Below are 144,179 nucleotides of genomic sequence, written 5' to 3'. Positions count from 1 at the left end.
CAGGATTGGAAATGAGATTCCTGCAAGCTTGGAGGTGGGAAGTGGGCAGAATATGATGGATAATCTCCTCTGGGACCCCCAGATGAAATGGGGAAGATGCTGCATGTCTTTCTCTGACCATCCCATGCAGTAATTCCCATCAGTAGGGAGCGGATGAGTTACTCTGGGCTTGGATCACTGTCATAAATGATGCTCTTTGAGTCCTTCCAGACTGTAGACCTCTAACTTAAAGTCCTTTAGCCCATCTGGCGATTTTCCATAAGCCCATGATAATCTTCATCTCAACAACTATGAAGTTAGACACAGATGGAAGAAACAGTGAGTATACCTGAACTCTGCTGGTGTTCTTGGATTGGAGATTCTTTTACTTCCTACTCCGAGACCTTGTCTATGTGTAAAATTACTTTGGAATAACTTATATTGCTAGTAGGCTATCTGTTTATTGCCAGGTTTCTCCAATTCATGTGTGGGCTCCCTTCTGTAATCACTATTTTACTAGTTAAAAACAAAATGTTTGAAATGTTCTGGTCAGACTGCATTTGGAAAAGAAATAATGTATCAGGTCTCATTGACCGAGCTGGGAAATAGTCCAGAAACTTGTTAAATAAATGGAGTATCTAGGCAGAGTCCTTGTCCCCAGGACAGAAAGGTAGGTGCCTGCAATGGGTTCCCAGGGCTGGTAGTTGAAGCAGGCAATTTGGTGTTGTTGAAAAGGCTTTTAAGGTAGACTCGTGAATACGGAGTGAATGGAGAGATATGGAGGAGGACATTAGGTGTATTTTATCACCAAGACAAAGGAAAGAATGGGGTGTCAGATTGGGATAAACTGTAAACAAAGATATCTAGTCAGAGAATGAGGACATAGTCAAAACATGCAGGAGTTGATTAGGAGTTCTCCACTCCCAGATGAAAGAAAAGGTAGTGGTGGAGTGGATGGGGGGGGGGGAACAGAAAAAAATGACTCAACATCTTTGATATGGACAGAAACCAACTTGCCTGACATTGTAGAATTCAATACAGGTACTCACTGGTTACATAAGGGTATTAGTACTGCAAACTGCCCTTCAATCAAATTTTCCATTAGTCAGAACTGAACAATAAAAAAAAAACAATGTTCTTTTTGGGCAGCTGTGATGTTTCTTTCAAAATGGTAAATATATTTTTGACATAGAGTGAATTCCTTTAAGGTCATGTCTTCTGTAACCACATTTATATATATATGGTTTCTATGACCTTTGCACTGTACTCTTATTAATTTTATGTATTGCACTGTACTGACAACCCAAAAACAAAAATTAATGGCATATGTAGTGAAGATGAACTTGATTCTGATAGTGGTCTCTATTATGGGCTGAAAGTGGGGAAGGGGAAGGGAGCGGGAAATCGTGGTTGGTAAAAGGGGAAGGGAGAGGGAACGGAGTGAGAAACATCAGTGCTACATTCTGTAATGAAGAATAAACCAATTATTTGGAATGAAATTAACCTTGCCTGGTGTCTCAGGCTGGCTGTATCTGCATATGCACCGTCCTCTGCCATTGGCACTCATCTGTCACCTGTCTCACACCCCTCCTTGTGGTGCTCCACTCTCACCATCCCCTACACCATTTGCTCCTTCCAGACCTAGAAACTCCAGTCAGTCACAGAGCGCCTCCTTTTTTTAAATTAAATTTGTGACTTATTTTGGATTCCTCAGCTGTGGTGAATATCCTTACTACATATAATAAAAACATGGAAGATTTTCTAACCTCTTTTGGAAATACAGTTTATGAAGATAGCAACTTTTCAATTTTCATACCAGGAAGTTTCAGGGACCATGTTTTTTTTTTTCAGATACAGGCAGGTCTAGAGACATTGCTTGTTATTTTTCCAAAGCTGTGAAGGCACAGCAAAGTGACCAGACTGGTTCAGTTAAGAGAATGTGAAATATAATGGTGGAACCATCCACACCATTGATTTGTAGAAAACATTATTTTACATCTCTGTGCCCATGTCTGACAACATTTGGTGGTATATGAGTTTGATTGCTACATTATATCCAATCAGATGTGTTTTCAGGCTATATTAGTTAGAAACCTCCATTTAACTGTGTTGGTGGTATGCACTGAGATTATAGAAAGACACTTATTACCTTTGGCCTGTTCTGTACTAACTATTAACTTCATGGTTTCTATTGGCTTCCTTCTTACAGCTTTACCATCACAACCAAGTTGATTCACCTTGTGTTATCAAGGCGTTAGTAACATTAGACAAAGCTGTTAATCACATATTCTGTGGGGAAGTGGGGAAGGGGAAGGCAGACAATAAGAGTCAAAACAAACTACTTGCTAATGAGAGGGGCCAGAGGAAACTGACCAGCCTGGTTCAAGCTGATGGGAAGGCCACAGTAACTTCACCGTTCCAGCAACCCAGGTTCAATTCCAGCCGCTGCCTGTAAGGAGTTAAGTGGGATAATGAATCCGAGGCATTATTGTGGTAAGTGGGGAAGGGGAAGGGAGAGGGGACATGCACCTGGTTAAGTTTGAGGACTGGGGGCTAGCAGAACCTTGGGGAGAAAATGACAAAAAAAAACAAGTCTATCTTCTTTGTAGCAACTAATAGTAGATCATGTCATCAACGAGGACCCAATTGCTAGTCATCTGAGGCAACATGATTAACATATTATTTGGTACTCTGAGCAATGAGGAACCGATTTTGTAGGGGCTAATGTTGTATAACTTGCGGAAACATATCTGGAGACCGGCTAACCTAGTGTGATTTGATTTACTGTGAAAATTTGAATTGTAACCTTGCCTTGCCAGAGACGTGTGTAATGGCTTCCCTTGAATTCATGAAATGAAGGGTGTAACTAGTTTTGGGGTCTTTGTCTACTTTGTGTTTGTTCGATACTAAATTCTCTTACAGAATCTGGTGCGGAGGATACCAGATCCCAACGAGCCCACCTTATCGTCACGATCGGACTAGGGTAACTTACCCATCAGACTTGTTTGAAAGATAGAGTTCAAGACCAGGGTAGTCAACAGAGCTGCCCCATACTGGCTGGTGACCACCACCCCCGCCCATGTTTCAACGCAGAACAAGACAGACTTTGAAAGAGACTTGGAAGCTCTGATTTAAAGGCAGTATTAAAATAAAGGCAATTAAGACCTCGAGATTAGAACCTGCCCCACAGGCCAATGGAAAAGGGTAAGGGGATTATATAAGGCAGGGTTTCTCAACCACGGTTCCACGAGAAATCATGATTTTTTTTTAACATAGTCTTTTTGAGCTTCGTGCAATGCATGATGCTAGCGTTCGCAATGGTGGCAGCAACTGAGCAACCCTGTTAAAAACACACGGAATGCTGGAGGAACTCAGCAGGCCAAGCAGCATCTGTGGAAAAAAAAAGTACAGTCAACATTTCAGGGCAAAACCCTTTAGCAGGACAAGAGAAAAAAGCTGAGGAGCAGAGTTGAAAAGGGGGTAAGAGCCCTGTTAATATCTCATTAGTGGTCTCTGAGACCAGTATGGCTGTGCGCTAGTTGGACAATATTTATTTGGTTGTGTACATTCTCACTTTTTGATCAAGATGAGTGAGCGCTGTACTGTACGGAAGGGAGGATGGTAGGCTGATAATTGATGAGCACTGTATTGTACACAGTGGAAGACAGAAGGCTGTTGAGTGTGAAGTGCGTTTTCCAAGCGTTGAATGGACTCGCCCAAGTTGGGCTGTGATGTCAGCCTCTCCCTCCCGAATTACTGCCCCCAGCTTTTCGTTATCTCTTCCCCCCACCCCAACCCCTGACTAACTTATGGGAGTGAACAAACAAACTGTAGAAAATTGGAGAGAAATTTTCATTCTAAATGTTGTCCAGTGTGGTAATTTTTTTAAGAGGAGGTGTGAAATGGAAGAGGTGGATTCTAGGCCTAGGCCTACGGACAATATTGATAAGGTTAATGATGAAAAATTATAATCTTCAGAGTCACTTCACTGCACTAGTGCAGCAACAGACACAAAAAAGTCTGTCCTACAATGAAAGCTACTTATCAATGGGTTTTACTTGGACTTGTGAGCCAAGTTAGCCTATTCCATCGTGCCTAGTCTATGTCAAACAACTTAGAAATGTAACAATGGCTCCAGCAAAACTGAAAAGACACTTAACTACAAATCACAGTGCTGATTATTTGAAATGACTATTGGAATCTCAAAACAGATTCAAGCTTTAAAAGTTCTCAGCAGGTTGTTTGAGCTGAAAGGTGAATTGAAGGAGTACATTACAGAAAATAGTAGGTCAAATTTTGCTAAGTGCTTTGAAGGTGAAGAACGGCTGCATAAACTAGCCAACTTAACAGACATTTTTCATCATATAAACCAGTTGAACAAGTTTCCGCAAGGCCCTGGAAAAAATGTTTTGACATCGAATGACAAGATTCTTGGATTTAAAAGGAAACTGAATCTTTGGAAAAATCATGTTGCAAAATGAAAGCTAGAAATGTTTCCACTGCTTGGACTTGAGAGTGAGGAACTATATCAGAAAGCCTTGAATCTTATTGAAAACCACCCATAAAAAGTGCAGGATGAAATTGAACAATATTTTTCCTTCCTTTCAACACAAGTGTATGACTAGGTGAGGGACCCTTTCTCTGAAACTTCTGCTCAGTCTGACAATGTGACTTTGAGAGAAGAGGAAGAACTTTGTCAGCTGCACTCTAATCATGCACTCAAGATGAGATTTACTGACCGGCTCCTGGACAAGTTCTGGGTTTCTGTGACAGAAGAGTATCCTTCCATTCATAGGAAATGAATGAACAATTGGCTGCAGTTTTCAACTTCTTACATGTGTGAGCAAGCTTCTTCTTGTTTAACAAGCATCAAGGATAGAAATCATCTCATTTCAGTTGAAGGTGAAATCCATGTGTGCTTATCTCAAGTTTGACTCAATATTCAGAAATGTATTATGCGTACTGTATGAGCTTTTAAAATTTATGAATGGGAAAGAGATTAATTTGAAGAAAAGTAAACTAAACGTAACCACCTGTTTTTTTCCCAAGAAAGGTTGGCTAAAAATTCATTCTCTACTCAAGAGCATTGACAATAATTTTTTTGATTATTATATCCACAATGTACTGACAACACTAACGTACCGTGAACTGTAGATATAATAATTTTTATGCAAGAGTTCCCTGAGATCTGAAAATTATCATAAGGGTTCTTCCAGGGCAAAACGGCTGAGAAAGGCTGATATAAAGTATAAAATTGTATGTTTTTGAGTGTTGATCTTGCTGATCTCCTGGTGAATATAGGAAGACAATACAGGTTTTAGAGGATCCATTAGTTCCCCTGAGGTCACCCCCGGACAAGGTTTGGCTGGAAACAAGTCAAGTCAAGTCAAGATACTTATATTGTCATTTCGACCATAACTGCTGGTACAGTGCATAGTAAAAATGAGACAACGTTTTTTCAGGACCATGGTGTTACATGACACAGTGCAAAAGCTAGACTGAACTACATGAAAAAAAAACACAGAGAAAGCTACACTAGACTACAGACCTACACAGGACTGCATAAAGTGCACAAAAACAGTGCAGGCATTACAATAAATAATAAACAGGACAATAGGGCAAGGTGTCAGTCCAGGCTTCAGGTATTGAGGAGTCTGATAGCTTGGGGGAAGAAACTGTTACATAGTCTGGTTGTGAGAGCCCGAATGCTTCGGAGCCTTTTCCCAGACGGCAGGAGGGAGAAGAGTTTGTATGAGGGGTGCATGGGGTCCTTCATAATGCTGTTTCCTTTGCGGATGCAGCGGGTAGTGTAAATGTCCGTGATGGTGGGAAGAGAGACCCTGATGATCTTCTCAGCTGACCTCACTATCCGCTGCAGTGTCTTGCGATCCGAGATGGTGCAATTTCCGAACCAGGCAGTGATGCAGCTGCTCAGGATGCTCTTAATACAACCCCTGTAGAATGTGATGAGGATGGAGGGTGGGAGATGGACTTTCCTCAGCCTTCGCAGAAAGTAGAGACGCTGCTGGGCTTTCTTTGCCATGGAGCTGGTGTTGAAGGACCAAGTGAGATTCTCCATCAAGTGAACACCAAGAAATTTGGTGCTCTTTACAATCTCTACCGAGGAGCCATTGATGTTCAGCGGGAGATACCAGGTACTCTGTAACTTTTTCTAGGGATTTCTGTGGGTGGAGTGGTGGAGATTGGCCTTGTGGTGGCTCTTTTGAACCAAAAAAGATTTGGTACTGACAGAATGAAGCGAAAGCTGGGGATGGAGATCCTAACTGGGATTTAGAGTACATTCTGTTCTGTAATTCCATTGTGCAAATAACTTGTAGTTCTGCTGACAACTTGGCTATTGCTTGTTGGGTTTGATCAAAGGCATTTATGATTTCATTCGCTATTTTCTCCAATGTCAATGCCATATCAATCTGTTCCCTGGACAGTCCAGCAGTTCCCTATCCTGGAAAGACAATCATCTGTTATGGACCTCTGGTGACGGCAGACCAGAGGGTATTGAGGTAGTGACACCAAGCGTCACATGTGGAGCACCGTGCAGGCAAGATAACCTCAGGCCTTCCAAGGCCAAGACTCTCTCTCCACCTCCCTTCACACTTGGGGGATATGCCCAGCAGCCGGTGAAGGCCTGATAACCACATGCCCCATAAGTGCCATTCAGAGGACAGAGAAAACTGAGAATTGTCACTTGCATACATGTACCTTGACTACTGCCCAGGTAGATGCCCTTGCTCTTCCAGTTGCAGTAATGCGTTAACTGAACGATGCCCTTGGCCAATGTGCTGTACAGCTTCATGCAGGGAATCTGGTCCCTATACATACTGTGGCTACACCGATCGTTCATAAAAGGGGGGAACATACCATCCATTAAAGCACTCGTAATGACAATCAGTGTCTGTCCTGTAAACGTTCAGGGTTTTCAGTTGAGCTCCACTCATCCCCAAGCTCTTCCTAAAGGTGTATGCCAAACTCTATTCACTGGAATTAAAGGAATCTGCCTATAGCATATTCCTTCTTCACCGTGGAATGGAATATGGGTACAAATCCAACATGCTGAAATGTTGGGCGTATTCCTAACCAAGCAAAAAGAAAGAGTTGTGAGTAGGGCACTGTTAATATATGGCAAGACATCCATCAGCTCCTTCATTGCCAGGGTGAGCAGGGCAATCATTGCGGTGTTAAAGGGTCTCATGTTTTTATTAGCTCCATATGTCTTATTACAGTGTGAGACATGTATCGATGATTATTGCTCTCTAACCTTGAAAGCTGTATTAGTTACAGCTGGAAGGGTCCTTCAAACAAAGGTTGCAAACTATTCTTCCTCTTAAATGTCCGGACAACCACATAATCTCCAGGCTCTATGTCCTGACACATACTGTCTGCCATTATTTGCTGTGCTTCCTTCACCTGCTGATGATACTTGGAGATACTTTATCAGTCATGGTATTTTGTCACGTAGGTCAGAGAGGTAGAAGTAAGTATCATTATATATTCACGCTTTGTCTCAGTTTAGTTTAATTGAGCTATGAGTGATACTCCTTTGTTGACTGCTTAATTACACTTACTTCAATGCTAATCACTCTTGTTCTGCTATATCACCAATTTAGTCCTGCCAGTGTTTTTTTAAAATCGCTATGAGATCTTTTGTCTTTGCTGATTTAGTAATAGAGGATCAAACATAGTTTTTCTAACTTGAAACTTGGTTATTCAGAAGTGCATCATGCAGTGTCAATTCCTGTACTCAGGTTCTCAGAGGTTTTGCTTGGCTTTCAAGTAACTGTTACAATTTCCACCCCACCCCCCCCCCCTTTGCCCACTTATGTGAACTTGTAAGCACAGAGTGCAATGCATGGTAATAACATACAATGAGCTCTCTCAAGAGCAAAGGAACAATTCCGAATGAGGTTTGAGGCAAAATCAGATGCACATCAATTCTGTCCGGGTTTACAAGCCATTACTTCCTACAAAGTGAAACCTAACATCAATGAATGGCAGAGATGCTTCACTCCCAGATTATCTTAATGCCTTTTACGCTCACTTTGAAAGGGAGAATAAAACTACTGCTGTGAATATCCCTGCAACACATGGTGACCCTATGATCTCTGTCTCAGAGTCTGACATCAGATTGTCATTCACAAGGGTGAAACCCCGTTAGGTGACATGCCCCAGTGGAGTATCTGGTAGGGCTCTGGAAACCTAAGCCACCGAACCAGTGGGTGTGTTCAAAGATATATTCAAACTCTCATTGCTATAGTTGGACATTCCCACTTGCTTCAAAAGGGCACCAATATCAGTGCCCAAGAAGAGCAGGGTGAATTGCCTTGAGGACTATTGTCCAGTAGTACTCACATCAAAATAAAGTTCTTGGAGAGGTTGGTAATGGCTAGAATGAACTCCTGCCTCAACAAAGACTTGGATCCACTGCAATTTGCTTATTACCAAATAGGTCTACAGCAGATGCAATCTAATTGTGTCTTCATACAGCCTTGGATCATCTGGACAATACTAATACTTAGGACAGGTTGCAGTTTATTGACTACAGCTCAGCATTTAACACTATCATTCCCACAGCTCTGATCAAAAAGTTCTGAAACCTAGTTCTTTGTATCTCCCTCTGCAACTGGATCCTTGACTTCCGAACTGGAAAACCACAGTCTGTGCAAATTGAAAATAACATCTCACCTTGCTAATTATCAACACTGGCTCACCTGAAGGATGTGTGCTGAGCCCACTGCTCTGCTCCCTACACCCATGACTGGTTAGACACAGCTCAAACACCATGTCTAAATTTGCTCTCAACACAATTACTGTTGGCAGAATTTCAGATGGTGATGAGAAGATGTACATCAGTTAGTTGGGTGATCTTGCATTCAACATCAGTAAAATGAGAAAACTGACTGTGGCCTTCAGAAAGGGTAAGATGAGGGAACACACACCAATCCCCTGCAGAGTGGAAAGAATGAGCAGTTTCAAGTTTCTGGTTGTCAATATCTCCGAGAAGCTAACCTGGGCCCAACATATCGATGCAGTTACAAAGAAGGCACGACAGCGGCTATATTTAAATCGGAGTTTTAGGAGAATTGGTGTCTCACCAAAGACACTCACAAGTTACTACATGTGTATCATGGAGAGAATTCTTACTGGCTGCATCACTGTCTGAAATGGGAAAGGGGCCACTGTGCAAGAATGAAATAAGCTACAGAAAGTTGTAAATTCAGACAGCTCCATCGTGGGCACTAGACTCCCAGCATCCAAGATCTTTTTAAGTAGTGATGCCTCTAAAAGGTGGCATCTTTCATTCAGGGACCTCATTACCCAGAACATGCCTCCTTATTACTACCATCAGAGAGGAGGTACAGAGGCCTGAAGGCACACAGTCAGTGATTCAGGAACAGCTTCTTCCCCTCTGCTATTAGATTTCTGAATGGATATTGAACCCATGATGACTACCTCACTTCATTTTTTTTTTTGCAGTGGCTATTTATATATACAGTATTGCTGAAATTCACAGAAAGTATATCTGAGTTCATCATTTTTATTTATTGCAATGTGGTGGTTGGCATCCATCTGTCTCAAAGGACAATGAGCAATGATCATCATCATTACAGACCCGGGCAGAAGGTATGGAGATCCAGAGATGCCCAGTCATCAAGATGCCCCTCTTTGCCTCACCAGTGTAGAGCAAAGGAAAGCTTATGAAACAAAATGTTTTACACCAGCTTGGATAAAGGAGCTGCTGGAAAGACATTTAATAATATCCAGCCACCTTAGAGGCTCCAGTCTGGATTTGCTGCCTGGGTTTACTCCTGTAGCCTTCGTCTTTCCAGAGGCTCCCACAAGGCAGTGGAGCTACTTACCATAGCTGGTAAGTATCTGACTCATGAGCACCAGGGTGTGTCCACATACCAGTGGGCCTGTGTGCTACATGTACAGGGGTCAGACCTCCTCCCCGTCCTCTACAGCTCAGCCTGAGTCCAAAAGGAGTTCAGTTTCCGTGTTGCCAGTAAGGAGGCACTACATGAGCCTTGCTGTTGGGAGAGGCTATCTACTGGAAGGGAAAGAATTACACACTCAGCTCTCCTTTTTGCAAGGCTGCTAGCCAGTGGTGAGAGCAGAAAGCGGGAGCGACCAACACTATCCACTACACTACCACACTAGAAACACCAGAAAAACCATTTTGACAATGTATTGCAATGTAAGGCTACTGCATAACAACACATTTGACAACATATGCTGATGTATTAAAGCTGATTCTGATAATTCCACAGAGACAACAAGCTGTCCATCTGGGTGACAACAAAGGCCACTATGATGATCACAGGCCTTTTGGGTCCAACATCTTTGCTGCTCAGGGGAGGCCTGTAATTGGTAGGACCTCACATAATCCAAAATTGGAGACATCATCAGAGTCGTATTATTCTGGGTGGCCTGTTCTTACGGACAGCAAGAGAAGGCTGAAGATCAGCAGCATTGTTACTGTGAGAAATATCATCAGTTTCACCTTTCTGTGCCAAACATGTAATGATAGCTACCTGCTTAGGCTATCATTAGCCTAAGCTAATGCATAGAATCCTTGAGTGGGGAACCAGATGAGGTTAGAAATCTCCTTACTTCCATAGACATGTGCTACCCTGAAGGCATAGCAGGGGTCAGTATCCAGTATATATGTTGACAGACTGATCCTTGGCTGAGATACACACTCCAGTAAAAGCAAAAGTTCCTGCCTGTCGAGCGGAAGAGCATGGAGCTTCAACAACATGGGTAGGAGTGGTGATCGCATATCCTGCACTGGCCTTACAGGCAAAGAAGAAACATCCACAAAGAAAATCAAATTGGCACCAGTAATAGGCACCACAGTCAAATCAACATGGGGCTTACTTATTGCTCTAGTGACCATTTCACAACAGTGTGGATCTCTATCACTTTCGATAGGTAAAAGAGTGTTTGGGTTATGCACTAGAGAATTCAAACATTTGGATTTTCCAGTAGTTCAGGCTCATACTTAGTCTCTCTGCTGGAATGAGGTGCTGAGTAGGCAACGAGTTAGAAATGTGTCAACTGCATGGGTACATGGACATCTGTACAATGATTTATGTTTATAGATTGGACCTGTTGTACAGCATACAATGCAGGGAGGCAGCCTGGCAGTCCTCTGGCAATTGGATCCAGCTGGGTGCTAAAATAAGCAGGTCTTTTCTTATTGCTGTGATCCTACATCAGGACCAGCAGCGAAATCTCCTCCCTATAGTATACGAACAAGTGGAATTCTTTACTATAGTCTGGTAAATCCAATGCAGGGGCAGACAACAGTACAATCTTCATGCAGTGGAATGCACCTTTAGCCTCAGGGGTCCAGACCAGTTGCTTTGGCAGGAAATGGCTGCATAATTTCAAATCCACTGTCTTAAAATAACCTGTCATATCCAAAAAATGTTGAATTTCATAGCTGTGGTGCCCTGTTTATAGTTTTGGTTTGGGTTTTCACAAAACATTTAGTGCTCTAGGATAAGGTACGTCCTAAGTATGTAATGATTGACTGGACCCATTGCATTTTCTGCTGAGAGATCTTGTGTTGTTTTTGGATACCTCACAGAGGAGATAAAGGGAGTCTTGTCCTGGGAAGCCAATAAAAGGTCATCAGCATACTGAATCAAGGTTGGCACCTTTGAGAACTTTAAATCAACAAGGTTTCTGTGTAGATACTGGAGAGGATGGTAGGGCTTTCAGTATAGCCCTGAGGCAGCTTCATCCAAGTGTACTGTCATCCTTTATAAGGCAAACAAGTACTGTGAGTCAGGATGGATGGCGATAGAAAGAAGGCTAAACACAAGTCTTCCACAGAGTCACTATGGGTTGTTGTCAAGATGATAGCAGGATTCGGAACAATAGGATAGGCTGGTACAACTACATCATTGACAGCTCTCAGATCTTATACAAACCTCTAATCATTTCTTCCTGGTTTCCTGACTAGTAGTATAGGGGTGTTGCAACAGTTAGTAATGGGTATAATAATCCCTTGCAGAAGGGATTCAATCATCCTTTGAATCCTCTCTTCAGCCTCTGGGGAAAGAGGGCACTGTGCCCTGCGGGTCAGTGGAACATTTGGGCTTTATGATCACGCTATGTGGCTCAGCTGTGAGCATCTTATCCATCTCACTGGGCTGGTGGGATCTTGGAAAGTAAAGATTCCACATCAACACTGAACAACAAACTTCCTACAGCTTCCTGTTCAAAAGGTTGCCTCTTCTGTTAATGTACCAGGGAGTGAGAAAAGAATACCCTTATCCCTTTCCAATTGCTACGGACTCCATCCAGTCATTTTCAGTACCTTCTGTCATTGCAGTCCCCACAGACCCTTGACCATTGGTCCAAGGTCCTTTGCCACCTTACCTCTGGACACTGCTAGAGTTTGGTGGGTTTCCCTGTTCTCCTGGAACTGTATCGTCCACTGATCCTCACGGGGTCGTCAAGCTGCCACCGCTATACCACATATATTTCAGAAGTGTATAGAACAATTTCCTTACCAATAGAGGGGTCCAATTTCTAATGCATAAAATGGCCATTTCCAGTCGAATGATAATAAGCCAAACAGTGAAGATATCCGTGTCACTTACCGAGTTGTAGGTCTAAACAGAATCTATAAGAGTCTCTGGAAGCTTTCCAAACTTCTTGATAAGTGGGTGGTGAGTACCTGCCACTTAATTAAAAAAAAGGTTGACCACAACTGAAATAGTAGAGTCCACAATGGTTCTCTGGTTTATTCACTTAGGAGTTCAGGTAATAATAGCTTGTGTTTTCCATAATAAATCTCTTTCACATAAGTTTACAGGCATATCTGAAGAAGTAAAAATGTATTATATAAATCCTGGTCCCCATTGCTAACCTCCATCAGGTCTGACTTCAGGACATTAACAGACTGTCTCCTATTCCAGTTACACTAACAAAATGCCTTCATCTCAATGTTACCACCCAGAAGGAGGTACAGAAGCCTGAAAGCACACACTCAGAACAGCTTCCTTCCCTCTGCCATCAGACTTGTGAATGATCATTGAATCCATGAATACTACCTCACTACTTTCTATTTCTGGTTTTGCACTGCTTATTTAACTATATATACTTACTGTAATTCACAGCTTTTTTTCTGTATTTATCATGTACTGCTGCCACTAAGTTAACACATTTCACAACAGATTCCAGTGATATTAAACCTGATTTTGATTCTGATCCTTACCAGACCTTGGAGTACAGCCTTCCTCTTCCATCGTAGAATAAGTGGCTCCTGTATCCACCAGAAGCAGATTACATTGTCCATTGATATTCATGTTCTTGCGAAGGCAGGATAATAAGCACAGGTATTCATGCCTGAGCACTCTGTGGCCCCTGGGGCCTGCTAGGAATCCCCATGCATTATTAATAGTAAAGGGGGCTCTGGGGAAGTTCTAAAGTTGAGACAAGGCGAAATTGCCTACCTATAGGAGCCAGACAGTTTCTCAACCAGTGTCCTACTTGCCCACAGTTAAAACAAACATTTCTTCCTTCCTGGCCTCTCCTGGGAGCTCTACCTCTAACAGTATAACTTCCCCTAGTTCCTGGTCTGGTAGATCTATGTCCCCCATTCTGCTGGAAAGGTCTTTGTATGAAGACATAGCTTTTTCCCTTTTCACTCCTTTTCTCTATCCTTTCTAGATCTTTGAATACCGAGACCGATTCTACCAGGTGTTTTGTTCTCCATCCTAAACAGGCCAGTTTGAGGGATAATTGCAATTTTGGCAGAAGACCATTTAACACAGAAGTAATTGTAGGTCCTATACCCAGTTCTTTCAGCATTCCTGAATATTATTCCATTTTCTGTACTATCTTCTGCATATATTTGACCATAAGACCAAAACATACAGGAGCAGAATTAGGCCATTTGGCCCATCAAATCTGCTCTGTCATTTCATGAGAACCAATCCATTTTCCTCTCAGCCTCAATCTCCTGGCTTCTTCCTGTATCCCATCATGCCCTGACTAATCAACAATCTATGAACCTCTGCCTTAAGTATGTCCAATGATTTGGCCTCCAAAGCTACCTATAGCATCAAATTCCACTTTCTCTGGCTAAAGAAATTCCTCCTCATCTCCATTCTAAATGTACATCCCTCTACCTTGCAGCCATATCTATACCCCCACCATAGGAAAAGTCCTCTCCAAATCTACTCTATCGAGGTATTTTAACCTTCAAAAGGTTTCAATGAGACCCTCCCTCATTCTTCTGAATTCCAGTGAGTGCAGGGACAAAGCTATCAAACACTCCTCATGTAATATGCATTCCAACCCAGAATCATTTTCATGAACATCCTTTGAACACTCTCCTATGTTAACACATCCTTTCTTAGATAAGGGGCCCAAAAATGGCAAAGCAGTCACGACGGGCCGAATGGCCTAATACTACAACTGAGCCCTTGCCAATGCCTTATAAAGCCTTAAAATTTACAGGCTTCCTTTTATCTTCTAATACACTCAAAAATAATGTTAACATTGCATTTGCCTTCCTCACCACAAACTCAAACTGCAAATTAATCTTCAGGGAATCCTGCACAAGGACTCCCAAGTCCCTTTGCACCTCAGATTTTTGAAATTTCTCTCCATTTAGAAAATAGTTTACACTTTTTTTTGCCAAAGTGCATGACCATACACTTCCCAACACTGTGTTCCATCTGCCACTTCTTTACTCATTCTCCTAAACTGTCTCAGTCCCTCTGCAGCCTCCCTGCTTCCTCCATGCATCCCACCCCTCCACATATTTTTGTATCATTTGCAAACTTGGTCACAAAACCATCAATTCTTTCATCCAAATCATTGACATATAATGTAAAAAGAAGCAGTCCCAACACATACCCATGTGGAATACCACTAGTCACCAGCAGCCAACAAGAAAAGGCCCCCTCTACTCCCTTGTTTTGCCTCCTGCCCATCAGCCATTGCTCTGTCTATGCTAGTATCTTCTCTGTAATACCTTGGGCTCTTAACTTGAGAAGCCACATGTGTGGTACCTTGTCAAGGGCCCTCTGAAAATCCAAGTACACAACATCTGCAGATTTTCTTTTGTTTATCTTGCTTGTTATTTACTCAAAGAATCCCAACAGATTTCTCAGGCAAGATTTTCCCTTAAGGAAACCATGGCTATTTTATCACGTAACTCCAAGTTCCCCAAACCCACATCCTTAACAATTGACTCCAATATCTTTCCAATTACTGGGGTCAGAGTGAAGTGACATTTGCAATTTTCCAGTCCTCCAGAACCATACCAGATTCTTGAAAGACTCTTACTGATGCCTCCACAATCTCTTCAGCCAACTCCTTCAGAACCCTGGGCTGTAGAACATTTGGTCCAGGTGACTTACCTATCCAGACATTTCAGTTTCTCAAGCACCTTATGGCTACTTCACTCAGTTCTGCCCTGATTCTCTCAAACTTCTGGCATACTGCTAGTGTCTTCCACAGTAAAGAATGATGCAAAATATTTATTCATTTCATCCACCATTTCCTTTGCCCCCATTACTACCTCTCCAGCATAATTTTCCAGGGGTCTGATATGTACTCTTACCTCTCTTTTACACTTTATACATCTGAAGAAACTTTTGGCATCCTCTTTAATATTATTGATTGGCTTGCCTTCATATTCCATCTCTTCATTTATTATTTTTTTAGTTGCCTTGTTGGTTTTTAAAAGGTTCCCAATCCTCTAGCTTCCCACTAACTTTTGCTGTATTATACACCCTCTCTTTGGCTTTTATGTTGACTTTGACTTCTCTTATCAGCCATGGTTGCATCATCCTGTCTTCAGAATTTTTCTTCTTTGGGATGTACCTATCCTGCACTTTCTGAATTGCTCCCAGAAACTCTAGCCATTGCTGATCTGTCATCATACCTTCCGTAGTGTTCCCTTCCAATAAATTTTGGACAGCTCCTCTCTCATGCTTCTGTAATTCTCTTTATTCCACTATAATACTGATACATCTGACTTCAGCTTTGCTCTCTCAAACTGCATGGTGAATTCTGTCATATTATGATCACTGTCTCCGAAGGATTCCCTTAGCTTAACCTCTCTAATCAATTCGAGTTTGTGAAACAAACTCCCAGTCCAGAATAGCTGATCCAATAGTGGACTCAACCTCAAGCTGCTCTAAAAAGCCATCTCATAGGCATTCTACAAATCCCTCTTCTTGGGATCCAGTACCAACCTAATTTTCCCAATCTACCTGCATATTAAAATCATCCATGCCTATCATAACATTGCACTTTTGACATGCATTTTCCATCTCCCATTGTAATTTGTAAACCATACCTTTGCTACTGTTTGGAGGTCTGTATATAACTCCCCTCATGGTATTTTTACACTTGCAGTTTCTTAGCTCGACCCACAACGACTCCATCTTCTTATTCTATGTCACTTTTTTCTAATGATTTCTTTTAATCTTTTCCCCACCCCATCCCTACCAGACTTTCCTTTCAATAAAACGTGTATCCTTGAATGTTAAGCTCCCAGCTATAATCTTCTTTTGACATGATTCAATAATGCCAACAACATCATACATGCCAATCTGTAGCTGTGCTACAAGTTCGTCTACCTTATTCTGTATACAGTGTGCATTCAAATATAACACCCTGCATTCAACAACCTTTATGATTTTGTCCATTTTTTACATTGCAATGCATCATTACATTTTGCTTTATCATCAGTCTGTTCTTGCTAGTAGTTGCACTATATACTGCCGTTGTTTGTAAACCAAGTGCACCATCCTCAGCCCTATCACTCCGGTTTCCATCCCCTGCCAAATTAACTTAAACCTTCCTGAACAGTTCTAGCAAAACTGTCTGTAAGGATGTTGGTCTCCCTTGGGTTCAAGTGCAACATATCCATTTTGGTCATACCTCTCCCAATGATCCAGAAATGTAAGCCCTTACCCCCTGCACCAGTTCCTCAGCCATGCATTCATCTGCTAAATCATCTTATTCCTTCTATCACAAGTGTGTGGCATGGGCAGCAATCCAGAGGTTACTACCCTAGAGGTCCTGCTTTTCAGCTTTCTAACTTCTCTCTAAAATCTCTCTTCAGGACTTCCTCACTTTTCATACCTATGTCTTTGGTGCCAATATGTATCAAGACTTCTGGCTGCACACCCTCTCTCTTTAGAATGCCATAGACCTGATCCAAGACATCCCTGACCCCGAAAACTGGGAGACAAGTGTCTCTATCCAAGTGTCTCTATTGCACCCACAGAAACGAGTCTCTATCCCTCTGACTATAGAATCTCCACTTGCAACTTCAGTCCTTTTCACCTCTCTTTTTTCTGAGCCGCAGTGCCTGTCTTCATTTCCACAGTATTCATGGAGACTCTTCTTATTGACCAAAATGTTCAACAGCTTTGGTAATATTTGCTGATGAAGGATACGGATCTGAATTTAATCTCCTTTGCAAAGACTGACAGACTCGCTGACTCTTGTGCATTTTCTGTTTTCATTTCACATTTTCAGTAGCTGAATAGTTTCCTTTATAAACATGGTTATCATCTTTCTTCTTTATAAATCAAATGTTCAGGGCTAACTGAAATTAATTTCCAAAAGTTAGTTATAATCATATGTTTTCATTCCCATTTGCCTCTTGGTGTAAATAGACAGAAACTGAAGATACTTAAGTCTCTACTGTGCTGACATCTATTCCCTCTTGGAGACCTGCCACCTTGTGGAAATATTCACAGATCGAGAGTACATGGCTGTGTGTTTTTGAGAGTATGAAATTGAAAGTGTAGTGTGTAGGCCTCCATTAGTCTCGATAGGCCATGGATTTGCACCTTGGAAGGTTTCCAGGGCTCAAGCCTGGGCAGGGTTTTTTTTGTGGAAGACTGGCAGTTGCCCAAGCTGCAAGTCTCCCCTCTGTACGCCACCAATGTTGTCCAAGGGAAGGGCATTAGGACCCATACAGCTTGGCACTGGTGTCGTCGCAGAGCAATGTGTGGTTAAGTGCCTTGCTCAAGGACACACACACAAGCCTCAGCCAAGGCTCGAACTAGCGACCTTCAGATCACTAGACAAACACCTTAACCACTTGGCCATGCGCCAACACCATGAAATTGAAAGTAGAGGGCTGGTGGCAGCAACCAAAATTATCCAAATATGTCTGTGTCCTCCTTTTTTCCCCATGTAATTTCCCTCTCAGGTGTGCTCTTATTTACAGTACTTTGTATTCCTCAAAGGATTCACTTCAACCCAGACAACATATTCTTCTTTTTTACCCCTAACCAGAACCTCAACATTCATTTTGGTAGGTCAAATATGATGGCAGTGTATAGTATTAATGGTAAGACTCTTGGCAGTGTGGAGGATCAGAGAGATCGTGGGGTCAGAGTCCATAAGACACTTAAAGCTGCTACGCAGGTTGACTCTGTGGTTTAGAAGGCATATGGTGTATTGGCCTTCATCAATCGTGGAATTGAATTTAGGAGCCAAGAGGTAATGTTGCAGCTATTTAGGACCCTGGTCAGACCCCACTTGGAGTACAGTGCTCAGTTCTGGTCGCCTCACTACAGGAACAGAAAGGGTGCAGAGGAGATTTACAAGGATGTTGCCTGGATTGGAGAGCATGCCTCATGAGAATAGGTTGAGTGAACTTAAGTACATGTTTGGCACAGCATTGTGGGCCAAAGGGCCTATATTGTGCTGTAGGTTTTCTATGTTTCTATGTTTCAACATCCATTGTGACCATAGTTCAGAAATCCTGCCTGACTTGGCATTTGCACTTAATAAAATTACGCTGGCCATGAACATCCCCTATCTCACTTTTAAAACCCTCCCACTTGCTTTATGTCCCTTTACAAGCAAATGTCTTCTTCCGACTAACCTTAACAAGTTCCTGAAGTGAATAGCCTTTCCCTTATTGAGGATTTTAGCTTTGGGACTAATGCTATCTCTTACCATAAGTATTTAAAAACTATTATAATTATGGTCAGTGACACTTTAGGTACTTGCCCAGCCATATTTCCCAAGACGTGTGCACCCACCTCTCATACAAATAAATGCTCACAGACAGATATAGAGTCATCTATGTTTGTTTGAGAAACAGCCCTGGATTTTTATTTTTTATTTCTCTCTCTCTCTCTCTCTCTCTCTCCCTCTCTCCCTCTCTCTCTCTCCCTCTCTCTCTCCCTCCCTCTCTCCCTCTCTCTCTCCCTCTCTCTCTCCCTCTCTCTCTCCCTCCCTCTCTCTCTCCCTCTCCCTCCCTCCCTCCCTCTCCCTCTCCCTCCCTCCCTCCAGGCGGGGGCAGAATTGGACTTCGAATTCCGACACACCCACTGTCAGAAAAATATTAACATGCAGCTATCTGCAAGCTCCCTTCATATTTGCTCCTCTAATTCACACTAACTATTGAGGATCTATTGTAAAATCCCATCAAAGTGATCACGCTCTTTTGATTTCTGAGTTTCATCCATATAGCCTTAGAGAATGATCCTCCATGAATATCCTCTCAAAGGACTCCTTAATCAATACTTCAACTCGCCATCTTCCTTTACCTCCTTCTCCATCACAGTTGAAACACCTGTACCTAAAAATACACTGTAACTGCCAGATTTGCTCATCCCTCAACCATATTTCTGGAATAGCTGGAAGACCATAAGACATAGGAACAGAATTAGGCCATTCAGCCATTGAGTCTGTTCAGCCATTCCATCACCACTAATTAATTATGTCTCTCAATCCCATTCTCCTGGCTTCTTTCTGTAACCTTTGACACCCTTACTAGTCAAGAACCTATCAACCTCCATTTTAAATAGACTCAATGACTTGGCCTCCACAGTGGTCTTGGCAATGAATTCGACAGATCCACCACCTTCTGGCTAAAGAAACTCCTCCTCATCTCGGTACTAAAGAGATATCTAGAAGTGTACTTCCAGTGAGTACAAGCTCAGAGCCATCAAACATTCCTCATACAGTATGTTAATCCTTTTATTCCTAGAATCATTCTCATGAACCTCTCCAATGTTAACACATCTTTTTTTTATACGAGGCCCTAAACTGTTCACATTACTCCAAGTGTAACCTGACCAATGCCTTATAAATCCTCAGCATTACATCCTAATTTATATACACTTGTTCTCTCAAAATGAATGCTGACATTGCATTTCTCTACTGGCCACCAACTCAATCTGCAGATTAAGTGTTAGGGAAAAAACACGAGAAAATCTGCTGATCTGTGTCAATCTGTGAAAATCTGTATGGAATGAGCTTCTTGTATGTAACGGGGGGTTTCTTTTTCTTTGTTACTGTGTATGTAATCAAAATGGCGTCTTTGTTTTGTTAAAAGTAGGAATGCTGGCGTCTGTGTTAATAGTAGGAATGCTAGCGTCTTTGTTATGATAAGTGCTGGAAGCTTGTTTGGGACTGTAAACTGATTGTTGGCGGGGATTTTGGGGAGTCGGCGCGATGGAGTGAGAGAGAGAGGACGGGATGCTGGAAGCTGGGCGACAGAACGGACCCCGAGCGGGGGGGTCCCCAGCCCAAGGTGTTCGGTGATGAGAGGAGACGGAGACAGAGGAGTGTGGAGCGTCTGGTCGACCACCGTGGGGGTCCCAGGAGGCGGGTCGAGGAAGTCGGAGGGGATCGAATGGTGGCCAGAAGACTTCAGTAATTGAGCTCCAACGGTTGTGCACGAAGTGATTTGGACTTTGATAAGTTTGGCGCCTTTTCTTTTTTTTCTTATTCATATATACTATATTGTTAGTAATCGCTTAGTTATAGTAATCTTTATAAATTGTACTCATTTAATCGCATAAGGTGTACTGTCTGTTTTTTGGGCGAGGCGGGGACATCACACAGCATCCACACCAGCTGATTACCCAGTTTGGCGGGGCCGAAGGCTGCTCCCCCTAGACTAGAACGAGTTTGAGCGATGCCTGAGGCGACCCAGGGGTTACATGTAGAAGTAGTAGAGGCCAGTTCAGTTGTGTCCTTTAAGGTAAAATTGGATAGGTATATGGACAGGAAAGGAGTGGAGGGTTATGGGCTGAGTGCGGGTAAGTGGGACTAGGTGAGATTAAGAGTTCGGCATGGACTAGGAGGGCCGAGATGGCCTGTTTCCATGCTGTGATTGTTATATGGTTATATGATGCTGGATATCCAAAGCAACACACACACAATGCTGGAGGAACTCAGCAAGGTAGGCAGTATCTATGTTAAAAAAAATCAGCTGATGCTTCATCATGAAAGTTCTCTGCCTGAAACATCGATAGTTTACTCCTTTCCATAGATGCTGCCTTGCTTGCTGAGTTCCTCCAGCATTTTGTGTGTGTAACCTTTAGGGGAACCTGCAAAAGCACTCCCAAAACCCCCTCTTATTTCTATGCCTTTATTCCTTCCAAACTGCATGACCATTCATTCCCAACATGGTATTCCATCTGCCATTATATTGCCCATTATCCTCATCTGTCCATTCCATCTGCAGACTTCCTGCTTCTTCTTGTATCATCTGCAAACTTGGCCATAAAACCATAAATTCTGTTATCAAAATCTCTGACATAACACATGAAAGAAGCGGTCTCAACATTAACTACTAGTAAATCCAAAAAGACCCCTTTACTCCCATTCTTTGCCCCTTGCCAGTCAGTCAGTCTTCTATCCATGCTATATCTTTCCTGTAATACCATGGGATCTTATCTTGTTTAGCAGCCTCATGTGTGGCACCTTGACAAATGCCTTCTGAAAAGCCAATAACTCTCCTTTGTCTATCCCACCTGTTCTTTCCTCAAAGAGTTCCAACAGGCAAGATGTTGCTTTAAGGAGACCATGCTGACTTCAGCCTATTTTATTCTGTGCCTCTAAGTAGCCCAAAGCCTCATCCTTCATAATGCACACCAGCATCTTACCAACCACTGAAGTCAGGCTTCTGGCATTGTTCATATTATTAAGGATCCAGCATCCTCTTTGACTTTGTACCATCAGGCAGGATAATGCGATACATAAAAACAAGAACAATCAGGATGGGAGACAGTTTCTTCCTTCAGGCCATTTGGCTACTGAACTCCCTGCCACATCACATTCGAAGCATTGCTGGTTAATCTGTTCCATACCTTACAATTTAATTTATGCACTATAATTTGTTATTTATGCATGATTTCTCTGTAGATTTTATCCTGACTTCCTTAAGTATTGTGTGTTATGTGTACTACTGTGCTTTACACCCTGGTTTGGAGAAATGTTGTCTCGTTTCTATATACATTATATCATTATATATACTATATTCATGTATATAGTTAAATGACAATAAATTTGACTTGACTTTAGCTTTCATTCCTTTTACACTTTTACACTTTTCTAGAATCATTCCAGAATCTAATGATTCTTCAAACATCACTACTAATGCCTCCCTTACATCCTTAACTCATGACCTATGGTTGTAATCCCACCCACCCTCAGTGGAAAATGCCTGCTTGCATTTATCCTAAATAAAACCCTTCATAATTTTGCACTCCTCTACCAAACCTTCTACATTATAAGTAATAAAGTACTAACCTATTCAATCTTTTCTTATAGCTCAGTTCCTCTGTCCCAGTAACATCCTTGTGAGTGTTCTCTGTACTCTTTCAACCTTATTTACATTTCTCTCTTCAAACAAAAGGGCACCCAATACTTCAAATTAGGCCTAACCAACTTCTTTTACAACTTCAACATAACATCCCATCTCACCTTTGTCTATCCCGCCTGTTATTTCCTCAAAGAATCCCAACATATTTGCCAGGCAAGATTTTGTTTTAAGGAAACTATGCTGATTTTGGCCTATTTTATTTGGTTAGGGCATTTATTGGAGTTAGGGTTTATAGCAAATGTTAACTTCAGCAACTAATTTTCAGACCGGAATATGGATTGTAGATTGAATTCAAAATGCAACTTGTGACAGGAGATGCAGACCCAGAAACAGCCTCTTAACTGATAACTAACTGCCTATGTATGAATACAATCAACATCCCATTACATGGATACAATAGTAATTAACACTCATTTTGGATGTGTTGGTGGGAATATCCAGCCATTTGAAAACTCCATGCAACTGCAAAGACGCACTGGGAGGCCATTATAACCATAGGAACTATAGGTCGCAATATCTTTTTTATTTAACATATAAAAATGTGCTGTAATATTTGGTCGTGGAATCTCTGTCTACTCCCCCACCCACCTCTCCCTCTCTTAAGTGACTCCAAAAAGCTTGTGTGTGTGTGTAAAACAAGAATACTTGATATCTATCAGCTGGGTTTCTCCGGTGACTTTGTTCACATTACATGACTCACTATTTTGAGTTATGAAGACCAATGTGCCAAAAGCTTTCTCCATGATCCTGTCTACCTGTGATGCCATGTTCAATAAACTATGGACCTGTATTACAGATCCCTTTGCTCTACCACACTCCTCTGAGCCCATCCAGTCACTGTGTAAGACCGACTCTTGATGGTCCTATCAAAGTGCAACACCTCGCCCTTGTCTGCATTAACTTCCAACTGCCATTTTTGTTCATGGCTACAGAATCTCTTGTCCGAGTCTCCTACCAACACAGCTCTCCTTATCTAACCTTCATGGTGCGTACCAAGACTCAGTTATTGTACCGCAGACCAGGCTGTTGTTACTCTCCTCTAAAAGGCTGAACCTACAAAAATATACAAAATGAGATGCCTGTTAATGAGACTAATGCACTCCCTATCTTTCCTGGTCATTGCTTAATTACCTGCTGTACCTTTGTTGTGTCCATTTGCTAATGTTTCTGTTGGTGATGCTCTCAGCATCATCAATAGTCCTGAGTAAGTTGATCTGCAGTTCCAGTTGCTTGACGCTGCCAGCCAGGATCTGCAGCTGGACACACTTCCAAAAAGGATAGTTACCATGAAAACTGGAAGCTTCCCTGATCTCCCATATCCTGCAGGAGGAGCAAACCACTGCCCCGAATGCCATCACGAAACCACCAATAGTACAAAGGAGGTAACAGATCTTACCTTGAAACTTCTCAGCCTCCTGAGCTAAAGCCTCATTACTTTCACCTCAATGACAGGCACTCCTTAATGGCTGCTTCATTCTAGCTCAGTTTTTAAAAAAAATCCTTTCTGGGGTCTTCTGGGTCCAAAAGTAGTTAGGCCTTCCCTTGTATAACTACTTTTGAAGCCTCTCAATGGGGTAAGCTTGCAATACCAGTTGGGACCAAAAAGCTGAAGTCTCCTCTTGCCTGAAATCAACAAAAACCACCACAGAGAAAAAACAATGAGAAGGCAGCATGTTAACAAAATATCCCCCACAGCTGATAATCATCAATGCTGAACGGAAAAATAATGCTGCCTGCTGAGACCAAACTCGTCTTCCAGCTCACCAGCATTATTTTAACACTGCTGGTGTCTTGGCTTGAGGTATGAGTTACTGGAATTGGAAAACCAACTAGGAGCAAAGTCTTTTGAAAGAATTCCTCTCCCCTGACAACAGAGAGAAATGGTGAACATTGTGCCTTTTATCTCCTTTCTGCTGTTCCACTGATTCTCACATTACTGCACAGACTAACCATAGAAGAATCCTGTATTCTTTGCCTTTTCCTTCCTTCTCACCCATTTTCCCAGCTGATTCAGTCCCCGTCAATCTCCCTTCTGGCATACTGCCCCTCTATCAGACTGATTTCTTCAACCCATCATTTTACAATGCTTTTAATGTTAGTGGTCTGTAAGATATCCTCAAAGCTGTTGTGTTACAGTATTTAAATGGCCTATATAACTTGTACAAAATCATTCAATATATTTCTTGAAGCTCATTTGCCATATGATCTCATTTTCAGGAAGCTTGTTATTGAAGTATTTTACTGTAAGTCCTAGGAGTTTCGGCAACAGAGAGTTGAGTCAAAACAGTTTAAAAGCTTGTTTGCAGGTAAGGACACTTCTTTAAAAATATGGGCATTATATCTTACATAATAGCTATAGTTGAATAAAAGGAAGACAATCTCTAGTAGAGTGGCTATTTTAGAGCAGGTATGTGAGTCTGATTTGAAATTGGTTTATTAATTACATCCTTCATGTACATGAGGAAAAATCTTTACGTTACGTCTCCATCTAAATGTGCAATGTGTAATTTATAATAAATAGTATGTGTGAAAGTGCTGTGTTTGTGCTCCTAGAAGGCATTTCACAAGATGTCACACATTTATTTGTTTATTGGAGTAGGCCCTCTGGCCTTTTGAGCCACTCACTGCACAGCAACCCACTGATTTAAACCTAGCCTAATCACGGAATAATTTACAGTGATCAATTACCCTACAAACTGGTATGTCTTTGGACTGTAGGAGGAAACTGACACGGTCACGGGGAAAACATACACACTCCTTACAGGCAGCGGTGGAAATTGATCCCAGGTCATCTGCAGTGTAAAGCATTGTGCTAAACATTATGCTACCATGCTGCCCCAAGGCTGCTTAACAAAATAAGAGCCCCTGGTATTACAGGAAAGATACTAGCATAGATATAGCATTAGCTGATTGGCAGGATGCAGAACGGGAATAAAAGGAGCCTTTTCTGGTTGGCTGTCAGTGACTAGTGGTGTTCTGCAGGGTTCGGTGTTGTGACCACTTCTTTTTGTGTTATAATGTCAATAATTTGGATAATGGAATTGATGCCTTGGTGGCCAAGTTGTACAAGTACCAAGTGTTCAGGAAGCAGGAGGACTGCAGATTAGGATAATGGACAAAGAAGTGGCAGATAGAATATAGTTTTGGGAAGTGCATGGTCACACCTTTTGGTAGAAGGAACAAAAGCATAGACTATTTTCTAAATGGGCAGAAAATTAAGAAAACCAAGGTACAAAGGACTTGGGAGTCCTTGAGCAAGTTTCCCTAAAGGTTATTGTGAAGGTTGAATCTATAGTGAGGAAAGCAAATGCAATGTTAGTATTCATTTTGAGAGAACTGGAATATCAAAGCAAAGATGGAATGCTGAGGCTTTATAAGGCATACCTTGGAGTATTGGAAGCAGTTCTGGGCCCCTTAACTATGAGAGGATGTGCTGACATTGGAGAGGATTCAGAAAAATTTCATGTGAATGAAATGGGCTATCATATGAGGAGTGCTTAATGGCTAGCCAGTATTCCTTGGAATTTAGAAGAATGAGCGAGGATCTCATTGAAACCAAATGTTGAAAGGCCTAGATAGAGTGCATATGGAGAGGATATTATCTGTAATGGGAGAGTCCAGTACCAGAGGGCACAGCCTCAGAATAGATGGACATCCATTTAGAACAGATATGAGGAGGAACTTCTTTAGCCAGAGGGTGAGTTTGCTACAATAAGTAGCAATGAAGGCCAAGTTACTGAGTGTATTTAAAGTGGAGATTGACAAGTTCTTGATTAATCAGGGCATGAAAGGTTACAGGGAAAGACAGGTGAATGGGAAAATGGATCAGCCACGATGAAATTGAGCAAGCCTGATGGGACAAATGACCTAAGTCGTCTTCTATCTCTTACAGTCTAATGCTCTTAAATGAGTAAGTTTTAAGTGAGCCAAATGTCCAAACATTGGGATCTCCAGTCAGTGTTTCTAGACCCCTCAACCAGAAGATACACTGTCTCAAAATAAGGGGTAGACTGCTTAGGACTGAGATGAGGAGAAACCTCTGGAATCATCCTGGAGCATCGGGGTAACCAATGTTGGTTTTCGCAAATAAAAGGACACAAAGTGTTCTATAAGAAAAAAAAGTAGAAATCATTTATTGAACTCCAAAATAAAACAGTAAAAACTCTTTACATCATAATGTCATCACAACAGGTCAGGCTCTTAAAGTGAACCCCAAATCAATGTTGGTGGCTGTGAATTATGTACATTTCCACTTATTACATTACCCTACACCTCCTCTTCTGTCGGGGAGCCAGTTTGGAATTCTGCTTCCTAGAGGTCAATGGAAGCTCAGTTAATTTATTCAGAGTGCGTGTAAAGCAAGACTGGATTTTTAAGTGAATCAAAGGATAAATTAGTACAAGAAAGTGCATCAGGCAGAATCGGGATAAATGATGGATAAGCCTTGAGAGGCCTGGCAGCATCATCCTGTTATTTATTCTCTCGAAAGAGTGCAGAGAAAATTTACACAGATGTTGCCAGGTCTTGATGACCTGAGTTACAGGAATAGGTCACAACTTTACTCCCTGAAGTGCAGTAGAATGAGGGAGATCATATAGAGGTATACAAAATTGAGGGTATATATAGGGTGAATGCATTCATGCTTTTACACCTCAGGTTCAATGAGATAAGAGTTAGAGGTCATATGTTTTAGGTGAAAGGATCTAAGGGGAACCCCAGGGGAAACATCTTCACTCAGAGGGTGGTGCGAATGTAGAATGAGCTGTCTGCGGATGTAGTTGAAGCATGTTCACTGTAATTTTTAGGGGAAGTTTGGCTGGATACATGGATATGTGAAGTGTGGATGGCTGTAGGCCAGATGCAGGTAGATTCAGGTAGGCAGAGGAAAACAAACATCAAAAAAATCTGCAGATGTTGAAAATCCAAAGAAATACACACAAAATGCTGCAGGAACTCAGCAGGTCAGGTAGCATCTATGATAAAGAGTAAACAGCCGATGTTTCAGGCCAAGACCCTTCATCGGGACTGAAACGAAAGGAGACCAGCATAGCACAGACAAGCTAGGGTAAGAGCCTTTTTCTGTGCTATAGTGCTCTATAACTCTCCCCCTCTTTATTGATCTATTTGGCTGACTTTGAATTTGTCTTCATCTCTTTCTTCCTCTGTCTGTGGTCTGAGTTCTACCCTTGTTACATCTGCCTCTCTCTTGGACCCCATCTTTCTTTCTATCTTGGTTATTCTCTATACATCTCACCTGTTTGTCTCTTTCTCAGTGTCTCATTTTTGCTACTCTCTATAGGTATAGAAATTCTATTCTGCTGTACAATATTATTAAAAGGAACAAGTGGAAATTTGAATCAAGGTGAGATACCTTTAAACACTTGATGATCAAAAGGCATAGGCAAGTTGAACAGGTAAGGAAAGAATAGTTCCACTCACAATCCTGGCCATTTTCTTTCTCCTGACTTTTAGTAGATACAGGAGCTTGAAAGCCAAGGTACCAGACTCAAAACAGTGTCTTCAACCCTGCTACCAACTTTGAACCATACCCTGCCTGTGGTACGGTCCTATCCTCTGACTCTAAACTCTACTTCCCTCAGTTACTCTGTTATAGTTTGCATTGTTTTGTACTGCAGGTACTCTACTATCCATGCTCCATCCATTTTGTGCTTGTATTTAAAGTACCACTGTACAGTTTACTCTGAGTGTCACACAAGGAATTTCACAGTAACCTGGTATATAATAATAAACTGATCTGATGAAGTTGATCTGAATTTTTATACATTAACATAACTGAATGAAAGCTTTAAAACCAACAAAAGGTTGGTTTAATGAAGGTATTAGTATAGACTGAGAAAACAACTGCCATATCATATCTTCACCTCCTAATAAACAGTGTGTTGTTTTTTTCCAAGCAACACACACAAAATGCAGGAGGAACTCAGGAGGCCAGGCAGCATCTATGGAAAAAAGTACAGTTTTGGGATGAGACCCTTCGACAGGACTGGAAGAAAAAAAAGATGAGGACTAGATTTTAAAAGGTGGGGAAGGGAGGGGACGTTGATGAGTGAAAGTGAGATGGGGAGGCATGAAGTAAAGAGATGGGAAGTTGTTTGGTGAAAGTCTTAAAGTGCTGGAGACAGGGGAATCTAATTGAAGACAGAAGGCCGTAGAAGAAAGAAAGGGGGGGAGGAGTATCAGGGCGAGGCCATGGGCAGGCACGGAGATAAGGTGAGTGAGGGAAAAGGGGATGGGGAATGATGAAGGGGGGGCACATTACTGGATGTTCGAGAAATCAATGTTCATGCCATCAGGTTGGAGGCTATCCAGACGGAATATAAGGTGTTGTTCCTCCAACCTGAGTGTGGCTCATTGCGACAGTCGAAGAGGCCATGGATTGACATATCAGAATATCAATTCCCCCAATTTAAGGCCACTGATCTCACAATGTAGTCTCTTTAATACTCTAGACACTATCCAGTTTATAGAGAATCTATGTTCAGTATATACAGGTAACATTGTAGCTCCATTTTCCCATCACTTTACTTCCCATCTGACCTGTCTTTAACTAACTACATAATTCCAATGAATCCTACAAAAGCTACTGGGTCAGAATCACATCCAGGCACGGTATTACTCTTAATATTGTTACTGAATTCAGCAATTTCAGATAGCCAGCCTTTCCAGTTTCTCTTAGAACTGGATAGCTCATGTCGCAGTTTCCAATTCTGTAAAAACATGATCAACAGAAGCATTAAATCTGTTTCACTGTCAAAACTGATGCTGTAACTTCCAAATACAAGTTTTAAACTCTTACAGCACAATCCTCCCTTTCACTATTTAATCTGTTGTATTTCCCTTATCTCTCTCACTATCAATCGTTACACCAACATTCCATTTCAGTAACCACCATTTTTAAATTAATTTAAACATTTTACAGTATGTTTAAGCTGTCTCATATCTCACAGCACACTGACTAACTAATGGGAAATATCCTGATGTGTTCTGAAGAAGGGTCTTGGCATTTTATGTGTGTTGCTTTGGATTTCCAGCATCTGCCCAATTTCTTTTGTTTATTGGAAATTAGATCATAATTTGAGGAAACAGGTTCCAGAAGATGATTGGTGATAGATTCCATAGCATATTGTGAACTTTGCTTATCCTGTTGGATTTTTTTCAGGAAAATTATTTTTCCTAACTTGCTGCTGCTTGCTAACTTCCTGTTCAGAGTTTGTAAAATGAGTCTTACATATCAAACTAGGCATAATTTTCAAGTGAAGTACTATTACAGTCTACTTGTATGCAAGAATATAAGTCTACTTGTATGCTTTCATAAGTCGAGGGATAGAGTTTAAGAGATGCAATGTAATGATGCAGCTCTATAAAACTCAAGTTAGGCCACACTTGGAGTTCTGTGTCCAGTTCTGGTCACCTCAGTATAGGAAGGATGTGGAAGCATTGGAAAGGGTACAGAGGAGATTTACCAGGATGCTGCCTAGTTTAGAGAGTATGGATTATGATCGGAGATTAAGGGAGCTAAGGCATTACTCTTTTGAGAGAAGGAGGGTGAGAGGAGACATGATAGAGATGTACAAGATATTAAGAGGAACAGACAGAATGGACAGGCAGCATCTCTTCCCCAGGGCACCACTACTCAGTACAAGAGGACATGGCTTTAAGGTAAGGGGAGTGAAGTTCGAGGGGGATATTAGAGGAAGGTTTTTCACTCAAAGAGTGGTTGGTGCATGGAATGCACTGCCTGAGTCAGTGGTGGAGGCAGATACACTAGTGAAGTTTAAGAGACTACCAGCCAGGTAGATGGAGGAATTTAAGGTGGGGTGTTATATGTGAGGCAGGGTTTGAGGGTCGACACAACATTGTGGGCTGAAGGGCCTGTAATGTGCTGTACATTCTATGTTCTATGTAAGAAGATCACAATAACTTGTATCTGATTTCCTTTGCTCTTATGCATGGTGGATCATGATGTGAAAGTAAACTTGTAAAGCAAAGAACTACAGATACTGAAAATCTGGAGAAGAACATAAAATGCTGTAGAATCTCAAATGGCCAGGCATCCTCTATGCAGGGAAATGGACAATTAACATTTTGGCACTTCATTATGACTGGAAAAAGAGGGGAGACAGCCAGTATAAAATGTTCAGGTGGGGAGAAGGGGGAAGTTCTGGCAGCTCATTCCATATATTCATCACCCTCAGATGGAAAAGGTTATTTCCTTTTCAATTTTCCCTCTTACCCTCAAATTTATCTTCCTGCATAGAGTTAAATTGATTCCTCCTTGGTATATGCTATGATGTCTAAAACAAAATAGAAGCTTGAAGGACACAATGGTGTTAAGTCTGGAATGTGGGTATGTTTGAGAAAGTACAAGGGAGCCAGTGCACAGCAATGTTTTGAGAACTTTGTCCGAGTACCAGTCTACAGCCTCTATCTTCAGTCTAGAGCAGACTAGAGCAGATAATAGTAGAAAAACACTTTTGCCTGTGGAAGTATAAGGTTTTGAAGGGTATAAAAAGGGGCAATATTTTTGTCTGAGTGTGAATCTTCTCTTAGGCCGGTCACAACTAGAGCTAAGAGCAGGAGATCGAGACAAGGGCATTGAAGAGAAAGAGACAGACAGACAGAAACAGACTGGAAAAGCTATTGATCTGTCAGCTCGATTGGCTATTGTGGAAGGACCACCAATGGAAACCCAAGTACTGATAGATGCATTACCTCTATTCCATCTGGGTAGCCTCCAACCTGATGGCATGAATAGCAACTTCTCGAACTTCTGGTAATGCCACTCCCCTTCACCATTCCCCATCCTCTCTCCCTTTTCTCTCGCTCACCTTATCTCCTTGAATGCGTATTGCTTCTCTCTGGTACTCCTTCCCCCTTTTCTTTCTTCCATAGCCTTCTGTCCTCTCCTTTTAGACGTTCCCTTCTTCAGACCTGTATCTCTTTCATCAATCAACTCCCCCCCCCCCCGCTCTTTACTTCACCCCTCCGTCCTCCTGGTTTCAGCTATCACCTTGTGTTTCTCTCTCCCCCCACCCCCTGCCCACTTTCAAAATCTATTCCCCATCTTTTTTTCTCCAGTCCTGCTGAAAGGTCCTGGCCTGAAACGTCAGCTGGACTTTTTTTTCCCAAGATGCTGTAGTTTCTCCAGTATTTTCTGTGTTTCTGTTTGTAAATAACACTATCCTTTGTATTTCTGGTCAGATACAAACTGCATTTCATTGGCTTTGTATCTGTACTCGGCACAATGACAATAAAGTTGAATCTAATCTAAAACAAAATTTGAATGAATGTGCTCCAAGGACATACAGTGTGGATTGTTGGCCAGAAAGAATGACAATCAGTGAACAGGAATGAAGGCAGCCATTTTGAGACTGTCCTTGGAGCCTGCATTTTGTAAACTATTTGAACTGATTTCTTGCTCTGGGATAATTTAATCAAAGAAATGGAATGTGGACACATGGAGCTTTCGGCTAATGATCTGCTAAACCTGAGACCATTCTCAGACAAGGAGCAGGCTTTCAGGAGGAGCAATTTGTAATCTCATTAGACTCAGTGTGTGTGTCACCTGACTTAAAAAGAACAAAAGGCACCAGTCTGATGGCAAAGGCCATGGAACAAACCTGACTGTAGCCCTGGACCAGAGCCAGAAGCCAATGTAGTTCAGCAGACCTCAAGCCAACATGATGGCCGTGCAATATTTGAGCTGATAAGTGTTTTAAAAGTAAGCTTTAATACAAGGGAGCAATAACTGTCTGGAGACTAACCATTTTGGATGTAGAGTACCCCAAGGACATGTAGTGATTGGATCGGGAGCACGAGGAACACCTGGCTAGTCTAGACCTCTTTCCCAGGCATTACCTTTTCTATTCTTTGACTGGTCAGAGAAGCTTGTTACATGTGCACACAGGTATTTGGTTGTGTAAATTCACATGCTTTTTACTGGTGTTATGTACCCCGTAACTGGGTGTCTTACTAGCAAAGTTAGAAGTGTCCGTTGGAGTCTGGTACTATTTTCAAAACAGTGTTTATTAGTAAAATATACAAATCAATATCAACAATGCAAATATACAGATAATACATGTTAGCAATAACTAAACCTAAAAGTGTGGATATAATAATAATCAATAATAAACAAACTCTATCGATGTCTAGGGGATAATGAAGTATCATGGGAAAGTATAAAGTTCAGTTCAGTTCATACAGGCTGAGGTAGTTGTTGGTCGATGTGTTGTAATTGCTAGAGAGAGAGCGCGATCAAACAGTGACAGCCAGTCAAACTTTCCTTTACGTTCTTGATCCGTCGATGTGTTGTTGTGGCCATTCAGGTATGACCCCTCTGTCCTTTAGCTAGACTGTTCTTCTATGATGGACTTGTCACCCAGGCAAGGGTGGACACACACACAAGCCCCCACCGGCCTCACTATAAACACTGTGAGTTAAAATTGACCGCTCCTTCATTCGGTCTCTGATGCCCCACACTTTTCTCATGGGTCCCAACACTTAAACAGTGCTCACTAGTGTGTTCCTTGGTGCGTCTGAGGGGTGTCTCCCCAGACCTCACTCTTATCCCTACTCACGGGGTCTCAGATGTCAATCAGTTTTGAATGACTTAGCCCATCAAACCAGCCCACTCTGGCTGTCCACTGAGGAATTTTAATGAACAGAATAGTACCAAGTAAATAGCCCTCTCCGGAGCCATGAGTCTTACAGGAGTCATAATATGGTCTCTCTTCCCCGGTGTTATCTTGCCCTTGTCTGAAGCAAATGTTCCAGTCCCAGTATGTTTTGTTCCATCTCTTTCTCTCTCATTAACAGCCTGGCAACAGTAACGGTTTGTAATTCTCCCAGGGGAGGGGGACATGGGCAACCTTGCACCCTTCTGCCCATCAGAGCTGTCAATCCTTCGTATCACTGGAGACAATAAAGTTACCTGTCAGTAAATAATGGATTTTCTCTATACCTAACTGATCACTATTACTAAGTGGTAAATACCTTTAACAAGATTAAATTTGCATTTGGCATCTTCAAGGTGACCATTCAGTGGGATCCTCTTATCATACCAGTACCCACTGTCATGGTCTCCATGAAGCAGTGTCCGATAATGGGAGGACACTCTGAAGTTTTCCACACAATAACGATATTATTAAAGAGGAACGATCAGATATTCAACCGCAAAGTATAACTGTCCTGTTTGGTCAGTGAAGAGATCATACAGAAACTGGAGACTGGCAGGTAACTGCAAAAAGATAATCAAGCACCCCCGCCCGCCCCCCCCCCCCCCCCGTTGGCTGATGCTGTCTAGAACATACTGACTTTAGTGGGGACAGAAGCTGTTACACGGGGAAGTGAAGCTACTGAGACCTGACCTCTCCATAACAATGACCTCTGGAAGGACTCCATGACAGATTGAGGAAGGCACAGCGAGCCTCAGTTGTAAATGATATTTATTTGCAAATCCATCTGAGTTAAAAGCTCAGTTGAGCTTTAAATGGATCTGGGACTCAGAAAAAGGTAGAAGAAATTGATTATTCCTGGTGGGGGAGTGGGGAAATTCTTGCTACAGAAATCGGCTCAGAGTTGGAAGCGATGGAGGAACTCAGCATTATGGGGTGTGCAGAGTTCATTTAGAATTTGGGTATAGGAGGACAAAGAGCTCTCTGCCTCAGAGTAGGTAAGGTCAGAGCCGACAGTGAAGACATGACAGAGGTTGGCAACAGGGTCAGCGAAGTAAAGGGTGTTGGGGCTGGGTTCGACGAAGCTTGAGGGATTGGAGCAGAATCAACAAAAGGGTAGAGCTTACAGCTGGAACCAGGTTCAGGGAAGAGTAGGGGATTGTAGTCAGTAAGCGACAAGGGGAGGAAGCCGGAGTCAGAGACGGGTCGCGGGGTGAGGAGAGCGTAGACGGTTGCAGTTAGAATTAGGAGAGGGTTGAAGTCTACAGGATTAAAAAAGGGTGGCGAGTTCAGAGAATATGCAAGGGGAGTGAAATTCAGATAAGTTTGTGGAGGTGAGGATAGGCGTGGGAGACCAGTAGTGGGTCGGGACAGCTGGTGCAGAGGAGGTTGGGTAGGGAGTTAGAACTACGGTCAGGGAAGGGGAGGGGAGGGGTGGAGCAGTGGTCAGCGAATTGTGGGGGTTATACCTGGGCTCAGCAAAAATTTGAAGTTTAGAGATGTCAGGAAAACTGAGATGGGAAGATGGCGGTGGAGGGGGGGTGGCGCAGATAAATTTCTGGAGACTAGGGTTTGGGAGGCGTAGGAGACCAATGTAGGGTGGGGAGTAAAAGTGGCGAAATAAAATGAGCAGTAACACCTCGCGGCAGAATGACAGATCTCAGGAAAGGGGTTGGGGCTCCCGCCTCCGGGCAAGTGAGCTTATTATACTTCTAAATAAGAAAGTCATGCAATCAGAATTATTCACAAAATTCGCTCGTTTTATTCCTCTCTGGAGAAACACGAGAAAGTCTGCAGATGCAGTAAATCCAACGCAACACACACAAGACGCTGGAGGAACTCAGCGGGCCACATTGGTAGGGGCAAGGGAAAAGAGAAACAGTCGATATTTCGGGTTGAGACCTTTCGTCTGGGCTATAGAGAAAGATGAGAAGTCAGTCAGAACTGTTACTGTCGACTGTTCGGGAAACTTCGCTAAGCTTAGCACACAGGTTATCTGTAATAATCGAACCTTGTACATTTCTTTGGAATGAAGTGTTTATCTGGGAGCTTTCTGTAAACGCTGCTTGTCATTTTTGGCTTTGCCAAATTTGCACAGTCCGCCGAGGGGTAGCTGCTATGGTTCAATTATTCAATAGCTCACAAAAGGAAGCAGCACAGAACACAGAAATTGCGAGCAAACTTCAGTCCATAACGGGTCATTCATTATTCACTGCACGGACGCTTTCTTTTAGGTATCAGATCATTTTTCTTCGCCCGAACAGCTAAATCGGAGTGTGCCGGGGGTGGGGGGCGGATCAGAAGCGCTCCATGAAATCCGTGCTGCCCCCAGTGAGGGCGGGAATCTCGAAACAGTGAAAATTACAACTTCAACTTTATACTCATCTCACATTTATTATGAATGTTTACCGAACACAGCATTTCGTTTCTCGCCTTGATGGCAGCAGCTTCGATGAATCGTCCGCAATTCCTGATGCCACCCTCGCACGACTACCAGATTCCAGTCGCCCAATGTGTGGAACTTTACACACGCCGGATGAGCAGAGAATATGGATCAAGCGATCCGGACACAGATCTCGGTGGTAGCGGGTCGCAGTCTGTGGCAGTAGTCACGGTAGTCGTTAGACTTCGAACAGCAGGGCTGAAGTGCAGTGAGCTGGAAAGGCTTGCTGCTGAGGTAGGATAGGATTACACGGTGACCAACGCCGGGAGTATGCTGAGCAGGTTTACAATTCCCTTGAACAACAACCGGCAATACGGTGCACAATGGACACAGGATTTTACGCAACCACCTCTAAAACAACTATTCGGTCACGTTTATTCAGAAAATAATGAATTTATTAACATTAACAGATTTTACTCGCACAATACGGGGTGCTGGTCAATAACTTAACTCGAATATTTTAAATACGTACAATGCAGAACGATACGAATTAAATTTGTTTCATCACTGAAACATCTGTTAAATATATTAAAATCACAGTCGGGGCAGTTTTTTTTAACCGAGTCGCAAAATGCTTCCTTGACAGAGAGGGTGGACATGCAATAGTGATATCGCCCCTAGATACCAATCTTCACATAAACTATAACATCAAAAGAGTAAAATACGGGATCTATAAGTAAAAAACACAATTTGAGAAAAAAAACTATTGGAGGTCATTGAGAAAGAATCATTGAACTTTAATAAATACGGAATTAATTACCGTTCTGTTCGTTACTGTTCGATACAAACTCTCACGTGAATTGTGAAAGCTGATGAATCCCCGAAGACATTCCCACACGTGTGACAAGTTTCAACACAAGTGTGAGATTTCTGCTGGTGAAGATAAGCAAAGCTCTTCCCACATTCGGAACATTTATACGGCCTCTCCCCGGTGTGGGTCCGCTGGTGTTGATGGAGGTTCCCTGTCCGTGTGAAACTCTTCCCACATTCGGAACATTTATACGGCCTCTCCCCGGTGTGGGTCCGCTGGTGTTGGTGGAGGTCCCCTGACTCTGTGATACTCTTCCCACATTCGGAACATTTATACGGCCTCTCCCCGGTGTGGGTCCGCTGGTGTCGGTGGAGGCTCCCTGACTCTGTGAAACTCTTCCCACATTCGGAACATTTATACGGCCTCTCCCCGGTGTGGGTCCGCTGGTGTCGGTGGAGGTGCCCTGCCCGTGTGAAACTCTTCCCACATTCGGAACATTTATACGGCCTCTCCCCGGTGTGGGTCCGCTGGTGTCGGTGGAGGTGCCCTGCCCGTGTGAAACTCTTCCCACATTCGGAACATTTATACGGCCTCTCCCCGGTGTGGGTCCGCTGGTGTCGGTGGAGGTGCCCTGCCCGTGTGAAACTCTTCCCACATTCGGAACATTTATACAGCCTCTCCCCGGTGTGGGTCCGCTGGTGTCGGTGGAGTTGCCCTGCCCGTGTGAAAATCTTCCCACATTCGGAACATTTATACGGCCTCTCCCCGGTGTGGGTCCGCTGGTGTTGATGGAGGTGCCCTGCCTGTGTGAAACTCTCCCCACATTCGGAACATTTATACGGCCTCTCCCCGGTGTGGATCCGCTGGTGTTGGTGGAGGTGCCCTGCCCGTGTGAAACTCTTCCCACATTCGGAACATTTATACCGCCTCTCCTTTTTACCGGCTTGAGGGTAATCTGAGTTGGCAAATACCCTCTTTCTGTCGGATGGTGTGAATGGATCCTGCCTACTTTTAGACACCGGACTCTGACCATCTTGGTTTACATTGAAGGACGATGCAGCGTGTCGTCTCAAATGCCGTTTAAGGAAATCTGTTGTGGTAAATGCAATGTTGCATTGAGGGCAAGGATAACAGTCACTCTGGGTCACTTGATGTGACACTGGAGAGAAAAAAAGAAAATATCACTTTCAGCAAAATATACAAGAATCGACTGGAAAGTGAGATCTTTAATTGCTTCATCATTACTGAGATGCCCTGAGACATTAATTGTAAGACTGTGTGGGGGGTGGGGGTTTGGGGTGGAGGGGACGTTCATGAAACTCTACAGGATTTTCAATAATCAAGGATAATGGATTCTGTCTCTGATCTCGTCCATGTATTAATCATTAAGAATCCCTTCAGCCTCTGTGACAGTCCTACTGTTAAATGGGAAACAAAGAAGCAAATTATACATGTCAGTTATAATCAGAAGCTGGGAATTGCTGAGGTCCACAGCAGGGTGAGGGAGCTGACTACATCTGTCAATATCCTCACAGGTTCAAGACTGAGATAATCCAACTGCATTTTTAAAAATATATCCACTGCATCCACAAAATATACACATTGTTGACATCCATTATATAATTCGGGGCAATTCTGTGTGCTTTAACTTTTGTCAAATATCTCATCTGCATGATTATTGCTGCATTGTTTTTAATAGTGTTGTATGTTCCACTTGAAACATGCATAACATATTTACAGTAAACATAATGTTTTCCTGGAGTTTGTTAAACTGATCAGAATGCTCACATTTTGCTTCCTGATTTGACATCCACATGGAGGTCCAAGTGATTCCCAGCTCCTTGGCATAATCATCACCATACCAGACCAGTAACTCACAGTCAGGAGGAACTGGCTTACATGTCCTGTAGTAAATGTTTCCACAGTGCTGGAAGGCAACCAGGTTCTGTTCCTCCTCCTTTCTGGCACAATTCACAAACCTGGAACACAAGCAGTAAATATGAAGTGAACAACTTAAAATTGTGAGGTGAACACAGAATGTGAGGTCTATTGGCAAAGTCTAATGAATGAGAGAAGTCTCCAATTCTGGCTCAAATTCAAAAATGAAATATGGAAGGCTCTTTGTCAGAAATCTGCCAAACAGTCTTTCATCTGAAACTTTAACAAATTCCCAACTAGAAATGTGGACTAGCCTCCTCAATGTTCCCAGGGCCTCCTCTTTTCATTTTAAGTTTCCAGCATCTACAGTTTGTTTTAGATTTTTATGTAAAGTTCTAGTTGAACTCTCATTCAACCATACATGAATCTAACCAAAACAAAACAACGTTCCTCTGGAGACAAAGTACAAAACATCTTCCCAGCAGCACATTTCAAATAACAACGTTTATGATTCAATTTCAAATTTGATGTCTCGATAAAGCAATCTCGCACAACTTAGATGCAGAATACACTGACTGTGATATTAACAGGGGGGTAAAAATCAACAGGAGTGAGGCAGCGTGATGTGAAGTGGGTTAATACTTTCCTTAGACTTGCTGTGACTCCAACAGATCTTAGAATCAATGCCTGACTTTAAATGCCCAGTCCTGACGAAGGGTCTCGGCCCGAAACGTCAACAGTGCTTCCTCCTATAGATTCTGCCTGGACTGCTGTGTTCCACCAGCATTTTGTGTGTGTTGCCTGACTTTAAACTGTGGTTTCAGTATTCCAGTCAAATCAAAACATGGCAGGCTGATTATCTTCAACACATGAAATTCTGCAGATTCTGTGAATCCAGAGAAACATGCACAAAATGTTGGAGGAATTCAGCAAGCCAGGCAACATCAATGGAAATGAGTAAATAGTCACCATTTCAGACCAAGACCCTTCTTCTGGACAGGAAAGGAAAGGGAAAGGCAACAGAATAAAAAGGCGGGGGATCTCAAGGATGATAGATAGAAAGTGACAGGTGACATTTGGTGGGTATAAAAGATAAAGGACTAGAAAGGAAGGAATCTGATGGGAGAGGTGATACAGAGAAGAGGTAAGAGGCCAGAGTAGGAAATAGAAGAAGAGGGGCGAGTTTGGATTTTTTTAATGATAAGAAGAAATAAATATGGATACCATCACATTAGAGACTCCCTTGTGGTACAAGCGGAGTTCATGGACTGACATGTCGGAACAGAAATGCAAATTGGAATCAGAATTAAATTGTTGATGGATCAAGCATTGGTAGTTGACAAAGTGGTCCCACAATTTACGATGGGTCTTCCAAACATACAGGAGGTCACCAAGGGAGCACAGGGACTCCAGAAGATTCGTGGGTGACGTGTTCCCTCACCCGGAAGGACTGCTTGGGGCCCTGAATATAGGCGAGGAAGGATGTGAATATCCAGGAGTAGTTATATGGCCAGCTTGCAAGGGTAAGTGCTAGGAGGGAGTGTAGTGGGGAGGGTCAAATGGTTGTGGAAAGCAGAGAGAGGGAGTAAGTAACGATACCTTTGGTGATAGAATCCCTTTGGAGATGGCAGAAGTTGTAAAGCACTATGTGGTAGATGCGTAGGCTCATGGGGTGGTAGGTAAGGAGAAGAGGAACTCTGTCATTGTTAAAGCGATGGGAAGATAGGATGAGTGCAAGTGTTCAAGAAATGGAGGAAATGCATCAGAGGGCAGCATCACTAGTGGAGGAAGAGAAACCCCAGTTTTTGAAGAAACAGTACATCTCTGATATCCTGAAAAGGAAAGCCTCATCCTGGGAGCAGATGTGGCAGAGATGAAAGAACTGAGAAAGGGGAATAACATTTTTTTTTAAAGGTCATAGGGTGGGAGGAGGTATAGTCAAGAAAACCATTGGAATCAGTAGGGTGATAAAAATAGTAGTTCACAGTCTGGCTTCACAAATGGAAGCAGAAATCAAGAAGTCCAATGGAGTTGCCAGAAATGGTCCAAGTGGATGTAAGGGCAAGAAATTTAGAGGAAAACTTGATGAAATTCAGGAGCTTTGCCTGGGTGTGTTGAATCAGCACCAATGCAGTTGACATTACTGCAGCATCATTTGGCAGTGCAGCATCACAAGGATAAAGTAAGAATTTGTGGGTCTTGGCCTGGTCTGAGGAGAAAAGTTCGTTTAGCTAGAGAACACAACTGTCAGAGAAAGTGTCGATTCTTCTGGAACATTCAGAATCAATTATCCATCATTGCTTGTAGTTGTATAAAACTTTGCTTACCTCATCCAGTTTGATTTAGATTCATCCTGTGCATCTATGTACTCAAGGTCGTTGTTTGCCTTACTGATCTATGGAAAAATATTTTGGTACAATTCCCTGATTAGTGAAGAACATAAGCATGAAGTTTGCATATTTCCCATACTATCGATTCAATTAATTATCCTTTAATCTGCTTAATGAGCTTATGCTCTGATGCCACAGCACTCCAGCAATATTCCTGGGACTCAAATCATGTGGAAAAGGAACTACTGGAACATATATTCGGAATTCAGTACAACATTTAAAAGTTTTGCATGGTAGTTAAAGGTTCTTTAGCTACTACAAAGTTCTGATCATTTCCTGTTGGCCACAAACATTCAATACACTCTCAATCCAGGAGTGTAGAAATCAGAATAAAAGGAAGGGTAACAGAGCAGGAATGTGACAGAGTACTAATTTAGCTGAGAGTGGGAAAGAACAAAGCTTGCAAGTGTGAGAATGGTATTGAAAATCACTGGAACATGGTGAGAAGAGAGAAATGAAGGGTGGGAAGTTCTGTAGTTTTTCTCAGCTGAGAATACTTGTCTGCAGCTGGTTCCCTAATTCCAATGAAATACAATGTAACGCCAAAGTTTAGCAGTGTACAAATAATGATGGTGGTAATAATGGAAGACAGGATTATCAACCGTGGGGAACATTTTGTGAACACACTGTCCTCTCACTGTTTTCCCTATGGTGGTGTTTAGCTGATCTCAAGCTGGTAGGAACATATTTGCTCCCACAATTCTCTGCAACAGGTGCAACCTAACATGTGAAGCATTGCTTTTGTTAACTGCAAGAGCTACTTACCACCCATGAATATCCACTGACAGCAGCTGCTTCTTCAGTAGAAAGCTCCCCTTCATATGGTCCAAAATGAACACCCCTGGGAATAACCTTCCCTTCATTCCAGACACCAAGACCAGCTTTCTGAATTTTTGATGTAGCTATGTAGAGACCCTCAGGAAGAGTTAAACGTGCTCTGTCTGGTTGATTGGAATCCACAACGGTGTCCTTCATAAAGATGGGTGGACCATGCACAGGGCATTCTTCAATAAAAAACGTCTCGCAGGCTTCACAAACTAAAATACAAAGTTAAGAACTGATCAGGATGTTACTGTTCCTATAGCTGGTGGGAGCTGGTTTTGAGAAAGGCTAGTGATCCATGATGGATACAATTTTACTGCATGTCTTTGAATATAATACCATCATGAACTTTGCTGTACAAAGCATCTGGAAAAATAATTACTCCAAACATAAGAAAATCTAGATGCTGGAATCCAAGCAACACACTGAACGTGCTGGCGGAACTAAGCAGGCTAGGCAGCTTCTATGAAAAAGAGTAAACAGATGACATTTTGGGCCGACCCTACATCAGACTTGATCATCTCTTTTTCATGGATGGTGCCTGCCCTGCTGAATTACTCCAGCATTTTGTGTGTGCATTGCTGAGAAAAAAATATTATTTTCCATTGTTATGACCTATATGTGGAGACATTCCTAGTAAGTGAGATTAACAATGGAGATATGTGAAAAGTGACTTCATTAGGTCAGCTGTAGGTTAATATGAATATCTTGGGCTACGATTGGACTGTTTCATTCAAAAGACCAATCAAATACAACTAAGTGTTCATTTATAAACTTGAAGAGAGAACTCATGATGATCAAACTTAATAGTGTAATGATCAGCCAGAAGAAATGCAAAGAAAACTTTTAAAGGTAACAATGTCTTGGCAAATAGGATCAACTCTATTAAAACTGCTTCAAAAAAGTTAAAGAAAAATTATATAATTTGAACTAATGAAGCATTTATAACTGGGCCAATGCAAAATATATGAAATTTGATCCAGTATCCAATGGAGTAAAGTGGTTGCATACTTTCCAACAGAGGGCTACTTTAACAAACAAAAACATGATGAGTTAGTGTTTACATTTACTTTGGGTAAAATTGACGGGAAATTATGAAGTCGCATAAGAGTGATGGAGATATAATGAAACGTTCACTTTTAAAATGGTAGATGAAATTGTTGGCAACTGCAATCTCCTTACGAAGAGGGGAAAATGGACAATTAGTTGCAGAATCAGACTGCAACAGCAACTAGTCATAAAAGATAAAAATCTATTACTGCATGCTCTGGAAATCTGAAAAGAAAGCAGAAAATTCTGGAAACAGTCAACATATAAGTGAAAGCCTGTGAAATGTAAAACAGCAAAACATTTCATCCTGAAGTTCAGATCATGGGAATTAATCCTGAAATATTACTTGTTTTTCATGATCTGCAGGTTACCTCAGAGATTTGTGTAATATGACAGAATTCATTCGTAACCGCACAGTAAGAAATCCCTTGGGAAAATATAGTGGATCTGCATTGAGATAATTAGTGACAAAAATACATCAGAAATTATGACATTTAAGTTGAATCATTTATACTCATTAAGATCAAATTGCTAATATTTGAAAATAAGATGAAAACTTATGAAAGTAGGTTAAGAATACTAACTATTTCAAGCCATATTTTGTTTGTTCATTGCAGGTTATCACAAGGATCAACTGAAGTTTTGGTTTAGTAGAAGGCGGAATGTATTGTATCCCAGCTAGCTCTTGATTCAACAGTAGGTGGCAAAATAACCCATGAAAAAAAATCAGCAAATTAATATAAACTGGACCAAGAAGATGTTGACCATACTGCAATGTGCAGAAGCAAATTTAACATTAATCATGTGATTACTGGCTGTTAAAATTAAAAAGAAATCATAGACTCTGATCCGACATGTCAGTGCTCTTTTCACAAACATTCTACACATCTCATTGTTCCATCATTGCTATAGCCTCCCATTCCATTGTACCATCACCAAAATTCTCCCAATATATTATGCTTGCTTTAAAGAAATAGATTGATGATTTGGACTTACAAAGGTAATCGTCATCATGAAGCTCCTGTTCCTCAGTGTAATTTTTCTTGTCTTTATTTCGTAAATCATACCGTCTTTTCTCAGACTCTGTGATTGACTTGTCATTTGTTGATCCAAACATATTTTTGGTGGAGAGAGCTGGAATAATACAAAAGGAGGAAACATTAAACAAATTAAATTAATACAATACAGAACAGTAGAACATGCCAGTCTGTAATGTTGTGCCAAACTAATTAGACTATTAGTTAAATACTGATATAAACAAATCCCATCTGCCTATACAACATCCACAACCCTCCATTCACTGCACATTGATATGTTTTTCTAGGAAAACTCTTAAAAGCCTGGATCATAATTACGTCTACAGCCACCCATGGCAACACATTCCCAGCACCAAGCGCTTTGTGTGCAACAGCTTGCCCTGCACATCTGCTTTGAGCTTACCACCTCACAATTTAAATGCATGCCCAGTATTATAATGCATTTCGCCTGGTCAGACACATTTCCCAGCACCAGGTCCAGTATGGCTCCTCCTCTATTTGGACTATTTACATGTTGATACAGGAAACCATCCGGGATGCAGAAAACAAATTCTGTCCCATCGAAACCTCCTGTGCGAAGGAGCTCACAGTCTATATTGAGGAATGGGAATATACCTGTGGCTGATACCCTGCTGCTTTTACAGCTTTCCCGAATTTCCCTGCATATCCATTCCTCAATGACCCTGAGCCTATTGGGGAATCTGTAGTATAATCTCAGAATGATTGCATTTTTATTTTTAATTTCTAACCATATAAACACAGTGGATCAACCCTACATTATGTCCTATTATTGTTTCAAGTCAGTTTGAACAGTAAGTACAGAGATATAGAATGCAACATATTCATAAATCCAACTAAAATAGCTATGATGGAAGTTAGATGATATTCATCTTACCTCCATAATTTATCTTATTAAATGAAAGTCAATTTTTGGTCTCTACTTAGAGCTTCACCTTTACAAACCAAAATTACCTGCTGCTCTTTTGATTCGCTTAATTAAAACTGGATCTTCCTTCATTGAGCCATGTTCCTCAGTGACTTCATTCAAATCTTCACGTTTGTTATTCTTTGAACAGGGAGTGACCTGTGATGTGACAATTTGGTGCAAAGTGTGATGCTCAAACAGTGCTTCAGAATGACGTAGCAAAGTTTTATTTTTTCTTCCTATTAGTTCTCCCTTTGCTTTTCAGTTGAACTCCAAAACCAATCAACAAATAAAAGCAGGAACTACCCCACGTTGGTAATTTCTCTAAGGCCACATCTTTCATACCATTCTGTGAAATAATATTTGATGACATCAGCAGATGATGAAATTTGAACACAATAATTAAATAAGTTGTTTGGAAATTAAGAACAGCCCTGCTCACAAAACCAGAACAAATGAAGGAAACCCATCTGATTGTGAATCAGGAGAATGAGGGGAGATTAGACATATCTTCTTAATACTTGTCTCTGATCGTCTTTCATATGACATCCAATCCTCAGAGAAGGTGCAAATTAACATTAAACAATGACATCAAAAGTCATTTGAAATGGCAGCTGGTGTACCTAACAAAGTTTGTGTAACCGTTGTCCTGTCCTGAACACCAAAATATTGTTGCTAACTTAAGCACATCAATCCAACAGCGGTGATAGTGAAAACCCAAACAATTCAATCAATTTCTTCTTTAGAAATAGAAATGCTGATGTTGGTGACCGTGCTATTAATACTGATATTAATTTATTCCACAAGGATTTCCTTTTCCTACCTTGACAACAGTCCTCTTAGCTCCCTGGCTATATTGACGTTTAAAAGGAGGTATAAATGTTCTCATCCCTTGGAAATAAAAAGTGAAGCATCAGTTCAGGTTAAGAAAAGCAAATTTTATCCCAACTGCTTGGCAGTTCTGGATAATCCAGTATATACTCAATCACCACGGTTTAGAAACTTTTAGATCACTTTGCACTGAAATAGACCTTGTTTTTTGTTCTGAGTCTGTTCTGTACTGTAAAAGTTTTTATCACCTGGTTTTTCCTGTGAATGCTGCTGACATGATACTATGTGCCTGCAATACTTCTGTAGGTACATTTTACTTTATTGTGATCAGGCATGTACTTGTCCATATGACAATAAACTGAACTTTTGACATCTGATTAGAGCTTAAACTAAAAGCAACATACTGTATCATAAAAGTAAATGTAAACTCACACCTTATCAGCAGTGCAATAGGAAAATGTAACACATTACCTTCTCTCTAAACTTTAGTATTGATTCTCTTTGGCAATATATTCAACAGAGTCCAAATCAAACGTTGCAGAGGAATTTTTGTTAACAGCTGGATCAAAATTTTCAAAAAATAATACATTCAAATTACTTTGTGACTTTCTGGAAAGAAGATTGGGTGTCCACTCCTCATCTGAATCACTTGATTCATACAAATGGGGCTGACACCCTCTGCTCCGTCGTCCCATGAATTCTGGCTTTGGTACATTCAGTCCTGTGAAAAGTAAAATGTGTTCATCATCTATTGATGATAATGCCAGTGTTTCATTTCACCAGATAGCTAGGAAGGTTAAGAGGGGACAGTTGAATTCAAAAACTCACAATCAAATACAACTAAGGGTTCATTTTTAGACTTGAAGAGAAACAACATAGGTTTCTCCATTATCCAGAGAGGAGTGTATAGCCAAGGCTTAATGGGAATATTATTGTGCTATTGGATAGGAAACTCTCACAAGGAAATGAAAACAAGCAAAACTGCACAAGGAATCGACTAATCTCAAGGCAGTTTGGTGTGCTCATTTCCTCTAAAGTGACAAAGAAATCTTACAGTGATCACACATTACTTTGGAGGGAATCTTTTGGGCAGGAATCTGATTCTTATTCACATTCATTTCTGAATTCATGTGTTTGTATGTTTGTGTCATTACTTAATTTTAAACTTATCTTGTGCTTTAACAGAGATTTATTTAGTATTAAAAGATGAGGCCTTCACCAGCTGAGTAGACATTTAATTTGAATTGCATTTTGTGGGACATAAGAGCTGAACTTGGAGACAGTGGAGCTCCAATGCACATGATACCCTTGTCATTGCAGTGATCACAGATTTGGAACATGTTGCTGGAAAATCTAGCCATAAACATCCCAGCACATTTTGAATGTTGTCTAACTTGCAGAGCCAGTACATGTTTGGTTTGGTGAAAGCAGTACGTATCAAGCACCATGGAGAACAAGCCCTCATCCAAGGTACTCCATTGCTCACTTTAATATTTGTTGTTTCTAAGTGATCTCTCAAGTAGGGGATAACATCTCTTATTCTGGTTCTGTGTGTTTTGGGGATGCTCTTCGGATTCAGAGCACTATTTATACAAAGTTCTCTGTAGATCCAGTATTTCATTTAATTTACTGAATAGACTTCCCACATTGTCTTCCAATGTTTTGAACAGTGACAGATCATGGAGAGCCACATCAGCACTGCTGTTAGAATTTGACAGGATAACTTTAAAGTCTCTTCTGTTCCTCACACAATGCCAAACCTTAATGCCATGTTGTTAATTTGGGAGAAAACACTGTCAATGGTTTGCTTGATGTTGTGAATAAATTTGCACTATTCTGCAGAGAAAGCATTCATTATTCATCTACCAGTTTCAGAAAACCTGATGCACAGTGGAGAGTATCCTGACTGGTGCATCATGGCCTGGTATGGAAATACAAATGCCCAAGAACAGATAAGCCAAGAAAAAGTGGTGGATGCGCCACAGTCCATCAAAGGAAAAGTCCTCCCAGTAATTCAGTGATGCCACAATAAAGCATTCAGCATCAAGGACACCCACCACCCAGGCTTTGCTCTCCTCCCTCTGCCATTGGGAGAAGGTGAAGGAGCCTTATGTCCAACACCACCTAGTTCTAGAACAGGTCTTACCCTTCAAGAAAATGAACCTCTAGGTAGTGTATGATGAAATATACATACTCTAAACTTGAGCGGGCATTTATTGCGGGAGTGTTGATCAGCAGAAAGGCAAGTTAGCAGACGACCGTCGTTTAGAATTTTTTAGCGTTAACCAAATGTTTTGTACACATCAGTGAGTGTTGGTTTGCTCAAAGCTTAGGTATTCAGTGTGTAAAGAGGCAAGTGGTAATCTGATTGCTTAAACTCTTGTTCTTGACTGAGAGTGCAGTGACCGTGCTTCAAACATGGAGACAACAAAGATTTCAACTGGGGGCAGCCTGGCAGAAGTGAGGAAAGATCATTAATCAAGAATGTGTAATGATTCCAGTTTATCCTGGGATCTTAACTGTGGTGGGTGCTTGCTACATTTATTCTTTGTATGTCAGAAGCGCATGTCATTGTGTATAAAGTGTAGATTGATAGCTTTCCAGTATCTGCAGATTTTCTTGTGTTTGAATCAATATTACCACAGAACAGGGCTATGAAATGTATTTATACACATTCTGAAAGTGTATCAGCAAAGGAAATAGAATGCACAAATGAACACAGCCTTCAAACTCATTATCCACTGTGATGGCATGTGGGAAAATCGTATGCCAACAGGTGTCATCTGAAAATGCCGAAAATGCCAGCATATTAAGGAAAATAATGCTTTCTACAAACCCATGGCGAGCATGGCTTCATAGTTCCGCTTCACATTCTTATAGCGGAGTTTCTCCCAGTCACTCAGCTCTGCCCAATCTTCTTTGGAAAAGTAACCAACAATGTCTTTAAACTTGTTTGCATCCTGGAAAGAAAGACATTTCCTGAAGTGCCAGAGTATTAAAATCCATTTTGTTTCATCACAGTTGCAAAACAGATTAGACAACTTTCCACATATTTATTTTGTGTTCAAGGATAATACCTGCAATATAGGAAAGGAGATCAAGCAAGCACAAGTTCAAATTACAGCTGAGACCCCCTGGGCTGGACTTAAGGAGAATTTTTATTTAGAGGTTGGCAAATACTTGGAATTTACACCCAAGAGTTGAGTAAGGTCAACCACTGATTACATCCCAGATAAAAAGTATGTCAGAATATAAGAGGCAAGAAACTACTGCAGATCACAAAATGAGTGAAATAATGCTCTTCAGTACCTAAATGAGCGATGATATTCTGGAATGATGGGGAGTGCTTGAGATGCTGATTGACTACATACTGAAAATCATTTGCACTTATTCCCAGATGAAGGAAAAATGCTATACTGTTGGCATAGCTACTTCACTAATGCTGTTGTCATCCAGTGGCATCTTAAGAAAACCGAGTAAGTTGAGATAAAAACCATCCCAAAAAAAACCACAAAATAATGAAGATAAGCAAATGCCAGGCATGAGCTGTGGAAACAGACATTAAGTGAGCGTTGTCTCACATCTGGGGAGAAACAAAACACCACAGGGACACAGAACTGGAAGGATGAGGTAGATAGTCTGAATGGTCAAAGAACCAAAGTTAATGTCCATGATGAGAATCAACACCCGGAGTAACTCATCAACTCCCCACTGACAGGAATTAATGTGGCTGGGGTCTCTCCACAAGCAAGAATTAATCTGGTCTGAGATGGAGCAACAGCATCTTTTCCCTTTCAAGGCCATCAAGAGTACATCTAATCATCATCAGTGTCCAAGGTCCCAAGGAACTCACCTCCGATTCCCCGCTCCCAGACATGACTTCATCTCCTAAAGCAACACCCCAGCCTTCTTTCCTCAACTCTCACACTCTAATTCCCCTGATCCTTCTCGCCCTTTTTCCCTTCTGGGCAACTCTGCTGCCCAAACCTCTTCCCCTGATCCTGTTACTTCCCGCTCTGCCGAGACGGCAGACAGCTCAATCCCAGATAAATCATCTCCAGTGACCAGAGTGCAGTTTTCTCGGTATTGCGCTGGAGATTCTTTCTCCCCCAAGAGTTTCCTTCTGGCGAGGGAGCACTGTCTCCTCAGTAAGACTTTCGATCAATGGGTCTAGTTCCTTATATGAAAAGGGGAATTCAGTCCCTCACGATTTTACTCTAAGACACTCCACCAATCCTCACACTCCCACGACCTCCAGTCGAAACCCACTGCCCGCCCGCACCGGGCCTATTTATAGACGTTATTCACGTGATCGGGGCTGCCAAATCAGATGACGGTATACCGTGTTGCGCGTGGGGCGCTGAAGCTCTGTGGTATAAAAAAAGCGCCAAAACGGTCCGGACTTCACATTATCTCCGCTTTCCCGCCAGAAGGACGGGATGGGTGGGATTGTCCTCTGCGCATGCGCGTAGTCGGGTCGCTGGCGTGATGACGTCAGGCGACAGAGCCTGGGTGGGACTTTGAAATAACAGCCCCTCCTTCAGCGGATGAAGAAGTCGATTTTAGTTAAAACAATTTGATAAAGTCCGCTGATCCTGTTCTGTCTGAAAGTCTGTTCATCAATACATTAAGGTAAATATTATGATATGTCAACTATTTTTGCAGATTGATCAAAATATACTTAAATTGGGAATGTTCTCGTAGTGTTTGCCCGAATTACGGGTAACAGTAAATAAACTACTTAATAATTATTTATTACTACATCTAGCAAAGTTGGTTGCGTCATGTTAGCCTTACAGTGGCTGGAGGAAGTTTGTCCATGTAAAGTTGTAACGTTCAGATTCTTTTTCAATTTTGAAGAATTGAAACAGCAGTAGATCAGACTTACTGTCAAAGATTAGTTCGTGTACAGATGATCGGTTTGAATGCTTTTATTTCTTAAGGGTCCCTGCACATAGAATTGTTGAGGGGTTATGAATCGGATGATTGTTTAGCTGAAAGGCTGGAGAAAGTTCAGCAGTGGGTATAGACCTTCCACTTCGCAAATCTGAATCTAAAGGGTTGGTCGGGTTAAGAATTAAGGGGTTATGGCAAGAGTTATGGGGTAATGAACATAAGGAGAGACAACATTACAAAATACATGAAACTTGAGTTCATTGGAAAGTGGGATAAAACCAGAAGGGATGAGTTATTTTACGTGAATTATAATGGCTTAATTATTCCTTGTATCATGCCTGTAAACACCATTCTGGGTTTTGTAGGTATTACTATGAAACAGTTTAATATATGTTATTATATTGTCATGCAAATGGATGAAAGAAAACAAATGCAGGCTTCATAATTTTTGGGTTGATACTTTTCATTTGAAAGTTTTGCTAAGTTATGGGACTGGCTTTAATTTCATTCACAGTCTTGTCCTTTACTACTTGCAATCTATAGCTCTTCTTTATTATAGCTTTAATTTGAAAAAAAGAAGTACTAAGGGCTTATTCCCAGTTGTCTACTCCACACCCCAGTCCAGTTTGTGGCAATAATGCACCTTTAAGTTGGACTGCCAACTGCTATTAAAAGTCAAAATTAGAAGAAGAGAGATGGCAAGTCACCCCAATGCCTCGCCATCTCTCTTCTTCTAATTTTGACTTTTAATAGCAGTTGGCAGTCCAACTTAAAGGTGCATTATTGCCACAAACTGGACTGGGGTGTGGAGTAGACAACAGTCACCCCATTTTGTCATTGGGGTGACAAAATAAGGGGTAGACTGCTTAGGACTGAGATGAGGAGAAACCTCTGGAATCATCCTGGAGCATCGGGGTAACCAATGTTGGTTTTCGCAAATAAAAGGACACAAAGTGTTCTATAAGAAAAAAAGTAGAAATCATTTATTGAACTCCAAAATAAAACAGTAAAAACTCTTTACATCATAATGTCATCACGACAGGTCAAGCTCTTAAAGTGAACCCCAACTCAATGTTGGTGGCTGTGAATTATGTACATTTCCACTTATTACATTACCCTACACCTCCTTTTCTGTCGGGGAGCCAGTTTGGAATTCTGCATCCTAGAGGTCAATGGAAGCTCAGTTAATTTATTCAGAGTGCGTGTAAAGCAAGACTGGATTTTTAAGTGAATCAAAGGATAAATTAGAGAAAGAAAGTGCATCAGGCAGAATCGGGATAAATGATGGATAAGCCTTGAGAGGCCTGGCAGCATCATCCTGTTATTTATTCTCTCGAAAGAGTGCGGAGAAAATTTACACAGATGTTGCCAGGTCTTGATGACCTGAGTTACAGGAATAGGTCACAACTTTACTCCCTGAAGTGCAGTAGAATGAGGGAGATCATATAGAGGTATACAAAATTGAGGGTATATATAGGGTGAATGCATTCATGCTTTTACACCTCAGGTTCAATGAGATAAGAGTTAGAGGTCATATGTTTTAGGTGAAAGGATCTAAGGGGAACCCCAGGGGAAACATCTTCACTCAGAGGGTGGTGCGAATGTAGAATGAGCTGTCTGCGGATGTAGTTGAAGCATGTTCACTGTAATTTTTAGGGGAAGTTTGGCTGGATACATGGATATGTGAAGTGTGGATGGCTGTAGGCCAGATGCAGGTAGATTCAGGTAGGCAGAGGAAAACAAACATCAAAAAAATCTGCAGATGTTGAAAATCCAAAGAAATACACACAAAATGCTGCAGGAACTCAGCAGGTCAGGTAGCATCTATGATAAAGAGTAAACAGCCGATGTTTCAGGCCAAGACCCTTCATCGGGACTGAAACGAAAGGAGACCAGTATAGCACAGACAAGATAGGGTAAGAGCCTTTTTCTGTGCTATAGTGCTCTATAACTCTCCCCCTCTTTATTGATCTATTTGGCTGACTTTGAATTTGTCTTCATCTCTTTCTTCCTCTGTCTGTGGTCTGAGTTCTACCATTGTTACATCTGCCTCTCTCTTGGACCCCATCTTTCTTTCTATCTTGGTTATTCTCTATACATCTCACCTGTTTGTCTCTTTCTCAGTGTCTCATTTTTGCTACTCTCTATAGGTATAGAAATTCTATTCTGCTGTACAATATTATTAAAAGGAACAAGTGGAAATTTGAATCAAGGTGAGATACCTTTAAACACTTGATGATCAAAAGGCATAGGCAAGTTGAACAGGTAAGGAAAGAACAGTTCCACTCACAATCCTGGCCATTTTCTTTCTCCTGACTTTTAGTAGATACAGGAGCTTGAAAGCCGAGGTACCAGACTCAAAACAGTGTCTTCACCCCTGCTACCAACTTTGAACCATACCCTGCCTGTGGTACGGTCCTATCCTCTGACTCTAAACTCTACTTCCCTCAGTTACTCTGTTATAGTTTGCATTGTTTTGTACTGCAGGTACTCTACTATCCATGCTCCATCCATTTTGTGCTTGTATTTAAAGTACCACTGTACAGTTTACTCTGAGTGTCACACAAGGAATTTCACAGTAACCTGGTATATGATAATAAACTGATCTGATGAAGTTAATCTGAATTTTTATACATTAACATAACTGAATGAAAGCTTTAAAACCAACAAAAGGTTGGTTTAATGAAGGTATTAGTATAGACTGAGAAAACAACTGCCATATCATATCTTCACCTCCTAATAAACAGTGTGTTGTTTTTTTCCAAGCAACACACACAAAATGCAGGAGGAACTCAGGAGGCCAGGCAGCATCTATGGAAAAAAGTACAGTTTTGGGCTGAGACCCTTCGACAGGACTGGAAGAAAAAAAAGATGAGGATTAGATTTTAAAAGGTGGGGTAGGGAGGGGACGTTGATGAGTGAAAGTGGGATGGGGAGGCATGAAGTAAAGAGATGGGAAGTTGTTTGGTGAAAGTCTTAAAGTGCTGGAGACAGGGGAATCTAATTGAAGACAGAAGGCCGTAGAAGAAAGAAAGGGGGGGAGGAGTATCAGGGCGAGGCCATGGGCAGGCACGGAGATAAGGTGAGTGAGGGAAAAGGGGATGGGGAATGATGAAGGGGGGGCACATTACTGGATGTTCGAGAAATCAATGTTCATGCCATCAGGTTGGAGGCTATCCAGACGGAATATAAGGTGTTGTTCCTCCAACCTGAGTGTGGCTCATTGTGACAGTCGAAGAGGCCATGGATTGACATATCAGAATATCAATTCCCCCAATTTAAGGCCACTGATCTCACAGTGTAGTCTCTTTAATACTCTAGACACTATCCAGTTTATAGAGAATCTATGTTCAGTATATACAGGTAACTTTGTAGCTCCATTTTCCCATCACTTTACTTCCCATCTGACCTGTCTTTAACTAACTACATAATTCCAATGAATCCTACAAAAGCTACTGGGTCAGAATCACATCCAGGCACGGTATTACTCTTAATATTGTTACTGAATTCAGCAATTTCAGATAGCCAGCCTTTCCAGTTTCTCTTAGAACTGGATAGCTCATGTCGCAGTTTCCAATTCTGTAAAAACATGATCAACAGAAGCATTAAATCTGTTTCACTGTCAAAACTGATGCTGTAACTTCCAAATACAAGTTTTAAACTCTTACAGCACAATCCTCCCTTTCACTATTTAATCTGTTGTATTTCCCTTATCTCTCTCACTATCAATCGTTACACCAACATTCCATTTCAGTAACCACCATTTTTAAATTAATTTAAACATTTTACAGTATGTTTAAGCTGTCTCATATCTCACAGCACACTGACTAACTAATGGGAAATATCCTGATGTGTTCTGAAGAAGGGTCTTGGCATTTTATGTGTGTTGCTTTGGATTTCCAGCATCTGCCCAATTTCTTTTGTTTATTGGAAATTAGATCATAATTTGAGGAAACAGGTTCCAGAAGATGATTGGTGATAGATTCCATAGCATATTGTGAACTTTGCTTATCCTGTTGGATTTTTTTCAGGAAAATTATTTTTCCTAACTTGCTGCTGCTTGCTAACTTCCTGTTCAGAGTTTGTAAAATGAGTCTTACATATCAAACTAGGCATAATTTTCAAGTGAAGTACTATTACAGTCTACTTGTATGCAAGAATATAAGTCTACTTGTATGCTTTCATAAGTCGAGGGATAGAGTTTAGGAGATGCAATGTAATGATGCAGCTCTATAAAACTCAAGTTAGGCCACACTTGGAGTTCTGTGTCCAGTTCTGGTCGCCTCAGTATAGGAAGGATGTGGAAGCATTGGAAAGGGTACAGAGGAGATTTACCAGGATGCTGCCTAGTTTAGAGAGTATGGATTATGATCGGACATTAAGGGAGCTAAGGCATTACTCTTTTGAGAGAAGGAGGGTGAGAGGAGACATGATAGAGATGTACAAGATATTAAGAGGAACAGACAGAATGGACAGGCAGCATCTCTTCCCCAGGGCACCACTACTCAGTACAAGAGGACATGGCTTTAAGGTAAGGGGAGTGAAGTTCGAGGGGGATATTAGAGGAAGGTTTTTCACTCAAAGAGTGGTTGGTGCATGGAATGCACTGCCTGAGTCAGTGGTGGAGGCAGATACACTAGTGAAGTTTAAGAGACTACCAGCCAGGTAGATGGAGGAATTTAAGGTGGGGTGTTATATGTGAGGCAGGGTTTGAGGGTCGACACAACATTGTGGGCTGAAGGGCCTGTAATGTGCTGTACATTCTATGTTCTATGTAAGAAGATCACAATAACTTGTATCTGATTTCCTTTGCTCTTATGCATGGTGGATCATGATGTGAAAGTAAACTTGTAAAGCAAAGAACTACAGATACTGAAAATCTGGAGAAGAACATAAAATGCTGTAGAATCTCAAATGGCCAGGCATCCTCTATGCAGGGAAATGGACAATTAACATTTTGGCACTTCATTATGACTGGAAAAAGAGGGGAGACAGCCAGTATAAAATGTTCAGGTGGGGAGAAGGGGGAAGTTCTGGCAGCTCATTCCATATATTCATCACCCTCAGATGGAAAAGGTTATTTCCTTTTCAATTTTCCCTCTTACCCTCAAATTTATCTTCCTGCATAGAGTTACATTGATTCCTCCTTGGTATATGCTATGATGTCTAAAACAAAATAGAAGCTTGAAGGACACAATGGTGTTAAGTCTGGAATGTGGGTATGTTTGAGAAAGTACAAGGGAGCCAGTGCACAGCAATGTTTTGAGAACTTTGTCCGAGTACCAGTCTACAGCCTTTATCTTCAGACTAGAGCAGATAATAGTAGAAAAACACTTTTGCCTGTGGAAGTATAAGGTTTTGAAGGGTATAAAAAGGGGCAATATTTTTGTCTGAGTGTGAATCTTCTCTTAGGCCGGTCACAACTAGAGCTAAGAGCAGGAGATCGAGACAAGGGCATTGAAGAGAAAGAGACAGACAGACAGAAACAGACTGGAAAAGCTATTGATCTGTCAGCTCGATTGGCTATTGTGGAAGGACCACCAATGGAAACCCAAGTACTGATAGATGCATTACCTCTATTCCATCTGGGTAGCCTCCAACCTGATGGCATGAATAGCAACTTCTCGAACTTCTGGTAATGCCACTCCCCTTCACCATTCCCCATCCTCTCTCCCTTTTCTCTCGCTCACCTTATCTCCTTGAATGCCTATTGCTTCTCTCTGGTACTCCTTCCCCCTTTTCTTTCTTCCATAGCCTTCTGTTCTCTCCTTTTAGACGTTCCCTTCTTCAGACCTGTATCTCTTTCATCAATCAACTCCCCCCCCCCCCCCGCTCTTTACTTCACCCCTCCGTCCTCCTGGTTTCAGCTATCACCTTGTGTTTCTCTCTCCCCCCCCCCCCACTTTCAAAATCTATTCCCCATCTTTTTTTCTCCAGTCCGGCTGAAAGGTCCTGGCCTGAAACGTCAGCTGGACTTTTTTTTTTCCAAGATGCTGTAGTTTCTCCAGTATTTTCTGTGTTTCTGTTTGTAAATAACACTATCCTTTGTATTTCTGGTCAGATACAAACTGCATTTCATTGGCTTTGTATCTGTACTCGGCACAATGACAATAAAGTTGAATCTAATCTAAAACAAAATTTGAATGAATGTGCTCCAAGGACATACAGTGTGGATTGTTGGCCAGAAAGAATGACAATCAGTGAACAGGAATGAAGGCAGCCATTTTGAGACTGTCCTTGGAGCCTGCATTTTGTAAACTATTTGAACTGATTTCTTGCTCTGGGATAATTTAATCAAAGAAATGGAATGTGGACACATGGAGCTTTCTGCTAATGATCTGCTAAACCTGAGACCATTCTCAGACAAGGAGCAGGCTTTCAGGAGGAGCAATTTGTAATCTCATTAGACTCAGTGTGTGTGTCACCTGACTTAAAAAGAACAAAAGGCACCAGTCTGATGGCAAAGGCCATAGAACAAACCTGACTGTAGCCCTGGACCAGAGCCAGAAGCCAATGTAGTTCAGCAGACCTCAAGCCAACATGATGGCCGTGCAATATTTGAGCTGATAAGTGTTTTAAAAGTAAGCTTTAATACAAGGGAGCAATAACTGTCTGGAGACTAACCATTTTGGATGTAGAGTACCCCAAGGACATGTAGTGATTGGATCGGGAGCACGAGGAACACCTGGCTAGTCTAGACCTCTTTCCCAGGCATTACCTTTTCTATTCTTTGACTGGTCAGAGAAGCTTGTTACATGTGCACACAGGTATTTGGTTGTGTAAATTCACATGCTTTTTACTGGTGTTATGTACCCCGTAACTGGGTGTCTTACTAGCAAAGTTAGAAGTGTCCGTTGGAGTCTGGTACTATTTTCAAAACAGTGTTTATTAGTAAAATATACAAATCAATATCAACAATGCAAATATACAGATAATACATGTTAGCAATAACTAAACCTAAAAGTGTGGATATAATAATAATCAATAATAAACAAACTCTATCGATGTCTAGGGGATAATGAAGTATCATGGGAAAGTATAAAGTTCAGTTCAGTTCATACAGGCTGAGGTAGTTGTTGGTCGATGTGTTGTAATTGCTAGAGAGAGAGAGCGATCAAACAGTGACAGCCAGTCAAACCTTCCTTTACGTTCTTGATCCGTCGATGTGTTGTTGTGGTCATTCAGGTATGATCCCTCTGTCCTTTAGCTAGACTGTTCTTCTATGGTGGACTTGTCACCCAGGCAAGGGTGGACACACACACAAGCACCCACCGGCCTCACTATAAACACTGTGAGTTAAAATTGACCGATCCTTCATTCGGTCTCTGATGCCCCACACTTTTCTCATGGGTCCCAACACTTAAACAGTGCTCACTAGTGTGTTCCTTGGTGCGTCTGAGGGGTGTCTCCCCAGACCTCACTCTTATCCCTACTCACGGGGTCTCAGATGTCAATCAGTTTTGAATGGCTTAGCCCATCAAACCAGCCCACTCTGGCTGTCCACTGAGGAATTTTAATGAACAGAATAGTACCAAGTAAATAGCCCTCTCCGGAGCCATGAGTCTTACAGGAGTCATAATATGGTCTCTCTTCCCCAGTGTTATCTTGCCCTTGTCTGAAGCAAATGTTCCAGTCCCAGTATGTTTTGTTCCATCTCTTTCTCTCTCATTAACAGCCTGGCAACAGTAACGGTTTGTAATTCTCCCAGGGGAGGGGGACATGGGCAACCTTGCACCCTTCTGCCCATCAGAGCTGTCAATCCTTCGTATCACTGGAGACAATAAAGTTACCTGTCAGTAAATAATGGATTTTCTCTATACCTAACTGATCACTATTACTAAGAGGTAAATACCTTTAACAAGATTAAATTTGCATTTGGCATCTTCAAGGTGACTATTCAGTGGGATCCTCTTATCATACCAGTACCCACTGTCATGGTCTCCATGAAGCAGTGTCCGATAATGGGAGGACACTCTGAAGTTTTCCACACAATAACGAGATTATTAAAGAGGAACGATCAGATATTCAACCGCAAAGTATAACTGTCCTGTTTGGTCAGTGAAGAGATCATACAGAAACTGGAGACTGGCAGGTAACTGCAAAAAGATAATCAAGCACCCCCGCCCCCCCCCCCTCGTTGGCTGATGCTGTCTAGAACATACTGACTTTAGTGGGGACAGAAGCTGTTACACGGGGAAGTGAAGCTACTGAGACCTGACCTCTCCATAACAATGACCTCTGGAAGGACTCCATGACAGATTGAGGAAGGCACAGCGAGCCTCAGTTGTAAATGATATTTATTTGCAAATCCATCTGAGTTAAAAGCTCAGTTGAGCTTTAAATGGATCTGGGACTCAGAAAAAGGTAGAAGAAATTGATTATTCCTGGTGGGGGTGTGGGGAAATTCTTGCTACAGAAATCGGCTCAGAGTTGGAAGCGATGGAGGAACTCAGCATTATGGGGTGTGCAGAGTTCATTTAGAATTTGGGTATAGGAGGACAAAGAGCTCTCTGCCTCAGAGTAGGTAAGGTCAGAGCCGACAGTGAAGACATGACAGAGGTTGGCAACAGGGTCAGCGAAGTAAAGGGTGTTGGGGCTGGGTTCGACGAAGCTTGAGGGATTGGAGCAGAATCAACAAAAGGGTAGAGCTTACAGCTGGAACCAGGTTCAGGGAAGAGTAGGGGATTGTAGTCAGTAAGCGACAAGGGGAGGAAGCCGGAGTCAGAGACGGGTCGCGGGGTGAGGAGAGCGTAGACGGTTGCAGTTAGAATTAGGAGAGGGTTGAAGTCTACAGGATTAAAAAAGGGTGGCGAGTTCAGAGAATATGCAAGGGGAGTGAAATTCAGATAAGTTTGTGGAGGTGAGGATAGGCGTGGGAGACCAGTAGTGGGTCGGGACAGCTGGTGCAGAGGAGGTTGGGTAGGGAGTTAGAACTACGGTCAGGGAAGGGGAGGGGAGGGGTGGAGCAGTGGTCAGCGAATTGTGGGGGTTATACCTGGGCTCAGCAAAAATTTGAAGTTTAGAGATGTCAGGAAAACTGAGATGGGAAGATGGCGGTGGAGGGGGGGTGGCGCAGATAAATTTCTGGAGACTAGGGTTTGGGAGGCGTAGGAGACCAATGTAGGGTGGGGAGTAAAAGTGGCGAAATAAAATGAGCAGTAACACCTCGCGGCAGAATGACAGATCTCAGGAAAGGGGTTGGGGCTCCCGCCTCCGGGCAAGTGAGCTTATTATACTTCTAAATAAGAAAGTCATGAAATCAGAATTATCCACAAAATTCGCTCGTTTTATTCCTCTCTGGAGAAACACGAGAAAGTCTGCAGATGCAGTAAATCCAACGCAACACACACAAGACGCTGGAGGAACTCAGCGGGCCACATTGGTAGGGGCAAGGGAAAAGAGAAACAGTCGATATTTCGGGTTGAGACCTTTCGTCTGGGCTATAGAGAAAAGATGAGAAGTCAGTCAGAACTGTTACTGTCGACTGTTCGGGAAACTTCGCTAAGCTTAGCACACAGGTTATCTGTAATAATCGAACCTTGTACATTTCTTTGGAATGAAGTGTTTATCTGGGAGCTTTCTGTAAACGCTGCTTGTCATTTTTGGCTTTGCCAAATTTGCACAGTCCGCCGAGGGGTAACTGCTATGGTTCAATTATTCAATAGCTCACAAAAGGAAGCAGCACAGAACACAGAAATTGCGAGCAAACTTCAGTCCATAACGGGTCATTCATTATTCACTGCACGGACGCTTTCTTTTAGGTATCAGATCATTTTTCTTCGCCCGAACAGCTAAATCGGAGTGTGCCGGGGGTGGGGGGCGGATCAGAAGCGCTCCATGAAATCCGTGCTGCCCCCAGTGAGGGCGGGGAATCTCGAAACAGTGAAAATTACAACTTCAACTTTATACTCATCTCACATTTATTATGAATGTTTACCGAACACAGCATTTCGTTTCTCGCCTTGATGGCAGCAGCTTCGATGAATCGTCCGCAATTCCTGATGCCACCCTCGTAACTACCAGATTCCAGTCGCCCAATGTGTGGAACTTTACACACGCCGGATGAGCAGAGAATATGGATCAAGCGATCCAGACACAGATCTCGGTGGTAGCGGGTCGCAGTCTGTGGCAGTAGTCACGGTAGTCGTTAGACTTCGAACAGCAGGGCTGAAGTGCAGTGAGCTGGAAAGGCTTGCTGCTGAGGTAGGATAGGATTACACGGTGACCAACGCCGGGAGTATGCTGAGCAGGTTTACAATTCCCTTGAACAACAACCGGCAATACGGTGCGCAATGGACACAGGATTTTACGCAACCACCTCTAAAACAACTATTCGGTCACGTTTATTCAGAAAATAATGAATTTATTAACATTAACAGATTTTACTCGCACAATATGGGGTGCTGGTCAATAACTTAACTCGAATATTTTAAATACGTACAATGCAGAACGATACGAATTAAATTTGTTTCATCAACTGAAACATCTGTTAAATATATTAAAATCACAGTCGGGGGCAGTTTTTTTTACCGAGTCGCAAAATGCTTCCTTGACAGAGAGGGTGGACATGCAATAGTGATATCGCCCCTAGATACCAATCTTCACATAAACTATAACATCAAAAGAGTAAAATACGGGATCTATAAGTAAAAAACACAATTTGAGAAAAAAACTATTGGAGGTCATTGAGAAAGAATCATTGAACTTTAATAAATACGGAATTAATTACCGTTGTGTTCGTTACTGTTCGATACAACCTCTCACGTGAATTGTGAAAGCTGATGAATCCCCGAAGACATTCCCACACGTGTGACAAGTTTCAACACAAGTGTGAGATTTCTGCTGGTGAAGATAAGCAAAGCTCTTCCCACATTCGGAACATTTATACGGCCTCTCCCCGGTGTGGGTCCGCTGGTGTTGATGGAGGCTCCCTGCCCGTGTGAAACTCTTCCCACATTCGGAACATTTATACGGCCTCTCCCCGGTGTGGGTCCGCTGGTGTAGGTGGAGGTTCCCTGTCCGTGTGAAACTCTTCCCACATTCAGAACATTTATACGGCCTCTCCCCGGTGTGGGTCCGCTGGTGTTGATGGAGGTGCCCTGACACTGTGAAACTCTTCCCACATTCGGAACATTTATACGGCCTCTCCCCGCTGTGGGTCCGCTGGTGTAGGTGGAGGTGCCCTGCCCGTGTGAAACTCTTCCCACATTCGGAACATTTATACGGCCTCTCCCCGGTGTGGGTCCGCTGGTGTAGGTGGAGGCTCCCTGACACTGTGAAACTCTTCCCACATTCGGAACATTTATACGGCCTCTCCCCGGTGTGGGTCCGCTGGTGTCGGTAGAGGCTCCCTGCCCGTGTGAAACTCTTCCCACATTCGGAACATTTATACGGCCTCTCCCCGGTGTGGGTCCGCTGGTGTAGGTAGAGGCTCCCTGCCTGTGTGAAACTCTTCCCACATTCGGAACATTTATACGGCCTCTCCCCGGTGTGGGTCCGCTGGTGTCGGTGGAGGTGCCCTGCCTGTGTGAAACTCTCCCTACATTCGGAACATTTATACCGCCTCTCCTTTTTACCGGCTTGAGGGTAATCTGAGTTGGCAAATACCCTCTTTCTGTCGGATGGTGTGAATGGATCCTGCCTACTTTTAGACACCGGACTCTGACCATCTTGGTTTACATTGGAGGACGATGCAGCGTGTCGTCTCAAATGCCGTTTAAGGAAATCTGTTGTGGTAAATGCAATGTTGCATTGAGGGCAAGGATAACAGTCACTCTGGGTCACTTGATGTGACACTGGAGAGAAAAAAAGAAAATATCACTTTCAGCAAAATATACAAGAATCGACTGGAAAGTGAGATCTTTAATTGCTTCATCGTTACTGAGATGCCCTGAGACATTAATTGTAAGACTGTGGGGGGTGGGGGTTTGGGGTGGAGGGGACGTTCATGAAACTCTACAGGATTTTCAATAATCAAGGATAATGGATTCTGTCTCTGATCTCGTCCATGTATTAATCATTAAGAATCCCTTCAGCCTCTGTGACAGTCCTACTGTTAAATGGGAAACAGCGAAGCAAAGTATACATGTCAGCTATAATCAGAAGCTGGGAATTGCTGAGGTCCACAGCAGGGTGAGGGAGCTGACTACATCTGTCAATATCCTCACAGGTTCAAGACTGAGATAATCCAACTGCATTTTTAAAAATATATCCATTGCATCCACAAAATATACACATTGTTGACATCCATTATATAATTCGGGGCAATTCTGTGTGCTTTAACTTTTGTCAAATATCTCATCTGCATGATTATTGCTGCATTGTTTTTAATAGTGTTGTATGTTCCACTTGAAACATGCATAACATATTTACAGTAAACATAATGTTTTCCTGGAGTTTGTTAAACTGATCAGAATGCTCACATTTTGCTTCCTGATTTGACATCCACATGGAGGTCCAAGTGATTCCCAGCTCCTTGGCATAATCATCACCATACCAGACCAGTAACTCACAGTCAGGAGGAACTGGCTTACACGTCCTGTAGTAAATGTTTCCACAGTGCTGGAAGGCAACCAGGTTCTGTTCCTCCTCCTTTCTGGCACAATTCACAAACCTGGAACACAAGCAGTAAATATGAAGTGAACAACTTAAAATTGTGAGGTGAACACAGAATGTGAGGTCTATTGGCAAAGTCTAATGAATGAGAGAAGTCTCCAATTCTGGCTCAAATTCAAAAATGAAATACGGAAGGCTCTTTGTCAGAAATCTGCCAAACAGTCTTTCATCTGAAACTTTAACAAATTCCCAACTAGAAATGTGGACTAGCCTCCTCAATGTTCCCAGAGCCTCCTCTTTTCATTTTAAGTTTCCAGCATCTACAGTTTGTTTTAGATTTTTATGTAAAGTTCTAGTTGAATTCTCATTCAACCATACATGAATCTAACCAAAACAAAACAATGTTCCTCTGGGGACAAAGTACAAAACATCTTCCCAGCAGCACATTTCAAATAACAACGTTTATGATTCAATTTCAAATTTGATGTCTCGATAAAGCAATCTCGCACAACTTAGATGCAGAATACACTGACTGTGATATTAACAGGGGGGTAAAAATCAACAGGAGTGAGGCAGCGTGATGTGAAGTGGGTTAATACTTTCCTTAGACTTGCTGTGACTCCAACAGATCTTAAAATCAATGCCTGACTTTAAATGCCCAGTCCTGACGAAGGGTCTCGGCCCGAAACGTCAACAGTGCTTCCTCCTATAGATTCTGCCTGGACTGCTGTGTTCCACCAGCATTTTGTGTGTGTTGCCTGACTTTAAACTGTGGTTTCAGTATTCCAGTCAAATCAAAACATGGCAGGCTGATTATCTTCAACACATGAAATTCTGCAGATTCTGTGAATCCAGAGAAACATGCACAAAATGTTGGAGGAATTCAGCAAGCCAGGCAACATCAATGGAAATGAGTAAATAGTCACCATTTCAGACCAAGACCCTTCTTCTGGACAGGAAAGGAAAGGGAAAGGCAACAGAATAAAAAGGCGGGGGATCTCAAGGATGATAGATAGAAAGTGACAGGTGACATTTGGTGGGTATAAAAGATAAAGGACTAGAAAGGAAGGAATCTGATGGGAGAGGTGATACAGAGAAGAGGTAAGAGGTCAGAGTAGGAAATAGAAGAAGAGGGGCGAGTTTGGATTTTTTAATGATAAAAATTAATAAATATGGATACCATCACATTAGAGACTCCCTTGTGGTACAAGAGGAGTTCATGGACTGACATGTCGGAACAGAAATGCAAATTGGAATCAGAATTAAATTGTTGATGGATCAAGCATTGGTAGTTGACAAAGTGGTCCCACAATTTACGATGGGTCTTCCAAACATACAGGAGGTCACCAAGGGAGCACAGGGACTCCAGAAGATTTGTGGGTGACGTGCTCCCTCACCCGGAAGGACTGCTTGGGGCCCTGAATATAGGCGAGGAAGGATGTGAATATCCAGGAGTAGTTATATGGCCAGCTTGCAAGGGTAAGTGCTAGGAGGGAGTGTAGTGGGGAGGGTCAAATGGTTGTGGAAAGCAGAGAGAGGGAGTAAGTAACGATACCTTTGGTGATAGAATCCCTTTGGAGATGGCAGAAGTTGTAAAGCACTATGTGTTAGATGCATAGGCTCATGGGGTGGTAGGTAAGGAGAAGAGGAACTCTGTCATTGTTAAAGCGATGGGAAGATAGGATGAGTGCAAGTGTTCAAGAAATGGAGGAAATGCATCAGAGGGCAGCATCACTAGTGGAGGAAGAGAAACCCCAGTTTTTGAAGAAACAGTACATCTCTGATATCCTGAAAAGGAAAGCCTCATCCTGGGAGCAGATGTGGCAGAGATGAAAGAACTGAGAAAGGGGAATAACATTTTTTTTTTAAAAGGTGATAGGGTGGGAGGAGGTATAGTCAAGAAAACCATTGGAATCAGTAGGGTGATAAAAATAGTAGTTGACAGTTTGGCTCCACAAATGGAAGCAGAAATCAAGAAGTCCAATGGAGTTGCCAGAAATGGTCCAAGTGGATGTAAGGGCAAGAAATTTAGAGGAAAACTTGATGAAATTCAGGAGCTTTGCCTGGGTGTGTTGAATCAGCACCAATGCAGTTGACATTACTGCAGCATCATTTGGCAGTGCAGCATCACAAGGATAAAGTAAGAATTTGTGGGTCTTGGCCTGGTCTGAGGAGAAAAGTTCGTTTAGCTAGAGAACACAACTGTCAGAGAAAGTGTCGATTCTTCTGGAACATTCACAATCAATTATCCATCATTGCTTGTAGTTGTATAAAACTTTGCTTACCTCATCCAGTTTGATTTAGATTCATCCTGTGCATCTATGTACTCAAGGTCGTTGTTTGCCTTACTGATCTATGGAAAAATATTTTGGTACAATTCCCTGATTAGTGAAGAACATAAGCATGAAGTTTGCATATTTCCCATACTATCGATTCAATTAATTATCCTTTAATCTGCTTAATGAGCTTATGCTCTGATGCCACAGCACTCCAGCAATATTCCTGGGACTCAAATCATGTGGAAAAGGAACTACTGGAACATATATTCGGAATTCAGTACAACATTTAAAAGTTTTGCATGGTAGTTAAAGGTTCTTTAGCTACTACAAAGTTCTGATCATTTCCTGTTGGCCACAAACATTCAATACACTCTCAATCCAGGAGTGTAGAAATCAGAATAAAAGGAAGGGTAACAGAGCAGGAATGTGACAGAGTACTAATTTAGCTGAGAGTGGGAAAGAACAAAGCTTGCAAGTGTGAGAATGGTATTGAAAATCACTGGAACATGGTGAGAAGAGAGAAATGAAGGGTGGGAAGTTCTGTAGTTTTTCTCAGCTGAGAATACTTGTCTGCAGCTGGTTCCCTAATTCCAATGAAATACAATGTAACGCCAAAGTTTAGCAGTGTACAAATAATGATGGTGGTAATAATGGAAGACAGGATTATCAACCGTGGGGAACATTTTGTGAACACACTGTCCTCTCACTGTTTTCCCTATGGTGGTGTTTAGCTGATCTCAAGCTGGTAGGAACATATTTGCTCCCACAATTCTCTGCAACAGGTGCAACCTAACATGTGAAGCATTGCTTTTGTTAACTGCAAGAGCTACTTACCACCCATGAATATCCACTGACAGCAGCTGCTTCTTCAGTAGAAAGCTCCCCTTCATATGGTCCAAAATGAACACCCCTGGGAATAACCTTCCCTTCATTCCAGACACCAAGACCAGCTTTCTGAATTTTTGATGTAGCTATGTAGAGACCCTCAGGAAGAGTTAAACATGCTCTGTCTGGTTGATTGGAATCCACAACGGTGTCCTTCATAAAGATGGGTGGACCATGCACAGGGCATTCTTCAATAAAAAACGTCTCGCAGGCTTCACAAACTAAAATACAAAGTTAAGAACTGATCAGGATGTTACTGTTCCTATAGCTGGTGGGAGCTGGTTTTGAGAAAGGCTAGTGATCCATGATGGATACAATTTTACTGCATGTCTTTGAATATAATACCATCATGAACTTTGCTGTACAAAGCATCTAGAAAAATAATTACTCCAAACATAAGAAAATCTAGATGCTGGAATCCAAGCAACACACTGAACGTGCTGGCAGAACTAAGCAGGCTAGGCAGCTTCTATGAAAAAGAGTAAACAGATGACATTTTGGGCCGACCCTACATCAGACTTGATCATCTCTTTTTCATGGATGGTGCCTGCCCTGCTGAATTACTCCAGCATTTTGTGTGTGCATTGCTGAGAAAAAAATATTATTTTCCATTGTTATGACCTATATGTGGAGACATTCCTAGTAAGTGAGATTAACAATGGAGATATGTGAAAAGTGACTTCATTAGGTCAGCTGTAGGTTAATATGAATATCTTGGGCTACGATTGGACTGTTTCATTCAAAAGACCAATCAAATACAACTAAGTTCAAGTTCATTTATAAACTTGAAGAGAGAACTCATGATGATCAAACTTAATAGTGTAATGATCAGCCAGAAGAAATGCAAAGAAAACTTTTAAAGGTAACAATGTCTTGGCAAATAGGATCAACTCTATTAAAACTGCTTCAAAAAAGTTAAAGAAAAATTATATAATTTGAACTAATGAAGCATTTATAACTGGGCCAATGCAAAATATATGAAATTTGATCCAGTATCCAATGGAGTAAAGTGGTTGCATACTTTCCAACAGAGGGCTACTTTAACAAACAAAAACATGATGAGTTAGTGTTTACATTTACTTTGGGTAAAATTGACGGGAAATTATGAAGTCGCATAAGAGTGATGGAGATATAATGAAACGTTCACTTTTAAAATGGTAGATGAAATTGTTGGCAACTGCAATCTCCTTACGAAGAGGGGAAAATGGACAATTAGTTGCAGAATCAGACTGCAACAGCAACTAGTCATAAAAGATAAAAATCTATTACTGCATGCTCTGGAAATCTGAAAAGAAAGCAGAAAATTCTGGAAACAGTCAACATATAAGTGAAAGCCTGTGAAATGTAAAACAGCAAAACATTTCATCCTGAAGTTCAGATCATGGGAATTAATCCTGAAATATTACTTGTTTTTCATGATCTGCAGGTTACCTCAGAGATTTGTGTAATATGACAGAATTCATTCGTAACCGCACAGTAAGAAATCCCTTGGGAAAATATAGTGGATCTGCATTGAGATAATTAGTGACAAAAATACATCAGAAATTATGACATTTAAGTTGAATCATTTATACTCATTAAGATCAAATTGCTAATATTTGAAAATAAGATGAAAACTTATGAAAGTAGGTTAAGAATACTAACTATTTCAAGCCATATTTTGTTTGTTCATTGCAGGTTATCACAAGGATCAACTGAAGTTTTGGTTTAGTAGAAGGCGGAATGTATTGTATCCCAGCTAGCTCTTGATTCAACAGTAGGTGGCAAAATAACCCATGAAAAAAAATCAGCAAATTAATATAAACTGGACCAAGAAGATGTTGACCATACTGCAATGTGCAGAAGCAAATTTAACATTAATCATGTGATTACTGGCTGTTAAAATTAAAAAGAAATCATAGACTCTGATCCGACATGTCAGTGCTCTTTTCACAAACATTCTACACATCTCATTGTTCCATCATTGCTATAGCCTCCCATTCCATTGTACCATCACCAAAATTCTCCCAATATATTATGCTTGCTTTAAAGAAATAGATTGATGATTTGGACTTACAAAGGTAATCGTCATCATGAAGCTCCTGTTCCTCAGTGTAATTTTTCTTGTCTTTATTTCGTAAATCATACCGTCTTTTCTCAGACTCTGTGATTGACTTGTCATTTGTTGATCCAAACATATTTTTGGTGGAGAGAGCTGGAATAATACAAAAGGAGGAAACATTAAACAAATTAAATTAATACAATACAGAACAGTAGAACATGCCAGTCTGTAATGTTGTGCCAAACTAATTAGACTATTAGTTAAATACTGATATAAACAAATCCCATCTGCCTATACAACATCCACAACCCTCCATTCACTGCACATTGATATGTTTTTCTAGGAAAACTCTTAAAAGCCTGGATCATAATTACGTCTACAGCCACCCATGGCAACACATTCCCAGCACCAAGCGCTTTGTGTGCAACAGCTTGCCCTGCACATCTGCTTTGAGCTTACCACCTCACAATTTAAATGCATGCCCAGTATTATAATGCATTTCGCCTGGTCAGACACATTTCCCAGCACCAGGTCCAGTATGGCTCCTCCTCTATTTGGACTATTTACATGTTGATACAGGAAACCATCCGGGATGCAGAAAACAAATTCTGTCCCATCGAAACCTCCTGTGCGAAGGAGCTCACAGTCTATATTGAGGAATGGGAATATACCTGTGGCTGATACCCTGCTGCTTTTACAGCTTTCCCGAATTTCCCTGCATATCCATTCCTCAATGACCCTGAGCCTATTGGGGAATCTGTAGTATAATCTCAGAATGATTGCATTTTTATTTTTAATTTCTAACCATATAAACACAGTGGATCAACCCTACATTATGTCCTATTATTGTTTCAAGTCAGTTTGAACAGTAAGTACAGAGATATAGAATGCAACATATTCATAAATCCAACTAAAATAGCTATGATGGAAGTTAGATGATATTCATCTTACCTCCATAATTTATCTTATTAAATGAAAGTCAATTTTTGGTCTCTACTTAGAGCTTCACCTTTACAAACCAAAATTACCTGCTGCTCTTTTGATTCGCTTAATTAAAACTGGATCTTCCTTCATTGAGCCATGTTCCTCAGTGACTTCATTCAAATCTTCACGTTTGTTATTCTTTGAACAGGGAGTGACCTGTGATGTGACAATTTGGTGCAAAGTGTGATGCTCAAACAGTGCTTCAGAATGACGTAGCAAAGTTTTATTTTTTCTTCCTATTAGTTCTCCCTTTGCTTTTCAGTTGAACTCCAAAACCAATCAACAAATAAAAGCAGGAACTACCCCACGTTGGTAATTTCTCTAAGGCCACATCTTTCATACCATTCTGTGAAATAATATTTGATGACATCAGCAGATGATGAAATTTGAACACAATAATTAAATAAGTTGTTTGGAAATTAAGAACAGCCCTGCTCACAAAACCAGAACAAATGAAGGAAACCCATCTGATTGTGAATCAGGAGAATGAGGGGAGATTAGACATATCTTCTTAATACTTGTCTCTGATCGTCTTTCATATGACATCCAATCCTCAGAGAAGGTGCAAATTAACATTAAACAATGACATCAAAAGTCATTTGAAATGGCAGCTGGTGTACCTAACAAAGTTTGTGTAACCGTTGTCCTGTCCTGAACACCAAAATATTGTTGCTAACTTAAGCACATCAATCCAACAGCGGTGATAGTGAAAACCCAAACAATTCAATCAATTTCTTCTTTAGAAATAGAAATGCTGATGTTGGTGACCGTGCTATTAATACTGATATTAATTTATTCCACAAGGATTTCCTTTTCCTACCTTGACAACAGTCCTCTTAGCTCCCTGGCTATATTGACGTTTAAAAGGAGGTATAAATGTTCTCATCCCTTGGAAATAAAAAGTGAAGCATCAGTTCAGGTTAAGAAAAGCAAATTTTATCCCAACTGCTTGGCAGTTCTGGATAATCCAGTATATACTCAATCACCACGGTTTAGAAACTTTTAGATCACTTTGCACTGAAATAGACCTTGTTTTTTGTTCTGAGTCTGTTCTGTACTGTAAAAGTTTTTATCACCTGGTTTTTCCTGTGAATGCTGCTGACATGATACTATGTGCCTGCAATACTTCTGTAGGTACATTTTACTTTATTGTGTTCAGGCATGTACTTGTCCATATGGCAATAAACTGAACTTTTGACATCTGATTAGAGCTTAAACTAAAAGCAACATACTGTATCATAAAAGTAAATGTAAACTCACACCTTATCAGCAGTGCAATAGGAAAATGTAACACATTACCTTCTCTCTAAACTTTAGTATTGATTCTCTTTGGCAATATATTCAACAGAGTCCAAATCAAACGTTGCAGAGGAATTTTTGTTAACAGCTGGATCAAAATTTTCAAAAAATAATACATTCAAATTACTTTGTGACTTTCTGGAAAGAAGATTGGGTGTCCACTCCTCATCTGAATCACTTGATTCATACAAATGGGGCTGACACCCTCTGCTCCGTCGTCCCATGAATTCTGGCTTTGGTACATTCAGTCCTGTGAAAAGTAAAATGTGTTCATCATCTATTGATGATAATGCCAGTGTTTCATTTCACCAGATAGCTAGGAAGGTTAAGAGGGGACAGTTGAATTCAAAAACTCACAATCAAATACAACTAAGGGTTCATTTTTAGACTTGAAGAGAAACAACATAGGTTTCTCCATTATCCAGAGAGGAGTGTATAGCCAAGGCTTAATGGGAATATTATTGTGCTATTGGATAGGAAACTCTCACAAGGAAATGAAAACAAGCAAAACTGCACAAGGAATCGACTAATCTCAAGGCAGTTTGGTGTGCTCATTTCCTCTAAAGTGACAAAGAAATCTTACAGTGATCACACATTACTTTGGAGGGAATCTTTTGGGCAGGAATCTGATTCTTATTCACATTCATTTCTGAATTCATGTGTTTGTATGTTTGTGTCATTACTTAATTTTAAACTTATCTTGTGCTTTAACAGAGATTTATTTAGTATTAAAAGATGAGGCCTTCACCAGCTGAGTAGACATTTAATTTGAATTGCATTTTGTGGGACATAAGAGCTGAACTTGGAGACAGTGGAGCTCCAATGCACATGATACCCTTGTCATTGCAGTGATCACAGATTTGGAACATGTTGCTGGAAAATCTAGCCATAAACATCCCAGCACATTTTGAATGTTGTCTAACTTGCAGAGCCAGTACATGTTTGGTTTGGTGAAAGCAGTACGTATCAAGCACCATGGAGAACAAGCCCTCATCCAAGGTACTCCATTGCTCACTTTAATATTTGTTGTTTCTAAGTGATCTCTCAAGTAGGGGATAACATCTCTTATTCTGGTTCTGTGTGTTTTGGGGATGCTCTTCGGATTCAGAGCACTATTTATACAAAGTTCTCTGTAGATCTAGTATTTCATTTAATTTACTGAATAGACTTCCCACATTGTCTTCCAATGTTTTGAACAGTGACAGATCATGGAGAGCCACATCAGCACTGCTGTTAGAATTTGACAGGATAACTTTAAAGTCTCTTCTGTTCCTCACACAATGCCAAACCTTAATGCCATGTTGTTAATTTGGGAGAAAACACTGTCAATGGTTTGCTTGATGTTGTGAATAAATTTGCACTATTCTGCAGAGAAAGCATTCATTATTCATCTACCAGTTTCAGAAAACCTGATGCACAGTGGAGAGTATCCTGACTGGTGCATCATGGCCTGGTATGGAAATACAAATGCCCAAGAACAGATAAGCCAAGAAAAAGTGGTGGATGCGCCACAGTCCATCAAAGGAAAAGTCCTCCCAGTAATTCAGTGATGCCACAATAAAGCATTCAGCATCAAGGACACCCACCACCCAGGCTTTGCTCTCCTCCCTCTGCCATTGGGAGAAGGTGAAGGAGCCTTATGTCCAACACCACCTAGTTCTAGAACAGGTCTTACCCTTCAAGAAAATGAACCTCTAGGTAGTGTATGATGAAATATACATACTCTAAACTTGAGCGGGCATTTATTGCGGGAGTGTTGATCAGCAGAAAGGCAAGTTAGCAGACGACCGTCGTTCAGAATTTTTTAGTGTTAACCAAATGTTTTGTACACATCAGTGAATGTTGGTTTGCTCAAAGCTTAGGTATTCAGTGTGTAAAGAGGCAAGTGGTAATCTGATTGCTTAAACTCTTGTTCTTGACTGAGAGTGCAGTGACCGTGCTTCAAACATGGAGACAACAAAGATTTCAACTGGGGGCAGCCTGGCAGAAGAGAGGAAAGATCATTAATCAAGAATGTGTAATGATTCCAGTTTATCCTGGGATCTTAACTGTGGTGGGTGCTTGCTACATTTATTCTTTGTATGTCAGAAGCACATGTCATTGTGTATAAAGTGTAGATTGATAGCTTTCCAGTATCTGCAGATTTTCTTGTGTTTGAATCAATATTACCACAGAACAGGGCTATTAAATGTATTTATACACATTCTGAAAGTGTATCAGCAAAGGAAATAGAATGCACAAATGAACACAGCCTTCAAACTCATTATCCACTGTGATGGCATGTGGGAAAATCGTATGCCAACAGGTGTCATCTGAAAATGCCAAACAGCATATTAAGGAAAATAATGCTTTCTACAAACCCATGGCGAGCATGGCTTCATAGTTCCGCTTCACATTCTTATAGCGGAGTTTCTCCCAGTCACTCAGCTCTGCCCAATCTTCTTTGGAAAAGTAACCAACAATGTCTTTAAACTTGTTTGCATCCTGGAAAGAAAGACATTTCCTGAAGTGCCAGAGTATTAAAATCCATTTTGTTTCATCACAGTTGCAAAACAGATTAGACAACTTTCCACATATTTATTTTGTGTTCAAGGATAATACCTGCAATATAGGAAAGGCGATCAAGCAAGCACAAGTTCAAATTACAGCGGAGACCCCCTGGGCTGGACTTAAGGAGAATTTTTATTTAGAGGTTGGCAAATACTTGGAATTTACACCCAAGAGTTGAGTAAGGTCAACCACTGATTACATCCCAGATAAAAAGTATGTCAGAATATAAGAGGCAAGAAACTACTGCAGATCACAAAATGAGTGAAATAATGCTCTTCAGTACCTAAATGAGCGATGATATTCTGGAATGATGGGGAGTGCTTGAGATGCTGATTGACTACATACTGAAAATCATTTGCACTTATTCCCAGATGAAGGAAAAATGCTATACTGTTGGCATAGCTACTTCACTAATGCTGTTGTCATCCAGTGGCATCTTAAGAAAACCGAGTAAGTTGAGATAAAAACAATCCCCAAAAAAAACACAAAATAATGAAGATAAGCAAATGCCAGGCATGAGCTGTGGAAACAGACATTAAGTGAGCGTTGTCTCACATCTGGGGAGAAACAAAACACCACAGGGACACAGAACTGGAAGGATGAGGTAGATAGTCTGAATGGTCAAAGAACCAAAGTTAATGTCCATGATGAGAATCAACACCCGGAGTAACTCATCAACTCCCCACTGACAGGAATTAATGTGGCTGGGGTCTCTCCACAAGCAAGAATTAATCTGGTCTGAGATGGAGCAACAGCATCTTTTCCCTTTCAAGGCCATCAAGAGTACATCTAATCATCATCAGTGTCCAAGGTCCCAAGGAACTCACCTCCAATTCCCCGCTCCCAGACATGACTTCATCTCCTAAAGCAACACCCCAGCCTTCTTTCCTCAACTCTCACACTCTAATTCCCCTGATCCTTCTCGCCCTTTTTCCCTTCTGGGCAACTCTGCTGCCCAAACATCTTCCCCTGATCCTGTTACTTCCCGCTCTGCCGAGACGGCAGACAGCTCAATCCCAGATAAATCATCTCCAGTGACCAGAGTGCAGTTTTCTCGGTATTGCGCTGGAGATTCTTTCTCCCCCAAGAGTTTCCTTCTGGCGAGGGAGCACTATCTCCTCAGTAAGATTTTCGATCATGGGTCTAGTTCCTTATATGAAAAGGGGAATTCAGTCCCTCACGATTTTACTCTAAGAAACTCCACTAATCCTCACACACCCACGACCTCCAGTCGAAACCCACTGCCCGCCCGCACCGGGCCTATTTATAGACGTTACTCACGTGATCGGGGCTGCCAAATCAGATGACGGTATACCACGCTGCGCGTGGGGCGCTGAAGCTCTGTGGTATAAAAAAAGCGCCAAAACGGTCCGGACTTCACATTATCTCCGCTTTCCCGCCAGAAGGACGGGATGGGTGGGATTGTCCTCGGCGCATGCGCGTAGTCGGGTCGCTGGCGTGATGACGTCAGGCGACAGAGCCTGGGTGGGACTTTGAAATAACAGCCCCTCCTTCAGCGGATGAAGAAGTCGATTTTAGTTAAAACAATTTGATAAAGTCCGCTGATCCTGTTCTGTCTGAAAGTCTGATCATCAATACATTAAGGTAAATATTATGATATGTCAACTATTTTTGCAGATTGATCAAAATATACTTAAATTGGGAATGTTCTCGTAGTGTTTGCCCGAATTACGGGTAACAGTAAATAAACTACTTAATAATTATTTATTACTACATCTAGCAAAGTTGGTTGCGTCATGTTAGCCTTACAGTGGCTGGAGGAAGTTTGTCCATGTAAAGTTGTAACGTTCAGATTCTTTTTCAATTTTGAAGAATTGAAGCAGCAGTAGATCAGACTTACTGTCAAAGATTAGTTCGTGTACAGATGATCGGTTTGAATGCTTTTATTTCTTAAGGGTCCCTGCACATAGAATTGTTGAGGGGTTATGAATCGGTTGATTGTTTAGCTGAAAGGCTGGAGAAAGTTCAGCAGTGGGTATAGACCTTCCACTTCGCAAATCTGAATCTAAAGGGTTGGTCGGGTTAAGAATTAAGGGGTTATGGCAAGAGTTATGGGGTAATGAACATAAGGAGAGACAACATTACAAAATACATGAAACTTGAGTTCATTGGAAAGTGGGATAAAACCAGAAGGGATGAGTTATTTAACGTGAATTATAATGGCTTAATTATTCCTTGTATCATGCCTGTAAACACCATTCTGGGTTTTGTAGGTATTACTATGAAACAGTTTAATATATGTTATTATATTGTCATGCAAATGGATGAAAGAAAACAAATGCAGGCTTCATAATTTTTGGGTTGATACTTTTCATTTGAAAGTTTTGCTAAGTTATGGGACTGGCTTTAATTTCATTCACAGTCTTGTCCTTTACTACTTGCAATCTATAGCTCTTCTTTATTATAGCTTTAATTTGAAAAAAAGAAGTACTAAGGGCTTATTCCCAGTTGTCTACTCCACACCCCAGTCCAGTTTGTGGCAATAATGCACCTTTAAGTTGGACTGCCAACTGCTATTAAAAGTCAAAATTAGAAGAAGAGAGATGGCAAGTCACCCCAATGCCTCGCCATCTCTCTTCTTCTAATTTTGACTTTTAATAGCAGTTGGCAGTCCAACTTAAAGGTGCATTATTGCCACAAACTGGACTGGGGTGTGGAGTAGACAACAGTCACCCCATTTTGTCATTGGGGTGACAAAATAAGGGGTAGACTGCTTAGGACTGAGATGAGGAGAAACCTCTGGAATCATCCTGGAGCATCGGGGTAACCAATGTTGGTTTTCGCAAATAAAAGGACACAAAGTGTTCTATAAGAAAAAAAGTAGAAATCATTTATTGAACTCCAAAATAAAACAGTAAAAACTCTTTACATCATAATGTCATCACGACAGGTCAAGCTCTTAAAGTGAACCCCAACTCAATGTTGGTGGCTGTGAATTATGTACATTTCCACTTATTACATTACCCTACACCTCCTTTTCTGTCGGGGAGCCAGTTTGGAATTCTGCATCCTAGAGGTCAATGGAAGCTCAGTTAATTTATTCAGAGTGCGTGTAAAGCAAGACTGGATTTTTAAGTGAATCAAAGAATAAATTAGAGAAAGAAAGTGCATCAGGCAGAATCGGGATAAATGATGGATAAGCCTTGAGAGGCCTGGCAGCATCATCCTGTTATTTATTCTCTCGAAAGAGTGCAGAGAAAATTTACACAGATGTTGCCAGGTCTTGATGACCTGAGTTACAGGAATAGGTCACAATTTTACTCCCTGAAGTGCAGTAGAATGAGGGAGATCATATAGAGGTATACAAAATTGAGGGTATATATAGGGTGAATGCATTCATGCTTTTACACCTCAGGTTCAATGAGATAAGAGTTAGAGCTCATATGTTTTAGGTGAAAGGATTTAAGGGGAACCCCAGGGGAAACATCTTCACTCAGAGGGTGGTGCGAATATAGAATGAGCTGTCTGCGGATGTAGTGGAAGCATGTTCACTGTAATTTTTAGGGGAAGTTTGGCTAGATACATGGATATGTGAAGTGTGGATGGCTGTGGGCCAGATGCAGGTAGATTCAGGTAAGCAGAGGAAAACAAACATCAAAAAATATGCAGATGTTGAAAATCCAAAGAAATACACACAAAATGCTGCAGGAACTCAGCAGGTCAGGTAGCATCTATAGTAAAGAGTAAACAGCCGATGTTTCAGGCCAAGACCCTTCATCAGGACTGAAACGAAAGGAGACCAGCATAGCACAGACAAGATAGGGTAAGAGCCTTTTTCTGTGCTATAGTGCTCTATAACTCTCCCCCTCTTTATTGATCTATTTGGCTGACTTTGAATTTGTCTTCATCTCTTTCTTCCTCTGTCTGTGGTCTGAGTTCTACCATTGTTACATCTGCCTCTCTCTTGGACCCTATCTTTCTTTCTACCTTGGTTATTCTCTATACATCTCACCTGTTTGTCTCTTTCTCAGTGTCTCATTTTTGCTACTCTCTATAGGTATAGAAATTCTATTCTGCTGTACAATATTATTAAAAGAAACAAGTGAAAATTTGAATCAAGGTGAGATACCTTTAAACAATTGATGATCAAAAGGCATAGGCAAGTTGAACAGATAAGGAAAGAACAGTTCCACTCACAATCCTGGCCATTTTCTTTCTCCTGACTTTTAGTAGATACAGGAGCTTGAAAGCCAAGGTACCAGACTCAAAACAGTGTCTTCACCCCTGCTACCAACTTTGAACCATACCCTGCCTGTGGTACGGTCCTATCCTCTGACTCTAAACTCTACTTCCCTCAGTTACTCTGTTATAGTTTGCATTGTTTTGTACTGCAGGTACTCTACTATCCATGCTCCATCCATTTTGTGCTTGTATTTAAAGTACCACTGTACAGTTTACTCTGAGTGTCACACAAGGAATTTCACAGTAACCTGGTATATGATAATAAACTGATCTGATGAAGTTAATCTGAATTTTTATACATTAACATAACTGAATGAAAGCTTTAAAACCAACAAAAGGTTGGTTTAATGAAGGTATTAGTATAGACTGAGAAAACTACTGCCATATCATATCTTCACCTCCTAATAAACAGTGTGTTGTTTTTTTCCAAGCAACACACACAAAATGCAGGAGGAACTCAGGAGGCCAGGCAGCATCTATGGAAAAAAGTACAGTTTTGGGCTGAGACCCTTCGACAGGACTGGAGCAAAAAAAAGATGAGGACTAGATTTTAAAAGGTGGGGTAGGGAGGGGACGTTGATGAGTGAAAGTGAGATGGGGAGGCATGAAGTAAAGAGATGGGAAGTTGATTGGTGAAAGTCTTAAAGTGCTGGAGACAGGGGAATCTAATTGAGGACAGAAGGCCGTAGAAGAAAGGGGGGAGGAGTATCAGGGCGAGGCAATGGGCAGGCACGGAGATAAGGTGAGTGAGGGAAAAGGGGATGGGGAATGGTGAAGGGGGGGCACATTACTGGATGTTCGAGAAATCAATGTTCATGCCATCAGGTTGGAGGCTACCCAGACGGAATATAAGGTGTTGTTCCTCCAACCTGAGTGTGGCTCATTGCGACAGTCGAGGAGGCCATGGATTGACATATCAGAATGTCAATTCCCCCAATTTAAGGCCACTGATCTCACAATGTAGTCTCTTTAATACTCTAGACACTATCCAGTTTATAGAGAATCTATGTTCAGTATATACAGGTAACTTTGTAGCTCCATTTTCCCATCACTTTACTTCCCATCTGACCTGTCTTTAACTAACTACATAATTCCAATGAATCCTACAAAAGCTACTGGGTCAGAATCACATCCAGGCACGGTATTACTCTTAATATTGTTACTGAATTCAGCAATTTCAGATAGCCAGCCTTTCCAGTTTCTCTTAGAACTGGATAGCTCATGTCGCAGTTTCCAATTCTGTAAAAACATGATCAACAGAAGCATTAAATCTGTTTCACTGTCAAAACTGATGCTGTAACTTCCAAATACAAGTTTTAAACTCTTACAGCAAAATCCTCCCTTTCACTATTTAATCTGTTGTATTTCCCTTATCTCTCTCACTATCAATCGTTACACCAACATTCCATTTCAGTAACCACCATTTTTAAATTAATTTAAACATTTTACAGTATGTTTAAGCTGTCTCATATCTCACAGCACACTGACTAACTAATGGGAAATATCCTGATGTGTTCTGAAGAAGGGTCTTGGCATTTTATGTGTGTTGCTTTGGATTTCCAGCATCTGCCCAATTTCTTTTGTTTATTGGAAATTAGATCATAATTTGAGGAAACAGGTTCCAGAAGATGATTGGTGATAGATTCCATAGCATATTGTGAACTTTGCTTATCCTGTTGGATTTTTTTCAGGAAAATTATTTTTCCTAACTTGCTGCTGCTTGCTAACTTCCTGTTCAGAGTTTGTAAAATGAGTCTTACATATCAAACTAGGCATAATTTTCAAGTGAAGTACTTTTACAGTCTACTTGTATGCAAGAATATAAGTCTACTTGTATGCTTTCATAAGTCGAGGGATAGAGTTTAAGAGATGCAATGTAATGATGCAGCTCTATAAAACTCAAGTTAGGCCACACTTGGAGTTCTGTGTCCAGTTCTGGTCGCCTCAGTATAGGAAGGATGTGGAAGCATTGGAAAGGGTACAGAGGAGATTTACCAGGATGCTGCCTGGTTTAGAGAGTATGGATTATGATCGGAGATTAAGGGAGCTAAGGCATTACTCTTTTGAGAGAAGGAGGGTGAGAGGAGACATGATAGAGATGTACAAGATATTAAGAGGAACAGACAGAATGGACAGCCAGCATCTCTTCCCCAGGGCACCACTACTCAGTACAAGAGGACATGGCTTTAAGTTAAGGGGAGTGAAGTTCAAGGGGGATATTAGAGGAAGGTTTTTCACTCAGAGTGGTTGGTGCATGGAATGCACTGCCTGAGTCAGTGGTGGAGGCAGATACACTAGTGAAGTTTAAGAGACTACCAGACAGGTAGATGGAGGAATTTAAGGTGGGGTGTTATATGTGAGGCAGGGTTTGAGGGTCGACACAACATTGTGGGCTGAAGGGCCTGTAATGTGCTGTACGTTCTATGTTCTATGTAAGAAGATCACAATAACTTGTATCTGATTTCCTTTGCTCTTATGCATGGTGGATCATGATGTGAAAGTAAACTTGTAAAGCAAAGAACTACAGATACTGAAAATCTGGAGAAGAACATAAAATGCTGTAGAATCTCAAATGGCCAGGCATCCTCTATGCAGGGAAATGGACAATTAACATTTTGGCACTTCATTATGACTGGAAAAAGAGGGGAGACAGCCAGTATAAAATGTTCAGGTGGGGAGAAGGGGGAAGTTCTGGCAGCTCATTCCATATATTCATCACCCTCAGATGGAAAAGGTTATTTCCTTTTCAATTTTCCCTCTTACCCTCAAATTTATCTTCCTGCATAGAGTTACATTGATTCCTCCTTGGTATATGCTATGATGTCTAAAACAAAATAGAAGTTTGAAGGACACAATGGTGTTAAGTCTGGAATGTGGGTATGTTTGAGAAAGTACAAGGGAGCCAGTGCACAGCAATGTTTTGAGAACTTTGTCCGAGTACCAGTCTACAGCCTCTATCTTCAGTCTAGAGCAGATAATAGTAGAAAAACACTTTTGCCTGTGGAAGTATAAGGTTTTGAAGGGTATAAAAAGGGGCAATATTTTTGTCTGAGTGTGAATCTTCTCTTAGGCCGGTCACAACTAGAGCTAAGAGCAGGAGATCGAGACAAGGGCATTGAAGAGAAAGAGACAGACAGACAGAAACAGACTGGAAAAGCTATTGATCTGTCAGCTCGATTGGCTATTGTGGAAGGACCACCAATGGAAACCCAAGTACTGATAGATGCATTACCTCTATTCCATCTGGGTAGCCTCCAACCTGATGGCATGAATAGCAACTTCTCGAACTTCTGGTAATGCCACTGCCCTTCACCATTCCCCATCCTCTCTCCCTTTTCTCTTGCTCACCTTATCTCCTTGAATGCCTATTGCTTCTCTCTGGTACTCCTTCCCCCTTTTCTTTCTTCCATAGCCTTCTGTCCTCTCCTTTTAGACGTTCCCTTCTTCAGACCTGTATCTCTTTCATCAATCAACTCCCCCCCCCCCCGCTCTTTACTTCACCCCTCCGTCCTCCTGGTTTCAGCTATCACCTTGTGTTTCTCTCTCCCCCCACCCCCTGCCCACTTTCAAAATCTATTCCCCATCTTTTTTTCTCCAGTCCTGCTGAAAGGTCCTGGCCTGAAACGTCAGCTGGACTTTTTTTTCCCAAGATGCTGTAGTTTCTCCAGTATTTTCTGTGTTTCTGTTTGTAAATAACACTATCCTTTGTATTTCTGGTCAGATACAAACTGCATTTCATTGGCTTTGTATCTGTACTCGGCACAATGACAATAAAGTTGAATCTAATCTAAAACAAAATTTGAATGAATGTGCTCCAAGGACATACAGTGTGGATTGTTGGCCAGAAAGAATGACAATCAGTGAACAGGAATGAAGGCAGCCATTTTGAGACTGTCCTTGGAGCCTGCATTTTGTAAACTATTTGAACTGATTTCTTGCTCTGGGATAATTTAATCAAAGAAATGGAATGTGGACACATGGAGCTTTCTGCTAATGATCTGCTAAACCTGAGACCATTCTCAGACAAGGAGCAGGCTTTCAGGAGGAGCAATTTGTAATCTCATTAGACTCAGTGTGTGTGTCACCTGACTTAAAAAGAACAAAAGGCACCAGTCTGATGGCAAAGGCCATAGAACAAACCTGACTGTAGCCCTGGACCAGAGCCAGAAGCCAATGTAGTTCAGCAGACCTCAAGCCAACATGATGACCGTGCAATATTTGAGCTGGTAAGTGTTTTAAAAGTAAGCTTTAATACAAGGGAGCAATAACTGTCTGGAGACTAACCATTTTGGATGTAGAGTACCCCAAGGACATGTAGTGATTGGATCGGGAGCACGAGGAACACCTGGCTAGTCTAGACCTCTTTCCCAGGCATTACCTTTTCTATTCTTTGACTGGTCAGAGAAGCTTGTTACATGTGCACACAGGTATTTGGTTGTGTAAATTCACATGCTTTTTACTGGTGTTATGTACCCCGTAACTGGGTGTCTTACTAGCAAAGTTAGAAGTGTCCGTTGGAGTCTGGTACTATTTTCAAAACAGTGTTTATTAGTAAAATATACAAATCAATATCAACAATGCAAATATACAGATAATACATGTTAGCAATAACTAAACCTAAAAGTGTGGATATAATAATAATCAATAATAAACAAACTCTATCGATGTCTAGGGGATAATGAAGTATCATGGGAAAGTATAAAGTTCAGTTCAGTTCATACAGGCTGAGGTAGTTGTTGGTCGATGTGTTGTAATTGCTAGAGAGAGAGCGCGATCAAACCTTCCTTTACGTTCTTGATCCGTCGATGTGTTGTTGTGGCCATTCAGGTATGACCCCTCTGTCCTTTAGCTAGACTGTTCTTCTATGGTGGACTTGTCACCCAGGCAAGGGTGGACACACACACAAGCCCCCACCGGCCTCACTATAAACACTGTGAGTTAAAATTGACCGCTCCTTCATTCGGTCTCTGATGCCCCACACTTTTCTCATGGGTCCCAACACTTAAACAGTGCTCACTAGTGTGTTCCTTGGTGCATCTGAGGGGTGTCTCCCCAGACCTCACTCTTATCCCTACTCACGGGGTCTCAGATGTCAATCAGTTTTGAATGACTTAGCCCATCAAACCAGCCCACTCTGGCTGTCCACTGAGGAATTTTAATGAACAGAATAGTACCAAGTAAATAGCCCTCTCCGGAGCCATGAGTCTTACAGGAGTCATAATATGGTCTCTCTTCCCCGGTGTTATCTTGCCCTTGTCTGAAGCAAATGTTCCAGTCCCAGTATGTTTTGTTCCATCTCTTTCTCTCTCATTAACAGCCTGGCAACAGTAACGGTTTGTAATTCTCCCAGGGGAGGGGGACATGGGCAACCTTGCACCCTTCTGCCCATCAGAGCTGTCAATCCTTCGTATCACTGGAGACAATAAAGTTACCTGTCAGTAAATAATGGATTTTCTCTATACCTAACTGATCACTATTACTAAGAGGTAAATACCTTTAACAAGATTAAATTTGCATTTGGCATCTTCAAGGTGACTATTCAGTGGGATCCTCTTATCATACCAGTACCCACTGTCATGGTCTCCATGAAGCAGTGTCCGATAATGGGAGGACACTCTGAAGTTTTCCACACAATAACGAGATTATTAAAGAGGAACGATCAGATATTCAACCGCAAAGTATAACTGTCCTGTTTGGTCAGTGAAGAGATCATACAGAAACTGGAGACTGGCAGGTAACTGCAAAAAGATAATCAAGCACCCCCGCCCCCCCCGTTGGCTGATGCTGTCTAGAACATACTGACTTTAGTGGGGACAGAAGCTGTTACACGGGGAAGTGAAGCTACTGAGACCTGACCTCTCCATAACAATGACCTCTGGAAGGACTCCATGACAGATTGAGGAAGGCACAGCGAGCCTCAGTTGTAAATGATATTTATTTGCAAATCCATCTGAGTTAAAAGCTCAGTTGAGCTTTAAATGGATCTGGGACTCAGAAAAAGGTAGAAGAAATTGATTATTCCTGGTGGGGGAGTGGGGAAATTCTTGCTACAGAAATCGGCTCAGAGTTGGAAGCGATGGAGGAACTCCGCATTATGGGGTGTGCAGAGTTCATTTAGAATTTGGGTATAGGAGGACAAAGAGCTTTCTGCCTCAGAGTAGGTAAGGTCAGAGCCGACAGTGAAGACATGACAGAGGTTGGCAACAGGGTCAGCGAAGTGAAGGGTGTTGGGGCTGGGTTCGACGAAGCTTGAGGGATTGGAGCAGAATCAACAAAAGGGTAGAGCTTACAGCTGGAACCAGGTTCAGGGAAGAGTAGGGGATTGTAGTCAGTAAGCGACAAGGGGAGGAAGCCGGAGTCAGAGACGGGTCGCGGGGTGAGGAGAGCGTAGACGGTTGCAGTTAGAATTAGGAGAGGGTTGAAGTCTACAGGATTAAAAAAGGGTGGCGAGTTCAGAGAATATGCAAGGGGAGTGAAATTCAGATAAGTTTGTGGAGGTGAGGATAGGCGTGGGAGACCAGTAGTGGGTCGGGACAGCTGGTGCAGAGGAGGATGGGTAGGGAGTTAGAACTACGGTCAGGGAAGGGGAGGGGAGGGGTGGAGCAGTGGTCAGCGAATTGTGGGGGTTATACCTGGGCTCAGCAAAAATTTGAAGTTTAGAGATGTCAGGAAAACTGAGATGGGAAGATGGCGGTGGAGGGGGGGTGGCGCAGATAAATTTCTGGAGACTAGGGTTTGGGAGGCGTAGGAGACCAATGTAGGGTGGGGAGTAAAAGTGGCGAAATAAAATGAGCAGTAACACCTCGCGGCAGAATGACAGATCTCAGGAAAGGGGTTGGGGCTCCCGCCTCCGGGCAAGTGAGCTTATTATACTTCTAAATAAGAAAGTCATGCAATCAGAATTATTCACAAAATTCGCTCGTTTTATTCCTCTCTGGAGAAACACGAGAAAGTCTGCAGATGCAGTAAATCCAACGCAACACACACAAGACGCTGGAGGAACTCAGCGGGCCACATTGGTAGGGGCAAGGGAAAAGAGAAACAGTCGATATTTCGGGTTGAGACCTTTCGTCTGGGCTATAGAGAAAGATGAGAAGTCAGTCAGAACTGTTACTGTCGACTGTTCGGGAAACTTCGCTAAGCTTAGCACACAGGTTATCTGTAATAATCGAACCTTGTACATTTCTTTGGAATGAAGTGTTTATCTGGGAGCTTTCTGTAAACGCTGCTTGTCATTTTTGGCTTTGCCAAATTTGCACAGTCCGCCGAAGGGTAGCTGCTATGGTTCAATTACTCAATAGCTCACAAAAAGAAGCAGCACAGAACACAGAAATTGCGAGCAAACTTCAGTCCATAACGGGTCATTCATTATTCACTGCACGGACGCTTTCTTTTAGGTATCAGATCATTTTTCTTCGCCCGAACAGCTAAATCGGAGTGTGCCGGGGGTGGGGGGGCGGATCAGAAGCGCTCCATGAAATCCGTGCTGCCCCCAGTGAGGGCGGGAATCTCGAAACAGTGAAAATTACAACTTCAACTTTATACTCATCTCACATTTATTATGAATGTTTACCGAACACAGCATTTCGTTTCTCGCCTTGATGGCAGCAGCTTCGATGAATCGTCCGCAATTCCTGATGCCACCCTCGCACGACTACCAGATTCCAGTCGCCCAATGTGTGGAACTTTACACACGCCGGATGAGCAGAGAATATGGATCAAGCGATCCAGACACAGATCTCGGTGGTAGCGGGTCGCAGTCTGTGGCAGTAGTCACGGTAGTCGTTAGACTTCGAACAGCAGGGCTGAAGTGCAGTGAGCTGGAAAGGCTTGGTGCTGAGGTAGGATAGGATTACACGGTGACCAACGCCGGGAGTATGCTGAGCAGGTTTACAATTCCCTTGAACAACAACCGGCAATACGGTGCGCAATGGACACAGGATTTTACGCAACCACCTCTAAAACAACTATTCGGTCACGTTTATTCAGAAAATAATGAATTTATTAACATTAACAGATTTTACTCGCACAATATGGGGTGCTGGTCAATAACTTAACTCGAATATTTTAAATACGTACAATGCAGAACGATACGAATTAAATTTGTTTCATCACTGAAACATCTGTTAAATATATTAAAATCACAGTCGGGGCAGTTTTTTTTACCGAGTCGCAAAATGCTTCCTTGACAGAGAGGGTGGAACATGCAATAGTGATATCGCCCCTAGATACCAATCTTCACATAAACTATAACATCAAAAGAGTAAAATACGGGATCTATAAGTAAAAAACACAATTTGAGAAAAAAACTATTGGAGGTCATTGAGAAAGAATCATTGAACTTTAATAAATACGGAATTAATTACCGTTGTGTTCGTTACTGTTCGATACAACCTCTCACGTGAATTGTGAAAGCTGATGAATCCCCGAAGACATTCCCACACGTGTGACAAGTTTCAACACAAGTGTGAGATTTCTGCTGGTGAAGATAAGCAAAGCTCTTCCCACATTCGGAACATTTATACGGCCTCTCCCCGGTGTGGGTCCGCTGGTGTTGATGGAGGCTCCCTGCCCGTGTGAAACTCTTCCCACATTCGGAACATTTATACGGCCTCTCCCCGGTGTGGGTCCGCTGGTGTTGATGGAGGTGCCCTGACTCTGTGAAACTCTTCCCACATTCGGAACATTTATACGGCCTCTCCCCGGTGTGGGTCCGCTGGTGTTGATGGAGGTTCCCTGCCTGTGTGAAACTCTTCCCACATTCGGAACATTTATACGGCCTCTCCCCGGTGTGGGTCCGCTGGTGTTGATGGAGGCTCCCTGCCTGTGTGAAACTCTTCCCACATTCGGAACATTTATACGGCCTCTCCCCGGTGTGGGTCCGCTGGTGTTGATGGAGGTTCCCTGCCTGTGTGAAACTCTTCCCACATTCAGAACATTTATACCGCCTCTCCCCGGTGTGGGTCCGCTGGTGTTGATGGAGGTTCCCTGCCTGTGTGAAACTCTTCCCACATTCGGAACATTTATACGGCCTCTCCCCGGTGTGGGTCCGCTGGTGTCGGTGGAGGTGCCCTGACTCTGTGAAACTCTCCCCACATTCGGAACATTTATACGGCCTCTCCCCGGTGTGGGTCCGCTGGTGTTGGTGGAGGTGCCCTGCCTGTGTGAAACTCTTCCCACATTCGGAACATTTATACGGCCTCTCCCCGGTGTGGGTCCGCTGGTGTTGGTGGAGGTGCCCTGACACTGTGAAACTCTTCCCACATTCGGAACATTTATACGGCCTCTCCCCGGTGTGGGTCCGCTGGTGTCGGTGGAGGCTCCCTGCCCGTGTGAAACTCTTCCCACATTCGGAACATTTATACCGCCTCTCCCCGGTGTGGGTCCGCTGGTGTTGGTGGAGGCTCCCTGCCCGTGTGAAACTCTTCCCACATTCGGAACATTTATACCGCCTCTCCCCGGTGTGGGTCCGCTGGTGTTGATGGAGGTTCCCTGCCTGTGTGAAACTCTTCCCACATTCGGAACATTTATACCGCCTCTCCTTTTTACCGGCTTGAGGGTAATCTGAGTTGGCAAATACCCTCTTTCTGTCGGATGGTGTGAATGGATCCTGCCTACTTTTAGACACCGGACTCTGACCATCTTGGTTTACATTGGAGGACGATGCAGCGTGTCGTCTCAAATGCCGTTTAAGGAAATCTGTTGTGGTAAATGCAATGTTGCATTGAGGGCAAGGATAACAGTCACTCTGGGTCATTTGATGTGACACTGGAGAGAAAAAAAGAAAATATCACTTTCAGCAAAACATACAAGAATCGACTGGAAAGTGAGATCTTTAATTGCTTCATCATTACTGAGATGAGTCTTACAATCATTAATTGTAAGACTGTGTGGGGGGTGGGGGTTTGGGGTGGAGGGGACGTTCATGAAACTCTACAGGATTTTCAATAATCAAGGATAATGGATTCTGTCTCTGATCTCGTCCATGTATTAATCATTAAGAATCCCTTCAGCCTCTGTGACAGTCCTACTGTTAAATGGGAAACAGCGAAGCAAAGTATACATGTCAGCTATAATCAGAAGCTGGGAATTGCTGAGGTCCACAGCAGGGTGAGGGAGCTGACTACATCTGTCAATATCCTCACAGGTTCAAGACTGAGATAATCCAACTGCATTTTTAAAAATATATCCATTGCATCCACAAAATATACACATTGTTGACATCCATTATATAATTCGGGGCAATTCTGTGTGCTTTAACTTTTGTCAAATATCTCATCTGCATGATTATTGCTGCATTGTTTTTAATAGTGTTGTATGTTCCACTTGAAACATGCATAACATATTTACAGTAAACATAATGTTTTCCTGGAGTTTGTTAAACTGATCAGAATGCTCACATTTTGCTTCCTGATTTGACATCCACATGGAGGTCCAAGTGATTCCCAGCTCCTTGGCATAATCATCACCATACCAGACCAGTAACTCACAGTCAGGAGGAACTGGCTTACACGTCCTGTAGTAAATGTTTCCACAGTGCTGGAAGGCAACCAGGTTCTGTTCCTCCTCCTTTCTGGCACAATTCACAAACCTGGAACACAAGCAGTAAATATGAAGTGAACAACTTAAAATTGTGAGGTGAACACAGAATGTGAGGTCTATTGGCAAAGTCTAATGAATGAGAGAAGTCTCCAATTCTGGCTCAAATTCAAAAATGAAATATGGAAGGCTCTTTGTCAGAAATCTGCCAAACAGTCTTTCATCTGAAACTTTAACAAATTCCCAACTAGAAATGTGGACTAGCCTCCTCAATGTTCCCAGAGCCTCCTCTTTTCATTTTAAGTTTCCAGCATCTACAGTTTGTTTTAGATTTTTATGTAAAGTTCTAGTTGAATTCTCATTCAACCATACATGAATCTAACCAAAACAAAACAATGTTCCTCTGGGGACAAAGTACAAAACATCTTCCCAGCAGCACATTTCAAATAACAACGTTTATGATTCAATTTCAAATTTGATGTCTCGATAAAGCAATCTCGCACAACTTAGATGCAGAATACACTGACTGTGATATTAACAGGGGGGTAAAAATCAACAGGAGTGAGGCAGCGTGATGTGAAGTGGGTTAATACTTTCCTTAGACTTGCTGTGACTCCAACAGATCTTAGAATCAATGCCTGACTTTAAATGCCCAGTCCTGACGAAGGGTCTCGGCCCGAAATGTCAACAGTGCTTCCTCCTATAGATTCTGCCTGGACTGCTGTGTTCCACCAGCATTTTGTGTGTGTTGCCTGACTTTAAACTGTGGTTTCAGTATTCCAGTCAAATCAAAACATGGCAGGCTGATTATCTTCAACACATGAAATTCTGCAGATTCTGTGAATCCAGAGAAACATGCACAAAATGTTGGAGGAATTCAGCAAGCCAGGCAACATCAATGGAAATGAGTAAATAGTCACCATTTCAGACCAAGACCCTTCTTCTGGACAGGAAAGGAAAGGGAAAGGCAACAGAATAAAAAGGCGGGGGATCTCAAGGATGATAGATAGAAAGTGACAGGTGACATTTGGTGGGTATAAAAGATAAAGGACTAGAAAGGAAGGAATCTGATGGGAGAGGTGATACAGAGAAGAGGTAAGAGGCCAGAGTAGGAAATAGAAGAAGAGGGGCGAGTTTGGATTTTTTTAATGATAAAAAGAAATAAATATGGATACCATCACATTAGAGACTCCCTTGTGGTACAAGAGGAGTTCATGGACTGACATGTCAGAACAGAAATGCAAATTGGAATCAGAATTAAATTGTTGATGGATCAAGCATTGGTAGTTGACAAAGTGGTCCCACAATTTACGATGGGTCTTCCAAACATACAGGAGGTCACCAAGGGAGCACAGGGACTCCAGAAGATTCGTGGGTGACGTGTTCCCTCACCCGGAAGGACTGCTTGGGGCCCTGAATATAGGCGAAGAAGGATGTGAATATCCAGGAGTAGTTATATGGCCAGCTTGCAAGGGTAAGTGCTAGGAGGGAGTGTAGTGGGGAGGGTCAAATGGTTGTGGAAAGCAGAGAGAGGGAGTAAGTAACGATACCTTTGGTGATAGAATCCCTTTGGAGATGGCAGAAGTTGTAAAGCACTATGTGTTAGATGCGTAGGCTCATGGGGTGGTAGGTAAGGAGAAGAGGAACTCTGTCATTGTTAAAGCGATGGGAAGATAGGATGAGTGCAAGTGTTCAAGAAATGGAGGAAATGCATCAGAGGGCAGCATCACTAGTGGAGGAAGAGAAACCCCAGTTTTTGAAGAAACTGTACATCTCTGATATCCTGAAAAGGAAAGCCTCATCCTGGGAGCAGATGTGGCAGAGATGAAAGAACTGAGAAAGGGGAATAACATTTTTTTTTAAAAGGTCGTAGTGTGGGAGGAGGTATAGTCAAGAAAACCATTGGAATCAGTAGGGTGATAAAAATAGTAGTTGACAGTTTGGCTCCACAAATGGAAGCAGAAATCAAGAAGTCCAATGGAGTTGCCAGAAATGGTCCAAGTGGATGTAAGGGCAAGAAATTTAGAGGAAAACTTGATGAAATTCAGGAGCTTTGCCTGGGTGTGTTGAATCAGCACCAATGCAGTTGACATTACTGCAGCATCATTTGGCAGTGCAGCATCACAAGGATAAAGTAAGAATTTGTGGGTCTTGGCCTGGTCTGAGGAGAAAAGTTCGTTTAGCTAGAGAACACAACTGTCAGAGAAAGTGTCGATTCTTCTGGAACATTCAGAATCAATTATCCATCATTGCTTGTAGTTGTATAAAACTTTGCTTACCTCATCCAGTTTGATTTAGATTCATCCTGTGCATCTATGTACTCAAGGTCGTTGTTTGCCTTACTGATCTATGGAAAAATATTTTGGTACAATTCCCTGATTAGTGAAGAACATAAGCATGAAGTTTGCATATTTCCCATACTATCGATTCAATTAATTATCCTTTAATCTGCTTAATGAGCTTATGCTCTGATGCCACAGCACTCCAGCAATATTCCTGGGACTCAAATCATGTGGAAAAGGAACTACTGGAACATATATTCGGAATTCAGTACAACATTTAAAAGTTTTGCATGGTAGTTAAAGGTTCTTTAGCTACTACAAAGTTCTGATCATTTCCTGTTGGCCACAAACATTCAATACACTCTCAATCCAGGAGTGTAGAAATCAGAATAAAAGGAAGGGTAACAGAGCAGGAATGTGACAGAGTACTAATTTAGCTGAGAGTGGGAAAGAACAAAGCTTGCAAGTGTGAGAATGGTATTGAAAATCACTGGAACATGGTGAGAAGAGAGAAATGAAGGGTGGGAAGTTCTGTAGTTTTTCTCAGCTGAGAATACTTGTCTGCAGCTGGTTCCCTAATTCCAATGAAATACAATGTAACGCCAAAGTTTAGCAGTGTACAAATAATGATGGTGGTAATAATGGAAGACAGGATTATCAACCGTGGGGAACATTTTGTGAACACACTGTCCTCTCACTGTTTTCCCTATGGTGGTGTTTAGCTGATCTCAAGCTGGTAGGAACATATTTGCTCCCACAATTCTCTGCAACAGGTGCAACCTAACATGTGAAGCATTGCTTTTGTTAACTGCAAGAGCTACTTACCACCCATGAATATCCACTGACAGCAGCTGCTTCTTCAGTAGAAAGCTCCCCTTCATATGGTCCAAAATGAACACCCCTGGGAATAACCTTCCCTTCATTCCAGACACCAAGACCAGCTTTCTGAATTTTTGATGTAGCTATGTAGAGACCCTCAGGAAGAGTTAAACGTGCTCTGTCTGGTTGATTGGAATCCACAACGGTGTCCTTCATAAAGATGGGTGGACCATGCACAGGGCATTCTTCAATAAAAAACGTCTCGCAGGCTTCACAAACTAAAATACAAAGTTAAGAACTGATCAGGATGTTACTGTTCCTATAGCTGGTGGGAGCTGGTTTTGAGAAAGGCTAGTGATCCATGATGGATACAATTTTACTGCATGTCTTTGAATATAATACCATCATGAACTTTGCTGTACAAAGCATCTGGAAAAATAATTACTCCAAACATAAGAAAATCTAGATGCTGGAATCCAAGCAACACACTGAACGTGCTGGCAGAACTAAGCAGGCTAGGCAGCTTCTATGAAAAAGAGTAAACAGATGACATTTTGGGCCGACCCTACATCAGACTTGATCATCTCTTTTTCATGGATGGTGCCTGCCCTGCTGAATTACTCCAGCATTTTGTGTGTGCATTGCTGAGAAAAAAATATTATTTTCCATTGTTATGACCTATATGTGGAGACATTCCTAGTAAGTGAGATTAACAATGGAGATATGTGAAAAGTGACTTCATTAGGTCAGCTGTAGGTTAATATGAATATCTTGGGCTACGATTGGACTGTTTCATTCAAAAGACCAATCAAATACAACTAAGTTCAAGTTCATTTATAAACTTGAAGAGAGAACTCATGATGATCAAACTTAATAGTGTAATGATCAGCCAGAAGAAATGCAAAGAAAACTTTTAAAGGTAACAATGTCTTGGCAAATAGGATCAACTCTATTAAAACTGCTTCAAAAAAGTTAAAGAAAAATTATATAATTTGAACTAATGAAGCATTTATAACTGGGCCAATGCAAAATATATGAAATTTGATCCAGTATCCAATGGAGTAAAGTGGTTGCATACTTTCCAACAGAGGGCTACTTTAACAAACAAAAACATGATGAGTTAGTGTTTACATTTACTTTGGGGAAAATTGACTTGGGAAATTATGAACTCATTAAGATCAAATTGCTAATATTTGAAAATAAGATGAAAACTTATGAAAGTAGGTTAAGAATACTAACTATTTCAAGCCATATTTTGTTTGTTCATTGCAGGTTATCACAAGGATCAACTGAAGTTTTGGTTTAGTAGAAGGCGGAATGTATTGTATCCCAGCTAGCTCTTGATTCAACAGTAGGTGGCAAAATAACCCATGAAAAAAAATCAGCAAGTTAATATAAACTGGATCAAGAAGATGTTGACCATACTGCAATGTGCAGAAGCAAATTTAACATTAATCATGTGATTACTGGCTGTTAAAATTTAAAAGAAATCATAGACTCTGATCCGACATGTCAGTGCTCTTTTCACAAACATTCTACACATCTCATTGTTCCATCATTGCTATAGCCTCCCATTCCATTGTACCATCACCAAAATTCTCCCAATATATTAAGCCTGCTTTAAAGAAATAGATTGATGATTTGGACTTACAAAGGTAATCGTCATCATGAAGCTCCTGTTCCTCAGTGTAATTTTTCTTGTCTTTATTTCGTAAATCATACCGTCTTTTCTCAGACTCTGTGATTGACTTGTCATTTGTTGATCCAAACATATTTTTGGTGGAGAGAGCTGGAATAATACAAAAGGAGGAAACATTAAACAAATTAAATTAATACAATACAGAACAGTAGAACATGCCAGTCTGTAATGTTGTGCCAAACTAATTAGACTATTAGTTAAATACTGATATAAACAAATCCCATCTGCCTATACAACATCCACAACCCTCCATTCACTGCACATTGATATGTTTTTCTAGGAAAACTCTTAAAAGCCTGGATCATAATTACGTCTACAGCCACCCATGGCAACACATTCCCAGCACCAAGCGCTTTGTGTGCAACAGCTTGCCCTGCACATCTGCTTTGAGCTTACCACCTCACAATTTAAATGCATGCCCAGTATTATAATGCATTTCGCCTGGTCAGACACATTTCCCAGCACCAGGTCCAGTATGGCTCCTCCTCTATTTGGACTATTTACATGTTGATACAGGAAACCATCCGGGATGCAGAAAACAAATTCTGTCCCATCGAAACCTCCTGTGCGAAGGAGCTCACAGTCTATATTGAGGAATGGGAATATACCTGTGGCTGATACCCTGCTGCTTTTACAGCTTTCCCGAATTTCCCTGCATATCCATTCCTCAATGACCCTGAGCCTATTGGGGAATCTGTAGTATAATCTCAGAATGATTGCATTTTTATTTTTAATTTCTAACCATATAAACACAGTGGATCAACCCTACATTATGTCCTATTATTGTTTCAAGTCAGTTTGAACAGTAAGTACAGAGATATAGAATGCAACATATTCATAAATCCAACTAAAATAGCTATGATGGAAGTTAGATGATATTCATCTTACCTCCATAATTTATCTTATTAAATGAAAGTCAATTTTTGGTCTCTACTTAGAGCTTCACCTTTACAAACCAAAATTACCTGCTGCTCTTTTGATTCGCTTAATTAAAACTGGATCTTCCTTCATTGAGCCATGTTCCTCAGTGACTTCATTCAAATCTTCACGTTTGTTATTCTTTGAACAGGGAGTGACCTGTGATGTGACAATTTGGTGCAAAGTGTGATGCTCAAACAGTGCTTCAGAATGACGTAGCAAAGTTTTATTTTTTCTTCCTATTAGTTCTCCCTTTGCTTTTCAGTTGAACTCCAAAACCAATCAACAAATAAAAGCAGGAACTACCCCACGTTGGTAATTTCTCTAAGGCCACATCTTTCATACCATTCTGTGAAATAATATTTGATGACATCAGCAGATGATGAAATTTGAACACAATAATTAAATAAGTTGTTTGGAAATTAAGAACAGCCCTGCTCACAAAACCAGAACAAATGAAGGAAACCCATCTGATTGTGAATCAGGAGAATGAGGGGAGATTAGACATATCTTCTTAATACTTGTCTCTGATCGTCTTTCATATGACATCCAATCCTCAGAGAAGGTGCAAATTAACATTAAACAATGACATCAAAAGTCATTTGAAATGGCAGCTGGTGTACCTAACAAAGTTTGTGTAACCGTTGTCCTGTCCTGAACACCAAAATATTGTTGCTAACTTAAGCACATCAATCCAACAGCGGTGATAGTGAAAACCCAAACAATTCAATCAATTTCTTCTTTAGAAATAGAAATGCTGATGTTAGTGACCGTGCTATTAATACTGATATTAATTTATTCCACAAGGATTTCCTTTTCCTACCTTGACAACAGTCCTCTTAGCTCCCTGGCTATATTGACGTTTAAAAGGAGGTATAAATGTTCCCATCCCTTGGAAATAAAAAGTGAAGCATCAGTTCAGGTTAAGAAAAGCAAATTTTATCCCAACTGCTTGGCAGTTCTGGATAATCCAGTATATACTCAATCACCACGGTTTAGAAACTTTTAGATCACTTTGCACTGAAATAGACCTTGTTTTTTGTTCTGAGTCTGTTCTGTACTGTAAAAGTTTTTATCACCTGGTTTTTCCTGTGAATGCTGCTGACATGATACTATGTGCCTGCAATACTTCTGTAGGTACATTTTACTTTATTGTGTTCAGGCATGTACTTGTCCATATGGCAATAAACTGAACTTTTGACATCTGATTAGAGCTTAAACTAAAAGCAACATACTGTATCATAAAAGTAAATGTAAACTCACACCTTATCAGCAGTGCAATAGGAAAATGTAACACATTACCTTCTCTCTAAACTTTAGTATTGATTCTCTTTGACAATATATTCAACAGAGTCCAAATCAAACGTTGCAGAGGAATTTTTGTTAACAGCTGGATCAAAATTTTCAAAAAATAATACATTCAAATTACTTTGTGACTTTCTGGAAAGAAGATTGGGTGTCCACTCCTCATCTGAATCACTTGATTCATACAAATGGGGCTGACACCCTCTGCTCCGTCGTCCCATGAATTCTGGCTTTGGTACATTCAGTCCTGTGAAAAGTAAAATGTGTTCATCATCTATTGATGATAATGCCAGTGTTTCATTTCACCAGATTTACAAGCACAAGATAGCTAGGAAGGTTAAGAGGGGACAGTTGAATTCAAAAACTCACAATCAAATACAACTAAGGGTTCATTTTTAGACTTGAAGAGAAACAACATAGGTTTCTCCATTATCCAGAGAGGATTGTATAGCCAAGGCTTAATGGGAATATTATTGTGCTATTGGATAGGAAACTCTCACAAGGAAATGAAAACAAGCAAAACTGCACAAGGAATCGACTAATCTCAAGGCAGTTTGGTGTGCTCATTTCCTCTAAAGTGACAAAGAAATCTTAGTGATCACACATTACTTTGGAGGGAATCTTTTGGGCAGGAATCTGATTCTTATTCACATTCATTTCTGAATTCATGTGTTTGTATGTTTGTGTCATTACTTAATTTTAAACTTATCTTGTGCTTTAACAGAGATTTATATAGTATTAAAAGATGAGGCCCTCACCAGCTGAGTAGACATTTAATTTGAATTGCATTTTGTGGGACATAAGAGCTGAACTTGGAGACAGTGGAGCTCCAATGCACATGATACCCTTGTCATTGCAGTGATCACAGATTTGGAACATGTTGCTGGAAAATCTAGCCATAAACATCCCAGCACATTTTGAATGTTGTCTAACTTGCAGAGCCAGTACATGTTTGGTTTGGTGAAAGCAGTACGTATCAAGCACCATGGAGAACAAGCCCTCATCCAAGGTACTCCATTGCTCACTTTAATATTTGTTGTTTCTAAGTGATCTCTCAAGTAGGGGATAACATCTCTTATTCTGGTTCTGTGTGTTTTGGGGATGCTCTTCGGATTCAGAGCACTATTTATACAAAGTTCTCTGTAGATCCAGTATTTCATTTAATTTACTGAATAGACTTCCCACATTGTCTTCCAATGTTTTGAACAGTGACAGATCATGGAGAGCCACATCAGCACTGCTGTTAGAATTTGACAGGATAACTTTAAAGTCTCTTCTGTTCCTCACACAATGCCAAACCTTAATGTCATGTTGTTAATTTGGGAGAAAACACTGTCAATGGTTTGCTTGATGTTGTGAATAAATTTGCACTATTCTGCAGAGAAAGCATTCATTATTCATCTACCAGTTTCAGAAAACCTGATGCACAGTGGAGAGTATCCTGACTGGTGCATCATGGCCTGGTATGGAAATACAAATGCCCAAGAACAGATAAGCCAAGAAAAAGTGGTGGATGCGCCACAGTCCATCAAAGGAAAAGTCCTCCCAGTAATTCAGTGATGCCACAATAAAGCATTCAGCATCAAGGACATCCACCACCCAGGCTTTGCTCTCCTCCCTCTGCCATTGGGAGAAGGTGAAGGAGCCTTATGTCCAACACCACCTAGTTCTAGAACAGGTCTTACCCTTCAAGAAAATGAACCTCTAGGTAGTGTATGATGAAATATACATACTCTAAACTTGAGCGGGCATTTATTGCGGGAGTGTTGATCAGCAGAAAGGCAAGTTAGCAGACGACCTTCGTTTAGAATTTTTTAGCGTTAACCAAATGTTTTGTACACATCAGTGAGTGTTGGTTTGCTCAAAGCTTAGGTATTCAGTGTGTAAAGAGGCAAGTGGTAATCTGATTGCTTAAACTCTTGTTCTTGACTGAGAGTGCAGTGACCGTGCTTCAAACATGGAGACAACAAAGATTTCAACTGGGGGCAGCCTGGCAGAAGAGAGGAAAGATCATTAATCAAGAATGTGTAATGATTCCAGTTTATCCTGGGATCTTAACTGTGGTGGGTGCTTGCTACATTTATTCTTTGTATGTCAGAAGCGCATGTCATTGTGTATAAAGTGTAGATTGATAGCTTTCCAGTATCTGCAGATTTTCTTGTGTTTGAATCAATATTACCACAGAACAGGGCTATTAAATGTATTTATACACATTCTGAAAGTGTATCAGCAAAGGAAATAGAATGCACAAATGAACACAGCCTTCAAACTCATTATCCACTGTGATGGCATGTGGGAAAATCGTATGCCAACAGGTGTCATCTGAAAATGCCGAACAGAATATTAAGGAAAATAATGCTTTCTACAAACCCATGGCGAGCATGGCTTCATAGTTCCGCTTCACATTCTTATAGCGGAGTTTCTCCCAGTCACTCAGCTCTGCCCAATCTTCTTTGGAAAAGTAACCAACAATGTCTTTAAACTTGTTTGCATCCTGGAAAGAAAGACATTTCCTGAAGTGCCAGAGTATTAAAATCCATTTTGTTTCATCACAGTTGCAAAACAGATTAGACAACTTTCCACATATTTATTTTGTGTTCAAGGATAATACCTGCAATATAGGAAAGGAGATCAAGCAAGCACAAGTTCAAATTACAGCAGAGACCCCCTGGGCTGGACTTAAGGAGAATTTTTATTTAGAGGTTGGCAAATACTTGGAATTTACACCCAAGAGTTGAGTAAGGTCAACCACTGATTACATCCCAGATAAAAAGTATGTCAGAATATAAGAGGCAAGAAACTACTGCAGATCACAAAATGAGTGAAATAATGCTCTTCAGTACCTAAATGAGCGATGAAATTCTGGAATGATGGGGAGTGCTTGAGTTGCTGATTGACTACATACTGAAAACCATTTGCACTTATTCCCAGATGAAGGAAAAATGCTATACTGTTGGCATAGCTACTTCACTAATGCTGTTGTCATCCAGTGGCATCTTAAGAAAACCGAGTAAGTTGAGATAAAAACCATCCCAAAAAAAAACACAAAATAATGAAGATAAGCAAATGCCAGGCATGAGCTGTGGAAACAGACATTAAGTGAGCGTTGTCTCACATCTGGGGAGAAACAAAACACCACAGGGACACAGAACTGGAAGGATGAGGTAGATAGTCTGAATGGTCGAAGAACCAAAGTTAATGTCCATGATGAGAATCAACACCCGGAGTAACTCATCAACTCCCCACTGACAGGAATTAATGTGGCTGGGGTCTCTCCACAAGCAAGAATTAATCTGGTCTGAGATGGAGCAACAGCATCTTTTCCCTTTCAAGGCCATCAAGAGTACATCTAATCATCATCAGTGTCCAAGGTCCCAAGGAACTCACCTCCGATTCCCCGCTCCCAGACATGACTTCATCTCCTAAAGCAACACCCCAGCCTTCTTTCCTCAACTCTCACACTCTAATTCCCCTGATCCTTCTCGCCCTTTTTCCCTTCTGGGCAACTCTGCTGCCCAAACATCTTCCCCTGATCCTGTTACTTCCCGCTCTGCCGAGACGGCAGACAGCTCAATCCCAGATAAATCATCTCCAGTGACCAGAGTGCAGTTTTCTCGGTATTGCGCTGGAGATTCTTTCTCCCCCAAGAGTTTCCTTCTGGCGAGGGAGCACTATCTCCTCAGTAAGATTTTCGATCATGGGTCTAGTTCCTTATATGAAAAGGGGAATTCAGTCCCTCGCGATTTTACTCTAAGAAACTCCACTAATCCTCACACACCCACGACCTCCAGTCGAAACCCACTGCCCGCCCGCACCGGGCCTATTTATAGACGTTACTCACGTGATCGGGGCTGCCAAATCAGATGACGGTATACCGTGTTGCGCGTGGGGCGCTGAAGCTCTGTGGTATAAAAAAAGCGCCAAAACGGTCCGGACTTCACATCATCTCCGCTTTCCCGCCAGAAGGACGGGATGGGTGGGATTGTCCTCGGCGCATGCGCGTTGTCGGGTCGCTGGCGTGATGACGTCAGGCGACAGAGCCTGGGTGGGTCTTTGAAATAACAGCCCCTCCTTCAGCGGATGAAGAAGTCGATTTTAGTTAAAACAATTTGATAAAGTCCGCTGATTCTGTTCTGTCTGAAAGTCTGTTCATCAATACATTAAGGTAAGTATTATGATATGTCAACTATTTTTGCAGATGGATCAAAATATACTTAAATTGGGAATGTTGTAGTGTTTGCCCGAATTACGGGTAACAGTAAAGAAACGACTTAATAATTATTTATTACTACATCTAGCAAAGTTGGTTGCGTCATGTTAGCCTTACAGTGACTGGAGGAAGTTTGTCCATGTAAAGCTGTAACGTTCAAATTCTTTTTCAATTTTGAAGAATTGAAACAGCAGTAGATCAGACTTACTGTCAAAGATTAGTTCGTGTACAGATGATCGGTTTGAATGCTTTTATTTCTTAAGGGTCCCTGCTCATAGAATTGTTGAGGGTTATGAGTCGGTTGATTGTTTAGCTGAAAGGCTGGACAAAGTTCAGCAGTGGGTATAGACCTTCCACTTCGCAAATCTGAATCTAAGGGGTTGGTCGGGTTAAGAATTAAGGGGTTATGGCAAGAGTTATGGGGTAATGAACATAAGGAGAGACAACATTACAAAATACATGAAACTTGAGTTCATTGGAAAGTGGGATAAAACCAGAAGGGATGAGTTATTTTACGTGAATTATAATGGCTTAATTATTCCTTGTATCATGTTTGTAAACACCATTCTGGGTTTTGTAGGTATTACTATGAAACAGTTTAATATATGTTATATTGTCATGCAAATGGATGAAAGAAAACAAATGCAGGCTTCATAATTTTTGGGTTGATACTTTTCATTTGAAAGTTTTGCTAAGTTATGGGACTGGCTTTAATTTCATTCACAGTCTTGTCCTTTACTACTTGCAATCTATAGCTCTTCTTTATTATAGCTTTAATTTGAAAAAAAGAAGTACTAAGGGCTTATTCCCAATTGTCTACTCCACACCCCAGTCCAGTTTGTGGCAATAATGCACCTTTAAGTTGGACTGCCAACTGCTATTAAAAGTCAAAATTAGAAGAAGAGAGATGGCGAGGCATTGGGGTGAGAGATTCTTTCCCAGTTTGCTCGTTATCCTAAGGTACCAGATGGCTCACGGGCCAGATGAATCACAGAATCAGGTGGTTGTTGGGATGTTTTTGCTTGCAACCTGTTTTCTGGATGCTACTGCTGCTAATCTTCAAGTGAAGTGAACTTTATTGTCATTTAACTCTGTAAATGTATATCACGTATGTAATGTATATAGAAACAAGACAATGTTTCTTCCAGTTGGAGTGTAAAGAAAAAAAACACACAAGAAAGTCGGAGGTTAGGATAATATCTACAGATAAATAACAAAGTAATGTGTATTAATATTAAATATTGTAAATTATGGAGCAGAGTAACCACTGACACTCCGAACATGATATGGCTGGGATAGTCGTCTCCTGCCTGATGGTAGAAAGTCAAAGAGGATGCTGGATGATGGGTGGGATCCTTAATAATACTAAGGGACCTACGTATGCAGTGCTCCCAATAAATGTCCTGATGGATGGTAGGAAGATTGCTATGATTCTCTCAGCTGTTCTCACACTCCTTTCTAGGAACATCTGGTCTGATGCTTGACTGCTCTCATACCAGACGAGATGCAACCTGTCAGGATGCTCTCAATGGTGCCTCTATAATACGTTGTTAAGATGGAGGGGAGTGGGAGCCTTGCTTGCCTCAATCTCAGGAACTGGAGGCACTGGTGTGCATTCTTGTTCAGGGAGGTGATATTAAGAGACCAGGTGAGGTCATCTGTGATGTGAACTCCCAGGCACGTGTTGCACTTAACTCTCTCTACGGGGGAGCCGTGTATTCACAGAGGGGGATGGTTTGTCTGCACCTTCCTAAAGTCCACAATGATTTCCTTTGTCTTCTCCATATTCAGGCTTAGGTTGTTCTTCTCGCACCAATCTACCAGCTTCTCCACTTCCTCTCTATACACCGTCTCATCATTTTTCTTGGTTACAGCCAATTTTCCTCAGTTGCCAACTTCCAGCTGCATTTCTTTGTGGAAATATCCACACTCAGTACATGCGATCTCATGCATCATTTTGCACAGTAATGTTTATTGCATCTGCATATTGTTGACATTAAACAACCTGATTTTTTTTTCAACAGAATGAGTTTTGATCTCACACGTTATGGAAAAACGAGGGTTGAGTGGATGTGAGGTGGGGAGAGGGCATTACACAGTGGCTGTTCAAACAATTTGCTTGTTAACCTTGCATCTATCTTGAATGTAACCTGCATCAGTAAGCGAGAGCCTTTCTGTCTTGGGAGCTGGTTCCAATTCAGGTACGGTTTGACCTGCCGTGCAGGAGGGATTCCAGATCACTCTGTTGCCCAGATTTTCTGAAGGATCGCCGCACAATCAGTTTCAATATCAGGTAGGGAATGCATCTCCGACTCGAAACATTGACTCTGTTCAGCGTTCCAGCATCTGCTTGTGTTTAAACTTTTTAAAATCATTCCATTGATGACATTGTGGAGAGGGGTCCAGGGATTTGGGCCTCACTGAGGAATTTCAAGTTAAAATTTCCAAGACAGGATGGCGTGCACCTCAGAAGTCCCAGTGTTCCCTGCTCCTTTTTCCATTGCATGTTAGAGTCCATGGATTTGGGAGGTGGAGTTGATGTAGCCAGTCTGAGTAACTGCACTAAAGTTTGTAAATTATGCTTTCTGCGGCTACTTTATGCATGTGGTGGAGGAAATGAATTATTTGGTGAATGGTGGGGACCCAGCAAGTGGTCCACTTTCACCTGGCTGATGTCAGGCTCCTTCACATTTTGGAGCTGCACTGATCTTGCCATTGGAGAGAAATTCATTGTAGAAGCAAGAGAAAATCTGCAGATGCTGGAAATCAGTAACACACAAATTGCTGGAGGAACTCAGCAGGCCAGCCTGCATCTATGGGAAAAATAAAACTACAGTTGACGTTCCAGGCCAAGACCCTTCATCAGGACTGGAAAAAGAAGATGAGTATCCGTAAGAAAGTGGGAGGAGGGGAGGTAGAACCACAAAGGTGATGGGTGAAATGGGAGGTGGGAGCGAGGCGAAGTAAAGAGTTGGGAAATTGATTGCTGAAAGTGATAGAGGGCTGGAGAGGGGGGTAATCTAATAGGAGGGGGCAGAGGAGTACCTGACGGAGGTACTTGGCAGGTAAGGTGAGAGAGGGAAATGGGAATTGTGGAGGGGGTGGGGTGGGCATCACGAGAAGTTGGAGAATTCGATGTTCATGCAATCAGGTTGGAGGTTACCCAGACAGAATGTAAGGTGTGGCTCCTCCAACCTGGGTGTGGCCTCAGCATGACGGTAGAGGAGGCCATGGACTGACATGTGGGAATGGAAAGTGGAATTAAAATGGGTTGACACTGGGAGATCCTGCTGTTTCTGGCAGACGGATCATAGGTGGTTAGAGAAGCGTCTCCCAATCTGCATCAGGTCTACCGACTCCATGTTCCTTTCACGCCACTTTCCCTGAATACCCCAATCCACCCCTCTCCTCTGACACTACCAACCCCCTTCCCACCTCTGATTGCATCTCTTATCTGTGTGGTGTCTTCACCACCCTCTTCCCCTCTCTGAAGGAGAGTGTTTTGTCCTCAGTAAGGCTTCACCTTTGTCCCCTTGCACCCACACTTCAGTGAGTTCCACGCCCACCATGATGCAGAGTTCTTCTTCTGTTGCATCAGTCTCTGGGCCTTCTTTGGCAAGGACACTCCACCCCACACAGATGAGCCCTTCTCCCATCTTGAACCCTCCTCCTCTGCCAGGACACCCCGTTCTGGTCTTCTGCTTACTCCAGATCTTTTCATTGCTATCTTGTGAAGGGGCATCAACTGTCTCAACTTCACCATTCCTCTTTCGAATTCCAACTTCACTCCTTCTGAACACTGTCTCTGTACTAATCCCAGCCTCACTATTAAACCCGCAGCTAAGGGGTGTGCTATAGTAGTCTGGCAGACTGACCTCTAACTTGCTGAGGACTGGCAACAACTGTCAGACACCTCCCCTTACTTATCCCTCGAACAGGACCCCACGAAGAAGCACCAGGCCACTGTCTCCAACACCATTACCAATCTTAATAACTTTGGCGATCTCCCATCTGCTACCACCAACGCTCATAATTTCTTCACCCCGCACCACCCGTTTCTACCTCCTACCCAAGAACAACAAAAATGCCTGTACAGGTAGATCCAGGTTACAGATAGATACAGGCCCCACTGAACTTGTATCTATGTATCTTGACCCAGTTTTATCCCCCATTTCACCCTTCCTACCTGTATCTGTGATACTTCACACACTCGTGAACTTTTCAATGATTTCAAGTTCCCCGGCCCCAAGCATCTTGTTTTTACTATGGATGCCCGGTCCCTATACACCTCCATTCCCCCACCAGGAAGGCCTCACAGCTCGCCATTTTTATCTGGACACCAGAGCCCACCAGTTCTCCTTCACCACCAATCTCCTCCATCTGGCGGAACTCGTCCTCACTCTTAATAATTTCTCCTTCAGCTCCTCCCACTTCCTTCAGGCTAAAGGTGTAAATTCTGCCTGGCCTCCTGAGTTCCTCCAGCATTTTATGTGTGCTGCCAGAAATTCATGGTATGTGTTTTAGTTGAGCTGCTGGTCGCCCTCAGTTTTGATGATGAGAGTCTTGTTAACAAGGTTTCCATGAGGTTTGTAGATTAGGTGGTTGTATTTTATCTTGATGGAAATGATTGCTTGGCATGTTGGTGGTACACTTTTCCTTGTCCCTTATCAGCCCTTATCTGAATGCTATCTAGTCCTTGCTTTATGCTGATGTAGTTTGGTTCAAACCACAGATAGCAGTGACTGGAACTGAACATTAAGTGATTGTCAGTGAATAACCACAGATCTGATCTTGTAACCAAAGTGATCCCATATAGAAAGTAGATGATTAATGAAATCATTAATTTCATGGTGATGTTTGGTCCAAGGGATTATACCCTGATGAACTCCTGCAATGAAGCCATAAAGTGAAAATGGCACATCTCCAAAGATAACTGTCATGTTTATTTATGACACCAGTTTTTGCAATAGCCAGCAGTCTGCTGGAAGAATTCAGTAAGTTAAGCAACATATCGCCAGGTAAATGGAACTGGGGAATGTAGGTGGAGAATGAATGCAGGCCCCCTTGGATAATTGGACAATGACTGACTCAGATATACCTATCAAGTTGGTCCAGTATGGCAGTGTTTGTCCCATCAACTTATAGACTCGCACAGAATTGTGGCTAGGAGGTCAAGCCTCCAACCTGTTCTCTTGCACAAAAAAAAATCACGACACCAAAGCATAGGCAAGAAAAAAGAATGCAAATAAAAAAGAACCATAGAACTGAAAGAGACCTATTTGAACTACAGTTAGTTCAAATTTCAGTCTACAGTCCAACCAATAGAACTTTGGTAACATTGTCCTACAACATCGAGAAGAGGAAGACCAATCAAACACAGAGGCAATAGGCCATCACACACGGTCGCCTTATCCAGCAGCAGTGAGCAAGATAATCAACGCTGAACACTCGCTCGCTTCCTCAAATACATCAATTTTCCTTTACATTTTAATCAGTGGGAAATGGAGTTGGTTGTGGGCTCACATCCTGTCTCTAAGCTTCTTCACCTCTAGGTCACTTCCTGGAATTTTCTCGTATTCAGTAAAATGTTAGATAATTCATTCGATCTCAAAACCACTAGTCATAGGCTCCAGTGGTTCAAGAAATACATTTCAGAAAACAAGCAAATGCAGAAAAAGCAAAATAAAAGTTCCATGGACTATCTGGAAGACATTTTCCGAGCAAGCATTGTTTGCTATTGCCATCTCGACTGGAAGATCAATCATTTCATTAATAATATTTTAAATGCATTGTAGGTCAGGGAAAAATTTAGATCCTTGAGCCCAGAAGAAACATTATACAATTCAACACGAAACATTTTTATTTTCAAATCTGTCTCCTGTTTCATCTTCTGAAACCATTTCCTTGGACATCATGAAATACAAAAACAGAATTTTTATTGAATACAGTATCTCCCTGTGTAGAATGAAATTCATCTACAAATTTGGCTGTTTGAGTCGAGTCTCTAGAGCAGCCTTTCTCCACCTTTTTGCCCTGAGGAACCCTTGAAATGATTTCACGTCTCAGGGAATCCACTCATAAAAATTATATCTACAGCTCGTGGTAGATTACCATAATCAGTAAGCTGCAGATATAATAATCCAAAAATAATTGTCCATGTTGTTGTGAGTAGGGAATAAGTTTTTAACTTGCCTTTCTTGAAATTAATCTCTTTCTTTCCCTTTCATAAATTTTAAAAACCCATAAGGCAAACATAATAAATTTCTCAGATCTGGCTTGAATTTGTGATGATTACACACGGATTTCAGCTTTAATTGAAATAAGACGCTTTCTATCTTTGTACTTGATGCTTATTAGAAAAAGCTTACTCCTACAAGTAAGAAATTGAAAACTGCAGCAAAATGTTCATTGCATTCCTATAAATGGCAGGAGACTCTTCTTTCACAGAAATCCAGAAGTTGTCCAGGGTCAGGTCAGTAAATTGTATCTTGAGTGTGTGACCAGAGTGCAGCTCACAAAGTTCTTGCTCTTCCCTCAAAGTCAAGTTCTCAGGCTGAGCAGAAGATTCAGAGAAAGGATCTCTCACCCAGTCATACACTAGTGTTGAAAGGGAGGAAAATACTGTTCAGATTTGTTCTGCAGTTCTTCCAGGAGGTTTTCAATGAGGCTCAAGACTTGCTGATATCCTTCCTCACTCTCAAGCAAGCACAAGCAGCAGTGGAAACATTTCAAGATTTCCCTTTGCAATATGATTTTTCAAAAGATTTGGTTCCGTTTTAAATCCAGGAATCTTGTCACTTGGAGTCAAAACATCTTTTCAGGGCCTTGCAGAGACTTGTTTAACTGATTCGTATGATGAAAAATGTCTGTTAAACAGGCTAGTTTCTGCAGCCATTCTTCATCTTCAAGGTACTCAGCAAAATCTGGCCTACTATTTTTCTGAAGAAACTCCTGAAATTGACCTTTCAGCTCAACACCCTGCTAAGGACTCTTCCTCTGCTAAGCCATCTGATTCCTCTATGTAGCAGGAGATTGGTGTGGTCTTTGTCCATGTTTATACACAGTTCTTTATAAACATGTTGAAGTGAACTGGTCTTAAAACTAATAAATAACTTGCTTCCTGAATCCTTTTACTGGCTGTTACTTTACTTTCAAAAGCTTTAATCTGCTTGATTTGAGATTTCACTAGTTGTTTAAAATAATCAGCACATTTCGTATCATATGGCTGTGATTTGTAGTTAAGTGTTTTTTCAATTTTGCTGGAGCCATTGTTACATTTGTCAGTTGTTTGCCATAGATGAGGCACGATGGAATAGGCTAACTTGGCTCACCAGTCCATGTAAAACTCATTGATAAGTAGCTTTCATTGAAAAGACAGTTTTTTTTATGTCAGTTGTTGCACAGTGAAATGACTCTGAAGATTGTAATTCTTCATCATGAACCATGTCAGAATTGGCCGTAGGTTTAGGCCTAGAATCCTCCTCTTCCATCTCACACCTCCTCTTCAAAAATCACCACACTGGTCCGTCTTTAGAATAAAAGGTTTGCTCCAATTTTCTACTGCACTGATAGTTTGCTTTCTCCCATAAGTCAGTTGGCGGTGTGTAAGGGGGAGTTGGAGGACGAGGCTTAAATCACAGCCCAAGTTGGGTGAGTCAATTAAACAGTCAGAAAATGCATTTCATGCTCCTCATCAGACCACTGTCCTCCCCTCTCTGCAGTACAGCGCTCACTAATTATCAACAGCCTTCCCTATCTCGCATCAAAAACTGAGTATGGACCTAACCAAATTAACACAGTCCTACTGCACACTGTACTAGGCTGAGACTTCTAATGGGGCTGCTTGGTCGCTGCCCACCACTGTGAGTACCAGCATTGCACATTGTGCCAAGTTTAAAAAAACAATGTTATTTTTTTAAACATGGTCTCTCGCAGAACCCCTGATGACCTCTCGCCAAACCCTAGGGTTCCACAGTACCCTGATTGAGAAACTTTGTTCCAGAGGAATAAATCCTTAGTAGTGACACTTGGAGTTTCACTAAAAAACTATGCCGAGTAATGTCAAACAGTCAGTATAAAGGGGCAGTGATGGTTTGATGGGACAAGTGGATTCCAAATTGCTTGCAGAAAGTGAAATTTTGTCAGATGATCTGTTCTGAAATTCCAGTCAGAAGATACAGTCTCGATGAGAGGAATAGCCTGGAGCAGAAACATTGCCCAATTTTCCAGGCACCATGGTGAGTGAGAAATATGGAACTTTGTTTCATTTATTTACTAAACTGTTGTCTTCCAGCTACGTTGGAAGAATTTAAGATTAGCAGCGGCTGTTCATGATAGTGAAAGTACTCATATTATGTAAAAGGCATACAGTTACAAACTAGTTCCCATGTTCTCAGGAACAGACTTTTACGGGGTTTGCTGAATCGTGAAATACAGTCCCACATGCAGTGTAGGTTTCATGTCACCATAACGTCCTTCCCTTTGTATTCTTTAGCTTGGCTAATGAAGCGAAATATTCAAATATTTCCAGCATTCTATCTACCTGTGCTGCCACCCTGAGGGATCTCTGAATCTGTATATCAATGTCCTTCTGTTCTTCAGTGTTTCCGAACCCTAACATTCATTATATCCTATCTTCATCACACATTCCAATGTGCATCTCCTTGCATTTATCAGATTTACATCTACTTGCCATTGTTGCTAGAGTCATGCATTAATGAGGCCTCTTTCTCACAATCACCAGTTAATATTGGAGGTTTCTCAGATGTGAGAAACTCACCCCACATTTATCAAATATCTGCTTACTGGTATGGAGAAGGATTTCCTGATTTTATAAATACCCTCTGGTGGAGCATAGAATGGCCCACTTTCATTATTGCACACTTGAGGCAAGGATTGTTCTCCCAATTATTGTGGACATGATTCAGACTGTATGATGTACCTTTCATTGAAATCTGTCAGGGATGTCTTGGATCAGACCCATGCTATTTTAAAGGGTGAGTTTGAGCTGCCAGAAGTCTTGGTGCATATTGGCACCAATAACATAGGTAGACAAGGAGAGGAGGTAGAAAGTACAAGGGAGCTAGGTGGAAAGTCAAAAAAGGACTTCCAAGGTGGTAATCTCTAGATTGCTGCCTGTGCAACACACCAGTGAGTGTAAGAATAGGATAATTTGGCAGGTGAATATGTGGCTGAGGAACCAGTAGAGTGGAGAGGGGTTCAGATATACGGATTGTTAGAATTTCTTCTGGGGAAAATATGACCTGTATAAAAGGAATGGGTTAGACCTGAACCCAAAGGGGTCCAATGTTTTTGTGAGCAAGGTTGGTAGAGTTGTTTGGGAGTGATTAAACTAATTTGGCAAGGGGGTGGGTATCAGAGTGATAGTGCTGAGGATGAGGTAGTAGTTTACAAAGGTAATGTGTAATGAGACTTCTAGCAAGGAGAGGCTGATGATAGGGCGAAATTGCAGTCAACAGGATGTTTCAATATAAAAGGTCGACATAATCAAGAAATGTGAATACCATATCGAATGTGTTATATCTGAATGCACGCTCTATACAGTATAGGGAATAAGGTAGATTAATGTGTAGCACAGTTACAAATTGACATGTATAATGTTGCAGGCATAACTGACTCATGGCTGAAATAAGACTAAAAATGGGAGCTGAACATCCAAAGATATATATTGTATCGAAAGGACAGGCAGGCAGGCAGGCAAATATGGTGGGGTGGCTCTGTTGGTTAGAAATTAAATCATATCATTAGAAAGAGAAGACATAGGGTCGGAATGTGTTGAATCATTGTGGGTAGAGCTAAGGAACTACAAGGGTAAAAAGACCCTGATGAGAGTTACTGTATATACGGACCCCTACAGAATAGTGAGGATGTGGTCTAAAATTACAATGGGAGATAGAAAATCCATGCCATAAGGACAATGTTACAATAGTCATGGAGGATTTCAATATGCAAGTAGATTGGAAAAATAAAGTTGGTGCAGGATCCCAAGAGGGGGAATTTCCAAAATTTCAATGAGATGGCTTGTTAGAGCAGCTCATAGTTGAGACCACTAGGGGATCAGCTATTCTGGATTACATGCTGTACAATGACCCAGAATTGAGCTTGAGGGAAAAAATTAACCCATCGGGGCAAGTGATCATAATATCACAAATTCCCCGTGAAATTTGAGAAAGAATCTAAAGTCAGATGCATCAATATTACAGTGGAGTAAAGGAAATTATAGATACATGGGAGAGAAGTTGGCCAGATTTGGTGGGGGGGATGACGGCAAAGCGGCAGAAGTTGAAGTTACTGAAAGAATTCGGAAGGCACAGTTTATATACTCTACATACCAAAGAGGAAGAAGTATTCAAAAGGCAAAATGACACAACAATGATTAACAAGAGAGTCAAAGCCAACATAAAAGCTGAAGAGATGTAGAATAGAACAAAAATTAGTTGGAAGTTAGATGATTGGGAAGTTTTTTTAAAAAGTACCTAAAAAGTCATTAAGAAGGAAAAGATAGAATATGAAAGTAAGCTAGCCAATAATACTGAAGAGGATACCAAACGTTTCTTCGGATACCTAAAGTGTAAAAGGGAGGCAAGAATAGATATTGGACTACTGAAAAATTACATTGAAGAGTTATTAATGAAGGACAAACTAATGCTGGACAACCTAAGTATTTTGCATCGGTCTTCATTGTGGAAGATATTAGCAGTGTGGTGGGAGTTCCAGACTGTCAGGGGGCAGAAGTGTGTAAACGTACGATTACTAGAGAGAAGGTTCTTTGGAAGTTGATAGGCTGAAAGTAGCTAAGCAATCTGGATCAGATGGATCTGAAAGAGATGGCTGAATATGCACATGTCAGCTAATTATTCTTTAGTTGTGATAATATTTAACCCCATACCTGTCGTCATAGTGTTTGTCGAGACTTGGACACAGTCACGGCAGTTCTTTGCTGCCTGCAATCCGCCTTGCCTGAGAACTTGGACAGTCAGGTCAACTGACTCGGAAAACTAGCGGTATTTGTTTTATTCTTAGTTGTACTTTTTAGCCGCAGTGTGGACTTCATTCACCATTTGACAGTTTTAGCTAGCAGTCTTGTATAGTTGAGTTAACTATGGGAATCAGTAGGATTATGAAAGGTATTGGTTGATGCTTGTCTCCAAAGAGACAACCGCTGGAGAGGGAGGGAGGTGTCAGAGATGGCTGAAGTTGATTTCGGGCACGATGGAAGTTAGAGGCAAAACTGATGAAATTGACAAGCTCAGCAGGGGGCATGAAGAAGTACCAATGCAGTCCTCACTAGAGTACCTCCACCCTGCAGAGGTTGTTTGATTAGCTTCTGAACCAACCTGCACAACTTTACTCACACAATGATCCCATTTTAGTTCCATTCACTAGATGGAACTTATTAGCATTAGACAAGAAATTGTAAAGGTTTATTGAAACAGGAGTCATCCTCTCCCAATCGACCTTTACGTGTTCCTGTCTAATTCCACCAAAACTGGGGGACAGGACAGTGAAAGAAATGTTTGCCGTGCTTCCCTTCCTCAATCATAGGAGTCTATTCTTTTGGTCCAACTCATCCATGTAAATGGTGTTGCCCCAGGGTGAAGTCCCATCAGCCAATGTTTGTCACAGAGCCCTCTAAACCCTTCCTATTCATGGAATTAAATCAAGATGGATTTTAAATGTTGCTAATAAAGTATTATTTCTGTTTGCTTATTCCAAATATGCACAGTCCTATGCCTGAAGAAGCTGTCCTGATGTCCCTTGTAGATCTCTCACCCCGATCTTCAATTTATGTTCTCTTTAGAATACCTCCCAATAGGAAACACGAGGTTCACTCTGTCCAAACCCCTCATGTTCTTATGCCCCTATAAGATCCCCCTCAATCTTCTACATTACAGGAACTAAAGTAGTAATCTATGCGGCTTCTCCCTATAACCTAGGCCCCACATCCAATCCAGGTAACGGCCTCGTAAATCCTTTCTGTACTCCTTCTAAACTGATAATATTTTTCATGTAACAATGCAACCAAAACTATACACAATACTTTGTGCAAACTCACTGGCATCTTATATAAATGCAACATCACTTCCCATTTCCTGTATTCAACGCAGTTTCTGTTGATGGCCAGTATACCAAACACTCTCAACGCCATTCTTTCTACCAATGACACACTTTTGGTGAACTGTGGACATGAAATCCTCACTCCTTTCATTCCACAACACTCCCCATGGTTCTACTATTCACTGTTAAAAGCTTAATCCTGAGTTGATCCTCAAAATGCAATACTTTACATTTATCAGAATTGAAAGCCAGTTGCTAGTCCTCAGGCCATAAACCTAACTGAACAATATCTTCTGATAATTTCAAAGCCTTCCACACAGTCTACATCACCACCTACTTTAGGAGCATTTGTAAACTTGCTAACTATATCTTGTAAATTTACAGACAAATCTTTTGTATAAATTACCCACAAAGGTCCAATCACTGACCACTGTGGGATACCACTAGACAGCTGTCCATCCCCAGAAACAACCTTCTACGATCACGTTCTGCTTCCTACCACAGAGCCAATTCTGAATCCACTCTGCTAACTCCATTTGATCCCAGTAATCTAACCTTCCAGATTAGCCACCAATGGTCCCTTGTTAAAGGCATGGAGGAGGAGCTTAGGAGAATGATGGTGCCTAACAGTAACTCCTTTGTTTGCATCTTCAGAAACAGCTCTATTTCCATCTTTTTTTTCCTTTCAGGGTTCTTTTGAAGCTCCTGACCTGGAGTTACACACTGACTTTGGTTCTTTGCGGGAATGGGACCCGCTGTCAGGGTCTCACGACTGGCCGCTATTTGATATGCCAAGGACGTGGCTTGGAAGACTAGCGCGCCTTCAGTGTTGCAGGATTTCGTGGCTTTGGAGGTGGGCAGACTCGAGGTCCATATCGCGCAGGAAACTGGTGTGTCGTAGGAGATGGAAGATCAAAAGCAGCATGCCGGCTGCGGGCTGTGTGCCCAGAGACACAAGTTCTTTGGGCACAGCACAGAAAAAGCAACACAACAGACTTTTAACATTGTAAATCAGCAAGTTGCTTGTTATGTCTTCCCTCTCTGTGAAACAGGGACACCTCTTTTTCACTTATTAGGGGGAGAGAGAGAGAGAGAGCCTGTGGTACATCGAATTACCAGGTGAACGAGTAGTGTTAGATGTGGGAGTCCTGGGAGACTTCCAGCCTCCCTGATGGCCACATCTGCGCCAGGTGCACAGAGATGCAGTTTCTCAGAGACCGTGTTAGGGATCTGGAGCTGCAGCTTGATGACCTACTGCTTATTAGGGAAAGTGAAGAGGTGATAGACAGGAGCTACAGGGGTCAAAAACTGGATGAGTGTCAGGAGAGAGAAGGGAAATGCCTGGATAGTGGAGAGCACCCCTGTGGCTGATCCCCTCAGCAACAAGTATATTGTTTTGGATGCGGTTGAGGGGGATGACCTGACGGGACGGCCATGGTGACCGGGTCTCTGGCACTGAGCCTGGCGCTGTTGTGCAGGAGGGAGAAGAGAAATGCAGTGGTCATAGGGGATTCCATAGTCAGGGTTAGCAGACAGGAGATTCTGTGAGCCTGATAGAGATACCCACGTGTTGTGTTGCCTCCCAGGTGTCAGGGTACAGGATGTCTCCGATTGGGTCCAGAATATTCTGAAGGGAGAGGGCGAGTTGCCAGCTGTCTTTGTACATGTTGGTACCAGTGACATAGACAGGAAAAGGGAGGAGGTCCTGAAGAGAGATTTCCAGGAGTTAGGAAGGAAGCTGAGAAGCAGGACCTCCAGGCTAGTAATCTCAGGATTGCTCCCTGTGCCACGTGCTAGCGAGGGCAAGAATAGTAGGATCATGCAGATGAATGCATGGCTGAGAGACTGGTGCGGGAGGCAGGGCTTCAGATTCTTGCATCATTGGGATCTCTTCTGGGAGAATTATGTTCTGTTCAAAAAGGACGGGTTACACCTGAACCCGAAGGGGACCAATATCCTGGCAGGAAGGTTTTATAGAGCTGTTAGAGAGGGTTTACATTAATTTGGCAGGGGGATGGGAACAGGAATGATAGAGCAGAGGAGGGGGAAAACAGAAATAAATCTAAGATAGTGAGCAGTAAAGATATCAGGAAGGACAGGCAGGTGATAGGGCAAATTTGCAGCCATTGGGATGAGTTGCAGGGCAATCAAAGCAAAAAGTACCAAATACTGGACTTAAGGTGTTATACTTAAATACACACAGCATAAGGAACAAGTTGCATGACCTTGTCATACAGCTACAGATTGGCAGGTATGATGTTGTGGCCATCACTGAGACGTAGCTAAAGGATGCATATCTCTGGGTGCTGGACATCCAAGGATACACAGTGTATCAGAAGAATAGGCAGGTAGACAGAGAGGGTGGTGTGGCTTTATTGGTAAGAAATTATATTAAATCATTAGAAAGGGGTGATATAGGATCAGAAGGTGCGGTATCTTTATTGGTTAAGCTAAGAAATCGCTGGAGTAAAAGGACCCTGATGGCAGTTATATACAGGCCTCTTTCTAATGCCCTTCCCTTGGACAACATCTGTGGCATGGAGAGGGGATACTTGCAGCTTGGGCAACTGCTGGTCTTCTATTTTAAAAAAGAAATAATCCTTGCACAGGCTTGTACCCTGGAAACTTTCCAAGGCGCAAATCCATGGTCTATTGAGACTAAGGAGGCCTACAGGCCTCCTAACAGCTGCAGTGATGTGGACTACAAATTACAACAGGAAATTAAAAAGGCTTGCCTGAAGGGCAGTGTTATGATAATTGTGGGGGATTTTAACATGTGAGGGGATTGGGAAAATCAGGTCAGCACTGGATCTCAAGAGAGAATTTGTAGAATGTCTACAAGATGGCTTTTTTAGAATAGTTTGTTGCTGAGCCCACTAGAGAATTGGCTGTACTGGATTGGGTATTGTGTAATGAACCAGAGTTGATTAGAGAGATTGAGATGAAGGAACCCTTAGGAAGCAGTGATCATAACATGGTTGAGTTCACTGAAATTTGAGAAAGAGAAGCCAAACTCTGATGTGTCGGTATTTCAGTGGAGTAAAGCAAATTAGTGGTATGAGAGAGGAACTGGCCAAAGATGACTGGAAAGGGACACTAGCGGGAAGGATGGCAGAGCAACAGTGGCTGCAGTTTGTGAGAAGTGAGGAAGGTGCAAGACAGAGATATTCCAAAAAAGAAATTTTCCAATGGAAAAAGGATGCAACTGTGGCTGATGAGAAGTCAAAGCCAAAGTAAAAGCAAAAGAGAGGGCATACAAGGAAGCAAAAATTAGTGGGAAGACAGGACTGGGAAGTTTTTAAAAAGCTTACAAAAGGAAACTAAGAAGGTAATCAAGAGGGAAAAGGAACTATTAAAGGAAGCTAGCAAATAATATCAAAGAGGATAATAAAAGCTTTTTCAAGTATATAAAGAGTGAAAGACAGGTGAGAGTAGATATAGGACTGATAGAAAATGATGCTGGAGGAATTATAATGGGAGATAAGGAGATGGCGGAGGAACTGAATGAGTATTTTGCATCAGTCTTCACTGAGGAAGACATCAGCAGTATACTGGACACTCAAGGGTGTCAGGGAAGAAAAGTGTGCGCAGTCACAATTATGACAGAATGTACCCAGGAAGCTGAATAGTCTAAGGGTAGATAAATCTCTCAGACCAAATGGAGTGCACCCTCATGTTCTGAAGGAAATAGCTGTGGAGATTGCGGAGGCATTAGCAATGCTCTGTCAAAAGTCAATAGATTCTGGCTTGGTTCCGGAGGACTGGAAGATTGCAAATGTCACTCTATTTAAGAAGGGAGCAAGGAAGCAAAAAGGAAATTTTAGACCTGTTAACTTGACATTGGCGGTTGGGAAGTTGTTGGAGTCAATTGTCAAGGATGAGGTTATGGAGTGCCTGGAGGCATATGACAAAATAGGCAGAACTCTTTTCTATTTTCTAATTAGATAGATAGATAGATACTTTATTCATCCCCATGGGGAAATTCAACATTTTTTCCAATGTCCCATACACTTATTGTAGCAAAACTAATTACATACAATACTTAACTCAGTAAAAATATGATATGCATCTAAAATCACCCTCTCAAAAAGCATTAATAATAGCTTTTAAAAAGTTCTTAAGTAGTTTACTTAAATACATTGAGTCCTAACCCCGGCACTTTAACATATCTTACTCCTGGCGGTTGAATTGTAAAGCCGAATGGCATTGGGGAGTATTGATCTCTTCATCCTGTCTGAGGAGCATTGCATCGATAGCAACCTGTCGCTGAAACTGCTTCTGTCTCTGGATGGTGCTATGTAGAGGATGTTCAGGGTTTTACATTATTGACCGTAGCCTACTCAATGCCCTTCGCACTGCTACCGATGTTATACTCTCCAGTACTTTGCCCACAACAGAGCCCGCCTTCCTTACTAGCTTATTAATCCATGAGGCGTCCCTCTTCTTAATGCTGCCTCCCCAACACGCCACCACAAAGAAGAGGGCGCTCTCCACAACTGACCTATAGAACATCTTCAGCATCTCACTACAAACATTAAATGACGCCAACCTTCTAAGGAAGTACAGTCGACTCTGTGCCTTCCTGCACAAGGCATCTGTGTTGGCAGTCCAGTCTAGCTTCTCGTCTAACTGTACTCCCAGATACTTGTAGGTCTTAACCTGCTTCACACATTCTCCATTAATGATCACTGGCTCCATATGAGGCCTAGCTCTCCTAAAGTCCACCACCATCTCCTTGGTCTTATCATAAATTATGATTTATAATTTAAATTTTTATTATATTTACTTTGATTTGTATTTCAGGGAGCGCGAAGCACAGAAACAAATATCACTGTGATGATTGTACACTCTAGTATCAATTGTTTGGTGACAATAAAGTAAAAGTAAATCCATCCCAACAACCTTCTCTGTCCTGCTCTGATTTATTCTCTTGGTTACTTCTCTATAGCTACTTTAATATTAATAGAATTATGGTCATTGGACCCAAAGTGTTGCTCACAGGAATATACTTTCAACAGTGTCCACCCAAGGGTTTGACAAGGCTCTCTCTCTCATTAACAAGGGAGATGGAGATATTGCTGCTGCCACGGCGAGGAGGGAGACCAACAGCTCACTGTTTCAGTGTTACTATCTGCAGCATCGCACATTTTGATAGAAGCATGCACTACTGTCTTGATGTCCCATGATACTTCAGTTGGTGACACTGGCAAGGAACTGGGTCATCTTAAGTGCTGCATCCTAAAGGTGTATACCTTCCGGACCATTCCAAGAGAAGCAAAAAATGCTCAGAGCACTCGGGCAGTGAAGAACCGCAGTTTGAGTGCAGCTGTAGATCACGGAATCTGATAAAAGTACCAGCCACTGTAAAAAGGAAAGAAGAAAAGATATTAAAGAGAAGAAATTACTGTTTTGTTGATGAACTAGAAGAAGTGGTGCTCTGTGCCATCTTTAGCTCCTCCTCTAAGTAGATGGAAATGTAGAGACTAGGCGACCAAGGCAAACATGAGGCAATGAGGGTCAGTGTACTGAAAGTTGTTAAAGTGGCGGAAGTGGTCCTAAGTGTCACACAGGTTGATGGAATGGGATTGAATCAAGGGGCTCAATGCAGTCCAGCTATGAGAACATAAGTACAGTGGGCAAGTGCAGGCATGAACAATGGGTCTGCCAGGTACGTGCTTAGCCCACTGCTCTACTCTTTGTAAACTCAACTGTGTGGCTAGGCATAGCTTAAATACCATCTACAAATTTGCTTATGATGCAACCAATGTTGGTAGAATCGCAGGTGGGTACAAGAGGGCATACAGGAGTGAGATATCCCAAGGACTGGAATGGTGCCACAGCAACAACCTGGCACTCAACGTCAGTAAGACGAAAGAGCTGTTTGTGGACTTCTGGAAGGCTAAGACGAAGGAACACATACGAATTATCATAGAGGGATGAGAGTGAGCAGCTTCAAGTTCCTGGGTGTCAGGGTCTCTGAGCATCTAACCTGGTCCCAACAAATTGATGTAGTCATTAAGAAGGCAAGACAGCTATATTTTATAAGGGATTTGAAGCAATTTGGCATGTCAACAAATACACTCAAAAACTTCTATAATTGTACCGTGGAGAGCAATCTGACAGGCTGCACCACTGTCTGGCATGGAGGGGCTACAGCACAGGACCAAAAGAAGCTGCAGAAGGTCGTAAATCTTTCTTTTCCAATCTTTTTATTAATTTCATTATAGTAAATACAATGTAATATTGCTACACAATTATTGGAATTACATTGTTAATGGTTAACATATATAACTACATATTCAGTTAATACAAAGGTAATAAACTTTCCAAAGTTGTTTAAATACAAATGTAGAATACATTTAAAAAGGATTAACATTCCAAAAAAGAAAATATATCCCCCTCCCAAAAATACTAATCTAAACAATACTAACCAAAAACTAAAAAAGAACATGGGCTGTTTGTAACATCAAAAAAAGAGGACCATTAGTGCCATCAGCTCTGAACCTCCCTGCATATATTATTACAAGAAAATAGGTTTGAAAAATGGTCAAATCACATCATATGAAAGCGTTGAATAAAAGGCCTCTAAGTCTTTTCAAATTTAATGGATGGAGCATATGACACCGGATTTCTTTCTAAGTTTAAACATAACATAGTTTGAGAGAACCAATGAAATGTGATGGGAGGATTAATCTTTTTCCAATTCAGCAAAATAGATCTTTTTGCCATTAATGTAAGAAATGCAATCATCCGACATGCTGAAGAGGTTAAGTGGTGTAGTTCTATCATTGGTAAACCAAAAATTGCAGTAATAGGGTGAGGTTGTTAATCAATGTTCAATACAGTTGAAATAATGTTAAAGAGGAACATGACCAAAACATATGGGTTAAAGAGGCTGTCTCAGAGTGACATCTATCACACACTGGACTTGTATGAGAATAATAGCGAGCTAATTTATCCTTAGACATATGGGCCCTGTGCACTACTTTGAACTGTATCAACGAATGTTTAGCAAAATAGAGGATGAGTTAACTAATTGGAGAATTATTTCCCATTTTTCGATAGGTAAAGTAAGCTTAAGTTCCCTTTCCCAATCAGTTTTAATTTTATTGGATGCATCTAAATGAATTTTCATAATTATATTATAGATAGTTGCTATTGCAACTTTCTGAAAAGATATAAATCTAAATTTTTTTCCAAACTATCCATATAGATTCGGGGAACTGGGAAGGACGGTATTTAAGAAGTTTCTAACCTGTAAATATCTAAAGAAATGGGATCTAGGTAAATTATATTTGTCAGATAATTGTTCAAATGACATGAAACAATTACCCAAAAATAAATCACAAAATCATAATATACCTTTAGTTTTCCAAGTCAAATAATAGAGGGATAGAAAAAAAAGTTAGATATAATAGGACTTGCTAAAATAAATTGGTTCAACCCAAAAAATTTCCAAAATTGAAACCATATTTGTAAAGTATATTTAACTATTGGATTATCTAATTGTTTATACAATTTAGAAAGAGCAAAGGGAAGCAAAGTCCCTAAAATAGAACCCAGTGAAAACCCTTGTACCGATTTACATTTGAGATTTACCCAATGAGGGCTTGAAGTTATATCCAAGTCCCATAGCCAAAATTTCAAATAGCGGATATTAATTGCCCAATAATAAAATCTAAAATTCGGCAGGACCAGACCACCCTCCGTTTTAGAATATGGTAAATACCTTTTGCCTAGCCTCGGATTTGTATTCTGCCAAATATATGAAAAAATTTTAGAAGCAATGTTATCAAAAAAAGATTTCGGAATAAAAATTGGTACAGCTTGAAATAAATCTTTTTCTTTACAACTCAGCACATTAAAAAAGCGTAGTTTTTAGTACTGCGATCATAATTCTTAAAGTTCGGGTGGTTTTTTTATATATCCTTTAAACACGGAGTGGTCTGCCGCTGATATGGGGGTAGAGTTAGTCTCATTTTTTCTTTTTTCTAGCCATATTTTGGCTTTTTTTCTTTTTCATGTGGGGGTGGGGGTTGGTCTGTTTTCCTTTTTAATTTTTCTCTTATCAATTTGTTTTAGTTTTTTTACTTGGGCTGTTCTTGAACTACAAATATGTCTACGATGTCGTCACTTCCGGGTCCGCTCTTTATTTTTGTTCCTCTTCCGGGTGCATGAGTTTATAACATGGTTAACCCTTTATATACCAAAGGGATGACTTTAGAAACATGGCTCAAACCATTAACTTTGTGTCTTGGAATACTAATGGATTAAACCATCCGATTAAACGAAAGAAGATTTTCAAAGTATTCCAAAGACTTAATGCTCATATCATTTTTGTACAAGAAACTCATGTGAGGAAGGAGGACAAATATCGCTTTTTTAGGTCTTGGCGGGGTCAACAGTATCATTTGAATTCAAATGCCAAAGTTAAGGGAGTTTCAATTTTTATTGACTCCTCTATTGCATTTGTTCAACATGATATCCTTTCGGATCCGAATGGTAGATTTTTGTTAATTACAGGTTTACTCGGTAATAAAAAGGTTGCTATGGTTAATGTTTATGCCCCAAATGTGGATTGTCCTGATTTCTTTAAGTCCTTATTTACTTCTTTACCTAATTTAAATGAATTTAAGTTAATAATGGGTGATGACTTTAATTGTTGTCTAATTCCTTTGATGGACAAATCTACACCTATTCAGACTCTACCCAATAAGTCGGCCACTTGTATTAACTCCTTTTTGACTGATAATGGAGTTTTTGATATTTGGAGATTTCGTCACCCTAATGACAAAGAGTTTTCTTTTTTTTCACGTTTATCACTCCTATTCGAGAATTGATTATTTTTTTATTGACTCTTGTTTTATTCCATCGGTAATTGGTTGTAATTATGATATTATAGCTATTTCCGACCATGCTCCATTAAAACTTTCTATTAATTTTACGGATACAGCTTTAAGTGCTAGACAATGGCGATTTGACTCTACCTTATTGCAAGAGCCGGACTTTATTAAATTTATGAAGGAATAGATCGATTTCTTCTTTTCAACTAATTCCACGGAGGATATCTCTTACGGAATACTTTGGGACACTTTTAAAGCGTATATACGTGGACAGATTATCTCTTATTCTGCTGGTCTGAGAAAACTCATTAAGAAGGAAACTCTTTTATTGGTTGATAAAATTAAAGAGATTGACAAGAAATATTCGACTACTCCTAGCAAGGAGCTTTACAAACAAAGGGTTGAACTTCAAATGGAACATAGTTTATTACTCACATCTCCGATTGAAAATCAATTAATGAAAACCAGATCTGATTTCTATATACATAGTGATAAATCGGGAAAACTGTTAGCTAGTCAGCTGAAGAATGTTTCAGTTAAACGTCAAATCACTATGGTTCGTCAGCAGAACGGGGATTTGACAGTTAACCATGATGAGATAAATAAGTCTTTTCAAGACTTTTATACCTCCCTGTATCAATCTGAATTCCCTCAGGATCATAATGCCATGTGTGATTTTCTCGGGAAATTGAATTTTCCAAAACTATCATCTGATGATCTTTCAGTAATAGATACTCCGTTTACGGATGCGGAAATTAAAGGGGTCATTTCCTCAATGAATTCTGGGAAAGCACCAGGTCCAGATGGGTACACAGTAGAATTTTTTAAATGTTTTTCTGCTACTCTATCTCCTTGGCTATGCAAGGTTTTTGAAGAAGCAATTAGATTGGGGAATTTGCCTCAATCTTTTTATAGGGCTTCCATTTCCTTAATACTGAAGAAAGATAAAGACCCTACTGATTGTGCATCTTATAGACCAATATCTTTATTGAATGTGGATTCTAAGATTTTTTCCAAGTTACTGGCTTCCAGGCTGGAGAAGTTACTACCCCCAAATTATTTCGGAAGACCAAACCGGTTTTATTAAAAATCGCTATTCTTTTTTCAATGTTAGGAGATTATTGAATATTGTTTATACTCCTTCACACAATACTTCAGAATGTGTTATTTCATTAGATGCGGAGAAAGCATTTGATAGAGTTGAATGGCCTTACTTATTTTATGTGCTGGAGAAGTTTAATTTCAGTCCGACCTTTATTTCTTGGATTAAACTGATATATCAAACTCCAGTAGCCTCGGTGTTTACTAATAATCAAAGATCTCCATTTTTTCGTTTATTTCGGGGCACTAGACAAGGTTGTCCTCTTAGTCCATTACTATTTAACATCGCTTTAGAACCTTTGGCAATTGCCATCAGAGAATCACAGGATATTTTGGGTATTAATCGTGGAACAGATATTCATAAGGTATCTTTATACGCAGATGATTTATTATTATTCATCTCTAACCCTGAGAAATCTCTTCCAGCAGTCTTATCATTGTTGGCTCAATTTAGTGAGTTTTCTGGGTATAAGTTAAATCTTAAGAGTGAATTGTTTCCTTTGAATAGACAGGTCCCAAACTATGGTATTTTACCGTTTAAATTAGTTAAAGACTCTTTTACTTACTTAGGGATTAAAATTACAAAAAACCATAAAGAATTATTTAGGTTTAATTTTCTACCCTTAATTGATCAGATTAAAGGCTTGTTTACTAAGTGGTCACCATTATCTTTGTCTCCGATAGGTAGGATTAATGCTATTAAGATGGTTATTTTACCTAAATTTTTATATATTTTTCAAGCGGTACCAATTTTTATTCCGAAATCCTTTTTTACTAATGTTGATTCAAAAATTTCCTCATATATATGGCAGAATAAAAATCCCAGGTTAGGTAAAATATACTTACAGAAGACAAGGAAGGATGGTGGGTTGGCATTACCCAATTTCAGATTTTACTATTGGGCAGTTAAAATTAGATATTTGATATGTTGGTTGAAAGAATGGGATGGTCCTTTTGGCCCTCATTGGGTGAGTTTGGAAACTAAATCGGTATCTGCTTATGCTCTGGGTTCTATTTTAGGGACATCTCTCCCTTTTGCTCTTTCTAAATTGCCGAATCGAATCGACAACCCGATAGTTAAATATACCTTACGTATATGGTTTCAATTTCGGAAATTTTTCGGGTTGACTCAATTCGTGTTAAATAGTCCTATTGTATCTAATTGTTTTTTCCACCCCTCAATTATAGATCAAGCTTTTTTGGCTTGGAAAACTAAGGGATTATTAAGATTTTCTGACTTATTTTTGGACAACTGTTTTATGTCTTTTGAGCAATTAGCAAATAAATATAATTTGCCTAGATTTCATTTTTTTTAGATACTTACAGGTTAGGCATTTTTTAAGTACGGTACTTCCTTCATTCCCAAATTTTGTGTCTTCAGATATTTTGGAGAGTTTGTTTGAATTAAACCCTTTTCAAAAAGGGCTTATATCAAAACTTTATAATATAATTATGAAGATACGTTCAGTGCCCTTTGATAAGACCAAAAATGATTGGGAAAGAGAGCTTAATCTTATTATTCCTATTGAGAATTGGGATAGAATTCTTCAATTAGTTAATACATCATCTATATGTGCCAAACATTCATTAAAACAATTTAAGGTTGTGCATAGGGCCCATATGTCCAAGGATAAATTAGCTCATTTTTATTCTCATATAAACCCTATTTGTGACAGATGTCAATCAGAAATCGCGTCTTTAACTCATATGTTTTGGTCATGTCCGATTTTGGAAAAATATTGGAAAGATATTTTTGATATTATTTTGGCGGTACTGAACATTGATTTACAACTCCATCCTATTACCGCAATTTTTGGTTTACCGATGATGGGCTCACTTCACTTATCTCCTTCCGCCTGTCGAATGATTGCTTTTCTCACTTTGATGGCTAGAAGATCTATTTTGTTGAATTGGAAGGAAATTAATCCTCCCACGGTATTTCATTGGCTTTCTCAAACTATGTTATGTCTAAATTTAGAAAAAATTAGAAGTGCTGTATTTGATACTTCTATTAAATTTGAAAAGATATGGAGACCATTTATTCAATATTTTCATATGATGTAATGGCCCTGTGCCAGGCTTATTGGTTTTTTCAGCTTTAATCGTATGTATGTTGAGAGGATCGGAGTTGACGACATTGATGTTTATGTATGCTTGTGAGATATTATGAACAGCCCTTTTTTTTCTTTTTTTTTAGTTTTTTAGTTTTTTCTTCCTTTTTTGTTTTTTTTTTCTTAGATATTAGATTAGTAGATTAGTTAACTTTCATATATAGATTTATTTTTTTTCTCTTTTTTATATTATATATTATGGAATATCTAGACTTGCCTTGTTCATATATATACTATATGGTTTATGTTTTGGGAAAGCTTACTTATACTGTATTCATTGTTTATGTATTCCTTCATGTGTAATGGGAGTTTATATGATTGTAATCCCTTATTAATATTTTAATTGTATTTTGTTCATAATATTTTTAATACTAATAAAAAGATTAAAAGAGCTTGAAATAAATCTTTAAAAATTTGGGTAATATAATCATCTTGATAGCATTGATCTGACCTATCAATGACAAAGACCTTGGTGACAAATTGGTAAATAAATGTTTAACCTGATCAATTAAAGGTAAAAATTGGCCTTAAATAAATCAGTTTTTTTTTTGTAATTTTAATCCCTAAATATATTATATAGTCGGTATCCAATTTAAAGGGTAAACTGAGCCAACGAAGATAAAACTGCAGGAATGGATTCCTCAGGATTAGAAATATACAATAATAAATCATCTGCATATAATGATAGTTTATGTATCTCATTCCCGCAGGTAATACCAAAAATATTAGGTAATTCTTGAATAGCAATTGCTAAAGGTTCCAGAGCAATGTCAAATAGTAATGGACTAAAAGGACCTGGTGCCCCGAAATAAGTGGAAAAAAAAGATCTTTGATTATTAGTAATAATCGAAGCTTCTGGGGTATGATATATCAATTTGATCCAAGATATAAATGTCAAATTAAAATTAAATTTCTCAAGTACAGTAAATAAATATGGCCATTCAACTCTGTCAAATGCTTTCTCAGCATCTAATAAAATGTCACATTCTGCAGTACTATGTGAAGGAGTGTAAACAATATTCATTAATCTCCTAATGTTAAATAACAGTTTTTAATAAATCCAGTTTGGTCCACAGATATAATTCGAGGTAACACCTTCTCCAAAAATCTTAGAATCTACATTCAACAAAGATATCGGTCGATATGATGCACAATCAATAGGATCTTTATTCTCTTTTAAAATTAAGGAAATAGAAGCCCTATAAAATTATTGTGGTAATTTACCTAATCTAATTGCTTCTTTAAAAACTCTACCTAGCCAAAGAGAGAGAATAGAAGAAAAGCACTTAAAAAATTCTACTGTATAACCATCTGGACCTGGTGCTTTACCAGAATTCATTGAAAGAATAACACCTTTTATTTCTTCATCTGTAAAGGGAGTTTCTAATATTAAAATGTTCTTCAGGTGATAGTTTTGGAAAATTCAATTTCCTTAAAAAGTCATACATGAGATTAGTATCATTTGGAAAATCAGAGTTGTATAAAGAGGTATAAAACTCTTGAAAAGATTTGTTTATTTCATCATGATTAACAGTCAAATTATCAACTTGTTTACGAATGTTAATGATTTGGCGTTTAACCGAGGCAGTTTTCAATTGATTAGCTAATAATTTACCCAATTTATCACTATGTATGTAAAAATCACATCTGGTTTTCATTAATTGATTTTCAATCGAGGATATAAGTAATAGATTATGTTCCATTTTAAGCTCCTTACTAGGAGCGATGGAATATTTCTTATCAATTTCTGTAATCTTATCAACCAATAATAATGTTTCCTCATGCCAACAGAATAGGAAATAATCTGACCACAGATATATGCCTTAAAAGTGTCCCAAAGTGTCCTGTTGGATATCTCTTCTGTAAAATTAGTTGAAAAGAAGAAATCAGTCTGTTCTTTCATAAACTTAACAAAGTTGGAGTCTTGAAGCAGATGAGAATTAAATCACCGTTGTCTAATATTAGGAGCTGAATCCAGTAATTTAATAGAAAGTTTAATTGGAGCATAATCAGAGATGTCAATAATGTCAGTTACAGTCAATCATAGAATGAGGGAAGCTTGAGGGATTGGGGCAGAGTCCGCAAAAGGGTAAGAACTTACAGTGGGAGTCGAAGCTGGAACCAGGTTCAGGGAAGAGTAGGGGATTGTATTCAGAGAATGATAGGGAGAGGAAGCCAGAGTCAGAGGCGGGTAGTGGGGTTAAGAAATCGTAGACGGTTGCAGTTTGAATTAGGAGAGGGTAGAAGTCTACAGGATCAAAAGAGAGTGGCGAGTTCAGTGAATATGCAAGGAGAGTGAAATTCAAATATGTGGAGATGAGTAGGCGTGGGAGACCAACGGTGGGTCGGGACAGCTGGTGCGGAAGACGTTGGGTAGGGAGTTAGAACTATGGTCAGGGAAGAGTAGGGGTGGAGCTGTGGTCAGCGATTTGTGGGGTGTGGACCTGAGTTCAGGAAATCTTTGAAGTTTAGAGATGTCAGGGATACTGAGATAGGAAGGGGGAGGAATGGATTGGGGTGGCTTATAAAAGTTTCTGCATATGAGGGTTTGGGAGGTGTAGATGACCAATGTAGGCTGGGGAATAAAAGTGGCGAAATAAAATGAGCTGCAGCACCTAGCGGCAGAATGACACTCAGGAAAGGGGTCGGGGCTACCGCCCTGGGGAAAGTGAGCTTATTGTACTTAAAATATGAAAATCATGCAATCAGAATTAACCACAAAATTCCCTCCAGTCTTATTCCTGTCTGGACAAACACGAAAAAAGTCTGCAGATGCAGTAAATCCAATGCAACACGCACAAGATGCTGGTGGAACTCAGCGGGCCAGACCCCAGCGAGGGAAAAGAGTAAACAGTCGACATTTTGGGCTGAAACCTTTCATCTGGGCTAGAGAGAAAGATGAGAATTCAGAGTAAGAACTGTTACTGTTGAAGAACTTTTACTAACACACACAGCTATCTGTAATAATCGGACCTTGTACATTTCTTTGGGATGAACTGTTTATCAGGGAGCTTTCCTCTCTCTGTAAATGCTGCTTGTCATTTTGGGCTTTTGCCAAATGTGCACAGACCAGAGGGGTAGTTGCTATGGTTTGGTGATTCAATAGCCCATAAAAAGCAGCAGCACAGAACACACAAATTGCGAGCAAACTTCCCTCAGTGTCACATTGTCCATAAAGGATTATTATTCACTGCACGCACTCTTTTCGTTATCACATCATCAGTAAAGGTAATTTCCTTCGTCCCAACAGGTAAATGAGTGTGGGGGGGGGGAGTCAGAAGCAACTCCATCAAATCTGTTCTGCCCCCAATGAAGGCGGGGAATCTCGAGACAGTGCAAATTACAACTTCAAACTCATTTCATATTCATTATGTATGTTTACCAAACACAGTTTTGTTTCTCGCCTTGATGGCAGCTTCAATGAATCATCCGCTATTCCTGATGCCACCCTCGTATCCACCAGATTCCAGTCGCCCACTGTGTGGAATTTTACGCATGCCGAATGAGCAAAGAATGTGGAGCAAGCGATCCGGACACAGATCTCAGTGGCAGCCAGTCACAGTCTGTGGTAGTAGTCAGGGTAGTCATTAGACTTTTGACAAAACAAAGACGGTGAATGCTGGACGACAAATGCGCAGTTAGACTACAACCAGCAGGGATGAAGTGCAGTGGGCTGCAAAGGTTTGGTGCTGAGGTAGAAGGGGATTACACGGTGACCAACGCCGGGAGTATGCTGAGCAGGTTTACACTTCCCTTCAACAAGAACCAGTAATATGTTGTGCAATAGACACAGGATTTTAGGCAACCACCTCTAAAACAACTATTCAGTCCCGTGTATTCAAAGAACAATGAGTTTATTAAAATTAACAGATTTTACCCGCACAACGTGGGGTGCTAGTCAATAATTTTACTCGGCATATACTTTAAATACGTACAATGCCAAATGATACAAATTAAACTTGTTTCAGCACTGAAACATGTGTTAAATATATTAAAATCACAGTTGGAAGATGCTGCCTTGATAGACAGGGTGGAACAGGCAGCAGTGATATCGCCTCTCAAATTCACGCAGGTTGTAGGAAACGATGGGACCCATCCCTGTATATCAACCATCACATAAATACATCATCAAAAACAATGAAATACAGGATGTATAAGTAAAAACTACAATTTGAAAATAAAATATGCAAGGTCATTTGGAAAAAATCATTGAACTTTAATAACTACAGAATTAATTACCATTGTGTTTGTTATTGTTCTATACAACCTCTCACATGAATTGTGAAAGTTGATGAATCCCTGAAGACATGCCCACATGTGTGACAAGTTTCAACACAAGTGTGTGATTTCTGCTGGTGAAGATAAGCAAAGCTCCTACCACATTCGTAACATTTATAGGGCCTCTCTCCGGTGTGGGTCCGCTGGTGTCGGCGGAGACTCCCTGTCCGTGTGAAACTCTTCCCACATTCGGAACATTTATACGGCCTCTCTCCGGCGTGGTTCCGCCGGTGTAGGTAGAGGTGCCCTGCCTATGTGAAACTCTTCCCACATTCGGAACATTTGTATGGCCTCTCTCCGGTGTGGGTCCACTTGTGTCTTTGGAGGCTCCCTGACACTGTGAAACTCTTCCCACATTCGGAACATTTATACGGCCTCTCCCCGGTGTGGGTCCGCTGGTGTTGATGGAGGTTCCCTGCCTGTGTGAAACTCTTCCCACATTCGGAACATTTATACGGCCTCTCTCCAGTGTGGGTCTGCTGGTGTTGATGGAGGCTCCCTGCCCATGCAAAACTCTTCCCACAATCCGGACATTCATGCTGTCTCTCCTTTTTGCCGGCTTGAGGGTAATCTGACTTGGCAAATGCCCTCTTTCTATCGGATAGTGTGAATACATACTGCCTACTTTTGGCCACTGGACTCTCACCAGCTTGGTTTACATTGGAGCAAGATAGTTCTCCAGTTGATGTTGGTCTGGACGCTGCAGCATGTCATCTCAAATGCCGTTTAAGGAAATCTGTTGTGGTAAATGCAATGTTGCATTGAGGGCAAGGATAACAGTCACTCTGGGTCACTTGATGTAATACTGGAGAGAGAAAGAAAAACAGAAAATATCACTTTCAGCAAAATATACAAGAATGAATTTGTGAGAGTGAGATCTGTAATTGCTTCATTACTGAGCTGCCCTGAGACATTAATTCTAAGACTGTGGGCTGGGGGGTGTGGGGTGGAGGGGACAAATTTATGAAACTCTGCTGGATTTCCATAAATAATCAAGGATGATAGATTCTATCTCTGATCTCCTCCATGTGTTAATCTTTAAGAATTCCTCTAGGCTCTGTGATAGTCTGTCTGTTAAAATGGACAACCGAGAAGCAAAATGTACATCACAGAAAATCACAAGCTGGGAATTGCTGAGGTCCACAGCAGGACAAAGGAACTGACTACATCTGTCAATATGCTAACAGGTTCGAGACTGAGATGGTCCAACTGTGTGTTTTTAAAAATAAATATATGCACCCACAAAATATACACACTGTTGACACCCATTATATAACTCAGTGCAATTCTATGTGCTTTAACTTTTGTCAAATATCTCATCTGTATGATTATTGCTGCATTGTTTTTGATCGTATTATACGTTCCACTTGAAACATGCATAACATATTTACAGTAAACATACTGTTTTCCTGGAGTTTGTTAAACTGATCAGAATGCTCACATTTTGCTTCCTGATTTGACATCCACATGGAGGTCCAGGTGATTCCCAGCTCCTTGGCATAATCATCACCGTACCAGACCAGTAACTCAGTGAGGAGGAACTGGCTTACACGTCCTGTAGTAAATGTTTCCACAGTGCTGGAAGGCAACCAGGTTCTGTTCCTCCTCCTTTCTGGCACAATTCACAAACCTGGAACACAAGCAGTAAATATGAAGTGAACAACTTAAAATTGTGAGGTGAACACAGAATGTGAGGTCTATTGGCAAAGTCTAATGAATGAGAGAAGTCTCCAATTCTGGCTCAAATTCAAAAATGAAATATGGAAGACTCTTTGTCAGAAATCTGTCAAATAGTCTTTCATCTGAAACTTTCCAAATTCCCTACTAGAAATGTGGAATAGCCTCCTCAATGTTCACAGAACCTCTTCTTTTTATTTCAGGTTTCCAGCATCTGCAGTTTGTTTTAGATTTTTATGTTAAGTTCTAGTTGAATTCTCATTCAACCATAAATGAATCTAACCAAAACAAAACAATGTTCCTCTGGGGACAAGATACAAAACATCTTCCCAACAGCACACTTCAAACAGCACTCATGTTTATGATTCAACTTCAAATCTGATGTCCAGATAAAGCAATCTCACACAACTTGGATGCAGAATACGAGGAGTGATTGATAAGTTTGTGGCCTAAGGTAGGAGTCCATTTTAGAAAACCTAGCACGTTTATTATTCAACATAGTCCCCACCTATATTTACACACTTACTCCAGCGGTCGTGGAACATACGGATCTTGGACCTGCAGGAAGTGTCCACAGCCTGGGTGATTGATAAGTTTGTGGCCTAAGGTAGAAGGAGATGAGTTACACTGCTCTCGTTACATGTACATGCAGTTCAACTCTTTGAGTGATTATGCAGGAAGTTGGAAGTTAATAACTTATCTCCTTCTACCTTAGGCCATGAAATTATCAAAACCCCTGATAACTGCTGGACTAAGTGTGTAAATGTAGGAGGGAACGATGTCGAAAAATAAATGTGCTAGGTTTTCTAAAATTGACTCCTACGTTAGGCCGTGAACTTATCAATCACCCCTCATATACTGACTGTGATATTAACAAGAGTGAGACAGCGTGATGTGAAGTGGATTAATTATTTCCTGAGACTTGCTGTGACACCAGGGAGTTTAGTGGGGAGGGACAAATGGTTGTGGAAAGCAGAGAGAGGGGGTAAGTGATAGAATCCCTTTGGAGATGGCAGAAGTTGCAAAGAACGTGTTAGATGCACAAGCTCATGGGATGGTAGGTAAGGAGAAGAGGAATTCTGTCACAGTTAAAGTGGTGGGAAGATAGGATGAGTGCAAGTGTTCAGGAAATGGAGGAGATGCGGGTGAGGGCAGCATCGACAGTGGAGGAAGAGAAACTCCAGTTTTTGAAAAAAAGTACATCTCTGATATCCTGGAAAGGAAGCCTCATCCTGGGAGCAGATCTGGCAGAGATGAAAGAACTGAGAAAGGGGAATAACTTTTTTTTTAAACAGGAGATAGAGTGGGAGGAGGTATAATCAAGAAAACCATTGGAATCAGTAGGTTGATAAAAATGGCAGTCAACAGTTTGGCTCCACATTTGGAGGCAGAGAGATTAAGAAATTGGATGGAGCTGTCAGTAATGGACCAAGTGGATGTAAGGGCAGGAAAGATAGAGGAAAACTTGATGAAATTGAGAAGCTTTGCCTGGGTGTGTTGAATCAGCACCAATGCAGTTGACATTACTGCAGCATCAGTTGGCAGTGTAGCATCACAAGGTTTGAGAAAGAATTTGTGGGTCTTGGCCTGGTCTGAGGAGAAACCTTTGTTTAACTGGAGAACACAACTGTCAGACAAAGTGTTGATTCTTCTGGAACATACAAAATCAGTTCTCCAGCATTGTCTTGTAATTGTATAAATCTTTGCATACCTCATCCAGTTTGATTTAGATTGATCCTGTGCATCTATGTACTCAAGGTCATCGTTTGCCTTACAGATCTATGGAAAAATATTTTGGTACAACTGCCTGATTAGTGAAAAACATAACCATGAAGTTTGCATATGTTTCCATACTATTTTGCATATTTTTCAATTAATTATCCTTTAATCTGTTTAATGAGTTTATGCTTTCATACAACAGCACTCCCACAATATTCCTGGGACTCAAATGGTAGTTAAAGGTTCTTTAGCTACTAAAAAGATCTGATCTTTTCTTGTTGGCCACAATCATTCAATGCACTCTCAATCCAGGAGTGTAGAAATCAGAATAAAAGGAAGGGTAATAGAGCGGGCACGTGATGGAGTCTTAATTTAGCTGCAAGTGTGAGAATGGTATTGAGAATCACTGGAAATGGTGAGAAGAGAGACATTAAGGGTCAGAAGTTCTGTATTTTTTCTCAGCTGAGAATACTTTTCTGTAGCTGGTTCCCTAATTCCAATGAAATATAATGTAAGGCTAAAGTTCAGCAGTGTACAAATAATGATGGAGGTAATAATGGAACACAGGATTATCAACTATGGGGAACATTTTGTGAACATACTGTCCTCTCACTGTTTTCCCTATGGTGGTGTTTAGCTGGTCTCAAGCTAGTAGGAACATATTTACTCCCACAGTTCTCTTCAACAGGTGCAACCTAACATGTGGAGTATTGCTTTTGTTAACTGCAAGAGCTACTTACCACCCATGAATATCCACTGACGGCAGCTGCTTCTTCAGTAGAAAGCTCCCCTTCATATGGTCCAAAATGAACACCCCTGGGAATAACCTTCCCTTCATTCCAGACACCAAGACCAGCTTTCTGAATTTTTGATGTGGCTATGTAAAGACCCTCAGGAAGAGTTAAACGTGCTCTGTCTGGTTGATTGGAATCCACAACGGAGTCCTTCATAAAGATGGGTGGACCATACACAGGGCATTCTTCAATAACAAATGTCTCGCAGGCTTCACAAACTAAAATACAAAGTTAAGAACACTGTGTTGCTGTTCCTATAGCTGGTGGGAGCTGGTGTTGAGAAAGGCTAGTGATCCACAATGGATATAATTTTACTGCATGTCTTTGAATATAATACCATCATGAACTAGCTGCTGTGCAAAGCATCTGGAAAAATAATTACTCCAAACATAAGAAAATCTACAGATGCTGGAATCCAAGCAACGCACTGAACATGCTGGAGGAACGGGCTAGGCAGCTTCTATGAAAAAGTGTAAAAGGATGGCATTTTGAGCCGATCCTACATCAGACTCGATCATCTCTTTTTCTTGGATGGTGCCTGCCCTGCTGAATTACTCCAGCATTTTGTGTGTGCATTGCTGAGAAAAAAATATTATTTTCCATTGTTATGACCTATATGTGGAGACATTCCTAGTAAGTGAGATTAACAATGGAGATATGTGAAAAGTCACTTCATTAGGTCAGCTGTAGGATAATATGAATATCTTGGTTAAGAGTGGACTGTTTCATTCAAAAGGCCAATCAAATACAACTAAGTGTTCATTTATAAACTTGAAGAGAAAACTCATAATGAACTCAAGAAAGGGGCATGAGAAGGCCTTGGCGAGTAGGGTAAAGGAATTCTTCAATTATGTGAAGAACAAAAGGATGACAGGAGTGAAGGTAGGACCGATTAGAGATAAAGGTGGGAAGACGTGCTTGGAGGCTCTGGAAGTGAGCGAGGTTCTCAATGAATACTTCTCTTAGGTATTCACCAATGAGAGGGAACTTGATGACGGTGAGGACAATATGAGTGAGGTTGATGTTCTGGAGCATGTTGATATTAAGGGAGAGGAGGTGTTGGAGTTGTTAAAATACATTAAGACGGATAATTCCCTGGCACCTAATGGAATATTCCCCAGGCAGCTCAATGAGGAGAGGGAAGAGATTGCTGAGCCTCTGGCTAGGATCTTTATCTCCTTGTTGTCCATGGGAATGGTACCGGAGGATTGGAGGGAGGTGAATGTTGCCCCCCTGTTCAAAAAAGGTAGTAAGGATAGTCCAGGGTAATTATAGACCAGTGAGCCTTACGTCTGTGGTGGGAAAGCTGTTGGAAAAGATTTTTAGAAATTGGATCTATGGGCATTCAGAGAATTATGGTCTGACCAGGGACAGTCAGCATGGCTTTGTGAAGGGCAGATCATGTCTAACAAGCCTGATGGAGTTCTTTGAAGAGGTGAGCAGGGATATAGATGAAGGTAGTGCAGTGGATGTGATCTACATGGATTTTAAGAAGTCATTTGACAAGATTCCACATGGTAGGCTTATTCAGAAAGTCAGAAGGCATGGGATCCAGGGAAGTTTGGCCAGGTAGATTTAGAATTGGCTTGCCTGCAGAAAGCAGAGGGTCATGGTGGAAGGAGTACATTTGGATTGGAGGATAGTTAAGAAAGCTTATGGGGTGTTAGCTTTCATAAATCGATGGATAGAGTTTAAGAGTCATGAGGTAATGATGTAGCTCTGTAAAACTCTGGTTAGGTCACACTTGGGAGTACTGTGTCCAGTTTTAGTCACCTCACTATAGGAAAGATGTGGAAGCATTGGAAAGGGTACAGAGGAGATTTACCAGGATGCTGCCTGGTTTAGAGAGTATGCATTATGATCAGAGATTAAGGGAGCTAGGGCTTTACTCTTTGGAGAAAAGGAGGATGAGAGGAGACATGATAGAGGTATACAAGATATTAAGAGGAATAGATAGTGTGGACAGCCACTGTCTCTTCCCCAGGACACCACTGCTCAATGCAAAAGGACATGGCTTTAAGGTAAGAGGTGGTAAGTTCAAGGGGAGGTGTTAGAGGAAGGGCTTTTACTCAGAGAGAGGTTGGTGTGTGGAATGCACTGCCTGAGTCAGTGGTGGAGGCAGATACACTAGTGTAACTTAAGAGACTACTAGACAGATATATGGATGAATTTAAGGTGGGCGGTTATATGGGAGGCAGGCTTTAAGGGTTGGCACAACATTGTGGGCTGAAGGGCCTGTACTGTGCTGTACTATTCTATGTTCTATGATCAAACATAATAGTGTAATGATAAGCCAGGTGAAATGCAAAGAAAATGTTTAAAGGTAACAATATAATGGCAATTGGGATCAACACTAATTAAACTGCTTTAATAAGCTTCAAGAAAAATTATACAATTTAAACTAAAGAAGCATTTATAACTGGGCCAATGCATCAGAAAAGATATGAAATTTGATCAAATATCCAATGGAGTAAAGTGGTTGCATACTTTCTAACAGAGGGGTACTTTAACAAACAAAAACATGATGAATTAGTGTTTATATTTATTTTGGGTAAAATTGGCTCAGGAAATTATGAAGTAGCATAAGAGTGAAGGAGACAAAATGAAACATTCACTTTAAAAATGGTAAATGAAATTGTTGGCACCTGAAATCTTCTTATGAAGTGGGAAAAATGAAAATTTAGTTGTAGAATCAGGTAGAAACAGCAACCAGTCATAAAAGATAAAAATCTATAACTACATGGTCTGGAAATCTGAAATGAAAGCAGAAAATTCTGGAAGCAGTCAGCAAATAAGTCATCAGCTGTGAAATGTAAAACAGCAAAATATTTCATTCTGAAATTCAGATCATGGGAATTAATCCTGAAATATTACTTGTTTTTCATGATCTGCAGGTTACCTCAGAGATTTGTGTAATATGACAGAATTCATTCGTAACCGCACAGTAAGAAACCCCTCGGGAAAATATAGTGAATCTGCATTGAGATCATTAGTGACAAAGATACACCAGAAATTATGACATTTAAGTCAAATCATTTATCATATTAAGATCAGATTACTAACATTTCAAAATCAGATTAAAAGTTATGACAGTAGGTTAAGAATGCTAACTACTTCAAACCATATTTTGTTTGTTCATTTTAGGTTATCACAAGGATCAGTTCAAGATTTGGTTTAGTGGAACACAGAATGTAATGTTTCCAGGCTTGCCCTTGATTCAACAGTAGGTGGCAAAATAACCCATGAAATAATCAGCAAATTAATATAAACTGAACCAAGAAGATGCTGAACATACTGCAATGTGCAGAAGTAAATTTAACATCAATTTTGCGATTACTGGTGGTTAAAGAGAAATCATCGACTCTGATCCAACATGTCAGCACTCTTTTCCCAAACATTCTACACGTCTCATTGTTATTGTTGTTATTGCCTCCTATTCCATTGTATTATCACCACAATTCTCCCAATATATTAAGCCTGCTTTAAAGAAATAGATTGATAATTTGGACCTACAAAGGTAGTCATCATCATGAAGCTCCTGTTCCTGTGTAATTTATTATTTTATGTTTTTCCTGTGAATGCTGCTGACATGATACTATGTGCCTGTGATACTTCTGTAGGTACATTTTACTTTGTTGTGTTCAGGCATGTACTTGTCCATATGACAATAAACTGAACTTTTGACATCTGATTAGAGCTTAATCTAAAAGCAACATACTGTATCATAAAAGTAAACTCACACCATATCAGCAATGCAATAGGAAATTGCAACACATTACCTTCTCTCTAAACTTCAATATTGATTCTCTTTGACAATATATTCAACAGGCTTAAGACCAAACTTTGCAACAGAATTTTTGTTAACAACTGCATGAAATGTTTCAACAAATCATAAATTCAGCTCACTATGTGACTTCTTGGAAAGAAGATTAGGTGTGCACTCCTCATCTGAATCACTTGATTCATATAAATGGGGCTGACACCCTCTGTTTCGTTGTCCCATGAATTCTGGCTTTGGTACATTCAGTCCTGTGAAAAGTAAAATCTGTTAATTATCTATTGATGATAATGCCAATATTTCATTTCACTAAATCTACAAACGTAAGATAGCTAGGAAGGTTAAGAAGGGACAGTTTAATTCAAATAATCACTATCAAATACAACTAAGGGTTCATTTTCAGACTTGAAGAGAAACATCATAGGTTTCTTTATTGTCCAGAAAGTTGTGCATGCCCAGGGCTTAATGGGAATATTATTGTGCTATTGGTTAGCAAACTCTCACAAGGAAATGAAAACAAGCAAAACTGCACGAGGAATCTTGGACTAATCAAGGCAGTTTAGTGTGATCATTTCCTCACAGTGACAAAGTCGTCTTATATTGATCACACATTGCTTTGGAGGGAAATTATTGGGTAGGAATTTGATTCTTGGTCACATTCATTTCTGAATTCATGTGTGTTTGTGTCAATATTTAAGTTTAAACATATCCTGTGGTTTAACAGACAGTTACTTAGTATTAAAAGATGAGGCCGTCACCAGCAGAGTAGGCATTTACTGTGCTTTTGAATTGCCTTTTGTGTGACATAAGAACTGAACTTGGAGACAGTGGAGCTCCAATGCACATGATACCCTTGTCATTTTTAATGCAGTGGTGACAGATTTGGAATATATTGCCAGAAAAATCTCAGTGCATTTTGAATGTTGTATAACTTGTAGAGACAGAGCATGTTTGGTTTGGTGAAAGCAGTACATATCAAGCACCATGGAGAACACACCCTCACCTAAGGTACTTTCCACGGTACTCCATTGCTCACTTTATTATTTGTTATTTCTAAGTGATCTCTTGAGTAGGGGATAACATCTTCCCTTATTCCAGTTCTGTGTCTCTTGTGGATGCTTTTCAGATTTAGAGCACTATTTTTTAAAGGTTCTCTGTTGATCCGGTATTTCATTTAATTTGCTGAATAGACTTCCCACATTGTCTTCCAATGTTTTGAACAGTGACAGATCATGGAGAGCCACATCAGCACTGCTGTTAGAATTTGACAGGATACCTTTAAAGTCTCTTCTATTCCTCACACAAGGCCAAACCTTAATGCCATGTTAATTTGGGAGAAAACACTGACAATGGTTTGCTTGATGTTGTGAATAAATTTGCTCTGTTCTGCAGAGAAAGCATTAATTATTCATCTACCAGTTTCAGGAAAACCTGATGCACAGTGGAGAGTATCCTGACTGGTGCATCATGGCCTGGTATGGAAATACAAATGCCCAATAAGAGGTAAGCCAAGAAAAAGTGGTGGATTCGCCACAGTCCATCAAAGAAAAAGTCCTCCCAGTAATTCAGTGATGCCACAATAAAGCATTCAGCATCATGCATACCCACCACCCGGGTTCTGCTCTCCACCCTCCGCCATCAGGAGAAGGTGAAGGAGCCTTATGTCCAACACCACCTAGTTCAGGAGCAGGTCTTACCCTTCAACCATCAGGATCCTGAACCAGTATAGATAAGTTCACTCACCTCATCACTCTTGTCGACTCACTTTTAAGGGTTTAATAACATGTTCTCAATATTATTTGCTACTTATTTCTGACCATGATTATCATTATTGTATTTGCAGTTACTCTTTATTTGTATTTTGGTTGTGTTACGTATTCAGGCAACAATAAATATATATGAGTTAGGCAAAGGTTTTCATAACAAATAACACTTTTATTAAACACTGAAAACAAACCTCCTCAAAAGTAAACAAACTCAAACGTGACCGGAAAACAACAGCTGTGCGGCTGTTTAAACAGTTCTTAATAGCGTTGCAGATCAAACAGTTCTTAAAGCGGTATTGAAAAAAAAAGTTCTTTAAAGCGGTATGCCGAAAGTTCAAAAGCTCACAGTCCTTTTAAAAGGAGAGACTTTTTAAAGCGATTTAAATTCTCTTCCACGTCGATGTCCTTCGATACCCCGGCGTCGAACTTTCCCACGAAGAATTTTATAAAATATAACGGCTTAAAGGCACTGACCTTCCTTCCACACTATTCTCAAATCCTTTCTGGTCATCCCAGGGATTAACAGCAAGAATAGTCAACGGAATCCTTCCGAATGAGGATCAAATAAGGTCGAAACCAATCCACCGTCGAAAATCGATTCTCCTCGATTTTTATCTTCCAAACTTTTATCTTCACTCTCCACCAGCAAAGAAACCGCTGGCAATGACCTTTTAAACTTTAGGCATTTTATAAAACTTCATTTTTCAACTAAACTGCGTCATCACATTAAATCACGCAGGGACATGAAGTCAGCTTGGCAAATGCCGCCACGAACTGCCCCACCTGACAGGGTGGGTCTTCCTTTTATACCCTGTAAAAAAAACCTGTCACATGATCTCTACTGGCGGGAAAATGACATCACTCCACCATCACAAGACCATTACCTCAAGTCCAGTATAACTTCAACCCCAGTCACGTGTCACGGGTACGTAAGAGTTGTTTGTCCGACTGTGTAGTTTTTCATTGATTCTATTGTATTTCATTATTCTACAGTGAATGTCTGCAAGAAAATGAATCTCTCAGTAGTGTACGGTGACATATACATACTTCAAACTTAAGCAGGCATTTATTGCTGGAGTGTTGGTCCACAGAAAGGCAAGTTAGCAGATGACCTTCGTTTAGAATTTTTTAGCGTTAACCAAATGTTTTGTACACATCAGTGAGTGTTGGTTTGCTCAAAGCTCAGTGTGTAAAGAGGCAAGTGGTAATCTGATTGCTTAAACTCTTGTTCTTGACTGAGAGTGCAGTGACCGTGCTTCAAACATGGAGACAACAAAGATTTCAACTGGGGACAGCCTGGCAGAAGAGAGGAAAGATCATTAATCAAGAATGTGTAATGATTCCAGTTTATCCTGGGATCTTAACTGTGGTGGGTGTTTGCTTCATTCAATATTTGCATGTCAGAAGCGCATGTCATCGCGTATAAAGTGTAGGTTGATAGCTTCTTAGGGGTGCCACAGGTTACAGGAACAAGTCAAAAGAATGGGGTTGAGAGGGATAATGAATCAGCCATGATGAAATGGCAGAGCAGACTTGATGGGTGAAATAGCCATGTTCTGCTCCCATGTCTTAAGACTTTCACACAATCCATCTCTTTTGACTTGTGCATTCCAGTTAGTGGAGAGGAATAAACAGTCGATGTTTCAAGCTGAGACCGTTCATGAGTTCTCATAAAGGGGCTCAGCCCGAAACAGCAACTGTTTTGTTTCTTTCCATAGATACTGCCTAACCTACTGTGATCCTTGAACATTTTGTGTGTTGTCTTGGGTTTCAAGTATCTGCAGAGTTTCTTCTGTTTGAATCAATATTACCACAGAACAGGGCTATTAAATGTATTTATACACATTCTGAAAGTGTATCAGCAGAGGAAATAGAATGCACAAATGAACACAGCCTTCAAACTCATTATCCACCGAGATGGCATGTGGGAAAATCGTATGCCAACAGGTGTCATCTGAAAATGCCGAACAGAATATTAAGGAAAATAATGCTTTCTACAAACCCATGGCGAGCATGGCTTCATAGTTCCGCTTCACATTCTTATAGCGGAGTTTCTCCCAGTCACTCAGCACTGCCCAATCTTCTTTGGAAAAGTAACCAACAATGTCTTTAAACTTGTTTGCATCCTGGAAAGAAAGACATTTCCTGAAGTGCCAGAGTATTAAAATCCATTTTGTTTCATCACAGTTGCAAAACAGATTAGACAACTTTCCACAGATTTATTTTGTGTTCAAGGATAATCCCTGCAATATAGGAAACAAGATCAAACAAACTCAAGTTCAAATTAAAGGGGAGACCCACCAGGCTGAACTTAAGGAGAATTTTTATTTAGAGTTTGGCAAATACTTGGAATTTACACCTATGAGTTGAGTAAAATCAACCAGATTATATTCCAGATGAAATGAAAGTATGTCAGAGTATCAGAAACTACTGCAGATCACAAAATGAGTGAAATAATGCTCTTCAGTACATAAATGAGCGATGAGCGAGGATGGGGAGTGCTTGAGATGCTGATTGACTACAGATTGAAAATCATTTGTACTTATTCCCAGATGAAGGAAAGATGCTATACTGTTGGCATAGCTACTTCACTGATGTTGTTGTCATCCAGTGGCATCTTAACAATAGAAGAGGTGAAATAATAGAAGCCCTATCTTCACTTCACACAGTTATGTCCAGCAGTTAAGAATTCATTTGATTCTTTTAAGAAAACCAAGGAATTTGAGATAAAAACCATCCAAAAAAACACAAAATAATGAAGATAAGCAAATGCCAGGCATGAGCTGTGGAAACAGACATTAAGTGAGCGTTGTCTCACATCTGGGGAGAAACAAAACACCACAGGGACACAGAACTGGAAGGATGAGGTAGATAGTCTGAATGGTCAAAGAACCAAAGTTAATGTCCATGATGAGAATCAACACCCGGAGTAACTCATCAACTCCCCACTGACAGGAATTAATGTGGCTGGGGCCTCTCCACAAGCAGGATTTAATCTGGTCTGAGATGGAGCAACAGCATCTTTTCTCTTTCAAGGCCATCAAGAGTACATCTAATCATCATCAGTGTCCAAGGTCCCAGGGAACTCACCTCCGATTCCCTGCTCCCAGACATGACTTCATCTCCTAAAGCAACACCCCAGCCTTCTTTCCTCAACTCTCACACTCTAATTCCCCTGATCCTTCTCGCCCTTTTTCCCTTCTGGGCAACTCTGCTGCCCAAACCTCTTCCCCTGATCCTGTTACTTCCCGCTCTGCCGAGACGGCAGACAGCTCAATCCCAGATAAATCATCTCCAGTGACAGGAGTGCAGTTTTCTCGGTATTGCGCTGGAGATTCTTTCTCCCCCAAAGAGTTTCCTTCTGGCGAGGGAGCACTGTCTCCTCAGTATACTCTCGATCACGGGTCTAGTTCCTTGTATGAAAAGGGGAATTCAGTCCCTCACGATTTTACTCTAAGACACTCCACCAATCCTCACACTCCCACGACCTCCAGTCGAAACCCGCTGCCCGCCCGCACCGGGCCTATTTATAGACGTTACTCACGTGATCGAGGCTGCCCAATCAGATGACGGTATACCGCGCTGCGCGTGGAGCTCTGAAGCTCTGTGGTAAAAAAAAAGCGCCAAAACGGTCCGGACTTCACATTATCTCCGCTTTCCCGCCAGAAGGACGGGATGGGTGGGATTGTCCTCTGCGCATGCGCGTTGTCGGGTCGCTGGCGTGATGACGACAGGCGACAGAGCCTGGGTGGGTCTTTGAAATAACAGCCCCTCCTTTAGCGGATGAAGAAGTCGATTTTAGTTAAAACAATTTGATAAAGTCCGCTGATTCTGTTCTGTCTGAAAGTCTGTTGCTTCATCAGTAAATGAAGGTAAATATTATGATACGTCAGCTGTTTTTGCAAATGGATCATAATATTGTTAAACTGGGAATGTTGTTGTGGCTGTTTTATTGCCCGAATTGCAGGTAACAATAAAGAAACGACTTAATAATTATTTAGCACTACATATCTAGCAGAACTGGTTGGTGTCATGTTAGGCTGACACTGGCCGGAGGAAGTTTGTCCATGTAAAGTTGTAGCGTTCAGATTCTTTTTCAGTTTTGAAGAGTTGAAGCAGTAGTAGATCAGACTTACTGTTGGAAGCTCATCAAAGATTAGTTCGCGTAGAAATGATCGGTTTGCATGTTTTTTTTCTTAGGGGTCCCTGCACATGGAATTGTTGAAGGGTTATGTGCGGGTTGATTGTTTAGCTGAAAGGCTGGACAAAGTTCAGCAGTGGATATAGTCGTCAAGTCAATTTTTATTGTCATTTCGACCATAACTGCTGGTACTGTGCATAGTAAAAATGAGACAACGTTTTTCAGGACCATGGTTTACATGACACAGTCCAAAAAACTAGTTTGAACTACGTAATAAAAAAAAAACACAGAGAAAGCAATACTAGACTACAGACCTACACTAGACTGCATAAAGTGCACAAAAACAGTGCAGGCATTACAATAAATAATAAACAGGACAAAAAGGCAAGGTGTCAGTCCAGGCTTCGGGTATTGAGGAGTCTGATAGCTTGGGGGAAGAAACTGTTATATAGTCTGGTTGTGAGAGCCTGAGTGCTTCGGAGCCTTTTCCCAGACGACAGGCGGGAGAAGAGATTGTATGAGGGGTGCATGGGGTCCTTCATAATGCTGTTTCCTTTGCGGATGCAGCGTGTAGTGTAAAATTCCGTGATGGTGTGAAGAGAGACCCCGATGATCTTCTCAGCTGACCTCACTATCCGCTGCAGGGTCTTGTGATCCGAGATGGTGCAATTTCCGAACCAGGCAGTGATGCAGCTGCTCAGGATGCTCTCAATACAACCCCTGTTGAATGTGATGAGGATGGGGGGTGGGAGATGGACTTTCCTCAGCCTTCGCAAAAAAGTAGAGTCACTGCTGGGCTTTCTTTGCTATGGAGCTGGTGTTGATGGACCAGGTGAAATTCTCCGTCAGGTGAACACCAAGAAATTTGGTGCTCTTTACGATCTCTACTGAGGAGCCGTCGATGTTCAGCGGGGAGTGGTCGCTCCGTGCCCCCCTGAAGTCAACAACCATCTCTGACCTTCGCAAATCAGAAGTGGGATAATGAGCTTAAGGGGAGACAACTTTACAAAAGACATCTAACATGAGTTCATTGGAAAGTGGGATAAAACCAGAAGGGATGAGCTATTTTGACATGAATTATAATGGCTTAATTATTCCTTGTATCTTGTTTGTAAATATCATTCTGGGTTTTGTAGGTATTACTGTGAAACAGTTTAATATGTGTTATTACAGTGTCAAGCAAATGGTTGAAAGAAATCAAATGCAGGCTTCATAATCTTTTGGGTTGATAGTTTTCATCAGACCTTCCAAAGTGCATCTTGCATTTATCGGATTAACATCTATTTGCCTTTGTTTCTAGAGTCATGCATGAATGAAGCCTCTTTCTCACATTGACCATTTAATATTGATGGAGGTTTCTCAGGCATGTGAAACTCACCCCACATTTATCAAAATCTGCTTACTGGCATGGAGAAGGATTCCCTGATGTTCATAAATACTCTCTGGTGAGGCATAGAATGGCCACTTTCATAATTACACACTTGAGGCGAGGGTTGTTCTCCTAATTATTGTGGACATGATTCAGACTGTATGATGTACCTTTCATTGAAATCTGTCAGGGATGTCTTGGATCAGACCCATGCTATTTTAAAGGGTGAGTTTGAGCTGCCAGAAGTCTTGGTGCATATTGGCACCAATAACATAGGTAGACAAGGAGAGGAGGTAGAAAAGTACAAGGGAGCTAGGTAGAAAGTTGAAAAAAAAAGGATCTCCAAGTTAGTAATCTCTAGATTGCTGCCTGTGCAACACACCAGTGAGTGTAAGAATAGGATAATTTGGCAGGTGAATATGTGGCTAAGAAACTGGTGCAGGGGAGAGGGGCTCAGATATATGGATCATTAGAAATTCTTCTGGGGAAAATATGACCTGTATAAAAGGATGGGTTAGACCCCGGACCCAAGGGTGTGCAATGTTTTTGTAAGCAAGGTTGGTAGAGTTGTTTGGGAGTGATTAAACTAATTTGGCAAGGGTGTGGGTATTAGAGTGATAGTACTGAGGATGAGGTAGTAGTTTACGAAAGTAATGAGTAATAAGACTTCTAGCAAGGAGAGGCTGATGATAGGGCAAAATTGCAGTCAACAGAATGAGTTGCAATATAAAAGGTCGACATAATCAAAAAGTGTGAATACCATACTGAAGGTGTTATATCTGAATGTGCACTCTATACAGTATAGGGAATAAGGTAGATGAATCTGTAGCACAGTTACAAAGTCACATGTATGATGATGTAGGTATCACTGAATCATGGCTGAAAGAAGGTTATAAATGTGAGCTTAACATCCAAGGATACATACTGTATCGAAAGGACAGGCAGGTAGGCAAATGGGGTGGGGTGACTCTGTTAGTTAAAATTTAAATCATATCATTAGAAAGAGATGACATGGTCAGCAGGTGTTGAATTGTTGTGGGTAGGGCTAAGGAACTGCAAGGGTAAAAAGACTCTGATGGGAGTTACTGTATATACAGACCCCTAAAGAGTGGTAAGGATGTGGGCTAAGATTACAATGGGAGATAGAAAATGAATGTCATAAGGGCAATGTTACAATAAACATGGAGGATTTCAATATACAGGTAGATTGGGGAAATCAGGTTGGTGCAGGATCCCAAGAGGGGGAATTTCCAGAATCCCTGTGAGATGACTTTTTAGAGCAGTTCATGGTTGAGACCACTCGGGGATCAGCTATTCTGAACTGCATATTGTGCAATGAACTGGAATTGAGCTTAAGGGGGGGAAACCTTAGGGACAAGTGATCATAATATCAATGAATTCACCCTGAAATTTGAGAAAGAGAAGCTAAAGTCAGATGTATTACAGTGGAGTAAAGGGAATTACAGAGGCATGAGAGAGAAGTTGGCCAAAAATTAATTGGGGAGGGGGGAACACTGACAGGGATGATGACAGAGAAAGCAAGAAGCAGTGGTTGAAATTTCTGGAAGAGTTTGGAAGTTGCAGGATATATACTGTACATACCAAAAAGAAAGAAGTATTC

The 144,179-nt window shown here is 41.1% G+C and overlaps 4 protein-coding genes and 1 pseudogene across 4 annotated transcripts; all 5 read right to left on the bottom strand.

Annotated features, from left to right (window-relative positions):
• Window positions 1-36,526: 36,526 nt before the first annotated feature.
• Window positions 36,527-69,178, bottom strand: LOC140728113 (uncharacterized). The gene is made up of 7 exons (XM_073046355.1): window positions 69,124-69,178; window positions 68,111-68,248; window positions 66,004-66,275; window positions 65,176-65,243; window positions 62,758-62,948; window positions 61,160-62,130; window positions 36,527-37,438 (listed from the first exon to the last, which is right to left on the bottom strand). Exons 1-7 carry the CDS (start codon window positions 69,167-69,169, stop codon window positions 36,527-36,529), a joined length of 2,598 nt encoding a protein of 865 aa, XP_072902456.1. The 5' UTR covers window positions 69,170-69,178.
• LOC140736310 (histone-lysine N-methyltransferase PRDM7-like) lies at window positions 38,182-44,710 on the bottom strand. The gene is made up of 5 exons (XM_073062308.1): window positions 44,656-44,710; window positions 43,643-43,780; window positions 41,540-41,811; window positions 40,712-40,779; window positions 38,182-38,485 (listed from the first exon to the last, which is right to left on the bottom strand). The coding sequence occupies exons 1-5, from the start codon at window positions 44,699-44,701 to the stop codon at window positions 38,182-38,184; spliced, it is 828 nt and encodes a 275-aa protein (XP_072918409.1). The 5' UTR covers window positions 44,702-44,710.
• Window positions 69,179-70,392: 1,214 nt separating the features above from the next.
• LOC140728050 (uncharacterized) lies at window positions 70,393-86,888 on the bottom strand. Its single transcript, XM_073046230.1, has 5 exons — window positions 85,622-86,888; window positions 80,958-81,100; window positions 78,239-78,370; window positions 72,739-72,862; window positions 70,393-70,628 (listed from the first exon to the last, which is right to left on the bottom strand). The coding sequence occupies exons 1-5, from the start codon at window positions 86,886-86,888 to the stop codon at window positions 70,393-70,395; spliced, it is 1,902 nt and encodes a 633-aa protein (XP_072902331.1).
• LOC140727988 (histone-lysine N-methyltransferase PRDM7-like) lies at window positions 86,885-93,490 on the bottom strand. The gene is made up of 6 exons (XM_073046099.1): window positions 93,436-93,490; window positions 92,423-92,560; window positions 90,778-91,049; window positions 89,950-90,017; window positions 87,482-87,722; window positions 86,885-86,899 (listed from the first exon to the last, which is right to left on the bottom strand). Exons 1-6 carry the CDS (start codon window positions 93,479-93,481, stop codon window positions 86,885-86,887), a joined length of 780 nt encoding a protein of 259 aa, XP_072902200.1. The 5' UTR covers window positions 93,482-93,490.
• A 1,214-nt stretch (window positions 93,491-94,704) lies between these two features.
• Window positions 94,705-140,162, bottom strand: LOC140727940 (histone-lysine N-methyltransferase PRDM9-like; annotated as a pseudogene).
• Between the last annotated feature and the right edge of the window lie 4,017 nt (window positions 140,163-144,179).

The sequence above is a fragment of the Hemitrygon akajei genome, chromosome 1 (assembly GCF_048418815.1).
Source record: "Hemitrygon akajei chromosome 1, sHemAka1.3, whole genome shotgun sequence".
NCBI lineage: Eukaryota > Metazoa > Chordata > Chondrichthyes > Myliobatiformes > Dasyatidae > Hemitrygon > Hemitrygon akajei.
This window is presented reverse-complemented; position numbering and strand designations above follow the sequence as displayed.

What these genes read in the sequence shown, in the direction of transcription:
- LOC140736310 (XM_073062308.1), bottom strand. Translation starts at nt 44,701, where the DNA reads ATGAAGGAAGATCCAGTTTTAATTAAGCGAATCAAAAGAGCAGCAG. An exon ending in GCGAATCAAAAGAGCAGCAG is followed by an intron (nt 43,781 to 44,655) that starts GTAATTTTGGTT and finishes GTATTATTCCAG; the next exon opens with CTCTCTCCACCAAAAATATG. An exon ending in TCATGATGACGATTACCTTT is followed by an intron (nt 41,812 to 43,642) that starts GTAAGTCCAAAT and finishes TTTGTATTTTAG; the next exon opens with TTTGTGAAGCCTGCGAGACG.
- LOC140728113 (XM_073046355.1), bottom strand. Translation starts at nt 69,169, where the DNA reads ATGAAGGAAGATCCAGTTTTAATTAAGCGAATCAAAAGAGCAGCAG. An exon ending in TCATGATGACGATTACCTTT is followed by an intron (nt 66,276 to 68,110) that starts GTAAGTCCAAAT and finishes TTTGTATTTTAG; the next exon opens with TTTGTGAAGCCTGCGAGACG. An exon ending in TCTAAATCAAACTGGATGAG is followed by an intron (nt 62,949 to 65,175) that starts GTAAGCAAAGTT and finishes CTTGTGTTCCAG; the next exon opens with GTTTGTGAATTGTGCCAGAA.
- LOC140728050 (XM_073046230.1), bottom strand. Translation starts at nt 86,888, where the DNA reads ATGACCCAGAGTGACTGTTATCCTTGCCCTCAATGCAACATTGCATTT. An exon ending in ATTCTGACCCAGTAGCTTTT is followed by an intron (nt 72,863 to 78,238) that starts GTAGGATTCATT and finishes CTTTCTTTCCAG; the next exon opens with GATGCAAACAAGTTTAAAGA. An exon ending in TGAAGCCATGCTCGCCATGG is followed by an intron (nt 70,629 to 72,738) that starts GTTTGTAGAAAG and finishes TACTTTTCACAG; the next exon opens with GACTGAATGTACCAAAGCCA.
- LOC140727988 (XM_073046099.1), bottom strand. Translation starts at nt 93,481, where the DNA reads ATGAAGGAAGATCCAGTTTTAATTAAGCGAATCAAAAGAGCAGCAG. An exon ending in TCAGTGGATATTCATGGGTG is followed by an intron (nt 90,018 to 90,777) that starts GTAAGTAGCTCT and finishes ATTTTTCCATAG; the next exon opens with ATCAGTAAGGCAAACAACGA. An exon ending in TCTAAATCAAACTGGATGAG is followed by an intron (nt 87,723 to 89,949) that starts GTAAGCAAAGTT and finishes CTTGTGTTCCAG; the next exon opens with GTTTGTGAATTGTGCCAGAA.